At 42.8% G+C, this 144,179-nt stretch overlaps 1 protein-coding gene across 1 annotated transcript; it reads left to right on the forward strand.

Moving 5' to 3' along the window:
- The first annotated feature begins 29,859 nt into the window (after positions 1-29,859).
- Positions 29,860-110,823, forward strand: LOC142153012 (potassium voltage-gated channel subfamily A member 1-like). Its single transcript, XM_075210217.1, has 3 exons — positions 29,860-33,460; positions 106,883-106,947; positions 110,530-110,823. Exon 1 carries the CDS (start codon positions 30,174-30,176, stop codon positions 32,040-32,042), a length of 1,869 nt encoding a protein of 622 aa, XP_075066318.1. The 5' UTR covers positions 29,860-30,173; the 3' UTR covers positions 32,043-33,460; positions 106,883-106,947; positions 110,530-110,823.
- The last annotated feature ends 33,356 nt before the right edge of the window (positions 110,824-144,179 follow it).

Raw genomic sequence — 144,179 nt, forward strand, 5'->3', positions numbered from 1 at the left:
ACTATCAGCCTTCATTGACAGTGGAGCTGCTGGCAACTTCCTTGACATCGAGTTTGCCCGCTCTGCTGGGATTCCGCGGATTAAACTCCAATCTGCCATTACGGTATGTGGCTTAGATGGTAGTCCGTTGCCAGGCGGCAAGATTACTTGGGAGACCCCACCACTACAGTTGAACATTGGCGCTCTCCATTCGGAATCCATAGTCTTACGTCTTATCGAATGTCCGTCGGTTCCTTTAATTCTGGGCCATCCTTGTCTATCCTGCCATAACCCCGTCATGGATTGGACAAAAGGAGAAATTGTCCAGTGGAGCCCCCATTGTACACAGTCTTGCTTGACACTACCTCTACGTATTATTCAGTCTATTCCGGAGCAGCTCCCTTCTCAGTATCATGACTACTGGGATGTTTTCTCCAAAAAGGCTGCTGACACACTACCACCGCACCGAAATTTCGACTGTGCCATTGAGCTCATTCCAGGCTCTAAATTACCCAAGGGACGCTTGTATCCTCTCTCCGGTCCAGAGACCAAATCCATGCAGGAGTATATTGACGAAAACTTGGAGAAGGGCTTCATCAGGCCTCCAAGTCCCCAGTAGGAGCAGGGTGCTTCTTTGTACCCAAGAAGGATGGTGGACTCAGACCCTGTATCGACTATCGAGGGCTGAACCTTATTACGGTTAAGAACACCTACCCCCTTCCCCTCATCTCCGTTCTTTTTGATCAATTAAGAGGAGCCACTATCTTCACAAAAATTGATCTTCGTGGAGCCTATAATCTCATACGTATTAGAGCAGGTGATGAGTGGAAGACGGCGTTCAACACGCTCTCGGGCCATTACGAATACCTGGTCATGCCGTTTGGCCTGAGTAATGCTCCTGCCGTATTTCAGGATTTGATTAATGAGGTGTTACGTGAGTTCCTGGGACACTTTGTTGTTGTTTACCCTGATGACATCCTCATATATTCAAAATCGTTGTCTGCGCACCAGGGTCATGTCAGACAAATCCTACAGAAATTACGGGAACATCACCTCTACGCGAAACTCGAGAAATGCGAGTTCGAGGTCCAGAAGGTATCCTTCCTCGGTTATCTAATCTCCTCAGAAGGTTTCTCCATGGACCCAACCAAGGTCCAAGCAATTCTGGATTGGATTCAACCGAATAACCTCAAGGCGGTCCAGAGATTCCTGGGATTCGCCAATTACTACAGGAGGTTTATTGGCGGCTTTGCTGATATCGTGGCTCCTATTGTCACCTTGACCCGCAAAGGAGGTGATCCAACTGTTTGGTCACAACAGGCAATAAATGCATTCAAAACCCTGAAGAAAGCTTTTGTGTCTGCTCAGGTTCTCAGACATCCGGATCCTAGGGTACCGTTTGTTCTTGAGGTAGATGCTTCTGACGTCGGTGCTGGGGCTGTCTTGTCACAAAAAGACCCCCAGACCCACCGCTTACATCCATGTGCCTTTTTTTCCCGTCAGTTCTCATCAGCGGAAACCAACTATGACGTGGGAAACCGAGAATTGCTGGCAATTAAATGGGCCTTTGAGGAATGGCGACACTGGTTGGAAGGCGCTGCACACCAGATCTCCGTTATAACGGATCATAAGAACTTACAGTATATACAGTCAGCCAAACGTCTGAACCCCCGACAGGCTCGGTGGTCGCTGTTCTTCACTTGGTTCAACTTTATTATCACCTATCGTCCTGGTTCCAAAAATATTCAAGCGGACGCCCTGTCTAGAAGTTTCCTGGCACATCATGCTCCGGTCACCTGCTCAGAGCCTATTGTTCCTGTGTCTATGATTCATGCCGGATTAACCCAAGATTTGAGCTGTACCTTACAAAGGTTCCAGAGGTTGGCTCCTGATAACACTCCGGTAGGATGTTTGTTTGTCCCAGTTCATCTAAGGAAGACAGTCCTTGCTGAGGCACACAACAGTCGGACTGCTGGGCATCCTGGAGTCTACAAAACACTGGAAATCCTTTCCCGTACTGTATGGTGGCCGTCTCTGTCTGCTGACGTCAAGAGTCACGTCAGGTCCTGTGAAGTTTGTGCCAGGAACAAAGTTCCCAGGACTCGCCCGGTAGGTCAGTTAGTTCCATTGGCCGCCCCTGCTAAACCTTGGACACATCTGTCCATGGACTTTATAGTCGATCTGCCACCCTCTGCGGGACACAATACCATTTGGGTCGTGGTAGACCGGTTCAGCAAGATGGCGCATTTCATTCCACTCACTAGGCTTCCTACTGCTCGAGATTTGGCAGTCTTGTTCATTCAACACATTTTCCGCCTCCATGGACTCCCTACAGACATCGTCTCCGATCGGGGTTCCCAGTTCATAGCGCAGTTCTGGAGATCATTCTGTACCCTCCTGGGAATCAAGGTCAGTTTATCATCTGCATACCACCCTCAGTCAAATGGGCAGATTGAAAGGGTTAACCAGTCCTTGGAGAAGTTCTTGCGATGCTACATATCGGAGTTCCATGACAACTGGTCCTCCTTGTTGCCCTGGGCAGAATTTGCCTGTAACAACTCCTGTCACTCATCCACCAAAACCTCTCCGTTCTTTTGCAATTATGGTTTCCACCCCAGATCTAACTCTTTGTATTCACTCCAGTCCGTTGGTATCCAGGAGATCCGTTCCACTGCCAGGGATCTCAGAGTTGTCTGGAAGAAAGTACATTCATCGTTAAAACAAACCTCACTTGTTGCAAAAAAAAAATTCAGACCGACACCGTATCCCCTGCTCCCTTAAGGTTGGCCAGAAAGTCTGGCTGTCTACAAAAAATATCAGGCTCAGACAACCTTGCAAGAAATTGGGCCCTAAGTTCATCGGGCCGTTTCTTATCATCAAGCAGGTGAACTCCGTCGCATTTAGGTTAAAAATTCCAGGCTCGTTAAGAATTCCAAACACCTTTCATTGTTCCCTATTGAAGCCAGTGCTTTATCCTGGTCAAGCCCAGTCTTCAAGTGTGCCTGGGAGAGGTTCCAGTGGGCCACAAAAATTCGTGATTCAAAAGGTCCTTGATTCTAAAAAAGTTCAAGGACAGGTGCATTTCCTTGTACAATGGAGGAATCGCGGATTGGAAGAGCGATCTTGGGTTCCGCGGAGACAACTCCATGCCCCAAAGAAACTGAAGGAGTTCTTCAAAAAATTCCCTAGAAAACCGGGATGTCGGGGTCCCTCGACCCCTCCTCAAGGGGGGGGTACTGTTACGAGCCGCGGCGGTGCCCAGCCGCCGCGACTCACTCACCCGCGTCCCGGCCGTCGCCATGGCGACCGGGACGTCATTTCCGCCCATAACCCGGCCGTTGCCGGGGCAACCAGCAGAAGCTTCAGAGCTGCGTCCCGGCAATAGGAGGAAGCCGGGCGCAGCGTTCTATAGCCTGTGGGCTAATTAATATGGGCAGATTATAGGAGGCAATTACAGGCATTAGCCTGCAACTGTGCAGGCCAGGGGCAAGCCCTGATTGGCTCTATTAGTGACTGCTCTATTACCTGCAGGAGTGTGTTCAACCTGTGATTGGTTCAGCTGGGTATTTAAGGCAATGAGGTCTGCTGCCTCATTGCCGGTTATAGCTTCTGTGTTCCAGTCTGCTGACCTGCTAGTTCCTGTCCTGTATCCTGATATCTCTATTTGACTCCCCGTGTATGACCCTTGGCTTTGATTTGGACCTTGCTCGTGTTTCCTGTGACCCTGATCTTTGGCCTGTTTACCCGTTCTGCTATTTGCCTGTGACCCCTGACCTCAGCTTGTTCATCGATACCGTTGTCTGCTGCCGGCCCTTGACCTCTGCGTGGACCTGACTCCTCTTGCCTGGGTTCTCCCCAGCTGGTACGCACTTCACGACCCTCTGTCAGTCTGCGGCCCAGTCTGTCCCCACCATCAGGGGCTCCAGTGAACACCTGACTGGCAGAGTAGATTCCGGGTTGTGTTGTGCCGGCTGGAGGGGTTCCTAACACAGCCTTTATAGTCTGTCAAGTGTATGGGGAATAGAGATGAATCATTTTAATTTTTCACAGCATTTAAGTCACACTTATGGCATCCTGAACAAAGCACAGTGTACTGTAGATCAAAACATCTGTATCGACACTAATTATACAATGGACGCAATTTTCATAGTGACTATATGCAGTCTAAAATTAAAACCATAGTTGCCAACAGATTCTAGCTGTCATTTTGTAGAATGCATTAAATAAATGACAGCTAGAATCTGATTGGCTGCTATAGGCAACATCTCCACTTTTCCAAACCTGCAGTTTAGTAAATATACCCCTGTATCTTGTTTCATTTATAAGGATAAGGTGCCCAAGGCCACATAATACATAGTATTATACTAATACTCAAAGTATACATACCGTAATACTGAGTGCAGTGTTTCATTTTCTGTGCTGGATTCACATAATACTTCATACTAATTATCATATTGGTGGGGTAAGCACTAAACCCTGGGTTATTAAGACATATAAACCAGTTTAACTTGTACTATTTATTTTGCCAACAAAATAAAATATAGTTACAATGTTTTAGCAGGAAGACACTTCTGCAATGGAGAAACCAGGAACAATATAAAGATTGCAAAAAGAAAAGAAAAGAAAAATAAATATTCAATAGATTATAACACAACTACTTATATATATATATATATTGTTGTAAACATGTTTCTTTTTAATGCATGCATATATATTATAATAATGGGCATTACTGAATACAGGAATGGATATACTACATTTAATATTAATAAGACACAGCAGCACATACCTAGTTATTCAGACTATAATAAGTCCTCTCCTTGGGGACACAAAGCAATAATCTGACATAATTCTCGAGTGACAATATTGCAGGAGAATCTATTATGAATATGGAACTTGTGGGCTACGTGGAGATTCATATTCTTGGTCTCACCTCCTCAAACGTGACGTATTCTCATTTTAAATGTGATTTTAAAGTTTGCCTTCTGCCGCACTAACTTTTTATTTTCCTTGCAATTAATGCTTCCCAAACACCTTGAAGAGGACCGAGTTGCCGTTGCTGGTGCTTCACTCTTCTGAGACCAGAAGCTGGTGAGAGCCAAGATTGATTACACTGAGTTATTGTTAGATGCATGAAGTGCTTTTTTTGTAAGAAAAAGGTGCCGGAACTCACCTCTTTCTGCCCCCCTCATTTTTCTGTAGCCCTCTCTTTCTGCCCCCCTCATTTTTCTGTAGCCCTCTCTTTCTGCCCCCCTCATTTTTCTGTAGCCCTCTCTTTCTGCCCCCCTCGTTTTTCTGTAGCCCTCTCTTTCTGCCCCCCTCATTTTTTCTGTAGCCCTCTCTCTCTGCCCCCTCGTTTTTCTGGAGCCCTCTCTTTCTGCCCCCCTCGGTTTTCTGTAGCCCACTCTTTCTGCCCCCTCGTTTTTCTGTAGCCCTCTGTTTCTGCCCCCCTCATTTTTTCTGTAGCCCTCTCTTTCTTTCCCCCTTGTTTTTCTGGAGCCCTCTCTTTCTGCCCCCTCGTTTTTCTGGAGCCCTCTCTTTCTGCCCCCCTCATTTTTCTGTAGCCCTCTCTTTCTGCCCCCCTCATTTTTCTGTAGCCCTCTGTTTCTGCCCCGCTCATTTTTTCTGTAGCCCTCTCTTTCTGCCCCCTCGTTTTTCTGGAGCCCTCTCTTTCTGCCCCCCCTCGGTTTTCTGTAGCCCACTCTTTCTGCCCCCTCGTTTTTCTGTAGCCCTCTCTTTCTGCCCCCCTCATTTTTTCTGTAGCCCTCTCTTTCTGCCCCCTCGTTTTTCTGGAGCCCTCTCTTTCTGCCCCCCTCGGTTTTCTGTAGCCCACTCTTTCTGCCCCCTCATTTTTCTGTAGCCCTCTGTTTCTGCCCCCCTCATTTTTTCTGTAGCCCTCTCTTTCTGCCCCCTCGTTTTTCTGGAGCCCTCTCTTTCTGCCCCCCTCGGTTTTCTGTAGCCCACTCTTTCTGCCCCCTCGTTTTTCTGTAGCCCTCTGTTTCTGCCCCCCTCATTTTTTCTGTAGCCCTCTCTTTCTGTCCCCCTTGTTTTTCTGGAGCCCTCTCTTTCTGCCCCCTCGTTTTTCTGGAGCCCTCTCTTTCTGCCCCCCTCATTTTTCTGTAGCCCTCTGTTTCTGCCCCCCTCATTTTTTCTGTAGCCCTCTCTTTCTGCGTTCTGACGTCACAACGCTACCGGAGCCGGAAGCAGGACACACACTAAGATGCGGTGCTGCACTATAGCAGCACCACAGAGAAAAAAAAATAAATGTTAAAAAGTTAATTAAACTTTGAAAACCCATGGAAAAAAGGTGCCGGAACGCTGTTCTGAGTGTTCTATGACAAAAAATGCCCTAGATATATGGCTAAATAGAGGTACAGCTGGACGTATGGGCTGAACCGATGGTATGGTTTGGGCGATGATTGGGTGTGATCAAGATCAAACAACGCCCGCACCCCATTAAGATACCCCAGCAGCTGTTATTTGCGCTTATTCCATATTGACTATATCGCTGTATGTCTTTCTTATATGCACTACGTATGTTTTATACGCATGCTATTGGTATATTTATTATACACAGATCATAATTGGATCATAATTTCAGTTTTGGCATTATTGTGTTTATAAACCTTACATAATACAGACATAATATTATTATCCCTTAATATATTGTATTTAATCAAAATTGAATTTGTATTGAAAAACGTACAGCCTTTACCTTATAGTTAGGAAAAAGGCTGTACTTTTTTTTTTTTTAATTAAAAACAATTTTGATAAAATGAATATAATATAATTAGCGGATTAGGATCATGGATAACATACAGGCATGCAGCACATATAATTATATAAATTCTCCATGAAGAAATATACTTTCTTCTTACTCACTGCCGTCAGGTCGGGTGTGGCTGTGTGTCTGCCAAAAACCCACTGTGTGCACCAGCTTTCTCTGAAGCAAGCCAGGAAAGAGAGCTAGATCAGGTAAGTGCAAGCACCGTGGAGGATGTCATAGGTAAACTGAGGGGGGTTTTCCTAGTGCCTGGAAACCCCCCTTCAAGCCTGGGGCACTGTATATTTGGAATGTGATACACAGCCACTTCCACCACTTTATACAGGCACACAGTACTGTATGCCTCAAGGTTGTAGCTGTTATGACAGAGGCCATTGCACTGTGCACAGGTCAGACTACATTGCACGTTACTGGCCTTAGGAACTAAATTCTCACTTGTCCTGTAAATTTGGGCTAATGTACATTATGGGCAAATAAGTAATGTGAGCAACACATTTTGTGTGGAGAGAAAAAAGAGGGACTCTCCTTGGAAAAAAAGGACTATAGCTGGGTACACACTACACTGTTTTCGTCCAATAATCGGCTCAATCAGCCGACATACGACCGCTCGTTCAAAAGTCGGGTCAGTGTGTGCAGTGACACGATGGTAGAAAGTCTGCCCAAATGGACGATTGTCGCCTCATTTGGTTGGTCGTACCAATCTCGTTTCCGTTGTGTAGTGTGTATAAACTTCCGACCGATCCACAACAGTGAGTACGAAATTACAGTCATTGCTCACGACAACATGGCTGTAAAAAGTCGCTAAAGGGACGTCTGCTCTTCCCTTTATCGTCCTCAACAAGGCTAGTGTGTATGCAGTCCATGGACCGAGCGATAGGACCATCGGTCGCATGTAAAATTGCTCGGCATAAAAAGTTGGTCAAAATTTCTGTAGTGTGTACCCAGCTTAAGGAAGGGATACTTATACAGCTTGTTTTACAGTGAGTGTAATATTAATTACATTAGTAGATTAAAGCCACAATCAGACCTGAGTCTTGTATAAGCCATTGTCCCAGTTCCATATGCTTTTCTGTGCTTGTTAACTATTTGTAATTCTCTACTATCCATTATGAGCCACTAATTAACATAGTTTTCATGAGAAAGCAGCAAAATTACCACAATTCTAATAAGTACAGCAAGCCTCATACACCAAGTATTGTGCAGTAACAAGCAGGACAGTTCTGACATTTCCATTCACACTACTACAGGAGAGAAGATTCCCATTTGATTTTTAAAGGCAGAAACAAAATATTTTTCGCTACATATTTGTATTTAGTTTAATTTGTATTTTGTACTTGCATTTTTATTTAATTACGTTTGACATTGAGAATGCAACTGTAGCATTTATAACTGTCAAGAATCTATTCTCTCCTGTGTGTATGACTCGTCACTACATTATTATATTGTGTACGAATAGGGTAATGGGACATTAGTATTTACTAGTATTTACTGTCAATCTCTAATCTATCTGTTGTAGGGTTTAAGTATATACACTTGTTACACTTCATGTACACCTGGCGTAAGTGCTACTGTTGTTGAGTTTGACGAATCCTGAGATGCGTCCAGCTTATGCAAAACTCCACTTTTTACGCACATCATTTCCCTACGTACGAACGAAGCACAAATGTGTCAACCTTTACATAAGCCCCATCGACTTTTCACCTAGTACAACAGAAATGCACTGTTACATATTATAAGTAAGGTCATTTATAGACCTTTTAAGGAGAGTAGGGGCTATATTTACTAAACTGCGGGTTTGAAAAAGTGGAGATGTTGCCTATAGCAACCAATCATATTCTAGCTGTCATTTTGTAGAATGTACTAAATAAATGATAGCTAGAATCTGATCGGTTTTTCAAACACGCTCAGCACTGCACTCTCAGCTTGATACATTTACACCCAGCTGTCATTTTGTAGAATGTACTAAATAAAAGATAACTAGAATCTGATTGGTTGCTATAGGCAACATCTCCACTTTTTCAAACCCGCAGTTTAGTAAATCTAGCCCTATATGTGTGGCATGCTTGCTGATTTGCAAAGACTCTGAAATTCAGACAAATACCAGAATTGCCTTGATTGGTTCTCCCAACTCTGATGAACTGTAGTTTGATATGAGGACAGCTAGCAACGGCTTATTATTTTTATACGTAACATGACAACTATAAACAGTAATCTTTTCTCTGGCTTATTAAATTACTGTTTTTGTTCCCCGCAATATTATTCTTGTTGGTTCTGAACCCGTGTTTATTTTTGCAATCTGCAAACACTGCACAGAATGTTTTATTAATAGCAACAGAATGGAGAAAAATGAAACCACAGGTTAATGTTACCAATGTTAGCTGATGACTTTAACGTTATTGTAACATGCGGTTTTAATTTTCCTTTATTCTGTACTTGTTAATAAAACATTATATTTCGATTCTGAAATTCATGTTTCACTAGATGAACCCCCCTAGTTTGTTAATATTGTGGAATAAATCAAATTTTCTTCAAGCTCCAAATAATTAATTGAATTAGGATGAACATAATTCATGAAACACAACTGAGTCATCTTCATATTACAATGGTGCAATTCAATGGCCCATCCATCGCACATTATACTAAGGATAATCCAGGGCGTAAATTTCCGAAAGCATGATGGGCAACCCTATATACTTTAGGGCTGCACGGGCGGCCCTCCAACCTCCAAAAGGGCCACATTTAGACCTTAATTTCATCAATTAAAACATCCCTAAACAACTTTGGCTCCCCCACAGCACTCATCCATGTCTTTTGAAACTTGTTTGTAACACAACTGGAAGCTGTTATCATGTTCAAGCCACACATAAGTGGAAACTCATACGTAAATGTTTCATAACTGCACCTCAGTCTTTTCACTATGTGCTCCCATTGAGATATATGTTAGTAGTCAACAATGTTGATGCATCTTAGATTTACTGAAATGGAACTAGAAGCAGCTAAAAAAAAACATATTGCATTAAAAAATGGTTTTAAAAATGGCCAATTTTTCCTTTGTCAAAGCACTGCAATCACTTACCCACGAGGGTAATGCATCTCACTAAATAAATACACTTGGAATAGTGTCACAAAAGAACCATATTGGATCCATCACCAGTTGCAAAATCATAAACACAGGTGTATACAGCCCAACAGTATCATTTTTTACTGGCTCTATTCAAAGGGGTATGACCTATTGGATTATGGATGGGGCCATTAAGAATTGGAAGTCAGATTCAGGCAGAAGGGTAGAGCCACTTTGATCCTGTTTCTTTGTTTTGCAATATTGCAATGGAATCCCAAAAGGGCAATCCGCTTTTTCACTGGACCTAAATTGCCCATTGTAATTGAACTAGTATTTTAGTGAATATAAAATTTGTATTGCTTAATAGAACTACTTCTCTGCATTATAAATATTAACCATGTGATTTGCAATTTTATGGTTCACTTTATAACAAACCCATGGCCTAAACTGATTTATATCTGTACAGATTTATTTTAATTCTTATGAGCTGGACATATTCATATGAAAAATGGAAACTGAAACGAGAGTTTCACTTGCCTCACAAAAATCTTATCTTTATATGAACTAGAGAGCCTAGAGTTACTTGAACTATTCCAACTGGTTCAAAATTCAGTTAAACTAAATATTAAAATAAATTACTGATTTGACCACCATGGTGCGTGTTTTATAACTGTTAAGCTGTTAAATTCAAAGACAAACTTTGCATACACAACTCTAAGTTATAAACTATAGAATGTATGTCTTCAGCCATATTTGTGCTTAAATAACTACATTGTTTAGTATTTTTAATGTTTTTTTAATTTTTTTAATTCTAACAGCAGACATTACTGTGTTCAAGTTCAAAGTTCCAATTCACTGTTCAAATGGAGAAATTTAAAAAAAAAACTATATAATGTAGCCATTTAATCTCAAACATGTTTGAAACATCTTAAATATTGTCAATCTTGATTGAATTCTATTTTTAGTTTGTCTAAAGTTCAAGGATTTATTGCAGATATTACGAACCTTAGAACCGGTTCGACAAACTGGTTTAAGAACCATTTTGAAACAATAATTAGCATCTGTACTAATAACCCAACAGTGATGTATATTCACCAAGTGAGATATACTATCACACCAATATCAGTTCTATATCTCCCTGGCAGTTCCACATTGTGTACCCTTCACTCCATCAATGTACAAAGGCAAGAAAGCATTTATAATGGACCCTTTGCCTATAAACAAGCAAACGTAGAAACTCATAAGAATGCAGCCAATCAATTTGCTGGGATCTATCAACATCACTTACAGTGGGGGCAGCCATTTTTTTTGTCCTGAATTAATAATCATGAGAACTCAACTTATCAATCTACCAGTGACATCACTGTGGTGCTCGCTGGTTTTCAGTGATTTGAATGGCTGACTTCTCAAAATGGCCGCCTCCTCAGTGTTCAGGGGACCAGGGACACTTTAAAGCCTGTGAAACAGAAGTGTTCATCCTGTCACAAAGTACAAAGGGTATTCCAGGCATGTACAATTTGCTAAGCAACAAGGATTATTTCCACATAACAGTCAGCAGTGAACCTGACAGAAAAAATCTAATTAAAATCAGTAGCAGATGTGTTTTCTGCACTTGACTGCTTGTACATATGAAGTGGGATGTATGTGAGCTTTAGATGTATCTGTAATTCATTGTCAATAGTTTAATAAAATACAGCTCCACGGCTTGCAGTTACCAGGAAGCTACAGTTCACGGCCATATCGCAACACTATACTTACTTGTTTATAATCTAGGGATGTTCTGCCTCACACGGATAAAACAGAAATCAAAACCAAACTTAGATGTAGAGATGAGCACAGGTCTGGAAGCTGCTATGCAGAATATTTGTCGTATTGCATATTTTAGCCACACAATTTTGCAAGCAGTTTGGCTTAGTGGTTAGCGATTCTGCCTCACAGCACTGGGGTCATAAGTTTGATTCCTGACCATGACTTTATCTGTGTGGAGTTTGTATGTTCTCCCCGTGTTTGTGTGGATTTCCTCCGGGTGCTCTGGTTTCCTTCCACACTCCAACATGTGTGGTATATAATTTACACTGCATTTGTTGCAGGGTGTTGGGGCCATGAGAGCCACAATTGGCTAGTGTGTGGCTTTTGTCTGTGGCCTCCTGTGTCCATTGCCCTCCTCAGATCATGCCACGGACCCAGCTGCATGCAGCCCTGTCGTCGATAACACAAACGCACGAGTGGACAGGTCACTGCCTTCCACAAGATCAGGACACGTATCTCCTGAAATACTTGGTACTCCTGTGAACACTGATATATTCTGATCAGCTACAGGTTGTAGGAGACAGGGTTGTGCAGAGATGAAGAATGACGAAAAGGCTATCTGACACTCTGCACACTTCTCACACGTCCAACAATATCGCTAGAGCCTGCAACAAGTGACATTAACTAGCAATCTCTGGGCCCATAGCAAAATATTTTAGGGATTGCTCTTCAATGAATATCTGCGTACCACTCTTGAGGCCCAGTACCAATCTCATGGCCTGCCGTGGCGGTACTTATATCCCTGACAATAATTACATGAGCAACAGAGATTTCAAACACTGCCAAATTGTATTTATTGTTGTTGATTTATATGACACCATTCATATTAAGCAGCGCTATACAGAGAATTTGTAGTTCATTCCCTACATACACACTAGGGGCCATTTTGTCAGAAGCCAATTAACCTACCAGTATGTTTTTGGAGTGTGGGAGGAAACCGGAGCACCCGGAGGAAACCCACGCAAAAACGGGAAGAACATACAAAGGCCACACAGATAAGGCCATGGTTGGAATCAAATTTGTGTCCCCTCAACTCTACTAACTACTGTGCGACAGTGATTTCACTCTAACCACCCATATAGGATATGTTCATTTTTTTTCCTTCGATATCACCCCCATTTTTCTAAATGATTATACCTTTGGGATAAGAGACAATGGAAAACAGAATGGTTGTTGCAAGGGAATAAGAAGACTATCTCAATAAATACATTAGCCTTCCAGGGGGTTGCTTGTTACTTCAAACACAATGGGATCAAGAGGATTACTGAAATTGCATAAGTGAGTCATAAATTATAAATGTAGCAAGTCCAAGAATCCTCCTGTGAATTCAAATAAATATCTCAACAATTAAAGTTGTTATCTGATGTTTAGTTTCAGAGCCTCCTTTCAATTTAACAGGCATATACCTAAAATAAAAACGCCACACCGATAATGATAGATAATAAAAACAGTATAAAAATATAGCTGGCAGTATTTTGTAGTTTACTATCTATATATCACAGTCAACCCTGTCACTGCAACATATTACTCATATAAACACTTCTTTTTTTTTGTTAATTAGCCTAGTTTCCCAAGTAGTAGAGCCATATGGGAGAGGTTCTTCCCTTTTAGCAGGGTGTTTTTCCCAAGTATAACAGCCTGGAGAATTATTTATTCCAGGTTAAACAACCTGGAGAATTCTAAAACTAAACTCAGTCCAACTCATCAAGATGCATCTTGATTATCATCATCTTGATCGGGATGATAAATAAATAAACCAATATGTCTCTCTACCCCCAAAGTGACCTAAGCACCAGGGCTCAGAATCAGCCCCTCTTTCTCTAATTAAAATTATGACTGTCAGTTACAGCTACCTATCAAAGGTTCCCACTAACAAGAGCAGGGGCGGGCTGGCCCGGGGGGCAGGGGGGCAACAGCCCCCCGGGCCGCTGGGTCAGATGGCTATTAGGGCTGGGGGGTAGGCCGGCCGGTCGCCCCCCCCCCCCCCCCTCCCGATGCAAAATACATAATTTCCCCCCGCGGCCGCATCTGATTCTGCTGTTGTGTTGCTTAAGCCCCCTTCTAAATCACTTATATTTATTTGAACCATATATTATATTAATTTATACTAACATATTTTATAAAAAATGTCTCATTTTGCCCATTTCTCCTTGACTCAGACCTAGTGGTAACATCGCAACTTCTGCTGCGTTTTCTAGTACATTATCTCTGACAAGTAAAATGTGAACTCATTTCAGCTGTCAAGTACCTTGTTACAATATGACAAACAAGCGCATCACATTGTCTGATATTTTGGCAATATGTCTGTACAAGAGGTATAGATTCTCGGTTTGTAATTTGCACTGTAAACAGACAAATAAAGAATAATTTCATCCAAAAATTGGTGGAAAATTCTAAATCCAACCCCATTCCAAAATATTACTTAACTGGGATCCGGCATTTAGGCTATCTGGGGGTATATTTACTAAACTGCGGGTTTGTAAAAAGTGGAGATGTTGCCTATAGCAACCAATCAGATTCTAGCTGTCATTTTGTAGAATGCACTAAATAAATGATAACTAGAATCTGATAGGTTGCTATAGGCAACATCTCCATTTTTTCAAACCCGCAGTTTAGTAAATCTAGCCCCTAGCCCCTCCATCTTCCCGTCTGCTATCCTCATTCTTGCCAACCTGGTTTCCCACCAACAACACAATAACAGCTGGAGAAGGCGAGAACGAGCAAAGCATCAGTCAGGGAACCTCGACAATGTCCTAAGCGTCTAACCCCAGTTATGTAACCTTTTGGAACAAGGATCTACTTATTATCTTAATAAATCTAAAACTGAATTCTTATTTTAAGATGGTATTATTCTTTACTCATATGCCTTTGTCCCCAATTCCATGTATCTTCTCATAGGCAAAATGAGAGGGGGTTCCCTGGTGCCTGGAAACCCCCCTCCAAGCCTGGGGCACTGTATAATTGAGGTGGCTGGACCCTGCTCCCGCTTCACACGGCTCTGCTTGAAAAGGGAGAGCTGCGTGCACCTAACAGTAGTGCATGCAGCATTGCCCATATATATTATAGGGATAGGAAGAGTTGAAGAGCAGCCAAGCACTTTCTAATATTATAGCCTTGCCCCCATGCATGCTGGTCCCGCCCACTGGTGGCGTGGTGTGGAAACCCCCCTCTACAAATCCTGCGTTTGCCCCTGCTTCTCTTCGTTTATGTACTCTGTCTCCTCCTGTTCGTTAATGTACGTAGAGGAGCAAGGACTAGATTTAAAATAAATAAATAAACTTAGTCAAAAAAAAAAATGTAAGTTTAATTGAGGTGGGTGAATTGGGTAGCAGTGCACCGTGATTTGCATTGTTTGTGTAAAAGGAGTGACATGGGAATAGAACGTTGGTTGAAGTCTCCAAAGATTTTGTGTCTACTGGCCCCAATCACGTAAATCAGGCCGAGTGGTGGGAATCTGTATTGATACAGTTTGGTTACTCACCGTGGTTTGGTGGCAGAGGACAATTAGATTATCATCTGTCACAGCAATGTCCATCCGGTCATCTGTATTTAACATTTAACTAGATGGAGCTGTCTTCAGAAAAATGGGGACTGCTCAACTTCTGGCAGAAGTCCTACACTACTGGGTAGAGCAGCTCCCTGGGTAAAATATGGGGTCAATTTTAGGTGTAATTGAGCAGATAAAGAGGCGCAAGTGTCAATCGTGTGCGCTCGTGGTATGAAAACATCAATGATAATTTTAATGGGCAGCACGGTGGCTCAGTGGTTAGCACTTCTGCCTCACAGCACTGGGGTCATGAGTTTGATTCCCGACCATGGCCTTATCTGTGAGGAGTTTGTTGTATGTTCTCCACGTGTTCTGTGGGTTTCCTCCGGGTGCTCCGGTTTCCTCCCACACTCTAAAAACATACTAGTAGGTTAATTGGCTGCTATCAAATTGACCCTAGTCTGTCTGTCTCTGTGTGTGTGTGTGTGTGTGTGTGTGTGTGTGTGTGTATTAGGGAATTTAGGCTGTAAGCTCCAATGGGGCAGGGAATGATGTGAGTGAGTTCTCTGTACAGTGCTGCGGAATTAGTGGCGCTATATAAATAAATGGTGATGATGATGATAGTCAACATTGATTTTCAATGAGGTTGAAATTTGGTACCTTAGAGCCCTCTGGCAGTGGAGGGTAGGGGTGTTAGTAGGGATACCAAATGTAGAATAGTAAAGTTAAATCTGGGCTTGAACTTAAAACAAATATCAGTGGAAATACTTACAAATATTTCTACTTGAAAGGAATTTCTAAAAGAAGAAACCATAGTCTGAAATCATAGGAAGGAAGCCTGGAAGGTAAAATAAGAAAGCATTTCTATACAGAAAAGATGATAGGTCTATGCAATAATCTCTCGGTGGAGTCATAAAGGTAGATTTATCAATCTTTCTAAAATGGAAAGTGGATGGGTTGCCCATAGCAACCAATCAGATTCTAGCTCTCATTTATGTAGTACATTCTACAAAATAATAGCTAGAATCTGATTGGTTGCTATGCGCAACCCCTCTACTTTTCCATTTTATAAGGATTGGTACATCTACCCCATGAAGTAAAAAAAAAAAAAAGCAAAGGACAAATAAGTGCTATTTTGATAACTACAAGTGCCTATTCTACCCCATAATAATAAATACATAAAATTCATCATAAAGTAATAAAATATTTTAAAGACACACATAAAATGATGTAGGAACTGAAATAGGCAGACTAGATTGAACACTTGTTTGCTTTCACAGGTCAAATTCTTTGTTCCAATGTTATTAGATCCATTCATTTATCCATTCTTTTATTTTCTATGTGGTTTTGTAATTCTTTTTTCTATTATTGTTATAAAAGCTGTGTGTCTTTATATCCCATGAAATGGGCAATTTGACACTCTTATTTTTACCTCATTTAGAGGTAGGAGCAAAGAAAGAAAAAAGGGAGTAAATTTGCTCCAGGACAAACTATGTTGCAATGCAAGGGGTGCAAATGAACTTTTTTTTTTTTTTTTGCATGCCATGAAAATCCTGGCCGCTTTTGCATGTAGAACACAAATACTTGACAGCTTTATTTTTACACTGCAATTTAGAGTTGAGCTAGGCCACGCCCCCTCTTTAAATCTGTCATCTAACAGTTGTAGTCCGTGGTCCCCCTCCCTCCTCTGCAGTGTAACATGGTTTTGTCAAGGTGCAGATTTCTCCCTTATTTTTTCTTTTGACTTAAAATAGGGTCCTTTAGAGGAGATATATCAAACCTTCTAAAAAGTAAAAGTGGAGGTGTTCCCCATAGCAACCAATCAGATTCCAGTTCTCATTTACCTACTACATTCTATAAAAAGATCACTGGATTCTGGTTGGTTGCTATGGGCAACACCTCAACTTTTCCTTTTTAGAATGTTTGATAAATCTATCCCTTTGTCTGTTTAATCAGTAAATGAAGTCTATTAAATCTGCATGTTTTTGATTGCAGTCCACTAATAGGTATTTCCATATTTCTTCATCTTATCCCTATGGTAAAATTGCAGGTTGTTTAGATAACGCAATGTACAAATGACATTGCACATGTAGAAATGATTCATTGTTGTTCTCGTCTGGATTAGCCTTGGATGGAAGGAGGATACTTATACAGATGTTTCTGTCATTTGCCCACTGACTCTGCCTTTAATCCTCGCAAACACAAAACATTCAATTGGAATCCCTATCCGGAAGTCTAACAGCTTAAACTGAAACTAGACGCTGTGCTGGCTCTGAATGGCCACAACACATGCAGCATCAAGCTGTTTCAGGATTAGGAGAGTGATGAAGTAGATTGAGTTTGACCTGTTTCACTGCATGTCTTTCGAATGCCATGGCAATACTTTATGTACGGGTGTTGTGTTTCTGATAATGGCAGGGGTGCTTTGTAAAATTTTAAAACCAAGTAAATGAATGTGTTATAAAGCAGTCCTAGACAACCTGTGGCTCTCAGTCCTAGACAACCTGTGGCTCTCAGTCCTAGACAACCTGTGGCTCTCAGTCCTAGACAACCTGTGGCTCTCAGTCCTAGACAACTTGTGGTTCTCAGTCCCGGACCACCTGTGGCTCTCGGTCCTGGACAACCTGTGACTCTCAGTCCCGGAAAACCTGTGGCTCTCAGTCCCGGACAACCTGTGGCTCTCAGTCCTAGACAACCTGTGGCTCTCAGTCCCGGACAACCTGTGGCTCTCAGTCCCGGACAACCTGTGACTCTCAGTCCCGGACAACCTGTGACTCTCAGTCCCGGAAAACCTGTGACTCTCAGTCCCGGACAACCTGTGGCTCTCAGTCCCGGACAACCTGTGGCTCTCAGTCCCGGACAACCTGTGGCTCTCAGTCCCGGACAACCTGTGGCTCTCAGTCCCGGACAACCTGTGGCTCTCAGTCCCGGACAACCTGTGGCTCTCAGTCCCGGACAACCTGTAGCTCTCAGTCCCGGACAACCTGTGGCTCTCAGTCCCGGACAACCTGTGGTTCTCAGTCCCGGACAACCTGTGGCTCTCAGTCCCGGACAACCTGTGGCTCTCAGTCCAGGACAACCTGTGGCTCTCAGTCCCGGACAACCTGTGACTCTCAGTCCCGGAAAACCTGTGGCTCTCAGTCCCGAACAACCTGTGGCTCTCAGTCCTGGACAACCTGTGGCTCTCAGTCCTGGACAACCTGTGGCTCTCAGTCCTGGACAACCTGTGACTCTCAGTCCTGGAAAACCTGTGGCCCTCAGTCCTGGACAACCTGTGGCTCTCAGTCCCGCACAACCTGTGGCCCTCAGTCCTGGACAGCTTTCAGATGACTATTTGCTGGCAAAGTATGTTGGGGCTTGTAGTATCACAACATCTGGGGAGCCACAGGATGTACAGGCCTCTTATAAAGGGTCAACTCCAAAGCTCTCTTAAATACTAATAAATATAGTCTCTAAGCATCACATATATAAAATAATTACTTTCCTGGCATTTATTGTTGGTTAAATATACCGTATACCTTATATTAGAGTTTGCAGATAGTGGGCTTGATTCATTAAGGAACGTAAATGGTGAAATTTACCATATTTTGCGTTAATTTGCTGTGCGCATGCCCATAAATGGACTACACGCCATGGAACACAAGTGTATGCAATTCAACTTCAAGCCCAAAGGACACTTACGACAGCCTACAATTCATGGGCGTAACGGGGAGGGGGCTGGATGTACGCACATAGTCAATGTACAGTAAGGGGGGTGACAAACTTGATTGCGCATGCAGCAGCGCCCGATCTTTGGGCGTCTCTAAGGTACGTGATTACTGACGTATCTTTTGCACCAACTTCAGGGCAGATGTAAGTGCTAAATGATAGTGATGACGGTCGAGGGTGTACGCTAGAACATGTGTTTGCAATCAGGAGCAAATGTAAAAATGTATTTTATGTACAGTCAGGGGAAGGCTGGGTAGGGGGCCGGTCCCATAGTGGGCTACCTTGGGCTGGGTCACTGGGCCACCTGCATTTATTTTTCTTTAAAATGTTTCTAATAGGCTGCTGAGTCGAGTCTTGTCCCCTGGGCTAAAATTTGGCAGCCCTCCCCTGTGTACTGTAGACTTTAATTACATCCTGAGAAATGTATTTACGTCTTTCCATTAATTACTATATTATAAACAGGTGATAATACGTCAAAATGTTTTTTGTTTGGACTTTATATTGAACATATGTATTGTACGCATACAGCAGTGTGTTGTTTTCGTCTCTCAATATGGCAGGTACATATATATATATATATTTTATAATATAGGGATTAGGTATGACTTGCTAATTATTGGTCACGTATATAATATCACTTATTAGGATCACGTATATAATAATATAATATATTTATATTGAACATATGTATTGTACGCATACAGCAGTGTGTTGTTTTCGTCTCTCAATATGGCAGGTACATATATATATATACAAGTTAACCCGTGGATGATACTCATGCATTCTAGTCAAATCAAGCTACTTAAGGTGTTAAAAAGGTTCTTGTCATGCATTTGGGCCATAGCCCAGGCCTCCTCAGGGGAAGAGCGTTACTTCCCACCGTAACTCCCCACTGTCACCCCCGGCAACCACCAACCACTCCCAACTGTCACTTCTCCTTCAAGAAATATATATATATTTTTTTAAAATCTTTATAAACACTTTTAACAATTAACAAATTAAATTAACAAATTAAAAACATCTTAGTATACCAAATTTCAGCCCTTTCTGATTTTTTTTTCCACACACACTAAGAATTTAGTAGGTCAGTGTATAACTCCGCCCAGCAGGTGGCGCTGCAGCTTGGTTTTATTTTTTCCCCACACACACACACACACAGACAGACAGACTAACACACGCCACTAGACATTTATATTATAGATAGATGCAGAGGGTACCTACATCCGTATTTAACAAGAGACGTTTCTTAAGATCTAATTTCAGTTGTATACAGACGTTCGTATGCCCGGATTGCGTTGGTTTTGCGTGTCTTAGAGAATCGAGCTCAGAGTGAGTTTATTTCAGTCCAATAATGCAGTACAGGGGTATTTGTATGTCACACAGCGTTCCATGACCAACCAGTCATGCTTCACCCATGCATGTATTGAGAGGGCAGAGCCTAAACACGTGATATGTGTTCTGCATTGTTGTGTACATTTCGTCTACAATAAACTCTCCAATAATAACTAGTTCTGTGCTGGATGTTTGAAACTAACTGATGTCAGGAAAATATTTAGCTGGATAGGTTAAGGCAGGAGTTGCTTTTACCCTGCAGTCAGACAAGATGTAAATGCTTGCTACCCCGATCAGGGGCAACCGCAGGATTTGCACATGGGGATTTACACACCATGCCACCAGTGGGCGTGACCAGCATGCATGGGGGCGTGCCTATAATATTAGACAGTGCTTGGCTGCACTTCAACTCTTCCTATCCCCATAATATACATGGGCAATGCTGCGGCACTACTGTTAGGTGCACGCAGCTCTCCCTTTTTAAGCAGAACTGTGTGAAGTGGGGGCAGGGTCCAGCCACCTCAATTATACAGTATCCTCAGGCTTGGAGAAGGGTTTCCAGGCACTAGGAAACCCCAGTTGGTTTGCCTATGCCTATGACTCGTTGCTCGTTCCCACACACACACCCCACCTCATTGATGGCCTTTCACATATCTGTATGTATTGACCGTGCTAGAAAGCATTGTACGCATATATTGTATATTACCATGGGCAAGTGTTGGCTACGGGGGTTGTCAGGCATCCGAAGAAGAGATAGTGTATGTAGGGACACATGATAATATAGATCCTTCTTAATTAATGTCTTTGTACATCAGTACTTTAATGATCTGTATTTTATATTTACATTTTTATTATGCCCCAGTTTTGTACATGCTATTAGTGAGGCAGATACAACAATGCAAAATGATTGTCTTAGGTATCATTAAGTATAAGGCAACCTCTGCCAGTACAGTACCTTCACCTACATATAAGCAGCCTTGCCGGTGACACCTGTACAAAAACCGCCATACCAGTGATGCTTCACTGCTTCAATTTATACAGAAACAAAATTGCAGATACTGGGACTGATTCTTATTCAGATGTAAGTCTATTTGTGTAGCGCATCTTGTGTGAAATAACTCAGAAATGGACCTTACCCCAATGAACACAATTGCATGCAATACATTGATTGAACGCATGTAACACGGCTGCCTAGTACTTGAGAGTTGAAACGAGGGAGCGAAGGGGCGGACTAATGTAGGCAATATACACTAAGGGCTAGATTTACTAAACTGCGGGTTGGAAAAAGTGGAGATGTTGCCTATAGCAACCAATCAGAATCTAGCTATTTATTTAGTGCACTCTACAAAATGACAGCTAGAATCTGATTGGTTGCTAAAGGCAACATCTCCACTTTTTTAAACCAGCAGTTTAGTAAATGTACCCCTATGGGCGTGCCGAGAATGTTCCAACACAGATGCGGTCAATTCAAGTCCTGGGTTTCTAGTAAGTACGGTTGGTTACAGCCGTATCATTTGCACCAGCTTATTTTATAATATATATTTTTTCTATGCGCTCTCATGTGAGAGCCATACCCATGTGCGTATACTGTAGTCTGTTCTGTCCGTCTACATTAGACAAGTACCGTTTAGGCAGAACGTACTTATGCTCATAAACGCGTCTTGAGATCCGCTTGGATTTGAATACGGTCGGAACTACGGTCAAGTTCTGAGCTTGTTTTCAAAACGCAAGTTGCGTGCAGACTTTATTCATCCATTATCTCTTGCAGCTTTATTGGGACATTTATGAGGCTGTGTTTTTGGTACCTGACATTTACAGGCGTATTACATGTCAGGCCTCATGCCAGCTAGCTATTATTACATGTCTATTTACCACTTGCTATCTTTAAAGACATAAACTGAAAAGAACTCGTAATGTATCATATGACGACTTCTGTGACACTTTGATCTATGTCTACTTCCGTGTCCAGATGCCACCGGATGTCTTTCTATACCCAGGAACACATTTTTCCTGTTTTATATTTATATGTCTGCTAGTGCAGCCAAATACCTGGAAGGAATATTGTTAATTCCACTTATGGGATCAAACAGTCTGTATATCCTACCCTGAAACTCTGCACCTAATTTTTGTAATGTTAAACTATGTTCTCTTCACCCTCCAGACTGTAGCAATGTAAGAATTTGTCAAACATAACCAGCAGGTGTTGGTCGCTCAGTGAGATTAATAATTACATTTTATTTATAAAAAGTGGTGATGACAAACATAAATACTATGGGGTATATTTACTAAACAGCGGGATTGAAAAAAGTAGAGATGTTGCCTATAGCAACCACTCAGATTGTAATTATCATTTATTTCATACTTGCCTACTCTCAAGCAGTGCAGTCCGGGAGAGGGGCGTGACTAGTGGGCGGGAGGGGGCAGGGCGCGTCTTTGTTCCCCCGCCCCTGCGACGGTAATGACGTTTTGGGCGTGGCCAAAATGACGCAATTTACAGTGAATCGCGTTATTTTGGCCGGGGAATTGCACGATGCGGGAGACTCGTCTGCTCTCCCGGGAGTCTGGCAGACCGACCCGGATTCCAGGAGTCTCCCGGACATTACGGAAGAGTTGGTAAGTATGATTGATTTAGTACATTCTTCAAAATGACAGCTAAAATCTGATTGGTTGCTATAGGCAACATCTCCACTTTTTCAAACCTGCAGTTTAGTAAATATACCCCTAAGCACCGATATACGGTAACAAACCCTGATTACTTCTAATCACTGGTGGTTTGACCCATAGGGTAATCAGTAAATCCACGGTGGACCTCAATGTCTGATGTCCCGTACCTCACACCTCTTCCTGGCCTCCTCCTTAGCTCTGCTTTGAATATAGGCAGCTGATCCCAATCAAACACTGGTACACGCTGCATACAGAGGTATGGTGGGGGGAAAGCTAAGTTTTGGGAGGACTAATAAAGTGCTCACTGCAGGCAAGCCATGCTCTCTCTGTGAACTGGTCAAGCACCCTCCAGTAGTGCGCTATTTTGTGGGACCCTACTTTCCATGGTTGAACCCTTTAAACCACAGTCCGACCCTGCTTCTAATATCCTAATCATTTGCATGGGGTTATATTACTCTGTATCTACGTAATTATTTCTAGGAGTTGTTTGGAAGATTCAACCAGAATTTTTGCAGACGATGGATTCTCAGTAAGTGTCCATTTCATCTAATGCTGACTGTCAAGCGAGGAATGACAGATTGCAAAAAAAAAAAAATCTTACACTTTCAAAGCAAGCATAAATCAACTCTGGAAAATGACATAACCTCCAATTGGACAACTTTGATCCAGACTCTGAGTGAATCCTAGATGAGAGAGGTAATTAAATTCTAAAAAGTCCCAACTCAACCACGTGAATCAGGATTATGAGAGCAGCAAGATTGTCCGCTGGTTATCAGGAACGTGGACCGAGAAGGGGCTGAGGAGCTTTCAACAAGGAAAATATAGGAGATTCCCCAGGGTGGAAGGCTTCAGTAGCAAAGCTCAAACATCACATAGTGACAGTGATTTTAATGTAACTGAATCGGATAAACCCTCTATTAGCTTTAGGGGTGAGAACAAGGGCGCAACAAGACACCACAAAAGGAGTCGCACAAGGAGAGCCGGCCAATTCCAGAGGCTTGCACTGTACAAAGAGGTACCTACCATTAGTCAAAATAAGTATACAGTATGTGTATATTGTATGTGTGTATATATATATATATATATATATATATATATATATATATATATATATCGGCCCTTTACTCTTTTCGCTATACACTTCCTCCCTTGGTGCGCTCATCTCCTCCTTTGGTCTTCAGTATCACCTGTATGCTGACGACATTCAACTCTACATCTCTTCTCCTGATCTCTTTTCCTCCCTTAACTCTCGCGTATCTGACTGCCTCTCTGCCATCTCCTCCTGGATGTCCTCCTGCTTTCTCAAAATTAACATCTCCAAAACTGAATTCATTGTCTTTCCTCCCCCCAAACTCCCCTCCCACCACAACCTCTCTATCGTTGTTAACAACACCACCATCTCCTCTGTTACCCAACTCCGTTGCCTGGGTGTCACCCTTGACTCCTCTTTCTCTTTTGCCCCCCATGTCCAATCCCTTGCCCAAGCCTGTAGACTCCAACTTCGCAACATAGCCCGCATCCGACCCTTCCTCTCACAAGACGCCACCAAAACCATCATCCATGCACTCATCATCTCCTGCCTCGACTACTGCAACCTTCTCCTCACTGGCCTCCCCCTCTCTCATCTCGCCCCCCTCCGCTCTGTACTCAATGCGGCTGCGCGACTCATCTTTCTCTCACGCCGCTCCTCCTCTGCTTCCCCTCTCTGCCTTGCCCTACACTGGCTCCCCATCCCCTACAGAATCCTCTTCAAACTCCTTACCACCACTTACAAAGCTCTCTCCCAGTCTACTACCCCCTACATCTCTGACCTCCTCACCATTCACACTCCTGCCCGATCCCTGCGCTCTGCCACTGACCGTCGCCTCTCTTCCACTCTCATTACCACTTCCCACTCCAGAATCCAAGACTTCTCCCGAGCTGCCCCCCTACACTGGAATGACCTCCCTCGCTCCATCCGTCTCACTCCCAAGCAGTGCTCCTTCAAACGAGCACTTAAAACTCACCTGTTCCTTAAAGCCTACCAATCATCCACCTAACCCCTCACCTACTCTGCTCACTCTTCCCTCTCTCCCCTGGTATCACCTCTCCCGCTTGTGTCTGTTTCGTCCACCCTCCCTTAGGATGTAAGCTCGTTTGAGCAGGGCACTTCTTCCCTCATGTCTCCCCACCTGTTCTTCTGCTCCGCCCTCACTCCATTTGTCTGTCCCGGAGTTTCTGAAGCACTGGTACTTTGTGTTTACTGTTCTGTACTGTCTAACCCTGTATGGTTTACTGTTTGTACTATGTACGGTGCTGCGGACACCTTGTGGCGCCTAACAAATAAATGATAATAATAATAATAATAATAATAATAATAATAATAATATATATATATATATATATATATATATATAGTTTGATTTTTTGATTTTATGTAATAAATATATATATTTTTTCATTGCTCAGCCAGTATATTTGTTACTTGTTAGGAGTCATTGTTGGCAACTTTTCATTTTTCATAATTGAGGAAGATGCCCACTGTAATTCTGAACCCTAATTCAGTGTTCATTATCTTTCAATTGTCATCCTACTATTTAGCTGAAGCTGCTCTTTTTTTGCTCTTCATTTACGTCCAATGCCGTCTTATTGTACTATTATGAAGTAATGCTGGGGTTTGCCCACCTATATCTGCACCGCCACCCTCTCCAGCCGTTACTCTGCCGCTCTGTTTCATTCATTCGCATCCAATTCCTTTTTGTTTTACTAGTAAGAATTGGATATTTTATTACACTGCCATCCGACTTTCTGTCCGGGATTGTTCTACCAGTCTGTTTCATCTGCTTCCAATGCCATCTCTTTGTTAGCAGAATATCATAACACTGCCTTGAGGCTAGACATTTGGGGCTAGATTTACTAAGCTGCGGGTTTGAAAAAGTGGGGATGTTGCCTATAGCAACCAATCAGATTTTAGCTGTCATTTTGTAGAAGGTACTAAATAAATGAAAGCTAGAATCTGATTGGTTGCTATAGGCAACATCCCCACTTTTTCAAACCCGCAGCTTAGTAAATCTAGCCCTAGGTCTACATTCAAGTGAATAAAATACCAGGTCAATACGCCATAATGTAGAGAATAAAAATGTCACACCAAAATCCAACCTCCCACCAGTTTATGTGGTTTTTGAGATGACCCATTTATTAATTTCAACTTTTCACTTTTTTATAGGGATGTGCACCGGCCACTTTTGGTGTCTCGTGTTTTGTGTTTTGGATTCGGATTTGTTTGAGGTTTTGGGTTTGGATTTGTTTTGCAAAACACCTGACGAAAGGTTTTGGTTCGGATTTAAGGTTTTGGATTCGGATTTATTTTGAAAAAAACATAAAAAGTGCTAAAAACCAGTTTTGTGGTTTTTTTTTTCACTCCTACGCTATTATTAACCTCAATAAGATTCAATAACAATCATTTCCACTAATTCCCAGTCTATTCTGAACACCTCACAGTATTGTTTTTAGGCCAAAAGGTTGCACCGAGGTAGCTTGAGCACATAATGCCAAAAAAAGAGGTACAAGATGGAATTGTTCTGGGCCCTCCCTCCCACCCCTCGCGAGATTCTATGCGAGACTTGGACGACAGAGCCTCATTTTCAATTTTTTGCCCGCCGGAAATATCTGAACAGTGCTCGGATCCCGTTCGGATCCGCACTGTTCGGGTGGGCTCGGATTAGCGGAATCCGAGCCCGCTCATCTCTACTTTTTTAGTTTTTTTCCTAAAATACAGCCAAGTTTAGCCTAATTTATTAATATAACCTAATCATAAGAGTGATGGAATATTGTCCCAATAAGCTTTTTATTACATTGGTCAAATTGCCTCTAGAAATGCCTTTCCAGCAAACTTCAATGGATGGTGTAGTTGCAAAGCACATGAGCCAACTAGAAGTAACAAATGCATAGCAACAAAAATATAATAGAAATTCAAATATCCTTCCCAGAAACTTTATACAAAATACAGTGCCCTACATAGGTGTCCCAAAACCATTGCTCTACAGCACCACCAGCTGGTCAGACATGTTAGTACAGCAGCACAGAAATATACTGTATTTATTGAATGTATTTTAGGGTTATGGGGAAACCCAGACCCCTGTCACTACTGTTTCTAGGACTGCAAATCTATGCAGTTGGTAGTAATTCCAGCACTGGCAGATTAAGTGGGCTATAACTAATATGTGCACACTATGGGGCACATTCATTTGTCGGCGTAAACGCCGAAAATCTCGCGGTGCCCGCACTATTACCAATATTACGGTAATAGTGCACGTAAAAAAACTTTATTACGGTAGTTTTCTCACTGGATTTCAGCTCGCAGCTCCCTGAGCCGCGAGCTGAAATCCAGCTTACTATTACTGTAATAACGGAAGTAGTTTTAACGCCGCGGAAAACGGCGACAATTGAATCTGCCCCTATGAATGAAAGTCTGTGCACAATTATATACAATTCATTAACACTCCCTTGTACATAATAATCCTGATGGCAACTATTTGGCTCAAAATAAAAAAAAAAACAATTGTGACGCACATAGTATTTAGTTTTAATGAATGATTATTTAATATTGTTACTTCAAAAATGACAGTCATTAAGTTTCATTGTGACACAAAGGGACATTTAAACTCTAAATAGTACAAAAATAAAGGTCACCTTTTAGTGCTTTAGGTGACTTTAGATTAGGATTTTATTTTACTTGCTGGGAAAATCGTTGTTGGATTTGATACGCTTGATTACAAATGTGTACTGCTTAATCCCATGAGAATTGAAAACCTAGCTCAGGGTAACTTTGTTTCCCACGCTGATTTTAAACATTCAATGGCAATGACATCTGTTTAGGTTGTTGGGTTGTTGTTTTTTTTCACTGGCCTCCCTTCACCCCTAGCAATCCATCTTGGTTTTTCACAACAGGGAAAAATGTGTTATATAATTTGTATATTCATATTGTATAGACATTACGTTTAGCCTAGTGGTTGATAACTTTTCCCTTTAACGTTATTTCACTTACCAAGAGTGATCTTACCACTATAAAAGAAAGACACCAGACGCTCTTTTTGGCGAATGAAAGGTCACAAATTTTATTGAAAGATTAAATTTCATCGGTAATGGTGGCAAATTAGAAGCAAGACCAGTCAGTCTTCAATCATATCCATAAAACGTAAAACTTTGAACCAAATATTGGGACATGTCTAGGCGGTGGAGCCCAGCTTTACCCAATTTTGGCTCATTAGCTGAGGCCCACCTGACCAAGTGGTGCCCCGTATCTGCCCCAAGGGGTAGTCTAGCTAATCACCCAATCTTGTTAGGGGAAAGTGCCCAACGCGCCACTCGAATGTGTCATCACAGGGACGCACGCAGGGGGGGGGGTTTCTGGTTCTCGAATGGGCGCTCAACACTGCCCCTACCAGCAGCAGTGTACAGAAGCGTCCGTGGCGGTACTGTATTGCACTGCCACAGATGCTTCTTTGACAGCGCCGCGGCTGCTGTACAGTACAGCATCTCTATTTTTTTGGGTGGGGGGGGGGGAAACCCCCCCTTAAAAATCCTGCGTTTGCCCCTGCATCATGGGCGCGGATTGGACATCTTTCCGCCAACTGGACCTTTCAGGAAGAAAAAGTGGAGCAGCAAACATAGCGGACAGATAAGACAAAAACAAAGGACCCGGATGGGCAGGGAACTTTCTAGAAGGCGAGAGAAATCCAACTGCCAGTAACTGCCCTTATTAGCCTTAAAGCGTAGCCCTAACACCGACTGGCTGATAAGTACTGACCCCGTAATGTCAAGTTAACGCTTACTAAGCGCCATACTCTTTCTTCAATATAAAGGACCTCAGTATTTATGCTACTTGGGGCCAATTCCTACCCTATGTCATCCCTTTGACAGGTCTATAATTCCTTGCTGTAGTGAATCTCAAGAATGAACTCCTTCCTCACACAACGCCGGACAGTTAACTAATAATACTACTATATATGTAAGTGGTCAGGCATTCATGCCAACCAGGGGTTAAAACATGGCAGTCGTTCCATCCACGTGTGAGATGTCTACCCCTAAGTATTTTTGTTTTTAATCTTAAACAACGTCTTAAAAAGGATGGTTAATTGGACAAACTCGAAAATAGCATTAACATTCAATGTAGGCTTCATGAGGATTGCAGATAGCAAACGTAATTATTATCATTATCATCAGTTATTTATATAGCGCCACTAATTCCGCAGCGCTGTACAGAGAACTCACTCACATCAGTCCCTGCCCCATTGGAGCTTACAGTCTAAATTCCTTAACATACACACACAGACTGAGAGTTAGACTAGGGTCAATTTTGACAGCAGCCTATTAACCTACTATTATTATTATTATTATTATTATTATTATTATTATTATTAATAATCTTAATATCTTATATCTGTTCAGCATTATTAATAATAATAATAATAATAATAATAATAATAATAATAATAGCAATAATATAAAATAATACATTTAGCAAAACTTACAAATGCTGCTTATTTTGTACTTGTTTAAACTGCTTCACTTAGGCAAAATAAAAAAAAAATCCATCTGTTGTACAAGACATACCCCCTGCCTTCTATACATTTCACACCTAAATATAATCCAGTACCCTATTGTCTTTTTGCTGGCGTGCATCTTTCCCTAAGTTGGTGTCTCCATTTGAATACTTAGCATTGCTATACAACGACAGTGATATACAACTCCCCCAGCTCCCCCTCCCCTTACAGAAAAGGCAGTGTTAACTACTCCCCAGCTGTGACAGACACTAAGCTTAAAATAACATCCCTATGAATGGAGCACATACTTAGTAAGGCATTTAAATGTATATACAATATTCTGGAATTTCTTGGTACCTGTTGTGATTTTGTGGCAGGGGATGTATAGGGGCTCCCACTCAAGTTCATGGGGTGTCTGCTCACCCCTCCCCTATTATATTAATAGAGAACTAGGAGGATAGAGAGGGAAAGAGAGAGGAAACAGATTGCTCGCTGGAAAGAGAGGCATCTGCTTCAAAGAGATGCCTGGTAACTATGCATTGGGAGAACAAGCATCTTTGACGTCAAGATTAATGATTGGTCTCTCATCCGGGTTCCCTCTCCTGGTGTTATTTGTGCTCACAGAGGGTTGCTCAGGACCTACTTTCTGACGAGTACTTTTATATTATATCTGTTCAGCATTTTAATTTTGGAGGTGCTGCATCCTACACCCCCCACCACCACCACCACCACCCCCCTCTGTGTGTCTCTATCTCTAGCAGGGGAGGAGGATCTGTGACAATCCTGCAGAATGATTGGGGCTGATGAATATTTCATGGTTTCGGAATGGAGATTGCTTTGGTGAGTTTGGAGAACGGAGGGGCCCCAGCTGGAGCTGGCAGCGCAGACGATGGAGTCGCTGCCATCGCAGGCAGCACAGCAAACAGGAGGGATCTGCTCCAAATCCCCAGGGCACCATCTTGGCTGAACGATTACAGTCAGGGGAGAGAAGGAGTCGTTGGGGAAAGCTGTCAGCAGCGACCACAACATCAGCAGCAGCAGCAGCAGCAATATCAGCCACCAGGGACCGGGCAAGAAGGAGGAGGAGGTGGAGGAGGAGGTGGAGGAGGAGGTGGTGTGGGCGATCGCTTGCAAAGCAGCGACATGATCATGAGCTATCCTGGCAGTAACATCAAGGACTGTGATATTGAGACGGTGATCAGGTTGGATGAAGAGGAACCCCATGCCCACCATCACCACCCCGAGGAGGAGGAGGACCACCACTTTGACATGGGCATCATGGACCATGAGAGCAACCAGAGGGTCATCATCAACATCGCCGGCTTGAGGTTCGAGACCCAGCTGTCCACACTCAACCAGTTCCCGGACACTTTGCTGGGGGACCCGGAGAAGAGGATGAGGTTTTTTGACCCCCTGAGGAATGAATACTTTTTTGATCGCAACAGACCCAGCTTTGATGGCATCCTCTACTTCTACCAGTCTGGGGGCAAAATCCGACGGCCGGTCAACGTTTCCATTGATGTGTTCGCCGACGAAATCCGCTTCTATGAGTTGGGGGAGGAAGCCATGGAGAGGTTCAGGGAGGACGAGGGCTTCCTGAAAGACGAGGAGAAGCCCCTGCCCCGAAACGAGTTCCAACGCCAAGTGTGGCTTATATTTGAGTACCCGGAGAGTTCCAGCTCTGCCAGGGGCATTGCCATAGTCTCTGTCCTGGTCATCCTCATCTCCATCATCACCTTCTGCCTGGAGACCCTGCCCGAGTTCAGGGATGAGAACGAGCTGCCCCCGACGCTCTCCAAGGTGCTGAATGATACCCAGCAGCCTCCGCCTCCCAGTGGCCTGACAGATCCGTTCTTCATTATCGAGACCACCTGTGTCATCTGGTTCACCTTCGAGCTCCTGGTCAGGTTCTTCGCCTGCCCCAGCAAGTCTGACTTCTCCAAGAACATCATGAACATCATTGACATTGTGGCCATCATCCCTTACTTTATAACCCTGGGCACAGAGCTGGCTGAGCAACAGACTAACAACGGGCAGCAGGCCATGTCTCTGGCCATCCTGAGGGTCATCCGCTTGGTCAGGGTCTTCAGGATATTCAAGTTGTCCAGGCACTCTAAAGGACTCCAGATATTGGGGCAGACATTAAAAGCCAGCATGAGGGAATTGGGGTTGCTGATATTCTTCCTCTTCATTGGAGTTATCTTGTTTTCCAGCGCAGTTTACTTTGCTGAAGCTGACGATCCAGATTCTCATTTCTCCAGTATCCCTGATGCTTTCTGGTGGGCAGTGGTCACCATGACCACAGTGGGCTATGGGGACATGAGGCCAGTCACTGTTGGGGGCAAAATCGTGGGTTCTTTGTGTGCCATCGCAGGTGTACTTACCATAGCTTTACCTGTTCCTGTCATTGTCTCAAATTTCAATTATTTCTACCATAGAGAGACTGACCATGAAGAACAGGTCATTCTCAAGGAGGAGCCAAGCAGTGGGCACGGTAGTTGTGCTGGAGAACTTAAGAGAAGTACCAGTAAATCATCCCTCAACAAGTCTGTAGTGCACTTGGAAAACGTGGAAGGCATCAATAACGGCACTGGCTCTTTAGAAAAGACAAACCTCAAAGCCAAGAGCAACGTGGATCTTAGAAAGTCCTTATATGCTCTATGTCTCGACACAAACAGGGAAACAGACCTGTAAGGTCATCAACCTAACACCAATGAACAAAGTAGCAAAGACCATCAAACAAGGGATATTTTTTTTTTAAAAGATACATTTTACAATACTGTAGAGAATTTTGTCGTCTCTCTAGGTAGCATCCGAACAGTATTTGCTGTGGGAAAAAAATACTTTTTGATACTGACTTTTGCAGTATTTCAAGTAATTAATATATTTTCTAACTGATAATTGCTAATTGTTGGAGTGAGATTTTTTTCCATTTAAATATAAAAAGATATTTTATTTTTTAAAAGTTGGATTACAAAAAAATGCAACATAATTGCAGGGAACAAGGGGCACATTGTACACAAGATTTTTTTTTAGATAGGTACTCGAAATTTCAGTTAACATCCTGCAAAATATATTGTACAAACATTTTAATGGACACTATATTGGTACAGAAATATATATATATATATATATATATATATATATATATATATATATATTTATACATTCACAAACTTAAATTTTGTGGAATATTTCCTCACTTGTTGTGGACAACGTTACAGTAAATCTAGTATGTGCAGTGAATTTGGTGCTCTTGAATAGCAGGAAATATATTTTTTTTTCTGAGAAAATATTGTATGGTTGTATGTATATATATGTGAGCCTTAATTTATTAATGTAGATATATTTCTTTACAAAATACTTTATTAAAATGTAATGTTACAGAACCTCAGTTTAGTCCTTTTTTAGTATCAGATGGAATTTTTTTTTCCAGTTAATATTTTAAACAGCAGAACCCCGCTGTATAATGAAAGCTGAAAACATTTCTAAGGTTAAGTTTTTTTTTTTTTTTAAATAAGTGCTCAGAGAATTTTTTTTTATTCCAAGTTTATAGCGTACAACCAAACTGTGATATACTAGCAATGATCTTCATAACTCATTATATTCTGGGCTGTTTGATTAATGTTCAACATATGCTCAGCTCGGTTAATGTATCAAAGCTCCCTTGTTATGTTTTTTGTGTCAGACACGCAAGGTAAAGGAAAAAAAAAATCGTTTTGCACTTGACATCCTGCTCGGTTTATTATGGTTAATGCGAAAAAGCCTACAAGAGACAGTCTGTGGGGGGTTCTGGGTCTTGTAAACTCACCCCTTAACCCTTTCTCGTCTGTACGCAATGAGAGCCACGACCTGTTCTTTCTGTGATTATAAGAGCTGCTCCCAGGATTGAAAAGAAAATCACAGTTCAGTAAAAATGGAAATGAATAATCAACATTAATCCAAGTGAAGCTCCCTTATCCTTGGAACTACCAGAGATTTGTTGGGGGAAAAAATCACAAATAGGCCCTAGTGGAATACTAAATGTTCTTAATGCAAGCCTTGCACATTCAAAGACTGAAGGACCAATGGAATCTGCACAGAAAAGTCGGTTCGTGAGAGAAGGTCATAAGGTTGGTCAACTTAATTTATAGTTCTAATACTAAATTTAATTATTATATATTTTATGTATTTATTACTATTCTATTTATGGAAAGGGCAGTGATTATCTATCTATCTATCTATCTATCTATCTATCTATCCATCCATACTGTATAGTGTGTGTGTGTGTGTGTGTGTAAAAAACTCTTTGGAAGGTAAAGGGTTCACATTCTAAATCAGAATTGCCTTCAGCAACATCAGAGTTATAAATTGTATGCAGGCGATCTATCCACCTCCCCAGGGTTGCATAAAAATAACTTAAGTTAAATGTATATACTTTTTTTCATTTTATTGATTGATTTTATTGATTTTGCTATTGGTCGTTACTTGTTGCCAACTGTTTCGGCAAAAAACAATTTAGGAAGGAGAGGATAATTAGTACGTGGGGTGTTTCATTTACAATTTAGGGTATAGTCAGTTGCAAAACAAAAGATAGCATCAAGGCTAAATGCAACCCTAATGTAAATCCTGATAACACACACAAATATGTTTATTTAATTTTATCGTATGGTGTAATGTCAGCATTACCCATATCATGTAAACATTATTCACAATTCTCAACAGTATAAAAGTGTTAGCCATAAACTGCTCACATTGAAGGAAGCCATTTTGTGAGCTGAACCATTATTCAGAATATCAATTCCTGAGGAACCACTAACATCCCAAATTGTCTCATGTCCGAGTCAGAATTTCTCAGAGAATTCATACATTACATTCTTATGACTGTTGGTTAAGGCCTCAAAATGGCTGCCTCCATTGTGTACAGAGGAGAGTTTACTTCAAATAGGAAGTGAATATTGAGAACCAGGTAAAAATCAAAGCAAGGGCTTATTTGTAGCAGTGGCTCATATATATATGTTTACAGATATACATGGCTATTCATACCTCAACTTCATATGATGGATTCATGTTACATATAGTTGCTAACTTGTTCTACTTTGCATTTAGAATTTTAATGGTTTATATGGGGCAGAAACTCCCATCTATATCCCAATATGTATCATGATTGGGGGGACTTGAGAGAAGTAGGATGTGCCTGGTTGAATAAGGCATCACATGATTGGATATGAGCATCACATGACCTTCTTCAGTCAAATATACCACATGCAGATGAATTTCCTGTCTAATCATAATAATTATAATGGTGCTCACACATTTGTAGAAGGATTCAGGTGAGCCTGGAATTATTACACAGCCCTATGTCCACCCTCACAGTTGCGCTCACATTGAGAGTGGATGTGCTTGATTCTCACACAACCTGTTGGATAAAGCAGCGGAGGGAGCTGTGGACAGTAGTCCATAGTTAAAAACAGATATACTGTATGTGAAACTCCGCAGTAATATAAACTCTATGGTCCTAAGTCATTAGAGAGCAAAGCAAAAGTTTGCTCCTGAACAAACCATGTTACAATGCAAGGGGTGTAAGTTAGTTTATTACTTTGCACATACCTTAAATACTGGCTGTTATTTTATGTAGCACACACATACTTGATAGCTTTATTGTTACACTGACGTTTAAAGTTGGTCTAGGACATGCCCTACTCCAACTAAAAATCTGTCCCCACATTTTAAATTTACCTCCCCCCTAAAAAATGATTTTGCCCAGGTGCAAAGTTACTCCTTTTTTATGCTTTACTTTCCTTTATGACTCAGGCCCTTAGTGCTCAAAGTGTGCATTTTGTATTGCATATTGCTCTTTCTGTCACCTTTTAATACATTTGGAAATTAGGGTGAGAGAAAATATATGCACACCACTCCATATTTACATATGTGCCTAGTAGTGTTTAACATCAATTAAACAACAGTCGGTTTAAGAACAGTTTTGATAATGATGATTTCTGAAAGCTTTATGCTAAAGAGTTTCTGTTATTCATTGACATTTACTGATGTATTTTTTTAATTTTTTTAAAAAAAAACCTTTGTGGTGTGTCAGCTTTTTGCCCACAACTGTGACTGCAGTATACAGGTGAGGGAAGGAGACAGAGCGACAGCAGCTATCTAGTAGTGTAAAAAGAGGTGACAAAAGACATCTAAACAAATCCTTATGTGATGATTTAAAGACACCTGTTTAGTGCACTTTAATAAACATAATAATTATTTGAAGGAAATATAATTATATTGGGAACCAATGACGAGAACCTGTAATGGGTTATATAGACTGGAGACAGCGGAAACAAATCATTCTGACATCGCACTGTCGTGTTCTAATCTTTTTCCAGGCTGGAATCCAGCACCATATGTGATGTATGGGATCTATTTATCAGGCAATCTCTATTAGCAACATGGGACTATAATGTATGTCAAGTGCTTTAATGGTATTCCCCATGAAATTACTCTGATGAAGAGCCTTTTAATTGTCCATCTGTGGGTTTCCCTGAAAAAAGGATCCTCTTGTATTTCCACTAGCGCAACAGAATAGTACATTGCTAACAAGTGCTTTTCTGTTTCTGTTTCTATGCCACTGTGGTGTTCAGATAGTCTGTATACAGAATGCTAAGGCTTATGGGTAATCTTTATGTTCATGCCCGCAATTCATAGGTGCCGGGTAGGGGAGCACGGATTAGACTGTTATCTGTTTGCATATGGGAATGTCTTGCTTGAAAATATAATGCCTTAGCACTACAGTAGTGAACATATTGCCACAACTATTTCAAGCTCTATATCTGTATGCACATTTTAATCTCCCCCCCCACCCAACTCCCCTGAAGTGCAACAAAGTTTTGCCTAGAATTTGAAACGGAGATATATGATTTGGAGTTATGATGCTGTTCCTCCGTCCTTTATTTTATACAATAGATTTTGTATTTTTAATAGGACCAAAGATAATATTCAGAAATGTATGTTGAAATTTCAGGAGATTATCAAAACAGATTGTGGGGGGGATGATTTGTCTCCATTGAACACCAGACGTCCTGTGTTAAAGTGTATTGAGGATCTGAGGATAGGGTGACTGATAATAGTATAATATCTTGGTTTCACACTCGGCTGCATATAAAATCTGTGTATACAGCATCTACGACATATTTGTAATACTCTTTGATGATTTGGACTGAGACCGTCTATGTGCATGTTTAAACCTTTCCTTATTATGTTAAACTTTTTTTTAAATTTTGTTTAAACCTCATTCGGATGTTAAATACCATATGAAACTAAGAGGGCATCTTTTTTGTAGGCAATTAAATATCAGGTACATTGGTATACAGTATGTGTGCCCGGTGGTTCTTGCAGGTTGAGCAGACAGAACGCCACTAAAAGTTGATAATGCCACCAAACCTGAATATGCATGTTAACCCATAGTTGCCTAATCTCCCGGAATGTCCGGGAGACTCCCGAATTTCTGGGAGTTCTCATGGACTCCCGGGAGGGCAGGCAATTCTCCCTGATCCTGGCCGGCTGTGTATACTAAACGGAGTGGGCGTGGCTTAGTGAGGGCACAGACCCAGCATAGTGGCCCCGCCCCTTGTTTTTATTGGTTCAGAGTAGTCATGTTTGTTATGGGGCGGGGCTAATGATGCGATTCTACGAGCCCCGCCCCCAAACACCCACCTGCACCCCGGACCTCCCGGGAATCATCTTGTCCATGTTGGCAAGTATGTGTTAACCTCTTCTTTGGTGCCACCAAGTACCCCACTCCCCCACCACCCACAATAACTTTTGGGATTGGGTATAAATTCTGATATACCCCATCCCTAAGGTTTACTTACCTGAGGATCCAGTGTTCACAAGGTTTAGAGGTTCCACTGATGCCCAGCCTGGTCTATTTTAAGGTAGGCCGTGTGTTGTCCACTGACAATACATTACCTGTGGGAGCTTGCGGGGTGCAAGGGCGAGGTACAGGGCCAGATTAACCCGGGGGCTTTCTGGGCTAGAGCCCAAGGGCCTTGGACATCTGGGGGGCCCTTGAAACTATTTTAACTTGATTTTTTTGTATTTGTTTTATTTCTGTGTACCGACGGCATTCATTGGGTCAGGGGAATCTCCACCCCCGGCTCCAACTGTCAGGTCATGGAGAATGGCAGGCAGCTAACAGCAAATATTATGCTGTTAGCTGCCTGCTGTCACTATAGTGCTTCTGCGGTGCACTGTAATCTCCTTACTGAGGAGATCTTGTGGAAGTGAGACTATGAGTCATAGTCTCACTCTCACAAGATCTCCTCAGTAAGGAGATTACTGCACACCGCGGAAGCGCTACAGGGAGTGACTGAAGAACGTCTGCTGCAGCCTGCGGTGAAGAAAGGACGGATCTGGACCACGAGGAATAGGAGGTAAGCGCTTGGGGTGGGAGGGGAAGTACAGGAGGAATGGAGCAGAGCAATTATATTATGCTGTATTATATATTGGGGGGCTCACAGCACCCTTAGCCGGGGGAACCTCACAGTACCCTTAGCCCAGGGGCCTCCGTTCCCTTAATCCGGCCTTTCGAGGTAACGCTTGCATGCAGGAAATTTGGGGACCTACCAAACCTTTGGATCACTGAATCCAAGGTAAGTAAATCTTGGGTATAGGTTATAACTTCGGTTATTTTACCCTAAACACAAACACGGCTTCACTGCATGAGCGCTGAGAAGCAGAGTGGAGGCCATTGGAGCACTAGATACGCACCCCGACCATTTGTGGCCATAGAAGTGCTAATTATGCCACTGTCTTGAAGTCTCCTAGATACAAGAAATATTTTGTACAGATTGATGGATTCAAGAACAGGGGCATGGCCAGAGATATCACAGGAACAGTAAGAGGTGACAAATCACATGCAGTGCTTTGCTATAGAAGCTTTTTGTCCTTTTTTGTTTTTTAATGTCAAACCTGTATCCATTTTTACGGAAGCTGGTTGTGTCTTTTGCTGATAGTGATGGGGATGGGCAGTGTTCTCCATTACATTATATCAGAGGTGGAACTATGGGCCCCGGTGCAGGGAGGCGGGGAGGAGGGAACCGGGGCCCCTCCGACTCTCTGCATCTGCCATTATCTCCATGTGCCCCGGTGCAGGGAGGCGGGGAGGAGGGAACCGGGGCCCCCCAGACTCTCTGCATCTGCCATTATCTCCATGGGCCCCGGTGCACGGCACCGGCCTCACCAATGGTAATTACGCCACTGTATTATATGTTTAGACAGAAAAACCAAAGCAATATTATTGACCTTTGCATTTACATCAATGTTCTACATATGAAAATATAATTATAATTTTATAAAATAATGCCACTTATTTTGGGATTAGTTGTGTGTTTACATTTTGTTTTTTTTATTTTACATTTGGTCTATGGTGGGTTCTCACCAGCTCCAGACAGATGCCAGGCTCTCTCACAAGCAACCTTTCCATGTTTCCTCAGTATTTCCGCTGCTTGTCCTCTACATTCTATTCTAGAACACTGTGTCTCAAGTACCCTTTTAGGCAAGGGCAACATTTCCCTCCTGTGCACATGTTAATTAGTACAATTAATCGAGACAGTAATTAGCCCACTTGTGCTCAGAAGGAAAGATCCTTAAGGCTGCATACACACGCCGCTCCTTACGCTTCTGCGGTCTGTTTAACCCAAAGTGCATCCAGCCGTATGGTGAACAATCAGTGTCATTTGGAATAGGAATCAGTGATTTCTATGACGAACACATCCATAGTACATCTGGTGCTCCTAGTGAATGCTGTAACAGACCATTAAGACAGAAAATATAAATGGTCCATTTAATAATATACTAGGCTAGATATTCTGATGAGCGTCAATGGGTGGAGACTACACAGGTATCAGTGAGATGCACGTTCCACAGTTTGAGAAACGCTGGATTTATATGCTTGTTAAAATCGTAATCCATACTTTCATTACAGCTTATTAAGGAACAAATAGGGCCACCATTGGATCTTAAATATTATGGACACCCTTGTGTGAATTGCAATTTCTCCACAATATGTGTGCGGTGGTTTGTGGATTAGAGTGCTGGCTGGTCTGAATGAATTTAGAATAAGAAAAGAGAGGATAGGAAGAGCAAAACAGCAGAAATGTTTTAATATGATGGGATAATACACATTACACACACTGCTGTGCCCAGAGAGATCTCAGTAAGCCTTAGTGGGAGATGCTCTCCGCTGGTTTCTGACTCATCCAAGGAACAGTTTGGTCTTTAAAGATCACTTATTAACTGCGAAATATGAAATTAATTATTCTTTCCACGTTTGAGAACTACCTTTGCTCAGACACTTTGCACATCCATTTGCAGAAATGTGGTCTTTCCGTTTACAAATTGTGCTTTCCTATATAAACTGTGCTTGGTAGGTACAAAGGTGACCCATCGAATGTACAGTCTGAAGCCCAAAACTTGGTAATTTTGAATGGGGGGGGGAAAGGGTTCTGTGGCCACATCCTACACTGGAAATGTTTTATCTCCAGCACTTAAAGTTTATTTAAATCATACTTGCCAACTCTCCCGGATGGTCCGGGAGACTCCCAAAATTCGGGTCGGTTTTACGGACTCCTGGGAGAGCTGGCAAGTCAACCGCATCCCGCAATTGCGGGGTTAAAATCGCGTCATTTTGGCCCCATCCCTGCAACTAAATGGCATATTTGTCATGGGGATGGGGCCAAAAATGATGCGTTTGGATGCGCCCGTCCCCTCACGCCCTCTAGACATGCCCCTCTCCCGTATACAAGTTGCCAAAAGTAGGCAAGTATGATTTAAATATCTCACCCTGCAACATAAAATCTTGTTTTTGCATGTGGGTACAAATTAGCCTGCGGGAATGCCGCAATATGACATACTTGTCTAGTTTTAATTGGGACCCTCCAAGAGATGCCGGATAGGGGGTGTGGTGGGAAGCGGGGAGAGGGGTGGGACATTTTAGGCCCTGCCCCCCCGCAACGAAAGCAACATTTTGTCATGGGGGTGGGGCTAAAATCGCGCCATTGAGACACCCATCCTTCACTAGGAAGTGGGCAAAATGCGGGAGAATTTTCTGCTCTCCCTGGAGTCCGGGAGACCTACTCGGAATTCAGGAGTCTCCCGGCCATTCTGTGAGAGTTGGCAAGTATGCAATATGCCTAGACCTTCCCATCGGAAGGAGCTAGATATGTTGCCACTGTAGTCTATGCCATTTTGACATGATAATCCATATGATATGGGTAGAATGGTGGCACACTGGTTAGCATTGCTACCACACAGTACTGGGGCCATGGGGTCACCAGGGCCCTGTCTGTGTGGAGTCTGTCTGTTCTATAATTGGCGGCAGTTTTAAATAATGGGGGTATTATGTTCCAAGTGGCATTTGGGTCTGCATTTTTGCAGCTTCATTAATTACCCGTTTTGACTGCCGACTTGGAATTGTATTTTTACTCTTATTGGTAAAGGGGAAGTTTCTTTTCTGAAACATGTACAGGATTTTTTAATCAGTTCTTGGGACTTGTTTTTTTTTCCAGATATGGGGATTTCTGATCATTTGGAGCACTATAAGTAAAAGATACTAAATTAAATATACATACAGCTCCGTTTTTCCTCACACTTTCCCTGATGTTACCCTTCTTATTAAATTGACTAGCAGTGCTCTTCATAGTGACTAAGTGATCATTTCTGCTCACTGAACAAAAGCAATGAATCATTTATATTTTCTTTAGGTTCCCAGATCCTTCTGGCTAATGGATTTCCTGATAAGAGATCTCCTACTTGCATTTTTATTATTTTATTATATTTTATGTTAGTAACTATCCAGCCATCCATTTGCAATTGCCTGCTTTATGACATAATTATATACTAAACAGATTAGTAGCTGTAAGGATTCTTGGTTGCAAGATGTAAATCAGAAGCATGTGTAAATGCTGGCTAGGGGAGATTAATCAACAGTACATAAATATTTAAGACAAGCTTTATTTTTTTCTTCTTTTTGATATAAAGCATGTTTATTTTATATTTTAAATAGTTCTATATTCAATCCTACAGCAGTCTTTAAAATGCGTCTGAAGAGGTTGTCGGCTCTGGCAAGGAAAAAGTACATTACTAAAGTACATTTTGTAGAAGCATCGAGTATGCCTTAAATATGAACCTCATTATCGCTGATTTTAACACTTTTGTTAGCACTTCTCTGTACGCCTACACTATCCCATTCTGTTATCCTATTCTCTTCAGCAGAACTAAAAACAACAGCTGCTGTAATATAAGAAAACATTGAATATAGCAGTATCCATTCATAATTTAAACCTGAAAATGTTATATACAAAAAGTATCATTTTTTAATAATGCCCATGTATTTTATGGTGCTTTGATTTTTTTACTTGTTTCTATTGGTATTTGTCTAATGTAAATATTATGGGATGAATGTAGAATAATGTTTTTGTTGAGACACTTTCCCTAGCTTCTGTAAAGGTGTTCTAAGCAATTATTCATATGTCTTGCTTTTCTCCGGTCTGACGTCATTGGGAGCTTGAGTGTGCGAAAATTAAAGAAAATAAGCAAAAGATAGATGCAAGACTTTAAGTTTGCTCAAAACCTGTAGAGAGGGATAGTTCAAAATCATGTCTAGCATATGTATTCCCCAGTACAAGGAAAAAGTTAAGCATTATTGAGACCAGAGTGTCTTCAAAGATGGAAGGATCGCCCCAATGTTATAATGTTATATATAAGTATACTTAGAAGGGGGGGGAGATTTATGACAAGCCTAAAAACGTGAATATTGTTATGGTATCTAAAACTCCATTTTCAGCTGAGCATTGCCCACGATACTGTTTCTGTTTGTTTTCATCTGAATGCTGCATACAGCGTCTGTTGAACTCTGGAGGTCATACATACAATCTAAACATATTACTGTATCAACCTATAGACTAGTGCTAACCTGGCCAACCTATAGATTAGTGCTAACCTGGCCAACTTATAGACTAGTGCTATCCTGGCCAACCTATAGACTAGTGCTATCCTGGCCAACCTATAGACTAGTGCTAACCTGGCCAACCTATGGACTAGTGCTAACCTGGCCAACTTATAGACTAGTGCTATCCTGGCCAACCTATAGACTAGTGCTAACCTGGCCAACCTATAGACTAGTGCTATTTTGGCCAACCTATAGACTAGTGCTATCCTGGCCAACCTATAGACTAGTGCTATCCTGGCCAACCTATAGACTAGTACTATCCTGGCCAACCTATAGACTAGAGCTATCCTGGCCAACCTATAGACTAGTGCTATCCTGGCCAACCTATAGACTAGTGCTAACCTGGCCAACCTATAGACTAGTGCTATCCTGGCCAACCTATAGACTAGTGCTAACCTGGCCAACTTATAGACTAGTGCTATCCTGGCCAACCTATAGACTAGTGCTATCCTGGCCAACCTATAGACTAGTGCTAACCTGGCCAACCTATAGACTAGTGCTAACCTGGCCAACTTATAGACTAGTGCTAACCTGGCCAACCTATAGACTAAAATACCTTCTATCAACCTATAGACTAGTGCTAACCTGGCCAACCTATAGATTAGTGCTAACCTGGCCAACCTATAGATTAAACTAACTTCTATCAACCTATAGACTAGTGCTAACCTGGCCAACCTATAGATTAAACTCATTTCTATCAACCTATAGACTAGTGCTAACCTGGCCAACCTATAGATTAAACTCATTTCTATCAACCTATAGACTAGTGCTAACCTGGCCAACCTACAGACTAAACTAACCTCTATCAACCTATAGACAAATTCTAACCTGGCCAACCTATAGATTAAACTAACTTCTATCAACCTATAGACTAGTGCTAACCTGGCCAACCTATAGATTAGTGCTAACCTGGCCAACCTATAGATTAAACTAACTTCTATCAACCTATAGACTAGTGCTAACCTGGCCAACCTATAGATTAAACTCATTTCTATCAACCTATAGACTAGTGCTAACCTGGCCAACCTATAGACTAAACTAACCTCTATCAACCTATAGACTAGTGCTAACATGGCCAAACTATAGACTAGTGCTAACCTGGCCAACCTACAGACTAAACTAACCTCTATCAACCTATAGACTAGTGCTAACCTGGCCCAGACAGTTTACTGAGAAACCTCACCCAGGACTAGAAGTGTATTGTAGAACATTACAGTGTCGTAGTGAAGCACATTCATTTTTGCCATTGACCGTGATCCACTGTCTTATAGAGGGATAGACTCTATACACACATACCTAACAGATATAGACTAAAGGGTGGCACGATGGGTGACGTTATCCCCAGAGGCAAATGCAGGATTTCCAGAGGGGGGTTTCCAAAATGTTTGATTTTGGAACAAAGCAAATACAATACAAAAACAAAATTGCTGCAATAAACCCGCCACAGACACTTTTTTTGCAATGAGATTGTTTGACTGTAAATAAGAATTTTGGTTGAGCGTAAGACGTAATCTAATAGCAACTGGTGCAGAAGCAGCTACTGAGAGGCATTTGCTCCACTGTTTCCACTTGCCGGTTTTATTCCTGGTTTTCGTGAGATTTGACCCTGATCAAGAAATTTTTGTGAAACCCAGGTAATTCTAACTTATTTTAATATGCTAAGTTAAACTTTGGTTTTGTTTTGTTTTTACAAAAATATGGCCACCTCTGGGCTTCTGAGACTTTTGTCGGTGTACGGGCAAGGGAGATAATCCCAAAAGTACAGCATGAAAATAACATAAATAGAAGTGGAACTGTGCAGTGTCCACACATTCAGCATAGCAAAACAATTCAGAATTGCATACAAAACAGAAATTAACCTGTAGCGCTGTATAACTAGAATTAAAACAGTAAAATGTACATAGAAGTAATACAATTTTACATAAAAAAGAATGAGGCATAAAGTAAGATGTACAGTAATGTGAACACTGCTTTAAATATATCTGACTATCTAATCAGATTAATATTACTCTACAAAACTAATATTAATCTCCACTCACACCCAATTAAAATGAAAACTATTACAATTAGGGTTACAGTTACTTACCCAGTGGGGTACATCAGACTGCAGATGATAACAGGTAATTTATTTTCTGTATTTTCTATGTCAGACAAACACTCGAGCACTAGATACAAAAATGTAAAAATAATACACTAGAGACAAAAGTGATGGTGGCCATTTTGCTGAGGCCAATATTCATGAAAACATATGCAGATGCTCATGGAAATGTACCTATCAACTGGGAGGTTCCATGATTAAATTAAGAGGGGTTTCTGGGTAACTGGAAACCCCCTAAGTGCACCCATGATCCCATGTGAATCTGTGATGCAATCAAGACACTTTCCTTCCCCAGAGAATTGCTTACTTGTGTCTGAGCAAAATTGGCGGAGCCAGGCTATAATTGTACACACCAATATTGGACTGTTAGACTGATTTAGCAGGATCATACCACCCAAATGTCCCAATAGGCCGGACAGTCCTGATTCACTAACTCTGAAAGGGGCATGGGTTATGGGAAAACGAGTGGGGCTTTGTCAGTAAATGGGCGTGGTTGGATGGATGAGGGAATGTTTTCTGTGAAAGGGATCTGTGCAGAGCCGTAATAACCCGAGGGCTAACTGGGCTACAGCCCAGGGGCCTCGGGCATCCAGGGGGCCCTTGACAGTGCTCAGTGGCATTAATGATCGGTGCAGGGGCGGGGCGCCCCCGGCCGATCAATGCTGCTGAGCACTGTCACTGTAGTCCTTCCAAGGCGCTCAGTAATCTCCTTACTGAGGAGATCTCGTGAGTCTCACTCTCACGAGATCTACTCAGTAGGGAGCTACAGCGCGCCGCAGAAAGACTATAGTGACAGGACAACAGAAATAGGTAAGCGCTTGGGGTGGGGGGTGGCGGGCGACTCATGGGGGGGGCTCACGGGGGAATGGGAGCCCTATTAGCTCAGGGGCCTCCATTCCTTTAATCCGGCTTTGGATGTGTGTCTTGTATAAATTGCATTAAATTCGATCCTAGTTTTGCCTGGGTGAATGTTGCTGGGTGTGGCGGGCAGGATGGCTTTGCCCTAAAACATCTGAGAAGCCCGATAATACTCAGAGGGATGGATATCTACTGGACCATTATCGAGCATGTTGGATTATGCAGCTGGAAAAAGTTTGCTATTGACATGTGTTCGCTGTCAGGTTTCGGTCACACTAATAACCTGCTATCCTGGAAATAATCCGGCTATCCACTGGATGCTTTTTGTCCGGTGTAGCCACCTATGTGTGTGGCCAAACCAGACATTGACGACATTGCTCGACTCTGGGCTTAAAAGACACATTGCACAGCAGCACTCCTCAGGATTACGTCAGCAGGCTATTAAGAGAAAAGGTGCAAACCTAGCAACACACAACAAGCCAGCAACAGTGTCTTCCAGCAGGATCAGCTCAAGCCTTGTGACAAATCTGTGACTGCTTCATTCTTCTCTCTGTGCCATAAACAATGAACTAAAAGTAGCCACTGTGCACTTGCCCTCCTGTATCGTTTGCTAGCCCTCTCCTGACAGGTGGAGATATAAGGCTGCCATAAACTTAGGATATATTCAAAGTAAACGTTATTTTTCCTAAATATTACTTTAAGGATTTGTTCTCCAACGCTCTCTGCCTGGGTTCCTGATACTGTAACTGGTATCTGGCTTCTGCACTACATAGATCACCTCCTGTCAAGCCCATCAGTATGAAGAATGGTTTCCCAGGTTTGTCCTTTTACAGGTCAGCGGGTTATATCGCACTATTGAATGACAATTCATTGTATGTTATACAGTGTGTAAGATGAGACGGGCTTCCAGTGTAAAGAAAACAAACGTGAAGAGGTTTCATTTTAATTCTCTGTTTCAACTGTCTGCAACAAATAAATCCAGGAGAGAAGTGGGTTTGTGTCTGCTCTGAGAAATAATTTATTATAGCAGAGGGGGGGTATTACCTGGAGGTGCCTTATCTCAGACATCACGGCAGTCACAGAAGGGTGCGGTGGTTACTTTAGTTATTTTACTTGAGCTACAATATATATTGTTTTGTACTAAATTGGAATCTTGCTAATGTTCCTCTAAGTTAATGGGGCATATTCAATTGTTGGCGTTACTGCCTAAAGTAGCGCGGCGCGCGCACTATTACCGTCATTACGGTAATAGTGCGCGTAAATACCATTATTACGTTACCTTTCACGCTGGATTTCAGCTCGCGGCTCAGGGAGCTGCGAGCTGAAATCCAGCTTAGTATTACCGTAATAACGGTAATACGTTTTCCGTGGCGGAAAACGAAAACAATTGAATATGCCCCAATGTAGCCAACCACGAATTGTAACTAAGCACAGGGGGCGGGGCTAGAAAAAAGAAAAGAAAATTAACCTAACGCCAGGTTATTCGGAACAGGCGCGAGGGCAGGAAATGCTTGTGTCTAAAAATACTTCTACCCCCTATATATACTACTATGTCTATGAGCACCCCTGATTATTTCTTGGCCCATCCCTAACTTTTACATTCATGATTGACATTCATCATGCTAAATACTTTTAAACCCACTTCTTCCCAGCTCAGTCTTGTTCCCCTTTCACAAATCATCAGTTGTTCCAGGCTTCTCCTCATAGGAATAAAAATAGCTCCTCCTCTCTGTTTAGCTCCTCCTACTGTAACAACGTGCAAGTGGTAAAATTATCATGAAATATTATTGAATACTTTCTGTTTGTTCACTAAGGGGTAGATTTATTACATCTCCGTAAAAGGAAAAGGTCTTGCCCATAGCAACCAATCAGATTCTAGCTATCATTTATCTAGTATGATGATAACTAGAATCTGATTGGTTGCTATGGGCAACAACACCTCCACTTTTCTCAAATCTACCCCTAAGAAACAACTTTGAACAAAATATATAACAAATTCTTATAGCTGCTATAGGGTCCAGATGAAGGGGCCTCTGCTCCCATGGACTCAATGGGCTATTGTGACATCACATTGAGTAGTGGCAGACCCGTGCCACTTCTGCCAAGCCCTTGACTCGCCCTGGGCAGGGAGCTTCCTTGCTTACTGTATTGATTGATTAATCGATTGATTCTGCATTATTGGAATGGCCTGAGAGAACCAACGGCAGATTCCAACGTTTGTCTTCCTCATCATGTGACCCTTAACCTTGCTACAAAATTAACTTTCAGATTGAACTTGATGGACCTGTGTCCTTTTCAATCCTGACTAACTCTGCAATTATGTAACGTGAAACAGTAACTCAACAGCGAAGTTTACCGGCAGCAATGAATGCAGACTACATTTTTTAGAATTATTTACTATTGTTTTATTTATCTTGGACATTTAAAAATGAGTCATCTCTTTTAATGAAATAGTTATAACAAAGAAGGCCCAGTATTAATTTCATAAAGCAAATATTTCCTCCCGTAAGTGGATTACATATGGCAAGAGGCAGGCAGTGCTTCCTCTTGTTGTCTAAATCCAATCCAATTTTTGGATTACAGAATATGTCATGCACCATTGTTGCAAAATAAAAATAATAATAATAATAGCAGTGTCTCCTTTGGAAATTGTCTTTGTGTTTGGCTTTCACACTTTCCACACAGCTTTGGTTAATACTGAGAGAGAACGGCAGACGGCTTTGCATAAGTAAGCTGAGGAAAACTGTAAACACACTTCCAAATCACTGCCTTTGGCATAATGTGGAGGATGTGTTGTGTGACAAAATGAAGGCATGGACTGTTTTCACAACATGTTTTTTTGCAAAGGCATTACAAAAGTATACAAATGCCATAAACAAGAGATATTTAGTACTGCAATCTATTCTTTGCAGCCAAACACTGTCTGTGGTATTTATCTTGTTTTTTTTCACTGTCTTGTTTTCAATATGAGGAAAATTCCATTGATGTGTTGTAACCAATAGCAACCAATCAGATATTAGCTTTCATTTATAACTTGCACTAAACAGATCAAAGCTAAAACCTCATTGGTTGGTAAAGGTTATAGCACTTTTGTGTTGCTTGTACACATGGCCGTGCTAAGATACTTACCTTGTCTCATGTTTAGCATACCCTTTACCTCAGGAAAGCTTTAATAGAGGCAGCCATCCTCCTTGTTGCTTATCATCAGGACAAAACTCTCTTCACACAGTATAAATATATAAAGCCCCAAGAAGAACAAAGGGGTAACTGGCCATTCATGTTGAGGTCCAGGATTATGGCGTTATCATGAATGTCTGAATCTGTGTAAAACGTCACCATTCATCATCATCACCATTTATTTATATAGCGCCACTGATTCCGCAGCGCTGTACAAAGAACTCACTCACATCAGTCCCTGCCCCATTGGAGCTTACAGTCTAAATTCCCTAACATACACTCAGACAGACATACAGAGAGAGAGAGAGAGAGACTATGGTCAATTTTGATAGCAGCCAATTAACCTACTAGGATGTTTTTGGAGTGTGGGAGGAAACCGGAGCACCCGGAGGAAACCCACTCAAACACAGGGAGAACATACAAACTCCACACAGATAAGGCCATGGTTGGGAATTGAACTCATGAACCCAGCGCTGTGAGGCAGAAGTGCTAACCACTGAGCCACCGTGCTGCCCCACACTTGATTTCATTTCTACAGTCAGCCAATGAGAGCCCACAAATACCAATGCATTTTCTTTAGGAAACATAAAATCTGAATTGCTCTTGACCATCGTTTGATGGTCATTGGAGCCTCACACGTTGCAAAAGAAAGTAAGACAGACCCCAAAAAGTTTTTTAAATATATAAATGGCAAAAGGATTAAAAAAGATAATATAGGACCCCTAAGAAGTGAGATGGGTGAATTGATAAATGATACTAAGGAAAAAGCAGAGGTATTAAACACGTTCTTTTCTTCAGTATTTACCAGAGAGGAACAAATGGCAGGAGTAATACATAAAAATGGAAATGAAACCATGCCATTAATTAATACTTGGTTGTCAGAGGAAGAAGTCCAAAGGCAACTGAAGAATATTAAGATAAATAAAGCTCCAGGTCCAGATGGCATACACCCAAGGGTCCTTATGGAGTTAAACTCGGAAATAGCTAGACCGCTATTCTTAATTTTCAGAGATTCAATCTCATCAGGCTCAGTACCAAGGGATTGGCGAATAGCAGATGTGGTGCTGTTGTTTAAAAAGGGGACGAGATCACAAACAGAGAATTATAGACCTGTAAGCCTGACATCAATAGTGGGGAAACTACTGGAAGGTATTTTAAGGGACAGTATTCAGGATTACTTGGTACGCAATAAAATTATTAGTGGGAATCAACATGGATTTGTGAGGGATAGGTCATGTCAAACTAATCTAATTAGTTTCTACGAGGAAGTTAGTGGAAACTTAGACCAGGGTAGGACAGTAGATGTGGTCTACTTAGATTTTGCAAAGGCCTTTGATACAGTGCCACACAAGAGGTTGGTTTACAAAATAAGGGAACTGGGTCTAGGAATCAAAATTTGTACTTGGATCGAAAACTGGTTAGAGAATAGGGAACAGAGAGTTGTGATAAATGGAACATTTTCTAATTGGTCAAAAGTCTTAAGTGGAGTACCTCAAGGTTCCGTGCTGGGGCCACTCCTTTTTAATATATTTATTAATGACCTTGGTGATGGTTTAGAGAGTAAAGTTTCTATTTTTGCAGATGACACTAAACTCTGTAAGGTAATAAAATCAGAGCAAGATGTAGCTTCTCTACAGAGGGACTTAAATAAACTGGAGGATTAGGCGGCCAAATGGAATATAAGGTTTAACACAGATAAATGTAAGGTTATGCATTCAGGGATCAAAAACAAGAACGCAATCTATAAATTAAATGGAATTAATTTAGGAGAATTTATAATGGAAAAGGATTTGGGAGTGCTCGTAGACAGTAGACTTAGCAATAGTGCTCAATGTCAAGCAACAGCTGCAAGGGCAAACAAAGTATTGGCATGCATAAAAAGGGGCATAGATGCAAGGGAAGACAGTGTAATTTTGCCACTGTATAAATCATTGGTAAGACCTCATCTTGAATATGCAGTACAGTTCTGGGCACCACTCTATAAAAAAGATAATTTGGAACTAGAAAGGGTTCAGAGAAGGGCGACAAAATTGATAAAGGGTATGGAGTCATTAAGTTATGAGGAAAGGTTAGCCAGTTTAGGCATGTTTACTTTAGAAAAGAGGCGTCTAAGGGGAGATATGATTACTTTGTACAAATACATTAGGGGTCAATACAGAGAGCTTTCATGGGAACTTTTTACCCCAAGGACCATACACAGGACACGTGGTCATCCCCTAAGGTTAGAGGAGAGGAAATTTCACAACCAGCAAAGGAAGGGGTTCTTTACAGTAAGGGCAGTCAAGATATGGAATTCACTGCCAGGGAAGGTTGTGATGGCAGATTCAATAGATATGTTTAAGAAAGGGTTAGACAAATTTTTAGCGGAAAGGCGTATCCAGGGATACGACCGTTAATTTAAAATGAAGGATAGTAGTGGATATAGGGTAAAAATAGGACTGCAATATTGAGTCTGGGGGGATTTTCAAAATTGAAACAGATGGGCGGTTGCCTACTCTGGATTAATTTCAAATATAAGTGCAGGATTGCAGGAGATCCAAAATAGGTTGAACTTGATGGACTGGTGACTTTTTTCAACCTCATCAACTATGTTACTATGTTACATACAGGGGAAGGCTGGCCCAGTCCCATAGTGGGCTACCTTGGGCTAGGTCACTGGGCCACCTGCATTTTTTTCCATTTCAAATGTTCCTAATAGGCTTCTGAGTCGAGTCTTGACCCCCAAGCTAAAATTTGCCAGGGATTGCGGACAAATTTGGTCGAACACTAAAATGTAGTTGGGCGTATAATTAACACCAAAAAATTTAAAATCTCACTTACCTGTGTTCTACCCCCAACTGAGTGGGTCCCCTGATGCCCGTAACACTTCAGTGTAGGAGGCCGTCTCTACTGCTTGACTGAGAGAGGGGTTTTGACAACCATGCCGTTAATTGAAAAAGGTTTTCCGTGACTTTGATAAAGGATCTATTGCAGTCTTTATGGGATCCACTGTCAGGGTTCAGATGAGTGAGATTTTGTTTTTAATTTTAGCTTACCTAATTCCACCTAAAACTAATAATTTAGACATAGCCTTTACTTAGCCAAAAGGACACACAACTATAACCATGTGTGTAACCATCTTAATCATGGAGGTGTCATCTCCTTTCAGCTAGGTACACTAGGTTAGATGAATGCAAGAGGAAATTATACATAATTAGTGATATAAATACATTTCACTCATTAGGCAGCTTTGTCGGGTGTTAATAAAGACACCACCGACTATAAGGGTAATACAGACGTTGATATATTTAGCAATGATTAATCACCATTTTATGAATCATTTTACATAACAGTTTCACAAGTCATTCTTTTTACTTAATGTAACTGAAACTGGGGTTTTCTACCGTCAGACAGTTAACATTAATGTATTTGCTTGTACATACCTCTTGCAACTGTACCAAAAACCTTGCTGTAGCCTGTACTCAGGGCCGGATTAACCATAGGGCTAACTGGGCTACAGCCCAGGGGCCTATGGCATCCAGGGGGCCCTTGAAAGTGCTCAGCAGCAGTATTGATCGGTCGGGGGCGCCCCCGGCGCGATCAGTGCTGCTGAGCACTTTCACTACGGTCCTTCTCCGGCGCGCTGTAGTCTCCTTACTGAGGAGATCTCGTGAGTCTCACTCTCACGAGATTTCCTCAGTAAAGAGCGTACAGCGCGCGGGAGAAGGAGGTAAGTGCCGGGGGGGAGGCGCTGGCAGCTCGGATCACGGGGGGGAAGCCGGGGCAGCTCGGATCACGGGGGGTCCTCACGGGAGAATGGAGGCCCCCTTAGCCCAGGGGCCTCCATTCCCTTAATCCGGCCCTGCCTGTACTTTTAAGACTTTGCTGAAAAGCACAGAAGTAAGACAGAGGTTTTTTAAAACTAAAGTACAAGCTAGCAAATTAAAGTAATCTGAAGGCGGAAAAACATGTAGTTTAGAAAATCGCAATTATTTTTTGTATTATTAATTTACAGCTCTCCCCATTTCCCGGTCTTATCAACATATCTGCAGATCAATGTATGTTACAGAATATTTATTACTTAATATTAAATAATACAATAACTGGATTTAGTCTGATCCCCTGTTTTGTAATCATTTGCAGTTCTTGAAGGCACTATAAGCCTGATGCTGAGTTAGGAGCAAAATAAATAAAAGGAGCAAATTTGCACCTTGGCAAAAACCATGTTGCATCGGAGGAGATAGGACATGTTTCCTATTTTCATTGTAAAAATAAAGCTATCAAATATGTGTGTGCTACATGAAAATACTGCCAGTATTTTTCTTCCATGCAAAAAAATTAAATTCATTTGCACCCCTTGCATTGTAACATAGTTTGTCTAGGAGCAAATTTACACCTTTGTTTTGCTTTGGTCCTAACTCAGCATTCGGCCCTATGACTTTAAAAATGTTCTTTGTTTAATTCAGGCAAGACCAGAGTAATGTGCATGCTAGACAGAGTTCTAGGCTATCGCTCTATGCAGGCTGTGGACACATTTAAGGCATTTGGGCCGATTAATCAAATAAAAGGTAATGTGGAGGTGTTGCCCACAGCAACCAATCAGATTCTATCTAAGTGTTCTAGAATGTTCTAGATAAATTTACAGCATTATGTCTTTTTTGACATTTTCTGACACTTTTAGACCCTAAGGCCTAGTCAGACTCTCATTAAAGGCAGACCAACTACTGCCACTAAGTCCCTCTTCAAGTGGGAAAAGGGAGTGACAGAAAAATAAAGGCATTTCAGTTTCTGCAGTTGGCACATTTTTGGGATCTCAGAGCCACTATTGTGGGGAACAAATGAATTGGTCAGATGCCTTCTCCTAAATATTGTGTTTATACTTCATTAAATATGACCACCATGCTTTACTGTATGCCTCTGCTGCAGGTTGCCTTATCAGGAGGGAGGTACTTCTCTTACAGAGCAGACACAGAGTGACTGACATCTTGGCAGACATACTTTGCTAAAATGCACTGTGCAGGTTGATTGATTCATACACAGGGGCTGGGCTAGTATTGTCACAGCAGCTTAAATGACTGCAGTCTCTACATTTTGACTTACACCAAATTCAAGCAGAACATTGTCCTACAGATGTGGGAGGAGCTTCAGTTGGGCAGTAACCAAGTAGTGAGGTAATGACTTAAAGCTGTGGAGGAAAGTCACAATAACATTGAACAGTGCATTACACCTTGATGGCTCATATCTAAACAGAATGGGGTTTAGTGGTCTTTTGAGGGGCTTCTGCCAGAATTGTTTTAGGTTCATGTTCTTACCTCTAATAAATGCTGTCATGAAGTCCCAGATAATGAATGTGTTGTATAAAAATGATTTACACGCTCCAGAAAGTATTTTACCCTAATTAAATAATCCAAATAATGTGCAAAAACAATGTAAAGTCAGCAGAGAAATTGCTGATCTCACATCTCAGTAATGTTTACAAACGATGTCAATCACATCTGCTATTCAAAGGAAAATAATTAGATGCTCACAGGGAAGCAACGTAATTCGGTTGTTGATAAAACAGCGCAGTGATTGCACGAGAATAAACATCCATTTACTGTGTCTGTTGCTGCCAATACAACGTTAGTGGGAAAGTATGTTGTAAGATTTTATCTTGAAGTTGTATATGGTAACTTGATTTATATAGGTATTTATGTACATTTGTATCTCTACTGATAAAGGGTTTACAATTGTTTTGTTTTTTCTGCTATTTATTTTTAGGCTTCCGGTGGGAAAAAAAAGCAATTTATAATGTTATTTTTACCCAATTTGTGTGCTGGAAAATTCAGCCAACATGCATCAATTGAGTTTCAAAGCATCTTCTCTCTGCTGTTCACTACAATATAACTTATCAGGAAAATATAATAATAATTGAATTTCTTTTACTTTAAATGGAGGAGTTTGCTCATTTCTGAGACTGTGTACACACTGGAGCGTTTTCGTCCAATAATCGGCAAATCAGCCGACATACGACTGTTCGGTCAGAAGTCGGGTTAGTGTGTATAGTGACACGATGGTCGAAAGTCGTTCCAAAGTGTCGATTGTCGGCTCATTTGGTTGGTCGTACTGTTTAATATTTTCCGACCAATCACCGACTGACCATGTAGTGTGTATGCACTCATGCTCACGATCTCCATAGAGTTTACAGAGACAGGCTCTTTTCAGCCGATGCCGGCAATGAATGTCCCGGTGAATAAATGTAGAGAGTGCTGTAGAAGGAATAAATTATTTGTTCGTTCTGAGACAGAATGTTTTGTTTCAGAGTCACAGAAGCTAACAAAATTAGTTAGGACATGTGGATAGCTATAACAAGGCGGTTTTAATCAGTGTGACAATGTGACAATAATGAATGAATGGATATTGTGCTGTCATTCTCTGAAGACTAGAGGACCAGATGAAGGACCAGATGAAGAGCACAGATCTGAAGGTAAATCGTGTCAGTGTGTATGTATGAATCGTCAGACTGATCGGACCTTCAGTCGTAGGTACAATCGTTCAATTCTTTAGTGTGTACCTAGCGTAAGGATTTATACAAAGCTGCACACAGGTATTGTTCAGGGCTGCGGTCCTATCAGAATGCAGACTTAATGCTTCTGAAAGTAATGACATTTTTCCCTATGCAGATAAGCTTGTGAATGTGGGTAGTTGGATGCGCCTGCAGGTGCTTGTGTGTATGTATTCTCAAACTGATCAAAGATGCACCCTACTTGCCTATTTGTTTTTAATAGGCAAGAATGATGGCAAGTGCAGGGGACATGACACGGTGGTAGTCACTTTCCCCATGACAGTAACACAGACAAAATGACACTAACATAAAAATCATGATTACCATCAGTGCGACAGCGAGTTATATATCTACTACCACTAATTACATAAATAAATACATAATTTAGATGTACAGCATTTAAGGCAGCAATGAGTGGACCCGCCGCCTCTATAATGTATTCCGGCGCCGGGTCCACCCATTGCCGCTTTAAAAGCGGCAATTTCACTCTGAGCATTGTAAATGATGTGCTTAGGAGTCGCCGCCTTTTGTCTATTTGTAATTTAGAGGCGATGGCTATAAGAGGTTTGCAGATGCTGTACATCTAAATTATGTTAGTAGATATATACTCACTGTCGCACTGTCGGGGTCATTGTTGTCGGTGTTACTGTCATCAGGCATTCGTACCCCACCAAACATGACAACGCGATTTGCATCACTATAGCCCTGTTACTTCTGTGCAATACCACGAATGGTGCCATCGTGCAGTTTGGACATGGCGCAATTTGCAGCAAACCACGTCATAATGGCCCCATCCACATCACAACGCAGAAAGATCAGGTGGGGGTTCCGGAAGGGTGGCCTACACCTCTGGGAATCCAGAAGAACATACTAGCCGAGTCTCCCGGAATGTCCGTAAGACTCCCGAATTTCAGGGAGTTCTCCCGGACCTCCCGAGTCCAGTCCACTTCCCTAGATTTGTGTGGGGTCTGGGCTTGATGACAAAATTCACTAAATAGCGCATCATCATGGTGCTGTCTCCGGCTGCCGCGCGATTCACAGTGTTGCACGCCGGGGGATGGGCTATGATGACATGACCCTTGCATTTGCCATTTGGAACTCAGCTCCAGGATCTCCCGTAGAGGAGGTCCCAAAAAGTATGGTAAGCAAGCAAGTTCTGCACAAATGTATTAAAGCATGTTACTGGTGTTTCATCTACAGAATTTAATCAGTCGATGTACACCTCAGCACAGGTAAACCGAGGGGGGGGGGGGGTTTCCTAGTGCCTGGAAACCCCGCCCCCCCCCAAGCCTGGGGTACTGTATAATTGAGGTGGCTGGACCCTGCTCCCGCTTCACACGGCTCTGCTTGACAAGGGAGAGCTGCGTGCACCTAACAGTAGTGCACGCAGCATTGCCCATGTATATTATGGGGATAGGAAGAGTTGGAGAGCAGCCAAGCACTGTCTAAAATAATAGCCACGCCCCCATACATGCTGGCCACACCCACTGGCGGTGTGGTGTGGAAACCCCCCTCTACAAATCCTGCTTTTGCCCTTGCTCAGTCTTTGTAGCACAGCCCAAGAACTGTAACACTTATAACCATTGTCTACAGCTAAAACTGAACTGCTTGGAGAGAGAAAGTTTGGTGGAATGTGGAGAAATTATCCCTAGAAGCACAGTCAGACTTTTTACATTTTGTTGCCTCGCGCTTCTGACAGAACACAGACCGAGAAAAGTCATCTGAAAATGCTTCTGGCAGAAGAGTCTTCGAGACCTGTGTTCTGTTACATGTTCCTGCCTGTGTGAGCAACACGTGTTTTAGCGTAGGGATTAATGATCACAAATCTAACATTGACAGGTTTAGATTTACTGCAGCGTAAGCCTTCTATAACACTTATACAGTCAGCTATGTCCAGACAGCCTTGTTTCTGTTTTAAAAGGCAACAGGATAACTACATTCATGAACCACCCATGGATTACGTACATAAGGAGGTAGAGGTGTGTTATATCTGAGGAAGCTAATTGTTGGTTGCTAGGGGTTACTGTACAGTGGTACCAACGCACACTTGATTATTTTGTCAGTGAATCCCTCCCACAGAAGTCCAGTTCTCAAGCTCTATGCGTCTTTATTCAGATCAACTCCCTTCCTCACATCGAATGATCTTGTGTTGCTTTCAAACTATTTTATTATACTATATTTTCCAGCAATTTACATGTCGATTTCAAATACAACTAAATAATTAAAATGTCACTTATGAGAAAAAAGAAACAGAGCACAGTTTCAGATACTTACAAAACACAACTTTTCAGTTATTCCTCCACCTTTTTGGCAGGGTACAATTCTTTTTTTGGAAAAGGATTTTACTGCTGTTAATGCTGACTTCATCCAAAAATAATGAGGGTTCCTTTAGCAGTTACAAATCCTAGAGCCATTATAAAATATTAGGGAGTTAAAAACTGATCATCAAAAAGGGTCAAGTTCACAGTGCGTTCTGGCATTAGTCGCTGGTGAGCCTTTTACCTCCATAACATCTTCAGAGACAGAAGAGATCAAAGGTTAGAATTACTTAAGATTCTAAAAAGTAAAGGTGGAGGTGTTTCCCATAGCAAGCAATCAGATTCTAGCTATCTGTTATCTCCTAGTGCATTCTAGAAAATGATAGCTAGAATCTGATTGGTTGCTATGGGCAACACCTCCACCTCTCCTGTTCAGAATGTTAGACCTTGGCTCATGCCCAACACAACACACCATTCCAAGAACAGTTCCCTACCGTGATGCATGGCAGCATAATGCTATTGCTATAAAATGATAGGTAGAATCTGATTGGTTGCTGGGGCCAACACCTCCACTTTTTCTGTTTAGAAAATCTACCTCCAAGCGATGGTCAGTATTTTTAATGAGAAGCCTATTTAAGGGTCAGGCGCCTCCCCCTCTGTTGGCACATGTTCTATGAAGCCCATTTAGCACTCTACAGCACATGCATGGAAGTGGCTTCACTGCGCGTTTGCTGTTCCCCCATATCCACATGCTTGTTCCGATACCTGCTCTGTAATCAAAAGTGGTACAAAAATATATTTATTCAGGCACAGGCCGGCTGGCTGAGCTCAGTGGTAAACACGACGCAGTCCTATAGCGCTTACCGGACATACCTTGTTCCACCAGCCCTGGCCTTTTGCTCCATTCATTTGCTAATCTACATATGTAATGTAAACATTTAAAATGTAGACATGTGATTATGATGAAACGAGTTTAATATCACCGTAATCAGCCTGTCCCTCGTTTCTCACAAAATGTGGAGAATAACAACATGTTAATGTTCCCCAAACTATGTTAGACTAGGTACACACTGGAGGTTTTTCAGCCAATTATCGGGCTAATCACTCGATAAACAACTACTCTGCCACATATCGCGTTAGTGTGTATACTCACGCAATGAACGACAGTCGTTCCAAAGTGCCGATTGTCGTTTCATTTGGTTGGTCGTACGGTTTACTAATTTCATTCCAATCACCTTCCGATCGTGTAGTGTGTATCACGATCAGGATCTCCATAGAGTTTACAGAGTCAGTGGCGCACGCAGGGGGGGTTTCTGAGTCTCTAGAAACCCCCCTTGCGCTAACTAAGTGGCTACTGTCCTATACAGCAGCCGCGGCGCTGTCAAAGAAGCGTCCGCGGCGGTGCTGTATTGTATACAGCACCGCCGCAGACGCTTCTTAGACAGAGCCGCGGCTGCTGTATTGGACAGCGCTGGCGAAACGGAGCTGCTGCGCATGCGTGGCAGCTCTCTCTCGGGTTGTTTTTTTTTTTTTTTTTTCTGACAATCATGGGGGTATATTTACTAAACTGCGGTTTGAAAAAGTGGAGATGCTGCCTATAGCAGCCAATCGGATTCTAGCTTTAATATATTTAATACATTCCACAAAATGACAGCTAGAATCTGATTGGTTGCTATAGGCAACATCTCCACTTTTTCAAACCCGCAGTTTAGCAAATCTAGCCCTTAGTGTCTTTTTAGCTGATGCTTGCAATGACTTAAATGTAAAGAGTATTGTAGATGAATGAAATTTGTAAGGATATGTGGATAGCTATAACAAGGCGGTTTTAATCAGTGTGACAGGAATGAATGAATGAGTGACTATTGTGCTGTCATTCTCTAAACAACTGGAGAGCCAGATGAAGCGCACAGATCTGAAGAGAAATCGTGTAATTGCCCGAGCGACCTCACCTTCAGTGGTTGGTAAAATCGTTGTAGATAACACGTCGGTTGAAAAATTCACCGGTGTGTACCCAGCCTTACTGATTGTAAAAATGTGTTTGTTGATATTGCAGTGATGCTGTTATTCATTGTCAGGGCCGGTGCTAGCGTTCACGGCGCCCTAGGCAAAATTTTGCCGCTGCCGCCCGCGCCCCCGCCCCCTGAACACACTAAATAAAAAAATAATTACATTTTACTTACCTTTTCTTCCTCTAGCTGCTCCTCGCGATGCATGCTGAGAGGGGAGGGGAGAACTTTATTCACACTGTCTGTCAGTGACAGTGTGATACCTCAGAGGCGCCGCCGGACAGACTATAACATGATCACTGAGTGATCATGTGTGAGATGCGCTGTTGAAAAATCTAGTCAGCGGCGCCCTGCAGGTCCCGGCGCCCTAGGCAACTGCCTAAGGTTGCCTAATGGGAGCGCCGGGCCTGTTCATTGTTCTTAAATTGAAGCCAGGTGGGTATTGGGTAAGGATCGGGTGGGGTCCAGTTACAGATTACAAAAGGGGACTGTAGCTGCATTCTTACTCCCCTTCCTTTCTCTACAAAAAATCCTGATCAGCTGGAAGCTAGTTTTGGCTGAAAAAGTTTGTAAGGGGTTAATACTGTGAGTGTCATTTAATCATCTTGGCCTTGCCCCTTAAGTAATCTGAGTAGGTTCCCATTGCCTCATTTTGTATTCTGCCAGACACTTTGGAGTCATTCCAGCAAGGAACCAAGGGATGTACTGGCACAAGAAGAGACAGCCCTCTAACAGCCCCTTTTGACAGACAGCCACTCTCAGAGGATCCCAAGACCACCCCTGACCCAGCCCCTGTAGCATGAAAACTACAGGGTATAGAGGATAGAGTGAGACACAAGGGAGGGGGTTGTTTCTTTTTGCTTTCATCATGAAGAACTCCAGCATTAAAGTCTAGACTTCTGCTGGACTGAACATCCTGCTAGGACATCCAGGTGACTATTAAGCTGGGTACACACTACATAAAATTTCTCCTGATGTGATATCTTTAACGATTTTACCAACGACTGGAACTCCCAATCAGCAGCCGATCCATGTGTACACACTATACACGTTTTACACCATTTACCTTCAGATCTGTGCTCTTCATCTGTCATAACCATCTGCTGAAAAGATCATGACTGTAAACTCTCTGAAGGTCTGCCTACACTGCTGGTCATGAGTACATACACACTGCAGAATTTGCCCGACATCGTTCCATCATTTATAGAGAATATTCTAAATATCATAATAACATGATATAAAACTTTTGTTTTATTTGCTGCTTTCTGGTAGAATAAATTAACTATTTTAACACATATACTTGTGGAGAGGAGGATATTTTAAGTTTGATATTAGTCTAGACTTTCACACTCTACCAGTCGTTCCTCTCTCTGATACATTTGTAGACCGTAGTGCTGCATAATAATGCAGATGCTCTTTACATACCATACAACTCTAGAAATATTAATACCCACAATAATTTTATTATCAATTGATGAATATGTGTTGTCCTTTATATTTGCAGTATATGTGTGCTATATTTCATTGTGCTACCATTATGAATCAGTCACAATGATAAGCCTGCCTACATGCAACGTTTAACTCATGTTGAGTTGTACGGCCATGTTGAGTGGTACGGCCATGTTGAGTGGTACGGTCATGTTGAGTGGTACGGTCATGTTGAGTGGTACGGTCATGTTGAGTGGTACGGCCATGTTGAGTGGTACGGTCATGTTGAGTTGTACGGCCATGTTGAGTGGTACGGCCATGTTGAGTGGTACGGTCATGTTGAGTTGTACGGCCATGTTGAGTGGTACGGCCATGTTGAGTGGTACGGTCATGTTGAGTGGTACGGTCATGTTGAGTGGTACGGTCATGTTGAGTGGTACGGTCATGTTGAGTGGTACGGTCATGTTGAGTGGTACGGCCATGTTGAGTGGTACGGTCATGTTGAGTTGTACGGTCATGTTGAGTGGTACGGTCATGTTGAGTTGTACGGCCATGTTGAGTGGTACGGCCATGTTGAGTGGTACGGTCATGTTGAGTGGTACGGTCATGTTGAGTGGTACGGTCATGTTGAGTGGTACGGCCATGTTGAGTTGTACGGCCATGTTGAGTTGTACAGACTTGTTGAGTTGTACAGTCTTGTTGAGTTGTACAGTCTTGTTGAATTGTACAGTCTTGTTGAGTGGTACGGTCATGTTGAGTTGTACGGTCATGTTATATTGTACAGTCATTTTGAGTTGTACGGCCACGTTGAGTTGCAAGGCCATGTTGAGTGGTACGCAAATTGCATTTTAGGCGTATAATAGACTTTTTCCTGCTGAGCATGCGCACAAAGCCCTAATTTATGAACTGGTGCTTTGTGCCGCTCGTGCAAAAGTATATTATATGCCAGAAATTCAATTTCAGTAGCACTCAACATGGCCCTCTTATTATTAGGGATGTTCACTGACTCCCGTGTTTTGGTTCTGTATTTTTTTTTTTTTTTTAAAAAAACCAATTTGCTAAAAAATGCTAAAATCACATCATTTGGCTCTTTTTTTTCCTCCTACGTTATTATTATTTTCAATAATATTAATTTCCAGTCATTTCCAGTCAATTGTTGTCAGGCGACAAGAACACTGCTAGCCCTCCTGTTTCTGTGTGAGCAATGGCGCTGAGCAATGTCACTGGAGACTGGAGAGTGATAAGAACACTGCTACCTCTGATTCTGTGTGAGCAATGGCGCTGAGCAATGTCACTGGAAACTGGAGAGTGACAAGAACACTGCTACCCCTGTTCTGTGTGAGCAATGGCGCTGAGCAATGTCACTGGAGAGTGACAAGAACACTGCTACCCCTGTTTCTGTGTGAGCACGCCCAAAACTTATCTCTTCCTGGTTGCTCTCTATTGAACCAGCATGTTCGGTGCCCTTTTGTAAGCAACCTAACCGTAATATCACCCCCTTTTCTGACAACATTTTAAGAAATGTACTGACCTCTATCATTCTTTATCAACTCATTAGCATCCTAAGTCCAAATTTGTTCAAAATTAAAGATAGAAGCAGCATCTACAACTATAGAGGGTCATGGATAAGGGGTTAAAAGACCTACGCAATCTTAAGATCATTGGTGACACTTCTGTTTGTATTATAGTTGAGATGGGACTTATCTCCCAGCAAGAAAAAAAAATCAGGAGAAAAAATCAGCCACACCCTGATCTACGCAGGCGCCACAAATTTTCCCCACAAACCACACCCACCTCATCACCAAGTCATGCCCAGTTCCCCAACAAGCCACACCCCTTTCTTGGTTTGAGAAACTGGACCATTGAGAGATATGAAGGGATGTACATTTAAAGCTGCACCACCGCCTAGGAAAAAACTTTCCTAATTTGCCCCTACTCTTTCCCAGGGCGTGGGAGCTGCTCCCTGCTGCTATTTTGGGCTCTTCCATTTCTTTCATAACCCTGGCCCTGGCTTAAAACCAAGGGTGATAGGATAGGGGGAAGACCAATCACAAGCCATAATCAAGAGATGGCCCTTCCCCTCACACTGTCCCCCCTCCACCATTTAATGTTGGGTAATAAAAGTAATTTGCCAGTTTGGTGTTATATAAGGGTGAGGGCCATGGGAAACATTTTGCAATCAGTTAGAGGTAGGAGCCACCTTTTGGAAAATATTTAAATTAAAATATATTTTATAGTTTAACATATTTCAGTGTTTTCGGAAAAGCAGTTAACTGAATATTTTCCTACTTTTACATTCAGCTGGTAAAAGATTTGTGCTGTAGGTTGGGAAACATCCTGCCTGGTTGCCCAGGGCAACTGTGATAGAACGAGTAGAGCTGTTTTGTGCATGTGATAATTGTTAATATGAAAATACATCATAGTGTTCTTACCAGACGATAATGCTGTGACTGTGTTTTATAGACAAAATATCATAAATATTTATAGACCTGAATTAGAACGATGCAGATGTTGAAGCACGCCCGCTGTCAGCCATGTTAATAGTAAAACTAGCGATGAACAAAGCTGCAGTGAAATTTTGTGAGATTAAAATTTTAAGGTGGAACAGACAGTTTTACAGAGGTGCGAAGTTTCGGTGACGCAATCTGCCAGTTCAGCTTTTGCTTGGACCTTTGGGCATTCCACGCAGTATTTGTAAATCACATTGGCTGAAATTATAGTCTATACATAGAGCTGGGAGAATGACAGGTAAGTCAGTCTGCTCTGTGGGGGGCTGGAATTCCAGGCTGAAGAATAATGATAGGGGGGTTTCTGGAAGGAACACTTATTACCAAATCCCATCAAATGCAGAATGAGGTGAATATTCTGCAGAACGGTTTTGAAAGTGTTTCTCATAATCTTAAAGCAACACTTTTTTTTTAAAGTGTGCACAGAAGCAGCCATTTAGGGGCTGAACCATGAGAATGCAGTCAGTTAGTACGGGGGCAGGGGTGGAGCAGTGCAACCCAGCAAAATCGGGTTATGGGCCTGAGATGGCGCTCTAAGCATACAAGATCTGGGGCGCATGCGTCCAGCGCAAATGTGCTGGTGCGAAGTTCTCCACACTTTTCTGTTGAGATCTGAGTGGGGGCCTGAGGGGGTAATGGGGGTCTCGGAGACAGAACCCACTGCTAGTTAGTGACATCACTGAGGAAGCTAAAGACATATAAACAGATTTTTCTAAATGTTGTAATGTACCTTTTATATATAGAGAGATTTTGATGTGAACTTTCTCTTACGCGACCTGTACAATGTGCAGTTTGTTCTGTTTCATCTTTTTTTATCTGCTGGTATTTTGTTAGTTTAAGAGACAAAGTGAGAAGCAGTGTCGGATCCACTTATGGAATGAGTCAGGGCTATGAGAGAGTCTGAAACATGTCAGCAGTTTTTGGGTGAATACCACTATTGTTTTTAGTATCCGTTTTCCTCTCTGAATATTTATTTTGGTGCAGACTTTTATGCTTCCTTATTTATTGCTTGGAAATATCCCAGAATCCTACATGGGTTCATCTATTATGTACCGTTGTATGTGGACTTATACTCGCCTTCTTCCTAGAGCTCTGGTTCTGTTTGTAGATTTGAAATCCATTTACCCAGATCAGGCTATTTGCCCAGGTATCATGTGGAGCCTCATGGCTGGGATAAAGCATACTTGCCCGGTGGTAGTCAGTTTCACGGTACTGACTACCCCGACAGAGAAGACAATGATATGAGGAGTCCGTTTCTATAGTACACCGACCTGCCCAAAAAAATACTTACCGGAATGTAGATTACTTCATATCACAACTTGCTCTCTTGCCGACTGGAGAAAAGGATGTCATCACCAACCGCAACTTGACTTAAAGCGGCGATGGACGGATCCGCCTGTCATTTGTGTCATGTAAGTATTATTTTAGTGGTTAAGGTTAGGGTTAGGATTGGGGTCAACCCTAACTCCTCACCCTATTACCCCTAACACACCTAACCGCTAAAATAGTGCATTAAGTCTCGAAATGTCTGTATAGGATGTGGATCATAGGAATCCAGATTATTTTAAAATTGGTTCTAATGGTTCCTGTACTCCTGGGGCTCTGGTCATGCGTGAAAAACTTTAAAACTTTCACACTTGGAGAGATGTCATCTCCTTGGACACAAATTATACCAACCAATGAATGCAACCAAACCTTACACGCCTCCTTTATATCCAATGCTGAGTGCGCAGCAGAGGTTTGTCGTATCCCAGGGTAACCAGAACAAACAAGTCTGTCCATGTACGTGGGTAAAGCACATAAAGGAGTCAGATAAAGATAAAGCAGTGTACTTAGTTGCAGGAAGGTCTGTACAAGCCCATAAATTAATGGATTGACAGCTGCCGGCCCCATTTATAAAATAGGGTCAGCCCACTTGCTTACCGTATCTTTTTTAGAAAGTGTTCCATGACGCACAGCAGATTATCTCATACAAGAAACATGTTTTAAACCTCTATATAATATCTTACATTTATTTTGTAGTTTTCCGAGCCCCGTTTGAAACTCTTTTTAGCGCTCACATATCATAGGTTCACATGTCAAATTTTGTTGAAAAAGCAGTAGACACACTTTGCTCTGTATGCGAAATGTAAAACGACTTTGTTTTGGCAAAGCTGCCCTCATGTAAGATATTTATATATAACACAGTTATAAAGAATCCAGGCTGGAATTTGTTTGCTTATTTGAGAGGATCTTGCTCAAATGTTACCTCCGCATAAGGTAAAAAAAAAATTCCATTTTTAACAGTAAGCCGAAACACTTTCGTATTATGGTATATGGATTATATTGGAGAATTCCTCTATAACGAGTCTATGTACTAAGGCACATATGGAGGAAAGAGTAAGAATGTGCGCACTCTTTCCCCCATAGACGCCTATCAACTACAACATTGAAACCACTGACAAGTGAAGTGAATAACATTGATCATCTCGTTACAATGGCATCTGTCAAGGGGTGGGATATATTAGACAGCAGATGAACAGTCAGTTCTTCAATTGATGTGTTGGAAGAAGGATAAATAGGCAAGTGTAAGGATCTGTGCGACTTTGACAAGGGCCAAGTTGTGATGGCTAGACGACTGGGTCAGAGCATCTCCAAAACGGCAGGTCTTGTGGGGTGTTCCCAATATGCAGTGGTTAGTACCTACCAAAAGTGGTCCAGCGAAGGACAACCAGGAAATGGCGACAATGTCAAAGAGCTACTGTACAACAAATTGCTGATAAAGTTAATGCTGGCTATGATAGAAAGCTGTCCGAACACACAGTGCATCGCAGACTGATGCATATGGGTCTGCGTAGCCGCAGAAGAGTCAAAGTGCCCATACTGACCCTTGTCCACCGCTGAAAGTGCCTACAATGGGCATGTGTGTGCACTATAACTGGACCATGGATCATGAAGGTGGCCTGGTCTAATGAATCACATTTTCTTTTACATCATATGGGCGGCTAAGTGCGTGTATGTCATTTACCTGGGGAAGAAATGGCCTCAGGATGCATTATGGAAAGAAGGTAAGCCTTGGAGGCAGTGTGATGTTCTGGGCAATGTTCTACTGGGAAACTTTGGGTCCTGGCATTCATGTGGATGTTACTTTGAAACGTACCACATACCTCAACATTGTTGCAGACCAAGTACAACCCCTTCATGGCAGTGGTATTACCTGATGGCAGTGCTCTCTTTCAGCAGGATAATGCGCCCAACCACGCTGCAAAAACTGTTCAGGAATGGTGTTAGGAACATGACAGAGTTCAAGGTGTTGAATTGGCCTCCAGATTCCCCAGATCTCAATCCGATCGAGCATCTCTGGGATATGCTGGAAAAAAGTCCGGGTCATGGAGGTCCCACCTCGCAACTTACAGGACTTAAAGGATCTGCTGCTAACGTCTTGGTGCCACATACCACAGGACACCTTCAGAGGTTTCGTAGATCCATGCCTCTACGGGTCAGAACTGTTTTTGCGGCATGAGGGGGACCTACATAATGTTAGACAGGTGCATTTAATATTGTGGCTGATCAGTGTCCTGGATTTCTATATCGTTTTTCTCTGGCTGCTTGGTCTGCCTCATTCTTCTTCACAAGAGGATTCTCAGTATTTGGTAGATCTATAATATATCCTGGTTTGGCACCATAACCTCAATGTAGATGACCTAGGTACTGCATATTTTATTTCTCTTTCCCACTCTGTCCATTAGCACATCTTTAAATGTGCCTAGGATCACACATATCTGTAAGTACTCTGTGCTGCTGTGAACATTCAGATGATCTGATTGGCTACAGGTTATTCATTCACATCCCACTTCAAAACAAGGGACTTACAGACATGTGATTGCTGACTTTTTTCTAATTTAATTACCGATGGTCACAACTTTGCCTGTTTATATTTTGCACTTTATCGTATAATTGCGTCTACCTTATACGTCAACATCTAAGAAATAAATTGGGCTAAAATCAATTGAAAATCATACAAGCCCTTCCCAAATCCTCTTAACCACCCCCACTCCACACAATCATGGCCACTCCTCCATTTCCATAGGCCACACCCTTGAACCATGTGAAAAAGATGACCAGGGGCTAGATTTACTAAGCTGCGGGTTTGAAAAAGTGGGAATGTTGCCTATAGCAACCAGATTCTAGCTGTCATTTTGTAGAAAGTACTAAATAAATGAAAGCTAGAATCTGATTGGTTCTTATAGGCAACATCTCCACTTTTTCAAACCCGCAGCTTAGTAAATCTAGCCCCAAGAATGGAAGTTTTGTAAGGTATAATATTGACAATTCCTAGGTGTGGAAGCTTTCCTGAATCTTCTAACTGCTACCCCTCCTCTTTCTATTCTACCTACAACGCTGCCCAACTGCACTACAGACTGCCAAGAACTGTGCTACCCCTTCTGTGTCCCTCTGTGAAATGGCGCTGGATTGCGGTACTTATAGAATACAAAGCTCGTCAGATCCAAGATCCGACAACGTCTTCATCATCATCATCACCATTTATTTATATAGCGCCACTGATTCCTCAGCGCTGTACAGAGAACTCATTCGCATCAGTCCCTGCCCCATTGGAGCTTACAGTCTAAATTCCCTAACATACACACACAGACTAGGGTCAATTTGTTAGCGGCCAATTATCCTACTAGTATGTTTTTGGAGTGTGGGAGGAAACCGGAGCACCCGGAGGAAACCCACATACAAACTTCACACAGATAAGGCCATAGTCGGGAATTGAACTCATGACCCCAGCGCTGTGAGGCAGAAGTGCTAACCACTTCGCCACCATGCTGCCCTTCTGGGGGAACCGAGCCTGAGCATCTCTACTAATGGTATTTATCAAAATAAATCTTGGTCATTTTGTTGGTCTCTACCAAAAAAACACAATGACGTCCGGTGTCAGAAATGGCTGTTTGTATTACAGTCAACTTTCCACTAAAACAATGTGAACCTATTAAAATACGATCCCTCCTGTTAGCTAATAAATCCCTGTAATCCATTCTTTGTCCACGGGATCAAATCATATCAGTAAAATTACTAAAATGTCACTTCCTAATTACAAGAAGCCCGAAAGGCTTCGTGTGAAATGAAAAGTATAGTTCACTTTATGGCCCTCTTTTTTTTTTTAACAAAGAAAAGCGTTGTTTTTCCCATGAGATTAAACTGTTTCATATAAATTATAACGGCACAGCCAGAGATAAGATTACACGAACACGCATCAAATGGAAAATAATCAAATCAATTATTTCAGTGTTACCACAATGGAAAGGGCTTCTCTTCCATCGTGTAATTTCATTACTCTAAAAACTCTATATTATAATCTTTGATATTGAGCTCTGTGAGAACGCAGGAAAAAACTAAGTAGAAAGAATGAATGACTATACAGAGTCCAGAATAATAATCTTCAAATAATATAATTTAAGAGGATAAAACAACAACAAGTTGGCGCTGCATACATAATAGTTGCATTGTTTATTGTATAAACACTATAATTTTCTGTAGGTAAGGATTACAAATATAGCGCATTGTTTATGCTGCTAAGACAAGTACAGCCTGGGCTGGCGGAACATAATAACTTTGTGCCTCTGGCTTCAGTGATGTCACTGGTTCCTAGTATTGATAGGCTGCGTTCCCATGGCTATGAATCAGCCAGAGAAAAGGCCCACCTTTATTACCATCCAAAATGTTGGTACACTTGAGTCCCTCGTGTCTGTAGTTACTAAGCACAGTGTCTACAGTACACATGATACGGCCCCTACCCCTTTGTCAAGTGAGAACTGACCAGACTTCTGTCATTGATTGCACTCCAATTACAATTCCTTCAGAGATCCCCGACGGCTAATCAGAGATCCCGAATTCCAATTAGCTGTGACAAGAAATGCAATCAGGTTGCATTCCAGTGACAGGTCTCCAGTTGCATGTAGCCACAGCAGTGCTTGGTATGAAGGGTTAAACAATGGGCTCACTATCGGGGGCTAGCTGGCAAATGTTAGCCCGGGTGGCTAGACTCGGCTCAACAGCCTATTGGGAAGATTGTAAAGGAAACATAATGCAGCGAACCCACTATATGACCGGTCCAGGGAGCTGGTGCCCCCCCCCCTGTCCTCCAGCACAGCCTGCCCCTACTCACTATCATCATCAGATAGATATATATATATATATATATATATATATATATATAGCGCCACTAATTTCGTAGCGCTGTACAGAGAACTCACTCACATCAGTCCCTGCCCCATTAGAGCTTACAATCTAAATTCCATAACATACACACACAGACACACACACACAGACAGACAGACAGACAGACAGACAGAGAGAGAGACAGACTAGGCTCAATTTTGATAGCAGCCAATTAACCTACCAGTAAGTTTTTGGAGTGTGGGAGGAAACCGGAGCAGGAAACCCACTATGATCTTGTGGCTCTAAAAAGGACCCACTGTAAAGACCAGACCAGCATTTGGACATCCATACTGTGAGCACATCTCTGTGCATTTAGTAGAAAACAGAAAAGGGCCCCTCATTACCCATATGAGATGTTAATAGCTAAGTATTTTCAAAGAGAATCCAGCAGCTGTGATCCTGCCTTGTGACCGTGTAGAGGTTGCTGTAGTTTAAGCTTACTAATGGAGATGGAGGCAGTAAGCTGAAGTCTTTGGGAATACTATCTATTATAATGCACTGCAGCTAATGCTGTGTGACATATTGGACACACTTGATGAATCTGTCTAAATTGCATATGAATGGGGGGGAAAAAAGGACGGTAACCACGGTAACGGCTTTAAACATGTCACGTGGCCTTTCTGCTTACAACACTTAAATCCCTCAATGTTCTTGCAAGATCAAATATTTAAGCAAACCATTATATAACTGTTACAAATGGGAATGCAATGATGGGAAAAAAGTATTTTACTTCAACTGCTTAACATGCCTTTATGTGAAACCACTTTTTTCTGTGCATCTTAAAAAAGATATTAGTTAGGTTAATAGAAAATTCAAACTTCATTTTATACTCTCTTGATTTTATACTTTTTTGGAATGTACAATTTTTCATTGCATATTTCTGCATTTTACAAAACAAGAATTGTCCAGTATTATACAGTATTTTCCACTATTCATTATCATCATCATTTATTTATATAGCGCCACCAATTCCGCAGCGCTGTACAGAGAACTCACTCACATCAGTCCCTGCCCATTGGAGCTTACAGTCTAAATTCCCTAATATAGACACACGCTCACACTATTATATTTCAGTATAGGCAATACAGTGTAAAATACAATATATTTATTGTGTATTACTTAGTGTACAGTAGTTCTTGTTTTAGTAATGCAAAAGTTATAAAGTACTGCACATACGATGTAGGATATATAGGGATGTTCACTGACCCCCATGTTTTGGTTTTGGATCTGTATTAACTGCGTGTTTTGGTTTTCATTTTGGTAAAACCGCCCTCATTTGTTTTAATTTTGGTTATGGCTCTGTATTTTTTAAAAAAATTGCTAAAATATGCTAAAATCACATAATTTGGCTCCTTTTTGGTTTCTACATAATTAACCCCAACAACACTAATTTCCAGTCATTTCCAATCAATTTTAACCACCTCATAGGTCACAATATTATTTTCACCCAGTTTCAGCCAAAGACTGTAGTGAGCTGGCTGGATGCTAAGCGACAGAGCAACAGCACAAACATACAGCAGTTCAAAGCACTTCTAGGATACATTGCCACACAGCAGTGACAGAAAAGAAGAGTGGAGTGCAAGATGGAATTGTCATTGGGCCCTCCCACTCAACCTTATGTTGGATATTAAAAAGGACATGTACAGTTTAACAAACCAGGCACTTCAGCTATAAGGACTGCCACTTTAGTTGCTGCAGTGCTTGGTTTGTTTGGGTCCCCACAAAACAAGCCACATGGACTTAAGGTAGCTAAGCTAACAGTGCTGTCAATGAACTCTAAGATTGCAGCGAGCTGGCTGGGTACTAAGTTTGTTTTTTTGGATTTCAGTTTCCCTGACTTAAACCCACTATGCACTTGAGCATATGCTTTAGTAGATGATGTAGACGGACTAGTGATATCATCATGACTGGTGCCAGCAGCTGCTTGGTGCTCCTGCTATTCTGTTGACTGATCATAATCCATATCGATGGCACACAGCAATGGCACTGGAGAATGTCATGAACACTGCTACCCCTCCTGTTGCTGTGTGAGAAATGGCAATGAGTAATGTCACTGGAGACTGGAGAGTGACGAGAACACTGCTACCTCTCCTGTTTCTGTGTGAGTAATGGCAATGAGTAATGTCACTGGAGACTGGAGAGTGACAAGAACACTGCTACCCCTCCTGTTTCTGTGTGAGCAGTGGCACAGAGCAATGGCACAGGAGAGTGACAAGAACACTGCCACCCTCATATTTCTGTGTGAGCAATGGCTATGAGCAATGGCACAGGAGAGTGACAAGAACCCTGCCACCCTCATATTTCTGTGTGAGCAATGGCTATGAGCAATGGCACTGGAGAGTGACAAGAACACTGATATCCCTACTGTTTCTGTGTGAGCAAAGGCACTGGAGAGTGACAAAAACGCTGCCACCTCTCCTGTTTATGTGTGAGCAATGGCATTCGACAATGGCACAGGAGACTGACAAGCACGCACGGGATGTTCGGGGGGACTCTCTTTTTAGAAAACCAAGTCTGAGCATCCCTAAGCAATAAAATAATGATATCCTTCTTAGTCCAATCTTCACAACACCTGGGGCTGAATTCATCGAACCTTTTAAAAAGGAAAAGTGGAGTTGTTGCCCATAGCAACCAGAGTCTACCTATCATTTATCTAGTATAATCTAGAAAATGATTGCTAGAATCTGATTGGATAATACCTCCACTCTTGCTTGTTAGAATGTTTGATAAATTTATCCTAAAGCAGGTTCCCCAGAACACCAAGCTCACAACAGTGAGCAAAAAAACCCCCCAAGGGATAGGATACTATAGCATGCCCTTAACTCTTCCTCTGTTCTTTATTGACGGAAGAAGGTTCCAGGCAGTCTTACAATAACAGAGCCCACCATTTCTCATAACATAGCTGACAGCCTCCACCTGACATGTATTAAGACAAGCGAGTACCAGACAATCTGTGGTTTCCAATGACAAAGCCTGACACTCCATCGCAGTCTGCCTGCCGTCTTACCAGAAACATCGGCCTTCGCCGCTGTAAAAAGCGCGGCTCGCTCTGCACTCACTGACACACTGCAGGGAAAAGCTGTCGGTTTCAGCTTGAGGGACGATCGCAGGGAGGCGGGCAGCTATTAGTAGGGCAAACTTTGGCAGCCTGCCCCTTAACATAGCTTTTAAAACACTTACCGCTTTTAAAACTCACTCATATATTTATATACCTTAAAGACGTTTCTCATATACATTTCAATACAGATTATAAATATAGTTCCAGAGTTAAGCTGTAGGAAAGATATAGTTCTTGCCTTAGCATCAGTTTTTCAACTTTAAACCTATTCAGTTGTAGCAACTAGTATGCTAATAAAAAACATCATACTGAAATGTGTCATTATTTTATCAATATCCACTGCTCATGTATTATAAGAAATAATGAATTGCCAGTTTTTGAAATATAAGGATATTTTAAATCACCTATACGTTCTGTGCCATTAAACTCTTCTAAAATACAGCTTGTAATATACTTATATTACATACAGAGTATGTGTATATATATATATATATATATATATGGACAGATAAAGACAAGTTTGGATTTTAGTTAACATTTTATCTTACTGTATGATCTGGTTTTAAATGCAAGGTCCACTTTGTGTAGACAGTTTCCATGTTGGAGCAAACTGGTTGACAAAATAATGCAGTGAGGGTCATTTTCAACAGTGCAGACCTGCAGCACATGTGCATAAATAAGATATGTGGGGTCCCAAAATGGCATTTTTGTGACATAATGCACCTATTTATGCACCAATGCACTAAGGATGAGCGGGCTCGGATTCCGCAAATCCGAGCCCACCCGAACAGTGCGGATCCGAGCACTGTTCAGGAACTTCCGGGCGCCAAACGGAGCCAAACCGAGGCTATGACATCAAAGTCTCGCGTCGGATCTCGCGAGACTCGGATGTCATAAATACTCACCTTGCGGGCGCCATCTTCATTCTGGCTGTGATCACTCGTGAGGGAGGTTGTAGTTAGGGAGCTCCTGATCAGTTTAGTGGTTCTTTGTGCTTTGTCCAGTGCTCTGTCCTGCTGAATAAAGTGGTGCTTTGTCCAGTGCTCTGTCCTGCTGAGTCCAGTGGTGCTTTTGTCCTGTGCTCTGTCCTGCTGAATCCAGTGCTGCTGTGTCCTGTGCTCTGTCCTGCTGAGTCCAGTGGTGCTGCCTGTGTCCTGTGCTCTGTTCTGCTAAGGGCATTATTTCAAAATTATTCAAAAGTTATAAAAAATGTAATTTTTTTTTATAAAAAACCTATACAAAAATAATTTAAAAAAATTATAAAAAAATTATACAAAAATAATTGAAAAAAAATTAGTTAAAAAATACTAGGTACTGATATTTCAAAGTCAAACTACGTTCTCTGTTGCTGCTGTACCCAAAAATACTAGGTACTGCTATTTAAAAGTCAAACTACGTTCTCTGTTGCTGCTGTACCAAAAAATAATAGTTACTGCTATTTAAAAGTCAAACTACGTTCACTGTTGCTGCTGTACCAAAAAATAATAGGTACTGCTATTTAAAAGTCAAACTACGTTCACTGTTGCTGCTGTACCAAAAAATAACTGCGGCCTTAACAGCTATGTTGGTGTTAGACGTGCATCCGGTGTCCGCCATCTGTGCAGTGGAATTCAGACCAGTTGGAGGAGGTATTGTGGCCCCGGTACCAAATTGGGTACCACTCGACTACGCAGTCCAGATAGCTGTGAGATGTTCAGAATAGACTGGAAATTAGTGGAAATGATTCTTATTGAATGTTATTGAGGTTAAAAATAGCGTAGGAGTGAAAAAAAAAACAAGAACCGGGATTTTAGCACTTTTTATGCTTTTTTTAAAAATAAATCAGAACCCAAAACCCTAAATCAGAACCAAAACCTTTCGTCGGGTGTTTTGGCAAAACAAATCAGAACCCAAAACCTCAAGCTAATCAGAACCCAAAACACAAAACACTAAAAGTGGCCGGTTCACACCCCTACAATGCACTAGTTTGTACAGATCTACGGGAGGATCCTGTTGAGTGCAGTCTAGTTATTATTTTGGATTTTGTATCTATGGGGGAACACACTGGAAGATGTATGGATGCAAACCGTAGAGAGGTTGTCCCACCGGAATACACAGAGGTGTTTGACACTGTAGGCATAATGTTGAAGGTACAGCGGAGCATCAATGTGTGGGGGTTTGGTAATGTGCAACGCAGCACACAGAGTGTCTAGGTACTGCCTAGCCAGTGCGCATTGTGCAGTAAGGTACACGGATGTGTTGGCACTGGTTGCTCAGTTGCAAATTGCATTCCATGTTTGTATTTTACTTCAAGCTTTGGGTTTTCAGATATTATACTAGTTTTCCCTGGTTTCTTGAAAAATGAAAACTGGGGAGTTTAACAATATTATAATATTCTATTAACATCAGATGAATATTTAATTTTAAGCAATAGTTTATTAACTATACATAATGGTTTCTATGGTGTGCACATTTTCACAGTACTCTTGAATACAGAGATTTATATATCAATTGGGCAAAATTTGACATTCTTCAACTTCCACAGCAGAAACAGTTGCAGAGAAAAAAATAGAATTCAGAAACAAATTTCATTTTAATGTGTTGTTTATGAACGAATTTGTCTTTTAAAATTATGTGTTTGGATAGCAAGCTCTCTAAAAATAGACAACCCAGCAAACATAACCACAAAGTGAACTAATTTGCATTTACTTTCATACACTGCTACTTATACAAACCAAAAAATCATTTGTATATCTCAGGCTAATATATTAACATGTGTGCTCCTGTATATTGACAGAGAGTAGGGACTATCCTACGTGATGTTCAGATGCAGCTTCCAGCCACCCTGAATGTTCATAAGATGTATTATCTAGTAAAGTTTAATAATAATTAAAGATGAAGCAAACTGTTGTGCAAACAGTTTGATTCCTACAAATGTAAGAAATGTGTGGCCAGCAAATCAGTTTGCAATGTTTGAGACAGAGTTGCCAACTATCATAAATTTACTTATGATATAATTTATATCATATATTTAATATATATATCATATATTTAACCGTCAGTTAAAATTAGATAATCTTGCACCCATTAATAAATCTCAGACCCCCCCTCATTAGACTACTATACCCAAATAGAAGTGTCCCCCCAAATAATTTAAGTTTGTGTGTGGGAGATCAGGGTGCCAGGCTTATAAATTTATAAATAAAGATTAAGACCACTTGGCATCCCCTCTCACCAGAACAAGTTACATTAACGAAATATGTCTTGTTTTAAGATTGTATTAATGTAAAGTATACATGTGTTATAATGTACATCAGTTTAATGTTCTTCTGTGTCACTATAGTGGGTACTCTAAGCAACACTATTACAGGGGTGTCAAACTCGCGTCCCACGGCCCAAAAGCATATTTTTTTGCGTCCCTAGGAAAACACGGTCAACGGGTTAAGCAAGGCTGGGAGCGCCAAGTGTGAGAGGCGCTCCCCCCGCAGGCCATCCCCCACTTTACTACCGGCTCCCTTCTCCCCCTCACCCATTTGTGTACCTCAGCCGCCTGTTTTTAATTGTTGGTTGGAGTTCACCAAAATTAGATCAAATACAAAGTTCAATTTATTTTCTGTGGAGGGAGCGGCATTGCCAATGGGGAGGGGCATTGACAATGGGGAGGGCCATTGACAAAGGGAGAGGCATTGATAATGGGGAGGGGCATTGACATAACCAAAGCTTGTTTGAATTAGCACAGTAGCAGAAGAGAGGGTCACAGCTCTGATTTGGTGGAACATTCGGGGGACCTACCTTACCAGGATTATGCTGCACAGAAGGAAAGTATAGGTTGTATTTAGGTCAGTTACAAACATACTTGCCAACTTTGGCAGCGAGATGTCCGGGAGTGGGCTCCGTCTTGGGGGTGTGGTCACTCGAATCGCGTCTTTAGGCCACGCCCCCTGCCAATGGTTACCAATTTGGTCTATTACATCAGGGGGGCGCAGCCTGGATAACGGTTTAGTTCCGCCCCAACCCTTTTCACCAACGAAGAGGGCAGGATGCGCGAGGTTGCCCTGCTATGGCTAAAAAGCAATTTATTTATTTTTTTAAATGAAAAACACAAAGGATTTTATTTCACAAAATGTATTCGTCTGTATTTGTCAGCTGGGGCAAATAGTGAACACTTTGTATTGTTTAAAATTAGTTGGCAGCTGAAAACAAAGAAACCTTGAAATGCATGCATTATGTTTAATAAAACAACGGGGTCTCTGGTTTATAACCTGTTTAGCTGTTGCCATAGAGGACAGCTCGCTGGGTTTAAGGGTTGCTATGTAAAGATTATATTTGTCTAAACTTCGAATGCAGGTTTGATATATGTAAAGTAGAAGCCTCTGCTGATCCGCATGTCGGTGTTTCCAGGAGGTTACTCGTGCTATAAGTTATTGGTCGGTCTCTGGCAAGTTTTAAAGTCATAAAACTCACTTGCTCGGAGCAGAGCCAGCCACCTCTTTTGTATATTACATTTCATAGATAAAATTGGTGTTAAACAAGGATGATTTTAAATTCTCTATTCTATGATATTTGGTCTAAGTCATTGCTCAGAACTATCGCTTGGACGTTGTCCCCTGTTCTACAAAAAACGTTTTCTGGTTTAACCAGCTGTAAATCAGTTACACTGTATTTTATGCCCCCCCTTCCAGAATTTGGAATAGGAGTGCACTCAGAATTAGTGGGACGGGGTTCCTATATCTGGTTCTAGTATTTGACTGCGTCTTTCATCCACCCTCATTACATCCTCGCATTCCCGGTTACAGGACTTTTTTCGGGCTGCACCCACTCTATGGAATTCTCTTCCTCGTACAATAAGACTCTCCTCTGGTCTACAAACTTTCAAGCGTTCTCTGAAAACCCACCTGTTCAGACAAGCTTATAATATTCCTCAACCACCCTGTTACCCTATTATCACCCGTTACACAATTTCACACAAGACAACTGCCCCCTGACCAACATAGTTGTGTGACAGGATCATTTAGCTTATGAATCACTTTTACCTTTGCAGCCCGGCTGGGCCGAAATGCAAAATGTAGACTTAACCTCATGTATCAAACTCCCATTGTCCCATAGACTGTAAGCTAGCGAGCAGGGCCTTCTCACCTCTGTCTGTTTTACCCAGTTTGTTTATTAGTTTACTATGTTTGTCCCCAATTGTAAAGCGCTACAGAATATGTTGGCGCTATATAAATAAATGATGATGGCTATAAAATGTTTTAATGAATGATAGTAATACTGTGACGGTTGGATAGTTATTTCTTTATCACTAGTAATATCTCACAATGGGTTATATTTACTAATGGGAGAAAAAACATTTCTATGATGGGAAATGGGTGTTTTCACCAGAAATAGAGCTTCTCCCTATCTATCAAGGGGTTGCCAGCGGTTATCCCCCTCCCCCCAAGGGGAAGCATATTTAAGAAGGATCATTGGGGACATGTACCTGCCTATCCTTATTTTTTTGTTTGTTTACTTCTTTATTTTGATGGAAGCCCCAGTAAATTGCAGCAATATAAGATCTTTTATCGCTGCAATGAGCAGTGGTAGAAAATCTTTCCTTTCGTCGCATAATATTGAATAGACTATGAACGGATGTAAGTATATTTTGAGTATCATGCTGGTCATCGAGGGTACATAAAATGCTGTTCCTTCATCGCAAGATTCCAGGTGGTATATTTACTAAACTACGGGTTTGACAAAATGGAGATGTTGCCTATAGCAACCAATCAAATTCTAGCTGTCAGTTTTTAGAATGTACTAAATAAATGATAACTTGAATCTGATTGGTTGCTATAGGCAACATCTGCACATTTTTTCCAACCCGCAGTTTAGTGAATATACCCCCAGGAATGCGTCATTTATTGTAGGCAATTATATTACTTTCTGGATATTATGTTTATTTAGGAGGTAATAGTTATTAGTATTAGTTCGTATTAATATATACTCAGTATTCATTATTAATGCTGCAGATGTCACATATAACTTTGGAGCTAATAATAATAGGGTTTGTGTTTGTTTGAGGGACAGGTATGTTTTATATGGGTCTTTCAAGTAGAATATATTCCAACATTCACATATTCTTTAAAATTATGTCTGAACCCTCTTTCCTCTGTAAAATTACTTGCGTTTTATACATCCCCGGTGGTGGTAGAGATTAGTCGTTTCATTGGGATGTATTTGCTACCAGATGGGTGCTCTGTTCTTACCTATTGAATTTGTGTCATTATTTCTATAAACAAACACTAGTTTTACCAGTTGTTTAAATATGCTAATTTACACCCTTAAGATTCTATAATTTTCTGTATTTGTGTAATGAAACTTAAGACTGAGAGCTAGCTTTACTAAACTGCGGTTTTGAAAAAGTGGAGATGTTGCCTATAGCAACCAATCAGATTCTAGTTATCTTTCATTTATTACATTCTACAAAATGACAGCTAGAATCTGATTGGTTGCTATAGGCAACATCTCCACTTTTTCCAAACCCACAGTTTAGTAAATCTATCCCTGAATCTATAAAAAATATTCTTGTTATATGACTAACTCATTTTTATTATATTAGGAACTTATATAATTTATTTCTGCTACTCTCAGAGCTCTCCTGTCAATCTTATTGAGAGCGATGATGCTCTCACAATACAACAGCTTGGGGTGTGGTCTAGAGAGAAGGGAGGTGTGGCCTCATTGTGGATAATGGTGTATGGGGATATTGGTCATTGGGAGCGGGCAAAAAGGTGGCAGATGGAACCCGATTTATATCCTGCACAGAAGGATGGCATAAAACTATGTATAGTATATGTGCTAGTTACAATTAAGCAAGACATGTATGTGAGGTTACAGTCCCATTAACGGAAACATGACGTAAGTAACTTAGCTATAAGACTTGACAAATTGCCAAGAGTATTAAGAGTTACATTTCTAAAATCTCTTCCTGTTGTAGAGGTCACAGTAGCTCTGACGATCAGTGAGTGACATTTATTTTTCTCCTCCGTCCCAGAACAGAGTTATTTTTATTAAATCCTACCATTTAAAGTCATTCTATGTATGCTTTGGGTCAGCCGTTACCTAATGTCAGAACTGTCAAATGGAACATGTACTAAGAAATCATTTTTTTTCCCCGTTTTATTTTTAGACCTGACTGAAGCATTTTCCTAGAGTTAAATATATTTTCACATGGCGCACTGAGCGCTGCCAAATTATAGTAATCCATTTTAAAGACTACAGTTGAGAAAATAAGTTAAGCTTAATTACCTTTGAGAAGTGTGCGGTTTCCTCCGCTGTCACATCTGCTCATTTGTATAGTTAGATATTTTTTTTAAGTGAATTCTGAAAATGGACAAAAAAATCTGGTCCATTGATTTTTTGTTTAATTTCTACTGACTATAGTTTCTGGGAGAATATTTCAGGAGCATGGGTAGGATGGTAGAAAAGATCTAGTGGTATCAAACTGTAGGGGGCAGTAGTGAGGGCAATTATTTAGACATGTAAAAATATATTAATAATAAGATCTTTATTGTTTTCATCCAGCCTGTATGTATTTGTCTCACTCACCTACAAGTATTCATCTTCCCAAACAATATATATTTGTGATCTGGCATTAGGAGATGTTGGAGGATCATCATCACAATTTATTTATATAGCACCACCAATTTCGCAGGGATGTACGGAGAATATTTTGCCATTTAAGTCATTAACTAGACTGTAAAATCAATTTCAAGGCAAGACTGTTTTAATAAATTACTTCCTGGTAACAAAGTGACACCATGAACCACGAAGGCTCTAAAAATGCTTGTATGTCAGCTCCCCTGATAGGCCAGACCCTTTAGATATCCTCTGTCAAGTGAGATGTTTGATCTAATTTCGACCTTAAAAGAACAATCGTAATCATGCTGCTTACATACCTCTAACGTTAACATAGGTCTTCAATCTGTACGTACCCACTAACTCAAATCTAAACGTACCCACTAGCTCGAATCTAAACGTACCCACTAACTCGAATCTAAACTTAGCCACTAACTCGAATCTAAACATAGCCACTAACTCGAATCTAAACATACCCACTAATTCAAATCTAAACGTACCCACTAACTCATATCTAAACGTACCCACTAACTCATATCTAAACGTACCCACTAACTCATATCTAAACGTACCCACTAACTCATATCTAAACGTACCCTACTAACTCATATCTAAACGTACCCACTAACTTGAATCTTAACGTACCCACTATCTCGAATCTAAACGTACCCACTAACTCGAATCTAAACGTACCCACTAACTCGAATCTAAACTTAGCCACTAACTCGAACTTTTAGAGATTTAGCTGAGTCCCGATTCTTTAGGCATACTTGCCATTAGGGTCAACAGTGATGGTTGGTAGTGATAGCCGTAGCTGGTTTGAAATTTTCTTACGGAATTATAACTAACGTTAAATGACGATGACAGAGAACTTACTGTTCATCGTTATTACCCTCATCACCGCCAACAAGGATGCACAATTAATAAATCAATCTATATTTTTAGAATGAACAAATAGCTTGATAGGTATTGTATCTTTCTCTCAAATAAGACTATAATGTCTAATGCTCGCATTCTGAGTTTGGTTCGCTGGTGAACACAACTGACCTTTTGGGATCATATAATGCATTAGGGCATTATCATGTTATACATGTCACCTTGAAAAAGAATTCTAAACAGATGACTTCCAGCTTGCAGTGGTGTCTGGCTGTTAACATAATGTATGGCTTTTATTTCCAGAATTGGGATCTTTACTGATGCTTGTGTGTAAGGATGTAGGTGATGGAGACTTGATTATCATAAAGGCTGACTACGCTGCAGCCTATGGTGCAAGGCTTTTAGGGGGAGCAACATTTTGAGGCTGCAAAATTGTGACGGGGAGATGTTTAAACTGTAATTCATTTTAAAATATAAGAGAATTGTTGTTCTCTCAAGTAAAACATGAAAGAAAAATGGAATAAGGTTTCAATCTTGATGTACTCACATGGTAAAGACTGCAGACAATGAGTCATCCTTGGGTGAGTCCTTGAGCATAAGTGAGTAGAAAAGACAAGGATGGCGACAGGCACAGGCATGACAGCCTACGCCCCTTTCACATCTTCCCCCTCAGTAGCAGTGTTTATAGTGAAATATAATAATTCAATAAGTGGGCAACTTGTCTACCTACCTATATTCTCAACCAGCTCCAGTGCTAGCCCGGTTTTCATTGTTAGATGGAGACCATGAGTGTGGGGTCCTCTTATACTTGGTTTTCACTTGGCTGGATGACCCCTTATCTGAGGTCACCATGTTGGAAATCAGCCCAGTGTGTCTAGTGCTGAGGCTGGTTGAGGATTTGTGGAGACGGATTATAGCTTTTTTACACTATCGCCGATTATATTTGCTTTGTGATGGTGATGTCCAATTTTTTCTAAATTTAGCCTGAATGAAATCCAACTTGCATGTCCGTTCCACAGCTGTTTAATGTGCCAGGTGGAATTCCCCTTAACTACACCTATCTATTCCACAAAAAGCAGAACTTACAATCATAGCATGGAATGGAATTCCACGGCATCGTGAAAAGAAATGTGGGTTGGGAAGATTGTGTCACAAAAACTAAATCTGCCTGTTCTGTTGCAAAAATGTGATTTGCACAAATTTCTGCTGCAATTGAGCTTATCTTAACTCTGCATAAAAAAGTTGAGAATAAACAACAGGAATGGCATACAGGAAAAGATAGGGGTCTGTTGGAAAATGGGGGTGGTATGAGTAGATTCATGCACGGGTTGGGGGATTTGGGGTGTAGCCTATTTTGTTTTGTTTTCCGTGTTGTCTGCAATCTTGTGAGGCATATCCTTTGGCAGGGCCGGACTGGCCATCTGGCACTTCTGGCAAATGTCAGAAGGGCTGATGGCTAGATGGGCCGGCACGACACTTCCTGGTGGCTGGCTCCTCTCCAGGAACCAGCCACCTCTGTTACACGCTGGACCGGATGATGGCTTCTCTGCTCCCTCCTGCCACCTGGACACAATTGCAGGGGGGTGCCATGACTTTCGCAGATCGCCGGGGGGGGGGGGCGCGAGTTGAGAGAGCCAGGGGGAAGAGGTGCAGGGAGAGAACTGAGAGAGAAACGATAGTAGAGAGAAAAGTATGTATAGAGGCACTCCTGGATGTATGCTATGTGACAATGTGTCACATTGCACATACATTTTTGTTTTAATATTTTTATTTCTATTTTCGGTCATGTATGGAACAGTTTTTAATATATATTAATAAAATTTATTATATTTAAGATCTATTACACATTCTGGAGTGCCTCTATACATACTTTTCTCTCTCCTATTGTTTCTCTATACATTATATGTAGTAAGAGGGTGCACCCACCAGAATAATTATATATATGAATAACTGGTACAAACTGCATAGTCAGTAATATTGGGGATGTATGATATGGAAATCTATTTACTCACTTAGTGCGGTTATGCCCTATAGTCAGAGAACTGAGAGAACCAGGGGGGGAAGAGGTACAGGGAGAGGACTGAGAGAACCAGGGGGGAAGAGGTGCAGAGAGAGGACTGAGAGAGCCATGGAGATAGAGGGGTGAAAGCCAGGGAAAAAGGGGGTGCAGATAGAGGGGTGAGAGCCAGGAAAAAGGGGGTGCAAATAGAGGGGTGAGAGCCATGGATAAAGAGTTGTAGATAGAGGGTTGAGAGCCAGGGGGGAAGGGGGTGCAGGAAGAGGACTGAGAGAGCCAGGGGGGAAGGGGGTGCAGGAAGAGGGGTGAGAGCCATGGAAAAAGGGGGTGCAGGGAGAGAGGTGAGAGCCAGGGAAAAAGGGGGTGCAGGGAGAGGGGTGAGAGCCAGGGGAAAAGGGGGTGCAGATAGTGGGGTGAGAGCCAGGGAAAAAGGGGATGCAAATAGAGGAGTGAGAGCCAGGGAAAAGGGGGTGCAAATAGAGGGGTGAGAGCCAGGGGGAAGAAGTGCAGGGAGAGGACTGAGAGGGCCAGGGGGGAAGGGGGTGCAGGAAGAGGGGTAAGAGACCCAGAGGGTAGGGGGTGCAGGAAGAGGGGTGAGAGAGCCAGGGGGAAGGGGGAGCAGGAAGATGTGTGAGAGCCAGGGGAGAAGGTGGTGCAGGAAGACATGTGAGAGGGACAAAGGAGAAGATGGTGCAGGGGCATAGGTAAAAGAAAGTGTAAAGGGAGAGACATCTTAGGAATGGGAATGTCAGGGATGCAGCCATTATAAAACACAAGTAGTAATGAAGAATGGGAATGCACAGAGGGGACAAGAGTTAAAAAAAAAAATCAAGCCTTCATTCTCCATTCACTTATATTTTCTATACCCCTACTTCGACCACTGCCCTCTGTCCCTGCTGCCGACTTGCTGTGTGAGCTGACAGCTGCTGATCACTCCTCGCTTAGCGCGCCCAGTAGGAGAACAGAACACAGGATGCCATAATTAGGTAAGTTCCTATATTTTCTCGTGTGCAATGTGTTTTTAACCATCCTTTGTTGAACTGGGGGCACTACTCTGTATCCAATGACGTTTAAAACACTATGTATTGCTCATTATTGCACTGTAATGTTTCTTGCATATTTATCTGTACAGAGATTTTTAATTAAGAGGAAAAAACACTGCTTGTCATAAATTTTATCTGTGATTGTGTCAATATATCTATTTTTGCTTGCATTGTAAATGGTGTATTAAGCTGCTACTGGGACTCACACTGTCAGGGGCATATTCAATTCTCCGGAAGTCCCGCCGCGTAAAAACTATTACCGTTATTACGGTAGTAGTTTGCTAGATTTCAACTCGAGGCTCAGGGAGCTGCGAGCTGAAATCCAGCGAGAAAATTACCGTATTAACTGTTTCTCCACGCACTATTACCGTAATAATGGTAATAGTGCGCGGAACGCAGGATTTTCGGCGTTTCTGCCGAGAATTTAATATGCCACTCAGTATCTGATATGCTGTACCAATTTTTATTTGTGAATGAGTTTTTGTCTGGGCACTAATGTTATTTGGGGGCACTACTGTATGGCATAATGTTATTTGGGGGCACTATTGTGGCATAATATGATTTGGAGGCACTGTTGTGGCATAATATGATTTGGGGGTACTACTGTATGGTATATAATTTGGGGACATTACTATGCCATAATATGATTTGTGGGCACTACTGCATGGCCAAATATTAATTGAGGGTAATACTATGTGGCCTAATATGACCTGGGGGCACTACGATGTGGCATAATATGAACTGGGGGCACTACGGTGTGGCATAATATAAACTGGGAGCACTACTGTGTGGCATAATATGAACTTCTGTCAAAGTCAAGTCTATCATTGTTAAATATAACGGGGACCCAAATAAGTTACTGTACCGGGGCCCAAAATTCCTCGTTGATCCTGCCTGTAAGTCAAGGGGGTAGACGTCTCCAGGTAAATAATCTAAATTTTTCCTATCTAATCAAACTGATGGATCACATCCAATTATCTCTCACCCAACTCCTCTATCCCCCTTAATTTATATACTGTGTTATTCAAAATGAATAGAAAAGACGCATATTCAGTTACTGTGGTAAAAAAAAAATATTCTCTGACATTTTGCTGTAGTTGGAAATACTTTTAATGCGGCCGCGTGGGTTCAAATGATCATGCAATAGTTATGTTTTTTCTGATATACCTGTATTTGTGAGAGCCATTCCATTCATGTGGAATGATTCATGAAAATTCTGCCATTACTATTTAATTGAGGGAAAAGGGTACCTGTTACCTATATGTGTGTAAGTACTCTGTTGTTGCTATTTTGTGGGAGATTTGAAAAAAGCAAAACATTGGTTTCCTACAATGGCACCTGTATAATTGGTGGTATTGCTGTAGTATGGGGAGGCATGGTGGTGGCATTGTTGTAGTGTGTTTGGGGCTTAGTATTGCTACTAAGTAGGAGAGGGTATTGCTGTAATGTGGGGGTGATGCTGGTTGCTGTAATTTGGGGGATGATGCCAGTTGCTGTAATTTGGGGGGTGATGCCAGTTACTGTAATGTGGGGGGTGATGCCGGATGCTGTAATGTGGGGGGTGATGCTGGATGCTGTAATGTGGGGGGTGATGCTGGATGCTGTAATGTGGGAGGTGATGCTGGATGCTGTAATGTGGGAGGTGATGCTGGTTGCTGTAATTTGGGGGGTGATGCTGGTTGCTGTAATGTGGGGGGTGATGCTGGTTGCTGTAATTTGGGGGGTGATGCCAGTTGCTGTAATGTGGGGGGTGATGCCGGTTGCTGTAATGTGGGGGGTGATGCTGGTTGCTGTAATTTGGGGGGTGATGCCAGTTGCTGTAATGTGGGGGGTGATGCCGGTTGCTGTAATGTGGAGGGTGATGCCGGTTGCTGTAATGTGGAGGTGATGCTGGTTGCTGTAATGTGGGGGGTGATGCTGGTTGCTGTAGTGTGGGGGGTGATGCTGGTTGCTGTAGTGTGGAGGTGATGCTGGTTGCTGTAATATGGGGGTGATTGATATAGTATGAGTGTGTGTGGGAGGTTATTTATTGCTGTAATTTGGGTACTTATAATGTATTGCTATGGTATTTATTGATGTAATTGGGGTGCTAACAATGTAATGTTTTAGGGTCATAAATGTTTTAGAAATAAATATCCCCACACACACTACGTCATGTTGTACTGCACTGTGCCAGCATCAGTGTGCAACAATATAGTGCATGGAGCCCGCAGCAGGTGGGCCTGTGTGCTTTAAATGCCAGGGATGATTTTTAGTCCCAGTCCGGCCCTGTCCTTTGGTATACATTCAGAGACATCTCAAAATCAGTGTTTGCCATGATACCTGCATAATCTAGAGGGGTACCAGCATAATCTAGAGGGGTATCAGCATAATCTGCCACAGTGATGGGTAACATTCCACCCTAGGGCTGCCTGCATTTTGAGGGACACCCATGTGGCCCTTGAAGTGTATAAGGTTGCCTATCACTGATCTAGAGGGATAGCAGCATAATCTAGAGGAATGCCAGCATAATCTAGAGGGATAGCAGCATAATCTAGAGGGATAGCAGCATAATCTAGAGGGATAGCAGCATAATCTAGAGGAATGCCAGCATAATCTAGAGGGATAGCAGCATAATCTAGAGGGATAGCAGCATAATCTAGAGGGATAGCAGCATAATCTAGAGGGATAGCAGCATAATCTAGAGGAATGCCAGCATAATCTAGAGGAATGCCAGCATAATCTAGAGGAATGCCAGCATAATCCAGAGGGATAGCAGCATAATCCAGAGGGATAGCAGCATAATCCAGAGGGATAGCAGCATAATCCAGAGGGATAGCAGCATAATCCAGAGGGATAGCAGCATAATCCAGAGGGATAGCAGCATAATCTAGAGGGATAGCAGCATAATCTAGAGGGATAGCAGCATAATCTAGAGGGATAGCAGCATAATCTAGAGGAATGCCAGCACAATCTAGATGGATAGCAGCATAATCTAGAGCAGTGATGGGCAACATTCAGCCCTATGACTGCATGCGGTTAGAGGGCCACCCATGTGGCCTATGAAGTGTATCAGGTTACGATCACGAATCTGGAGGAATACCAGCATCATCTAGAGGGATACTAGCCTAATCTAGAGGAATTGAGCAAGGAAAGTATGGTGTGTTTTAGAAGAAAAGGTCTGTTGCACAAAAGGACGTTGCTTAAAATTGCATGTGTAGTTTGAATGATTCATGTTCGCACAGATTTATTAAACAAATGATCCTGGGAATTACTTTCCTTTCTTGCCCTGCTGCCTATTTTCATCTTTATTGGGGATCCACATCTGAACTTGTTAATAGTTTAAAAAAAAAAACATGCTGGAAAAATCCTACAGAAATATACGATCTATTTACAGACAAGGGTATTTCCTGCAGAACGTCCTAATGATTTACACTGCAGAGAAATTTCCTTCTATACTTACTGTAATGCCAACAGTTACGGTAATACCAACTCCAAAGTAATTTATTTTTCTTCTATCCGTGTAAACCTAGGATTCATGGAACAAAACATCCATATTGCGTTTATTAAAAAGATCATAGTTTTGTTTGTATGTGATTGTCACGAACACCCAGCCTGTCTCAGATACAGCAATCTCAACAGCTGGCCATGACTGGTGTTACCATAGTTAATTAACCATGAATACACCTTTTCTGGCATCATGAAGGATTTTTTATGGTGTCCTTACGTTCACCAGAACCACTTATTAATGTTTCACACTTAAATCACATACATGTAGCATGAGCCTCCCTGGGCTTCGTAAATTCACAAAGAATCACGGAGAACACACTAGATTAAATGTATTTAATCTGAAAAATGTTTCCAAGGCTTATTTACAAAAATTAATAACAAAGACATACAATATGTTGCACAAATGAGTTTCAGAAAATAAAATAGGAAATAAAAACCAGAGTCCCTACTTACAAGTTCAGGAATTGGCGTGTGAGGAGTACACATTGAGAAGAATGGCACATTTCAGTTTTGATAGACCCCCTCAAAGAAATGAGCTCTGTACTACTGACACAAGGAATTTTTAAACCATTTCGTGTTGGCTCTTCACCCCCCACCTTAGGAAATTTATTTTCACCTAAGTTAGATGGATGCCCAAAATGACACAGGGCTTCCGAAGTAAATTATGAATGTCCTGAGACCTGGCATTTCAGAAGACCTGAGTTCTCACCTCTGCTCGTTCGGCCTAGCTAAGTCTAACTCCTCTGCATACACAAACTACTCAGAGATTTTATCTGTCTCTGGACCTGGCTACTTTCAAAAGACCATTGACACTTGCCTAGGTCAGACTCAGGTCAGTTAACCAAATACACTTTGAAAGGTTCCATAAAATATTCACAGTATTATACATAAAATCAACAGAAAAACAACAATCAGTCATTAGATAAACTACATTTCGTCACACCTCCCCCTAACTTAGGGCACAGAGAGCTGTGACCTGTTACTGTCTCTCCTGCCCATTCACCACTTCTGCCCCTTGACGCGAGAGGCTATCTGCGTTTCCATGTTCTGCGCCCTTCCAGTGCTGAATAGTGAAGTTAGATTGCTGCAAAATTAAGCTCCATTTTAACAGCTTTCCATTATCCCCAGAAACTCTATTCAGCCAGATTAGAGGATTATGATCTGTGATAATGTTGAAATCCTGTCCATACAGGTAGGGCTGTAGCTTTTGCAGTGCCCATACGATGGCTAGGCACTCTCGTTCAATGGTTGTATACGCCACCTCTCGGGGGAGTAGTTTTCTACTTAGGAAAATGATACGGTGCTCCTCCCCCTGTGCTGTCTCCTGGCTAAGGAAAGCTCCTAGTCCATAGTTAGATGTATCGGTCTGTACTATAAATCTCTGTTTGAAATCTGGGGCCTGTAGAACAGGGGACTGGGCCAAAGCATATTTCAAAGCTGTAAAAGCATTTACACAATCCTATGTCCAACCACTTGTGGTAATTTCTTTTTTGTTAAGTCAGTCAGAGGTTTGGCTAGGGTAATATAATGGGGCACAGATTTTCGATAATACCCAGCTGTACCTAAGAAAGACATGACCTGTTTTTTCGTGGTAGGGGTTGGCCACGTTGTGATAGCCTCTACCTTGTCTGGCTCTGGGCGGACGGTACCTCCCCCTACTTGGTGCCTCAAGTACTGCACTTCACACATGCCAAGCTGGCACTTTTCTGGCTTAATAGTCAGACCTGCCTCAGTAATTCGGCCTAACACACTATTCAGATGGATCAGGTGCTCCACCCAGGTCTGGCTGAACACCGCAATGTCATCTAGGTAGGCAGCTGCATGTCCCTCCTGGCCCTCTAGCAGGTCATTGACCAGTTGCTGGAAGGATGCAGGGGCATTTTTCATTCCAAAGGGCATGACCAAAAACTCAAACAGCCCAAATGGGGTGATAAATGCAGAGTGCTCACGTGCCTCGGGTGACAATGGGATCTGCCAGTACCCTCTACTGAGATCCATGATAGTGCAGGGCCATCTTTTCCATTGGGCACGATGGGCAGCTGCCCGAGGGCCCCACGTGCAAGGGGGCCCCATAGGCACGGCTCTTAAGGAGAATAAATAATCCTGCAAAAGAAAAAAACCTGCAAAAAAACCCTTCAAGGGTCACTGAGCAAGTACATCTACCTATCTCTATATATATATATATATATATCTATATCTGTATACATCTATATATCTATATCTATATCTAGGGGCCCCGATGCACTGCTTTGCCCGGGGGCCCATAATGTTGTTAAGATGGCCTTGTGATAGTGGTGTAGCGTGCCTGGGCAAACTGATCTAGTAGTTCATCTATCCTAGGCAGAGGATAAGCGTCAAACACTGTGGTGTCATTCAACCTCCTATAGTCTACACAGAACCGGGTGCCCCCACATTTCTTTGGGACCAGTACCACTGGGGCAGCCCAAGAACTGTGACACTTTTGAATTACCCCTAGCTGCAACATCTCATCTAATTCCATTTTCATTGCTTCCAGCACTTCCATGCTGGCTGCCTGTGCTTACATGATGTGTGAGAAAGTGTGTTTTTCCAGGTTTCCCTGTAAAATGGGACTGATAGGGCAATAGCATGTCATCTAGCTGCTCTAGCTGAGAGTCAGACAGCTCTTCACTGCAGTGGGCATCTGCTAGGGACCCTGTCTCTGTAGCAACAGCTGCTAAATCACCAAGGGGTCAGACTCCTCATCTCTCTCAGGCAGGCTACACACAGCTAATACACAGGCTTCCCTTATCTCAGGACAGGGGGACTGTAAAGAGGAGTTAGATTGCAAAACACCACAATTTACCATATTGTCTATAGACACCTCTATCATTGCAGGAGCTGGAGAAAGGGGGTTTAGAGAGACTGATTTAGGGTTAGTGTTACATTCTGGCATCCCCCTTCCCTCCCCCTCAGGGATTAGTTCTGAGGACTTGGCCTGCACTGCTTTCTGGCATGTGAACACTGACACTTCAGACAGTTTACACATTTCAGGTATACTAAGACCTACATTTTCCCTGTCACATCCTCTCTTACATATTTCATGTACAATGGAACCTACATTTTCCCTGTCATATCCTGGTACCTGGGTACAAACAGGGGTACTGTCAGCAGATTCTAACACAGTTGCAGGAACATTGTCACCTGTCCCTACCTCATGACAAGAGGTCAGTGGAAAAACAGGTTTAGATTCTACCACAGTGCCATGGGTGACATTCACACCATTACACATCTCACTATTATTAGGAGTTTCCAAATCATCTCCATTTACATCTGGATCTTCGCATAAATCCACATAATTGCAAGAGCTGACACTGGCACCTATTTGCTTCTCACCCTCACATATCTCTATCACATTACAGGATGCGGAATGATCACAAAGCATTTCAGGTTCTTCACACAGAGTGACATTTTTCCTTCGGTACAAAAGACCATTTTCCCAACAAATTCTCTCTTCCCTACATTCAAGATGGGACTGACTGACCCTCCCCCTTACGGTCGATAAACTGTGATCAGTGTTTTGTTCTGATTTGAAAGTGTCACTTCTGAGCTTAGGGTTGTACACAGCATGAGGTTGCTCATTGAAATCACAGCCTGAGTCTGCAGCTCCTACAGTGAGGGAGGAGCGTGGAGGGGGAATAGCTTCTAGTGAACTTCGCTCCACACTCTCCGGGGTTAATGGACAGCTCCTCTGTGCTGCTCTCCGGGTCACTACTGCTCAAACATTGGATACATTTTCACACCTTGGGTCAGCTTCAGAACTGGGCACATGTACATCGATTTGACTCCCTAAAACATTAGCAGACATGGTATCACATTTTGGCACAAGTTCCCACATTTTGCCCTGATCAAATTTACAACCCAGGGGATTTTAAGTGTTAGTCTCTCCAACAAGAGCATTATCATCAAACACATTGACACATAATCCCTCCCTCTGCATCACAGGTACCTGCAAATCTGCATGAGTAGTCTCAGCAGCACATGACATTTTATTACATAGTTTTGCACTTATTTTATGCTGGTTTGCATCAGTGTATCAAAAATGACATCATTTTCATTTATATAAGCAGCGTGCATCCTTCTCAAATCAGTCCCCAACAGTACCATGGTAGGCAGAATATCTAGTACCCCAACGTCTCATATTCCTCTGCCAGATCCCAAATCTAGGTACACCCTGGCAAGGGGTACTGCAGAATGTAGGCCCCCCCCACTCCTTGCATAGCAATAGTCTTTCCGGGAATAATGTCCTCTGGGCTCACTAGAGCAGTATGTACAAGAGTCAGGTGTGCTCTAGAGTCTAACAACCCAAATGCGACTTAATGTCCTACCTGAACAGCTTGCAGATTGTCTCTGGAGCATTCTTGGGGTTCTCCTGCACACAGGACAGCCAGCACTAGCTTTCTCACCGGGCCCCCCACAGGAGAAGGAGTGGGTTTTCTTCTTTTTGGGGCAATTGACACTGATGTGCCCCAATTCATCACATGTAAAACACCTGCGGCCAGTTGCTAAAACAAGTTTTCCCCCGCCCCCACAAAGGGTGCAGCAACAGCTGATTTGGAGATACAGCATAAGTCCGTCCCCAAGACACAGCATAAGTCCGCCCCCCAGACACAGCCTAACCCCGCCCCCCAGACACAGCCTAAGTCCCCCCCAGACACAGCCTAAGTCCCCCCCAGACACAGCCTAAGTCCCCCCCAGACACAGCCTAAGTCCCCCCCAGACACAGCCTAAGTCCCCCCCAGACACAGCCTAAGTCCCCCCAGACACAGCCTAAGTCCCCCCAGACACAGCCTAAGTCCCCCCAGACACAGCCTAAGTCCCCCCAGACACAGCCTAAGTCCCCCCCAGACACAGCCTAAGTCCCCCCAGACACAGCCTAAGTCCCCCCAGACACAGCCTAAGTCCCCCCAGACACAGCCTAAGTCCTCCTTGACACAGCCTAAGTTCTCCCTGACACAGCCAAAGTTCTCCCTGACACAGCCAAAGTTCTCCCTGACACAGCCTAATACGGCCGCAGCCCCCCCCCCCCCTCCGAATATATAGGTGTATAGGAACACTCCTGAATATAAATGTTCAGGTGTATTTTCCAGCATTCAAATTTAGACAGATTGTGCCATTGTCTCTTACCTGTTCTTGCTCTTTTCTCTTGCAACTTTGTTATCCTCTCGCTGGCTTCTGGAAAGTTGGCGTCCTGTTTTGAAAATGCAAAAATGTATTATAATGCAAACCCTGAATGATTAGGCCCTTTAGTTAAAACAAAACACTCCATTATGGCCAGCTAAAAGTACCCCATTGGACAGGCATATATAACAAATATCTGAATATTTGTTGTCAATGAAATACAAACCTCTACCATGTAGAACACACTAGATTAAATTTATTAATTTTAACTTGAAAAATGTTTCCAAGGCTTATTTACAAAAATTAATAACAAAGACATACAATATGTTGCACAAATGAGTTTCATAGGAAATAAAAACCAGAGTTCCTACTTACAAGTTCAGGAATTGGCGTGTGAGGAGTAAACATTGCGAAGAATTGCACATTTCAGTCATGATAGACCCCCTCAAAGAAATGAACACTGTACTACTGATTCAAGGGATCTTTAAACCATTTCTTGTTGGCTCTTCACCCCCCACATTAGGAATTTTATTTTAACCTAAGGTTACAAAAAATAATCACAGTGTTATACATAAATTCAACAGAAAATAACAATCAGTCATTAGATAAACTACATTTTGACACACTGATACATGACACAGTTACTGTATACGAATTGTAGATTTGGTTTGCACTTCAAGGTTTTGAAAGAGCGCATGTTAAAAAGTTTTGCCTGTCTTATTGATGTGGCTTAACGGCTCAGACACAGAACACACCCACAACTAATTATGTGTGCCTAGTGGAAGCAAGAAACATGTTCTTTATAAAAACTACAAAAAGTAAGCATGAAAAAATATTCCGTTTTTTTTTTAAAGGCTGCACACAGGGAACCTGATTCAAGTACAAACATCTTGCACATAAGTTGCGTCTTTAAAAAGAACACAGAACTTGTTCCACCCTATTTCAAATCCAAACGTATCTCAAGATACATTTCAATTTCAATCTGGTGGAAGTACGCTCTGCCTAAACGTAACTTGCCCTTTGTAGGCACAAAGAACAGACTGCAGTACACAAACATGTGTATGTGCAATAAAAGTTCACATCACAACGCATAAAAGTTTTATAATAAATAAAAACTGTTAAGAGTGCAAAAATGTATATAAATATTTATTTTTAAATATATTTTATATTACATAAATAAGGATGATTTCAATACATACTGTACATTAAGGTCTGCCTTAGTTGCATACATTTGTTCTGTGATAGCTACTGGCACTTATACGTGCACTTTTTAAATAAAAGCCTATGCCGTGTCTACAGGGAAGGGCTGGCAAATTTTAGCCTAGGGGGCAAGATTCAACTCAGCAGCCTATTAGGAACATTTTAAAGGAAAATTGCAGGTGGCCCAGTGACTAAGCCCAAGGTAGCCCACTATAGTGCCGGCCCGGGGGCAGATGCCCCCCTGCCCAGCCTGCCCCTGCGTGTCTATCACCACTATCACCTGGCATATACACCTGCCCTATAGTGGGTGCAAATGATACGACTGAAACCAAGCTCACTTATGACAAACTTGAATCGGCCACAACTGTGTCGGAACGCCCTTAGTGTACATGGACTACATTAGTACGCCCCATCCCTCCCCTGTTCCATGTCTCAGTTGCAGACAGTTGCGTGCAGACATGAATTGCGTGCAATTGCACTCACTGATGTCATGTTTGGTCAAGATACGATTTGAAATTGGATGGACGCCCGAACCTGAATCAGGCCCATGATGAATACTGATGCAGACACGACATTTTGGGGGCAATCCCCCTTTTTCAAGTTTGTCTAATTTCTGTAGTCATCTCCCACTATCACCCAGGCTAAGTGAAATCTTGGTACAGAAGAAGCCTCACGGAGACCATTGTATTGCTGGCGTACCCTGTGTTACCTGCAGAATGTCTCTCCCAAGCAGAAGTATGATTTCAGCATTCTTCAGGAGAGCTGGTAAAGGATCATCTACCTATTTCAGATTGGTAACATAACGTGCAGCTTCAAGTTCAGGAATAGTATCCTGTTAGGTATTTGGCAGGAACCAGGTCTTCGTCCCATAGATCTCCTCATGTACTGATGGTGTATGGTGAAGCATTTCATTTTTTGTTGACTAGGTTGAACAATTTTGCCCTTGCCTGTAATTTGTCGCTCTGATCTTCTAAGACAGAGGTTCAGTCTTCAAGAGCTAACACCAGTTCATGTTTTCAGGATTTCTTGGCTGGGTCAGTAATCATCCCACCTGTTTCGACAGACAGAAATCCTGAAAACAAGAACTGTTAGTAGCTCTTGAGGGCTAAACTTGGACACCTCTGATCTAGGAGGTCATTTATTCTCATAGCCTCTTTTGTTTGATCTTTTGAGACCTTGTTGAAACATATTTTTGAACAGCACTTGTATTTAAGATGTTCTCTTCCAATTTCAGTTCATGGAGAGGATGCTCTGAATTTGATTCATGATCTTGGCTGTCCCGCCATATCTTGTGACAGGAAATGGACTTTTAGGGGGTTGATATCTATTTTTAGACATACTGAAACCCTTAAGTTCTTGTAATTAGTACTTGAATTCTCAAGCATCATGGAAGGTGGTGAGCAAGTCAAGTTAGATTTGGATTCCAAAATGAGGCGCTTCAATCCTTTTTGTATTTTTTCAATGAAATTCACAGAAGTAGGAGAAATATGGAAAGGTCACTTGATTCTTCTTGCATCTTAAAGCCAGTGTAGGCCACTCTCCTGAATGTTCTCTTGAAGGTTATAAACAGCTTTGCCACCACTGAGTTTACACCATGTGCAGTGTCCAAGAATTCTAGCACAAGTTGGAGGTCACGCAGCTCCTGAAACTTATCCTTGTGGGATATTTCTGGGGACTGCACGGTGGTTAAGTGGTTAGCACTTCTGCCTCACAGCGCTGGGGTCATGAGTTCAATTCCCGACCATGGCCTTATCTGTGTGGAGTTTGTATGTTCTCCCCGTGTTTGTGTGGGTTTCCTCCGGGTGCTCCGGTTTCCTCCCACACTCCAAAAACATACTAGTAGGTTAATTGGCTGCTATCAAAATTGACCCTAGTCTCTCTCTCTGTCTGTCTATGTGTGTGTATGTTAGGGAATTTAGACTGTAAGCTCCAATGGGGCAGGGACTGATGTGAATGAGTTCTCTGTACAGCGCTGCAGAATCAGTGGCGCTATATAAATAAATGTTGATGATGATGAGGATATTTTTGACATTTTCAATAATTTTTGGAGTCTGGTTGATTTGATCCCAAACAAAGTTAAGACCAGCCACAGGGTTTTCTGCGTGGACAGCTTTTAGCTTCTAGTTTTGCTGGCATGTGTGAGTCTGCATTGGCGCATATATATGTCCGTTCTCTTTGTGGGCATGTGCATAATGAAGTTGCACAAAACTCTCTACGGAATCTGGCGCAACTTCAAATCAGCATCAGGATCCGAGCAATTAAGTAACTTGCTAGGTAAGTGGGGGTCTGGTTTTGCAAATTATCGTTCAAATAGGAGGCACTCAGCCTAGTCCAGTGGCAGGCTGGCCCGGGGGGCAGGGGGGCATCGGCCCCTCGGGCCGCTCGGTCAGGCCGCTATTAGGGCCGGGGGGGTAGGCCGACCGGCCGCCTCCCCGGCTGCAAAATACAATTCTTTCCCCAGCGGCCGCATCTGATGACATCAGATGCGGCCGCGTCAGCGCACAGGCGGCCGCATCACATGACAGGGGATGCGGCCGCGTCATCAATGACGTGGCCGCATCCCTTTTCATGAGATGCGGCCGCTTGTGTGGCCCCCGGCCACGCCTCTCCCAGCCCACGCCTGGCCTAGTTATAGCGGATGTCTGGGTCCTTCCTCATTGGTGGATTTCTATTTGTACTGTAACCTCTGGGTGTTTCATGAAGTCTCTGCATGTTTGACTCATTTATAAAACACAAAGTGGCTGAGAAGCAGAGCAAAAACCTCATGGCGCAGTGTATATAGATTTTGTGGTTTTTGTTATGATTATTTTGTGACTTTTTTTTTTGTATCTCTTCATATACTTTTAAGGGGCCACATTTTTCACTTCAGCAAAAAAGGGCATTTTTTGGCCAATAATTCGGGCTGCTCACATAGCACCCCTCAACCCCATATGACCGGAAAATGCCACGCATTACATACCTCCCAACATGAAAGTCTATGGCAGCGGAGCAGGTTGTGTGGCTATGTCATGATGAGGGCGTTGCCACATCATGATGGGGTGTGGCCATGCCACCCAGCAGGGCTCCGCTGCCCATTAGATGTATCCCTTGCCCCCAAGATTCCCACCCAAGGGACAAACATGTTCCCAGGTGGCACAGCGGGACAGATAGATTGGTAGGTATGCATAGGCATGGGTAGGGCACAAATATTGGGGGTGCTCCTGTACCCACAGATCTGGCTCCTAGAAGTACAAGTATAAGAACATAGCAACAGTCAATAAGACTCAGCAGGTGCATTACACAATCAGGATTAATCACTTATCTTTAATCAGTCTAGTGGAAGGTAGACTAATTAGTGCAAATATCTGATTAGTTGCTATGGGATACAAAGTGTTTGACATAATCAAACTATGGTATTAACCACTTGCTGATCGCTCGTTGTTTATCACCTGTCAGTTAGTGCTTGTCATGACAAAACCTAAATAAGCTGTCATGCAGTGTGTAAGTATGCTCTTAGAAACATAGAATTTGATGGCAGATAAGAACCTCTAGTCTGCCCATTTATTAACCTATAGTAACCTCAAACCTTGATTGATCCTTTATTCTTTGTAAGGATATCCTTATGTCTATCACAAGCATGTTTAAATAGCTCTACTGTATTAGCTTCTACCACCTCTGATGGGAGACTATTCCACTTATACACTACCTTTTCACATTTCCTCTGAACCTACTTCCCCCCAGTGTCAGTACATGTCCTTGTGTTCTAATACTTCTCTTCCTTTGTAGAATGTTTCCCTCCTGTACCTTGTTATAACCCTTGATATATCTGAAAGTTTCTATCATGTTTCCCCTTTCCCTTCTCTGCTTCAAACTATACATATTAATATATTTTAGTGTTTCCGGGTAAGTTTTGTGCTGTAGGCCATGCACCATGTTAGTTGCCTTTCTTTGTACAGTCTGTAATGTATTTATATCCTTCTGTAGATATGGCCTCCAGAACTGAACACAGTATTCTAGATGAGGACGTAGCAATGACCTATACAGTGACATTATTACTTCTTTCTTTCTGCTACTGATTCCTCTCCCTATACAACCAAGCATCTGACCTGCCTTCCTCATTGCTTTGTTACATCGCTTACCTGTCTTTAAGTCACCTGATATAGCGACTTCTAGATCTCTTTCCTCCTCAGTAGTTTCCATTATAGTGTCATTAATGCTGGATTTAGCCTTTGGGTTTTTGAGACCCAAGTGCATCATTATGCATTTTTTGGCATTATACTGTCGTTGCCACATTCTTGACCATTACTGTAGTCTGCCTAGATCATCAATCATTTGTTTTACCCCTCCTTTAAATTTAAAGCAGCGCTGCATTATAAAGGGAAACTTTACAATGCAGCACCGCTTTAAATTTAATCGCCGAAGACGCTGAACTCGCGGGTGTTGAAGAACCCGCATGTTAATACATTTACCCCCTGGTGTGTCTACCCTGTTGTATATCTTTGTGTCATCTGCAAAAAAGCATACTTTACCTTCATTTGCAATGTCACCAATAAAGATATTAAAAAGCACTGGCCCAAGTACAGATCCTTGGGGTTCTCTTCTGGTAACCTGTCCCTCCTGTGAATATATATTTACTAAAACTCTGTGTTTTGTACTCTGCAACTAAGATGCCGGAACCAGGCTGTCACTGATCCCCTCTAACCCCAGTGCTGTGACTAGATCGTAAAAAATATTACTTCTGCATAATAGTGATCTAAACTAATAGTAATGAAAGCTCTTGTGCTCACTAACAATAGATCATTATTAGAAGAAAACTAATATTGCTGAGGCCTTTATGGGCATATGCTGCCCCCAAATAAAGTAATAATAAAAAGTTAAAAATAGAAATAATATAATAAAGGGCCTGATTCATTAAGGATCTTAACTTAAGAAACTTCTTATTTCAGTCTCCTGGACAAAACCATTTTACAATGCATGGGGTGCAAACTAGTTTTCTGTTTTGCACATAAGTTAAATACTGACTGTTTTTTCATGTAGCACACACATACTTGATAGCTTATTTGTACACTAAATTTAAAGTTGATATTTGTGTGCTACATGAAAAAACAGTCAGTATTTAACTTATGTGCAAAACAGAAAACTAATGTGCACCCCTTGCATTGTAACATGGTTTTGTCCAGGAGACTGAAATAAGAAGTTTCTTAAGTTAAGATCCTTAATAAATCAGGCCCAAAATGTGTAAACAAAAAAATAAAGTTGTGAACATAAAACTGTCTCTGCCAACAATCCAACTAACCGAGAACAACAAGACTGTGTCAACAAGTCCTGTGTGAGACGGACACCTGTTACATGGGTATCAGGGAATGCTAAATGTCATGCAGAATCTATTCTACACCAAACCAAGAAAAAAATGGTTAAAAATTGAGTGATACGTCTGAATGTATGGCTGAATTTTGTTGTTGCTAATTGACAAATCTCATTAATAGAAGCAGAGGTGTGAGAGCCGACTAATCACTGGCACTGTTGTCAAGAGGGACATCCTGAGCTGGTTACGCTGGTTAGAAGTGTGGTATGAAATCTCTAATGTGTGGTATACAGCGATGATCTGTGACTATACTTACATGTAAGTTCACCTTTAGAACATAACAGCAATCCCTACAAGATCACAGATCACTGCTGTCAGATCACTTACCAATATAACAAGATGCTGCTTAGATTTAATAGCAAACAACCTAACCTAAAATCTCTGGGCCTGATTCATTAAGGATCTTAAATAAAGAGGATTCTTATTTCAGTCTCCTGGACAAAACCATGTTACAATGCAAGGGGTGCAAATTAGTATTCTGTTTTGCACATAAGTTAAATACTGACTGTTTTTTCATGTAACACACAAATATCAACTTTAAATTTCAGTGTACAAATAAGCTATCAAGTATTTGTGTGCTACATGAAAAAACAGTCAGTATTTAACTTATGTGCAAACAGAACACTCATTTGCACCCCTTGCATTGTAACATGGTTTTGTCCAGGAGACTGAAATAAGAATCCTCTTCATTTAAGATCCTTAATGAATCAGGCCCTCTATCTCTAACCATCTATCTTGCTATCTATCTATCTAGGTATTTGAAGCTTTGTGTGACATTTGGCAAATTGCATCTAGCAATCTGACTCTTTCTTGATAAGTATAAAAAAAGCTTTTGCTGGTGTAAAAGTTAAGGATTTTGTTGAGTAAGTCTATGACTGTGTTCTTATGACAAAAAACAAAACAAAAAACAGCACCCAAAAATTCAGCCACCCCTCCCCCTTATCTCAATCTTGTTCTGCAAAATGAAATTCTGTTGTCTGCACTGCTCTGCAAAACTATGTGCACCTGTGCTTATATACTGTATAAGCATACTAGAATTATTATGTATACACACATTAACATGTATAAAAGAAAGCCATATGTGTGCCTTGTATGATATAAAGCTGCCTAACACTGAATAAAAGATACCACAAAGCTTTGTGCTGGTCATACTGTGCAGAGCCATCTGGTGGTCATTGTTCAAACTACACCACAGATTAACCTTTGTGACTGACACATGCGAAAAGTGGGAATTAAATGAGAACATGTTAATCAAATCATACAAGTGGAAATCTTGTCATTTGCTGACCGGTGAGAATCAATGCTAGTATGGTGGATGGTCTTCTGGGAGGATGGGCATATTGATTTTGTGGCCACCGCCCCATAGAGGCACCAGGGGGGCATTCTGCCTGTTCTTTTTAAAACTGTAATCAGTGTGTACTCGGTATGCTTCCGGATATGTGCTTCTCCCCCAAAATGCAGCATTCAGGCACACAAAGTGTCCCCCTGAGCCAGTGCAGAATTCAACTCCCTTTTTATGCAGTGGGTGCTCCTGAGCACACCTGAATTCTCCTACAACTCAGTCCATCAGGTGACAGATTTCAGAAGACACTGTGGTGTTCGGATGTCCACTTCCCGTTTGTTACGGATTAGTACTCGCCCTCTAGAACCATGCTCAGGCTTACAAGACATCCTACTGTATTCAAGTTTATTCAGCTGTGTAGCTTTCTACCAAAAATCTGCACTTGAACACAACTTTGAAATTATCTGATTTGTACATTGGGCCATTTAACATCTTGGACTGCACAGTTCATATAACTTTACTCCTGGCTTGATCCATGAGTAGAATTCATCCCAACGTTCATGTTGTCTTACTGAAACCTGCCCTCGAGCCCATGGTAAAAAGCTCCCATCCAAGTCTAGGATCATCTAGACTCTGTTGTGGAAGACGTTCTAGACTGTCAACATATCAAAGGTATTCTGTAGTCACATGGAAAGGGTTAGTCTTGAGCATTCCTATTAACTTGTGGCAATACCCATGCCCCTAGTCTTGTCAACACTTTCCATGTAGCACATCCTTCCAAGCCCAATTCTTTGGCACTTATAAAACATCCCATTAATACCCTGAGCATACCCAGAACAAACGCTGTTCAAAAATGTAACATCTTGGGTATGCTCTAAATGAATGTCATTGGTCTATCCAAAATTTTAGAATTTCTGTGATTTTTTTTTTAACTTTAGAGCCGATTCCACAAGTCGTTGATGAACAACTTTTAAACAAGTGCGTGCTTCACTAGTGACTATATTAGTGAGGACAGGGCTGCATGGCACAGGCGCATTGTCCTGATATGAGTAGAGCAGGAAGCCACAGACTGGCAGTTGTATAGTAGAAAGAGCAGGGTCATCTAACAGCACATATTAGCAATATGAGGTTCCTGCCAAAGTGATAAGGCAAGATTGTTGTGTCAAATAATCTTAATATTAGTGCATTAGTTCATTTTCTACTTTGACTCTGGTATTTTTTTTTCTGGTATATATTTTTATAAATTGGGGAAAAAAGCAATGGCGGAAATTATGCAGAATTATCGCCAGTGATGGCAGTGTTATCTTCAGCTGTAACCTTTTAATGTATAGGTCGAAACGAAAACAGGCACTGGTACTGGCAAACACTTGTGCGATAAGCAACAATGAGAAAATAGCTTTATCGTCCGAGAAAGGAGTTGTTGATAAAGTTTCATGCAATATTGACTTTATTAACTGGTCTCAAGATATAGGAACTGTTACATACAGTATGCGTTTGTGAATGTTCCACGTTATCCTTTTTAAATGGATATTTAAACAATAGTATAAGGCAAAACTAAATGTAATCTTTAAATTCCATGTGAAAACAAGAGTAGTGCTCAGTAACACTATTACCGGTATGTGTTATTCTGCAAAGAGGTAACATGATTGCTTTCTAACAAAATATAGCCATTTAAAACCTATATTGTAATTTCCTTGTATTCCTTTCTTTCTGGCTGGAGGATGTCTGGATCAGGGCTGTTCATAGTAATAATCAAAATGCATATGCAAACCGAGGGGGGGTTTCCTATTGCCTGGGAACCCCCTCCAAGCCTGGGCCACTGTATAATTGAGTTGGCTGGACTCTGCGCCCGCTTCACACGGCTCTGCTTGAAAAGGGAGAGCCGTGTATTGCCCATGTATATTATGGGAATAGAAAGAGTTAGAGAGCAGCCAAGCACTGTCTAAAATTATAGCCACACCCCCATGCATGCTGGTCACTCCCACTGACGGGGTGGTGTGGAAACCCCCCTCTACAAATCCTGTGTTTGCACCTGAAATGGAACTAAATAGGTTTTTTGAAATGTCTTGAAAATAACAGAATTTATGTAGAGTAATGCTATAATAAACCTAATGATAATGATTGCAGCATTTACCTTGTTTCCAGAGAAGACAGGAGAACGTTTGTAAATGTCCCTGATGAGGAAATAGGCGACCTCTGGCTTTCCATCATTGTGGAACTACAAGTACCAGCATGTTTAACAGTCTCTTGTAGTTGCACAATAACTAGTGATTAGAAGTTAAAGACCAGCACGGCAGAACACAGCAGATCAACTGCTCTTCAGGGAGTTATAAAACCATATTTATTATGAAAATTCAAGATACAGAAGTCAGTGTAATTGCCGTACCGTGCCCCTGGGCTCAGAGGTGGGGGTGGGGGCGAGGCAGGGCAGACCATGCCCAGTCACCACCCCTCCAAGGCCCCATTGCAGGGGGGTCCGGGACACCCCTACCCAAATTTTGCTTTGTGAGCCGGTCATTCTTGTTCCATCCCCTGTTAATTAATATTCAATTTACACAGCATATTACACAAATGTGTCTTGATTATATTTACCTATTAAACAAGGTGCTATTTCACTACCAGGTGTATGTGTATCACATACAGAACTTTAAACTTGTTTACATTAATTGCATCAGTCGACTGTTACTGAAGAAAATTGGAAATAGTACGAAGAATCCTCATTTATGTTAAAGTGTCGTCTACATACATTTTGTGGAAATAGCCAACATTCAGCCAATCAGATCACAGGAAACTAGTGACATCACTGATAGCACCTGTCCAATGCGGTGTAGTTTTTATACAAGGGAAGTATGTATTTTCCCCCAAAATATCTAATACTGCCAGATTGACTCAACTAATATCTCATATACAAGCCTAGTACTTTTTCTGTAGATTCCACGAGGATGATTTCATCTGTCACTTTTATTTATCGTGTATACGCATCTCAAGGATTCGGGGGCTTCGACAGTCAAGAGATCTTTGTTAGATGTAGAACTGTGTCTGCAATCTGTCTAGAATGATACATCTGTTATATTTTACTGTCCATGGACAGCTTGTTATGAGAGCTACAAGTTGGTGATTTATGGCTTTATTGTTGCCCCTTGTTGTTGCTGCAGCTATGGTTTAAAAATACTTTGTTGTCTACACATGGCTGCTTTGTACTGTCCATGGTCTATGTAGCAAAAGGCAGGAGACCTGTTCTCAATATAGACCATTTACACAGATGCAAAAATGTCATTTCTTTCTCTTCTGACATATTATACTTCCATTTCTGTATGATTGCAGCCATGTACAGAGATGGTGGTTAATGTAGAGATTGGGCATTTTGCACAACAACCTGGTTTCTGCACATCCTGAGCGGAGGAGCAGATAGGGTTGTTGATTATTACTTTGGTACTCCTGTTACACCACTTATGCTCACGAAATGCAATGCATACCCCCCTACCCTCCAAGAATGTCTAGGAGACTCACAAATTTTTGGTAGCTCCCCCGGACCCCAGCTGTTTCTCCTGGACCCCGCCCAATTCCTAATGAAGAGGGCGGGACGCAGCCCTAAATCACTCAATTTACGGTGAATCATGTAATTTTGGCCCCCGTGGCTAAAATGACGCAGTTTGGTGCATCACCCCCCCTTGTCACCTGGTCACTTTTGAATACAAATGTTGGAAAGTACAATGCAGTGTAATTTAAGGATTAATGTGGTCGATAGTGACATATGAAATTAAGATGATGACACAAAGCTCCAACAAGCGGTAATATGAGAACAGAAAACTGGAAAAGTTGTTATTAAATGAGTGAATGGTCCACGGGTGATAGAAGGACTTGATGTGATTTTAGGACATATGCTGACTTGCTATTCTACTCTCATGCAGCCATACTCTATGGTTTATCTCACAACCCCAGGCCAATAACTGGGACTGTGTGAGGACCAATCCGCAGCCACAATCAGGGATCGCTCCTCCTCCCCAGCAGCCATTTTAAAGTGGTGACCTTAAAAGTTTTGCAGGCTCTGTAGTACAGAGGGGAAGGAGCAGGTGAGTAACATATCGTGTATACAGTAGGTGGTAATGCTGCTTTAAGGATTATTGTCCGTGGGCCTGATTCATTAAGGAAAGTTAAGTAAAAAAATTGAGTAAGTAGTCTCCTGAACAAAACCATGTTACAATGCAAGGGGAGCAAACTAGTTTTCTGTTTTGCACACAAGTTAAATACTGACTGTTTTTTCATGTAGCACACAAATACTTGATAGCTTAGTTGTACACTGAAATTTAAAGTCGATATTTGTGTGCTACATGAAAAAACAGTCAGTATTTAACTGATGTGCAAAATTGAAAACTAATTTGCACCCCTTGCATTGTAACATGGTTTTGTCCAGGAGACTACTTACTCAATTTTACTTCACTTTCTTTAATGAATCATGCCCCGTAACTCTACTGAAAGACCCTAGTCAGCCCATTTTTGTCAGAATATACTAACAAGTAGAATGTACTAAGCAGATACTTAAAAAATTAACAAAAGTAAGTACCTGAACTTCTGGATTCTCGCGTACATTCCGGGAGAGGAGGTAAGTATGACTAAGCAGTGAGCGTAAGGTGTAAGTGCAATATACCATATCTCTAATACCGTCCATGTAGGAAAAAGTTGTTAGTAGTTCTTTTGTATTAGACAATTTGTATTATATGTTAGTGGTTCTTTAAAGTGATGGTAAAATAAAATTAAAAAGATGCGATTGAAATCAGCAGTAGAATATGACAAACAAATGTATGCCCATAATTTACATCTTTTCTTGCTTCTGTTCTGATAATTAAAATATATAGAGATTTGGAGTCACAGGGGTCCAAAAGTCTCAATTCATAATCCTTTTAAATTCAAATTTCATATTTGTTATTATTTTTCATGTTATAAAGAAACACGTGCAGTTTATGTTCCCTGAAGAGTTTAGGATATAAATAAATGATGAAATGACAGAAAGACTGTGAAATAAGACGTTGGTTGATTCTGCACACGCTGGATGGCTGAACAGAAACACATGTTCTTTGACATTCAGCGATTCTCCGTACTACATTCCATGAGTTTCAGCTTTCAGGGAATCTACCGCTGACATTCAAAGCCTTTAATAAGCAAATTAGTTAGAGGGTCTCCCCGGCGTCTATTTAAGGAATGGAATACATACTGAACAGGCACCAGGAGCCATAGGTCAAAGTAATGACACAAATGGGGTCATTAGATTCCGACGGTTTCAAAAGAAACTTCTGGTGAACTGTTAGAACTTGAAACATATGATATGAGTAAATATTATTCTAATTATTACTGAGTCGACTTTAAAGTTATTATGTTACTTGTGAAACAGATGTACTACAGGATGCATTCATTAGTAATCATAAAAATGATGCATGTTGCATTTATAATTTTACGTAAGGTTCTGTCATTTCCATTGCATCTCTAGACTGTTAGGATAGCATATTTTAAGTAGATTAAATAGGTGACATGACTGTTAGTTTGGTGTTTTTATTAGTAAATTACATTTGTTTTTTATGTTTGTATACTCTATATAGGGTTCGTAGCTTAATTAGCTAATATTATCTATCTATCTGTGTCAAACTCTACAGTGTTGCTGTGCTGTTGCCTAGCAACCCAACCTATTAACACTGCAAATGAGGAAAGACACAGAACCTTTGATGTGCCATTGTAATTGTACTCCCAATGGAATGTTACAATGTATTCAGCTTAGGCTTGTTTGGAAAGGTTGATACTTAATATGAATACATTCCTGTGACATAAGAGATCACACGTGCTTCCAGCATCGAAATAAAGGTATATTTTTAGGTCCTACCTCCCAGTTGAATCCAGTTAAGAAAAATCTGAAACAATTGTAAGCAGCAGTAAGCACCTTTTTAAGAGCAGAATATTTATTTGGCTGTGCGCATGCTGTGACAATGCACAATATAAATTATAACCTTGAGTTTGCTTTCTGCTTAGAATCAGGATTAGATCATCCATTAGGTAACCTAGGCTCCTGCTCATATTAGTGTGTGTTTTTTTTAAACGGGAGTGAAGAGCTTGGAGGGGGGAGAAGAAGCCTCTTGCTTAGGGCCCCATGGGGTCTTAATAAGACTCTGCTTCGAATTTAGACAGAAAATATAACAGAAGGGTATTAACAACTGGGCAGCACAGTTCTCAAAAGGTGAATTGCTGCCCCCATGCATACTCTCTTCCTATACGAGTTCTCACCTAGTCTCACCACCCTCTGCTCTATCCCAAAATTTCACCAAGCAAAGTAATGCACCTTTACCAATCTAAAAACATCTGCTTCAACTATACATGTAGCCACGGTAATCCCAAAGTGACACAGTTATAAAAGAGTATCTACTTGTATTGTTTGTTCTTTGCAATAATACATTTTTCTATGTTCCCAGGTGTAGATTGAAGTGTGGGTATTCAGCCACGTGAGCTGAAAGAAAAGAAATACTGAAGAAGTTGGGTAAGTTTTACAATATAATAAAAAATAAGCCCCAACCCCTACTAAGTCCACTAAATTACTATGATGTCATTTCTTGCCTCCCAGTGTAGCAAATTGCTGAATTCTCTGGGTGAGTCTTTCCCACCTATGTCCACAAAGCAAGGCAAAATGTACCCCTGCAGTAAATCGCACCCCTAATGGGAATAAATATTTAAAAATTCGGCAAAGCTTTGAAACATATATTGCATTTGTCTTTTCATTGTCTTTGGCTACAACACACAACTGTTTTGTTCAAAACTCAGATCCAATGTACAGAGCTGAGCTGTGAAATGGTTTGGAATGTTGAATAATCAGAGGTTCCTTTATTCATCAGAGAGCAACCTGGCGTTCAGTCCCCATACTGTTTAAGATCATGGCAGTAATTTTTTTTTACCAACATTAATGCCAACACAAGTTAGAGCGACGCGAGAATTCCGATGAGCAGAAGCGACAAGGGGATAAATGTATCAAACTGAGTTTTCCGGCGGGTTTGATAAACCAATCAGATTCTAGCTATCATTTATTTAGTACATTTTACAAAATGATAGCTAGAATCTGATTGGTTGCTATAGGTAACATCTCCACTTTTCAAAACTGCCGGAAAACTCATTTACTCCAAGGAGTAAATCTAGACTAACTAGATAATAGACATACCACAATGTCCACAGGCTGGGCGGCACATGTCAACTTCGACCGTGTAAATTCTCTCCAGGATTAATGACATCACTTCTAATGGACAGAGTGAGATTGACGATTTTAAGGTGGCAATGGTCGGACCCACTGCCTGTATAATGTAATCCAGGCGGTGGGTCTGACCATTACTGCCTTAAAACCGTCAGTCTTACTCTGTCCATTATAAGTATTGTCATTATTACTGGAAAGATTTTACACGACATGCGCCACCCATAAAGCCTGTGGACATTGTGGTATGTCTATTATCTAGTAAGTCTAGATTTACTCCTTGGGGTAAATGTATCAAGCTGAGAGTTTGCCGGCGGGTTTGAAAAGTGGAGATGTTGCCTATAGCAACCAATCAGATTCTAGCTGTCATTTTGTAGAATGCACTGAATAAATGACAGCTAGAATCTGATTGGTTTTTCAAACCCGCCCGAAAACTCAGCTTGATACATTTACCCCCTTGTCTCTTTTATACTCATTGGAATTCTTGCATCACTCTAACTTGTGTCGGCGTTAGTGTTTTGCAGAAGAAAACCTACCCCACCCGTTTAAGATAAACAATAAAGGCACAGACTATATGCAGGGGTTACAAGAGAAATGTTACATGCACTGTACATAATTAGTACATAATTAAAATTTGCCTTGCCCAGAAAATGCAAAGATAAATTCCCCAAAAAATAATAACAAAATGACATGAGACATTGGTATCAAGGCCCAGACTTGTGACACTTGGAAGAACATTTAAGTATATAAAACATTTACTTCCATGGGAACCAAAGTTAAACTCTAATCTGAAATCTTGCTTTGTCGCATACACTAAATGCACACATATTTTTTCGCTCACATATGACCAAGGGTCTTTTTTCTATTAACCCTTAGACCACCATAGCAGAGGACTGTTGATGTATGCTAGTTATCTTGTACAATGGCTAAAAATGTCCAGTTGTCATTTTCACATTTTATTTTCTTCCATTATGGTTCACATATTCAAAAATGAATTTATCTGTGAATTCTCAGCACTCATAATAATCATGGGTCATAAAACAAGCTTTTTCTTAATGAATTGTAATTTAAAAATTAGATAATAGATTACATAAGCATTCACTCCTCCCTCATGTTATTCTAATACTTGGAGATGCACCTTTACCTACAATTTGAGCTGCCAGTCTATACGAGTAAGGCTCTGCCAGCTTTGTACCCATACATTGCAATATCACTGACTCTTAGTCGCATCAAGCTCATCAGGTTAGATGGGGACCGTTGGTGAACAGCAATTTATAAATCGTCCCAGATTCCTGATGGGGATAAGTCTGGGTTTTGACTGTAGGGCAATATATATATATTTAAGACACTTTAATGTGGCTTTTGTTGTATGTTTTGTGTCGCTCTCCGGCTGCAATTTAAATTCCAGCCGGAGCCCTAAGACTTTTGCAGACTACAGCATGTTTTACTTCAAGATTTGTCTTTCTCTTGCTCCATCTATGCCGTCCTCTATTGTGATAAGTTTTACAGCTCCTGAAGGATAGACACACCATAATAGCATTACACTGCCATGCGTCACGGTAGGGAACTGTTCCTGGAATGGTGTGCAGTGTTGGGTATGAGCCAAGGTCAAGCGTTAAAGACACAAAGATCACTCTTGAGGGTAGATAAATCAAACATTCTGAAAAGGAGACGTGGAGGTGTTGCCTATAGGAGCCAATCAGTTTTTAGCTATGATTTTGTAGAATGTACTAGATAAATGATAGCTAGAATCTGATTGGTTGCTATGGGTAACACTTCCATGTTTCCTGTTTAGAAGGTTTGATTCACCTATTTCTTGGTCTCATCAGACCATTAAATCTTCCTCCACTTGAGGCTCTCCTCCCACATGGTTTCTCTAGGTGAGCTCTCATGTGAGTTGTATTCTACAGAGCTTTAATTTTCCTCTCGCAACCGCTAGACCTCTCGCAACCGCTAGACCTCTCGCAACCGCTAGATCTCTCTCAACCGCTAGATCTCTCTCAACCGCTAGACCTTTCGCAACCGGTGTATTAATTTTTAAATTAATTGAAAGATGTTCATTGTTACACTGGTGAATTCCAAACAATAAATTAATTATTTAATCCTGAAGACTGATTATTATAGGGTTTATTTAGGAATTCCTTCACAAACAATCTCTCCCTGTGTTTTTTTTTTTTTTTGCTGTTTTTTTAAAATAATTTAAGAAAAAGCTTTTTTTATTTAACATTTTGTGTTGATCAGTGAATATATTTCTTTGAAACTGTAATAACCCTTGTAAGGCTAAGGTGGAATATAATCATTTTATATAGCATATGTATTCCATAAACTTCAGCAACCAATTAGATCTTTTTTCTCTAGTGTAGAGAATTAGAAAAGTAGTAATAATGAAAGCACATGCTGGATTGGCTGCTGGGTGGAAAATCCTGATCCTGATTGGCTGGAGGGTGACCTTTCCTAAATTAGTAATTTGGATCTACTGATTTATCCATCTCTGTCCTTGTTTTCTGTGCCCAGTGTTATACAGCTCAGTCATGCATTTGCGTATTTGTGTCGCCCTATTGGTGAAACCCATCACAGTATGTGAAGAAGGGGGTTTGGGGCAATAAAGTCACCATGAATGGATGAGATGGAAGCCATTGTTATCTGTACAGGATAAAAAAGCTGGATGTTTCTTAAACTGAAATGATTTTAAAAATATTATATTTGAAAGGTGTTTTTTTTTAATGAGGGGGACAACCAATTTAAATTTGGCATTTTTAATAATTTTGCAGATGCCTGTGAAAAAACGGATTTAGGGTGGGCTACAGAATGACGACGTTGTTTACTGAATGTGTTTTCTTAATTTTTGTAAAAGTTTTTAATTTTTTTCTATTTTATCTTCAGGAAACAATTCTTATCCTCTACTTAGGGAGTCATCTGATCAAAGACTCGTGTGCAATAGACGACCATGACAGTGTCTGCGACATCGGATCTGTCTGTTTTTCATGAACTGCATAATTTATGTTTAATTTATTGAAATATTTCACTGGAGGATATTATTTTTTACCATAGATACTCTAAAGTGATCGCCGGTGGACTTTTTTTTTTTTTTTTTAAATATTTAAATATCAAATGTACCTTGTATATTAATTTATTTAAATGTATTTATTAAAACTTTTTAGGTGCCATTTCCCTCAACTGCATTTTTTTCCACATTTCAGATATGATCACAGTTTTATTTAAATAAAGTTAAATAAAGAAGAGTTCCTACTTTCTTCAATTTGTTTGGATTGCAAATGTTATGTAAGTAGGGACACATTTGTTATATTCTGAATGTTGAGATCGGCAACCAAATTCCAACAACCAGTTCCAGCAAGGTAAAGTCTGAGGTCTACTGCTCCTTCTTTGTAGTGTGGACATTAAGTAGTTAAATGTTAAGCCAAAGTGGTTGCCATCCGGAAGGGGTACAGTATATTACAACGGTGTAAAGGACCAACAATCAAAAATGTTAAATTGAGCAAAACATTGTACATCAGATATACTATGTAAGGTATATACAAATGGGAGCACAGGTGGAGCAGACAAGAAAATAGGAGGACAAAGGGCCCTGTGTTTGAGAGCTTGCAATCTAATGGGCAGGGTTGGGTCTGAGACAAGATGGGGGTGGGGTGACACGGAGTATGAATGTGACTTTATAAAAGGTTATATGATTCAAGATGTAAGGTGTATATTTTGGGTCCTACATTTCTCACCTGTTATGTTTTACCATAACATACAATCCGTAAAAACAAATTCTTAGTCTGAGAGAAAGGTGGGGTAGGGCAGGGCTGGGATTAGGAAGATGAGAATAAGGGGGCTGGTGTAATTTAGGGGTTTGGGGTGACCACTTTTTTGTGTGACCACACATTTTCATAATGGTTTCTTTTGTTCTAGTTTTCTCTATAGCCTCATGTATTTATTTTTACTGATTCATTTGTTTCTGTTATCTGTAGTTTTTTAAGTTTTATTTTATGCTGTGTATTGTGCAGCGCTGTGGTGCCTTATAAATAAAATAAGATGATGATGAAGGTTTTGGGGGGAATTCTTTTACCAGTGATGTAGCGGGCAAACATCATGCTGCGCACATTGCCAGCAATTACAGTATAAATCTCTGCTCATTTTTCCTCGCACCTCCATGGGGTGCGAAGTGTCTCTGGAACGTCCGCGAGACACTTCGCGGCTAATTGAATTTCCACCTTTGTGTGTAACAGTCGCTTATTTTTGCAATGATGTGCGGCACACACAAGTCGAGTGTCGTACGCATGGGTATGATGGGGACGAGTTTGGGTAATGAAGGATAAGCAAGTTCCAGGGGTGTGAAATATAGTATGAGATATCACTCCCTAAATCTAGTGCTTGCACCCAAGTCTTCTCATTCAGCACTCTGTAGGTAATGTGTAGTTGGAGGTGTGAATATAGCTGGAATGGTTGTGGACAAACCAGTTAAAGTCACAAAAAAATTGCACAGCAAAAAAATGTTATGTTCAATATGAAGTATCATGATTGGCTTCAACTAGTTGATTAATCTCTAGCTCTGTAAGAAAGGGAAGTATTTAACTGACCATCTGCAGAGAAAGGATGCAAACAGTTTTACATATTTGTGCAGCAGTGCACCTAGTTTAAAGATAAACAGGAGGAGGACATATGTGCGACAAAATAAAAGTATAGCGTTTGATAAACTTACATGCCTTGGGAGTGCCTTTTCCCATACAGCAAGTTAACAGGGCCTGTCTGCAGTAAGAGCAATCAAACAGAAGCAGGTGATGAGAACTCCCTTTTAAAGGAAAGGTGGGAGTGTCACCTGCCCATCAAGCTAGTGCTGTGGGAGGAGTGTCAGGTATAAAAACCTGTTTGTATCACTGTTCAGTGTGACCAGTGCTAAAGATGCTGGTAGGTGTATAGAGAGCTGGTATCTACTTAGTGTTTAGGGTCACAAGAAACTGTATGGAATCTTTATGGTGTCAAGTACTTTACCATCCTGACATTAAAATAAAAGTAAAAAGAAAGAAATTGTTCTCGTGTGTTTTACCAGAAGTGTGCTCTTGCCACACAACATATACTTTACCCTAATAGAAAGCAAATACTAGACAATAGACTTAACAAAGCAAGCAATATCTCACACACTCTTCCGACATAATGCTCTCTTCCTATCCATGGATACAACTTACAAAGGAGGAGTTGTCATTCTTGCAGTGGTTAAAATGGAATTTTCTGTGAAACTCTTGACTCCAATATCAAGATGTATCCGCGTACAAGATAATAATGAAACCCTTGATAATATTTCAGTCCCTGAACACTTGTTTAATGCTGACACAGCCCCTATGATGCTCTAGGAGTAAATAAAGTTACAACAAATGTAATCAAATACCCAGTCTGAGTCTCTGGATCGGATCCCTGGGCTATGTGAATAAATGAAGAATAGCCAGGTTAATGCTGCCTCATTCTGTGGATTAACCCTAGCTGGGTCTTTGAGGTACCTTTATACTGGATACAACAGGTCTGTATATCCTGTAACAATACAAATTGGAATCATGTTTCTCACAACCTTGATTTAGTGTTTTAGTGCCAGATGTAGGAGTTTGTGTTTCCCCAGGTATCCGATCAGGTGTCTGAACAGCACTTGATCTCCCTGTGAGCTCATTCTACTTGACTTTAGCATAATACTCAGCCTTGTATCTCATTCTTGACTTCTCTGCATTAGCCTCAACTAACTGACATGTTACCTCCTCGGTATACTGTAGTTAAGGCTTGACTGGTGAGTCTGCAGAGGATTATCTGAAAGAGATGTCAATTGGAAGTCTGGCCTCATTAGAAAGTACAGAGTATAGACTTTTACCTAATCATCATCATTACCATTTATTTATATAGCGCCACTGATTCCGCAGCGCTGTACAGAGAACTCACTCACATCAGTCCCTGCCCCATTGGAGCTTACAGTCTAAATTCCTTAACATACACACAGACAAACAGACAGAGAGACTAGGGTCAATTTAATAGCAGCCAATTAACCTACCAGTATGTTTTTGTAGTGTGGGAGGAAACCGGAGCACCCAGAGGAAACCCACGCAAACACGGGGAGAACATACAAACTCCACACAGATAAGGCCATGGTCGGGAATTGAACTCATGACCCCAGCGCTGTGACGCAGAAGTGCTAACCACTAAGCCACCCTGTTTGGTCAAAACTAAGTGACTTATGTGCCAGCTAATTTGCCTTTTTATTCGTTATTTATTATTGTTTATTTTATAGCGAGACAATACTACAGTGATGCAGCGCTGTACAAAGATTATTTAAATTTAATACCGGTCCCTGCCCCTTTGGAGCTTATCTATATTTCCTAACACAAAGACACACACTAGGGTCCATTTTTGTCAGCAGCCAAATAACATTTCAGTTATGTTTTTGAACGGTGGTAGGAAGCCAGAGCTCCTGGAGGAAACCCACAAAAACACGGAGAGAACTTACAAACACCATACAGATGGCCCTGGTCGTAATCAAATTCATGACCTCGCTTCTGCAGGGAGCTTACTATGGCTACCAGGACATTGATAGTCTGTCTCATGCTTCATATCTCCAGGACCACTACCTCCACCCAGTTTCTATCCTCTTCCGGGTACAATTGACCAGGTAACCTCAACAAAGCATGTGGATCAGTGCTGGTTCTACCTGACTTATACATTAGACTGAAGTTGTATACTGCCAGAAAGGAGAACCACCCATGCCCTGTATCACCGAGCTTAGCAGTGGTCTGGATTTGAAGAGCATACTGTTGTTGGGTGGACTTCAATACAGACTCCATACTGGTAGTCGTATAACTTGATTACTGCCCACTTTAGTGCAAAAAATGTAAATTTGTGTACTGGATAGTAACATTCTCTGGGCACTAATGCAGAACATTGGTCACAGTCCTATCTTATGGTCCTGATATACGATTGCCCATAATCCCTCAATCGAGGGCTTTATGTTCAGCGCATAAAGTTTAGTGGGATCTGCATATACCGACATTACAGCCTCCACCACGCACGTTATTCTTCTTCTCTAGGGCTTCCTTCTACTCTGGTGTTCTCAAAGGGCTTCGCTTATTTCAAAGTAATTCTTCCTCTCTTCTTTGGTTCAAAAACCCTTCTGACCCTCTGGTCAATTTAGTAAGATGTTTGTAATTTGAGTTCTGTAGTATCCTCAGAACCGCAGAAAAGATCTTACCTCCTTCAACTTTATGGGATTGGGCCAGTTGGTTACAGCTTCAACATCTACCGAGGCGATGGCTATCCCTTCCCTGCTGACAATGTGGCTCATGTACCTCTTTGATTACTGACAGAATTGGCATCTGTCAAGCTTTTCGTTTCAGCCCATACTCCACTAGACAGCCTTTCTCTTGTACAGCCTTTGGTTGCGTTGTTCGAGTGTGTGGCCAATCAGGATCAGCTCTATGAGGTATACTAACACTTTCCTGAAAGTCGTATCTTCAACCACTCGATTCATGATGGAGCGGGGCCCCTGGCACTCCTTGTAGCATTCTCTCAAATTGGTAGAAACTCAAAGGACATTTAAAAGAAGTCTTTTTTTTGTCCTCCTTCCTCATAGAGATTTATTAATAACTGCTCCTCAAATCCAAGAGAATGGCTGACACCATTACAAACAGTCCATGGCTTCATCAATCTGGGCAACAGTGTACTGATCAGAGATAATCCACATATAAATGTGATAGTTAATGCACATTCAACATCTCTGTTGAATACAAACTACCCACAGATAGGGCCATGGTGGGGAATTGAACTCATGACCCCAGTGCTGTGAGGCAGAAGTGCTAACCACTGAGCCACCATGCTGCCCTAGCGTGTTATTGCCAGAGGCATTGGGTCCTCACGTACGATTGTTGATCCTCAGCTCCCCTGACTTATGCTGGCTGGAAGTGGCATGTCACATCCCCACAGGGCATGACCACTGCTCTAGAAGCACTGGGCCTGACCGCAGCTCCATTCCTAAAAACATCCCTTAAATAGCTCACGCACCTGCTGCTGGTTCGCGCGACACTGATGGGGCACCGCTCAGTGGGACATACCTCACAACTGTCACTGAATTAGGGCAATTGTCCTGAAATGCTGGAAAGCAGGACAATCCCCTCAGATCTGAACTGTCCCGCTAAGATCGTGGACTGGTGGGTGGTATGTGCTGGACGTAGAGGGATATGGCTGCAGCGATTGGCCTGTTCTCTCAGCAAAGGTCTCACTGCTCTTTCCCCCATCACTGGTCCCACCAGACAGAGGGGCATCTGTGCTCTCCCCACACAGTGGTTTCTGTCTCTCAGGCTTATGAGCGATGTAGTCATCCCAGCAGCCAATCACATACAGGCTCATCATGGGGAAGACCGCCTGTAAATCCCCATTCCTGCTAGCACAGGTGCAACAGCAGAGGTGACATTAACATTTAAATTATTATTTGCATTAATTTTACTACTTTTCAAAAATGTTCTATTTATTTTATTTTTTAGACACTTTGGAAATACCGAATAGTGAGGAGTCAGGAATTCATATGTAAGTTGCTATTAGATATAATGTTACCATTTACAATAATGAGGGATCATTTACCTAACAGGACTCAATATGTGCACTATTGTGCCTACTTTCACAGGCTCATATACAAGTGTATGCCACCTTTGAGCAAGTTCACGGCCTTTCGTTGAGTTTTTAAAGGTGTTAGCCAAGGGCTGGCAGGGCCCATGCTAGGGCGTGTAGTTCCATAAAATTTTATTTAAACACATTTAACTGACATTAGTCAACATACATGAAAATGGTATAATAAATATCTGTACCAGCCTGGTGATTTGCACTAATCATATACAACATGGTTAAAGGCGATACAACCTGCATATATAAGCTTTTATCGCCATCTAGAGGATACTTTTATAAATATACCGTGCTACCACTGTAACTTATATATTTCCTTCATTTTTGTAAAACATTAGCATGTTTGACCATTCTCACAGTATATTTTCTATTATAAATATATATATATATATATATATATATATATATATATATATATATATATATATGTGCCACACATGTGCCAAACTCATCTTAGGAGGTGGGCATAGGAACAAGGGTTCACTCTTTCACAGTTCCGAAATCGAGCAACAGAAAAAGAAAGAAGATGCATTAATAAGTATATATAACAGAAATATATCTATATACATATAGTATATATACCTATATATCTATTTATATATACAGTATATATATATATATATATATATATATATATATATATAATTTTATATTTGTGTGTGTATTTAAGAAAAGTTTATATGGTAAGTGCAGCTTTCACATTTATTAATAATTCTCTGTTGTGTATATGACATTTATACATGTGTACAAACAGGGCAGTGTGACAGTCACATTTACTATTAATGCTATAGAGCCATATCTCAGTTGTCTAAGCTTCTGCTACGTTACCGTGTGGCATAAATATACACACTTGTCGCTTCACCTGGTAGAAATGTTATTGATGTACAGCTAGTTTTTGAGATGCGTCCGGCTTGATATACGAACGTAAATTAGTTTTTCAGTCATGCCTGTCTTCCTATGTACTGCGCCCAACTTTACATGAGCCCCTATTTTTCAAATTGTCCCAATGATCACCTTGGCAGAGCCTGGATTTTGTTCATGAATCCAAGCTGTCAGGCCACAAGGGCGTTTATAAGACCCATAAATTGCTATCTCACTATTTCTGATGGCCAAAATACAAAGAGGATGTTAAAAAATTGGTATCATTCTACTTGAACTTGTTCTCTGTTTGAACTTCTACCACCATCTAAAGGTACGACTGTAACCCTCACACCAAAATCCCTGAGAAAGGCTTTTCATCTAAAAGCTGAAACGCGTTGGATTCTCTCAGCACACCACAACTACAAACCACTACCCGGATATTTTGTGTTCCACAGTGGAACGCATAGACAAATTCATACTGAAGGATGCTCCACTGTGTTAGCGTGGGATGCGGTCAATTATTCGACAATGGAAAATTTTGGCAGTTATTCTGTTGACATGAAAAGGTTGGCAGGCTAAATGCAGACACTTCCATTCTGGTGACAACTGCAAAATCTGAACAGTGTGACTGTCAACATTCACAATTCAGACATTAAAAGTGCAATGCCGCCGGCACAAAACAGTCATATATATAAAAAAAGCTAAAAAAAACTAATCAAGTTTAAAACTATCCCCCTCCCTCCCAAAACATAATCAAACCTGTGCTGATTGCAGGGTCAATAATCGTATAGCCACCGAACCCGTCGGCAAAATACACATATAACATTGAATTCTTATTTATTTCTATATTCTATACGGACCAGCAATCAGTACAGGTTTAAAGGTGTTTTGGGAGGGAGGGGGGATAGTTTAAAAAAAAAAATTTTTCTTCTGTTTGCGGCCACTCCATGCTCACCCACACACACCAATACTCAGAAGACCCTGCAGTGGTGACACAGCTGACCAGATCTACGATCATAGTGTGAGTAATGTTTATCCTCAAGTTTCCAGTCAACTACACATTGGGTAAGTAATTTACCCTTATTATTTTTGGCTTTCCATAAAGTAACATACTGCTTGATATAGTGGACAAGCTGCACAACATCTTCATACATTCTAGAGTGGACACGTAATTTAATCTTTCAAACTGTTGTAGGATACAAAGTGACACTTTTAGTTATTTCATTACCATTAAGACTCTTGTATCTCTAAGAGACATTAACTACCGCTTGGACTATTTAGTGACATTGGATTATGTACATCTACCATTTAACGATCCTACACACATGGTAGGTGTAGGACTGCCAAGCCATCTTCTCCATTTGGAAATTGGACTCTCTTGCTTTCAGCCCTTCCCTAGAAAACAATGTACTTTATCTAAGAAGGAAACTTAGAGATCAGGGGGTAAATGTATGAACATGCAGGTTCTACAACACCCGCGTGTTCAGCGTATTCGGCGATTAAATTTCAAGCGGCGCTGCATTATAAAGGGAAGTTTCCCTTTACAATGCAGCGCAGCTTGAAATTTAGTCGCCGAACATGCTGAACACGCGGGTGTTGAAGAACCCGCATGTTCATACATTTACCCCCAGATATCGTTTTCCTATGAATGTTGGTTTTTTTAACAAGTTTTTGTTAACGGTCAAGAGTACAAAATAACAGAAATCAGAGACGTTTGCAAATGGCATAACATACACAATTGAAGGGTAGCTTCAGTCAATGAGAGGAACAATATTCTGAGTCCATGTAAAAGAAAGAATAGAGTGACCACTAGATTTTCGAATAATTAAGAAAGTCCCGGAGGGAGAGAAAGAAGGAAGAAAGGAGAGAGAAAAAGGAGCGAGTGAAAGTTGTGAAACACAGGAATGGAGAGAAAATAGGAGATAGAGAATGAGAAAAAGGAGAATAAGGAGTGAAGGAGGCGATGAAGAAAGGAAGGAAAATAAAGGAAAAATGAAGGCTGAAGGGTGGTGTTTCAGGAACCACCATTAGTGCATTAGGGAGAAGGAGGAGGGGGAGGGGTTAGGGGTAAGGGAAGCACAGCTTAGGTAAAGGGGGACCTATGAATGTTATGCAGATGGCTGTTCATCAACTTACGAAGATGGCCCACTTAGTGGCCTGTCGTGGACTTCCTGTTGGGAAAAAAACAGCAGAATTACTAATCAGAGTAATGTTTTCATTACGCGGAGTACCTGATGATGTGGTACTGCTCTTAACATTAATAATAAGTCAACTGCCTCCATCCTTAACCCAGTGGTCAGACAGAACAGTCCAACCGAACAGTGGAACTATGCTAACCATGTTATATTTGACAGCATAATGATGACTAAAATGATGTTCCTCCAATGGCAGAGTTTATGTACTACAACTACCAATGTTGGTGTTATGACCACGGCTAGTAGATGAGCCTTTAGAAGCGAGCTAGTAGAGGTCTTCACCTGTAGCAGCCGCCTTTCCCGTAGAACTGATGTTGTTCGGATGCCCCCAGGACTTAGGCTCTCAGGTAGTAAAGGCTTATCAGTATAACCGCGGTACAGGATGGAGGTAACCGGAATACTGGAAGCGGTTACCAGGGACAGGCCAGAAGACGGGGCAGGCAGCAAACAAAAATGTCCAGAAAACAGACAGGGGTCAAAGGGGCACAGCCGAAGTAGCAGAGTTCAATAAACAAGCCAAGGGTGAGAATAGGTTAACAATCTTAGGACAGGAAAATATCCAAACAGCAGGTCAGAAAACAGTGAAACACACAAACGCTATAACCGGCAGAGAGGCTAAGCCCTCCCTGCCTTAAATACTTTGATGGGCCAATCAGGAAAGAGGAGGCACATGACTGTCAATCAGCCTTAGAAAGCAGCTAATTAATTACTTATTTAGGGCTGGCACTGGTCATAAGCATTACCCTGGAATATGTATAAATAAATGTATAACCAATTTTCATAAATGACAGGACTCCACCTGGAGTAGTAACATGTCCCTGCACGCCCTAATCAGTGCCACAAAAAAATTATTACTTGCACACGCGCCTGGCTGCTTGGTCATGGTGACGGCCGGGATGCAGCTGAGGAGGGAGCAGAGAGTCGCGGTGGCTCACGGCACCGCCATGGCGCATGACAATTGGTAGTTAATCCACTAAACAAATCCTTGTTATTTAGGGCATCATCCAAACCTTCTCCCTAATTTCTCACAAGATTCTTCCATTCTTACTACACTACAGTTGCTACAAAATAACCTTGATGAATTATTAAAGACATTACACCATGCCCAGGACAGTTATAAAAGATCTGGATTGGCTGTCTCAACGAAATTTAAAAGTAGTCACGTCTACCCTTAAACTAGGTCCAAAATGTATTAGACCTTTTTAGATTGTTGGCACAAGTCAGTCCAGTTGCCTTTTGACTGGATCACCCAGTTTTTCATATTTCTCTACTGGAACCAGTGATTTCCAATCCATCTCCTGTACTTGCCTCATCCAGACCCTGCTCAAGGTGATGAATATGAAGAGTTTCTTGTAAAATGGACTCTGAATCCAGGCACTTTTCTAAACAGAATTTGATATTTAATATAACGGCAGAGAAATTGTCCAGAAGACATTTCATGGGACTCAAGGAGAGAGTGTCCAAGCTCCTCATTTATTGCGTGAATTTCATCAGAAATATTCAGAGAAAACAGCAAATCACCATCCAGAGGGTGAGTTAATAATGTTAGGAATAGCCTTGGACAATTTTACCTCCAGCCACCAAAGTTAACCATTGTTATTAAACTTGCCCTAGCGTAGAGATGGCATAGAGAAAGCACATAGATAGCGCAGACATTGGGCTTACCAGTTAAGCTCTGTGGGTGTGATATCTATTGATATCCTGCCAGGATACAGCCTTGTGCTGTCAGCACGGGGCTGCTTTCTTCAGGGGAGGCACGTACTATTTTGCAAGCCCGATTTCCCTAGGGAATTCAGCCACATGGAGTAGCGCAGATAAGTGTTTCTTGATTGCAGGGTTTCTCAGCATTGAATGCGATTTGCTGCCAGCCAATCAGTGGTTGGGATTTGCTGCCAGCCAATCAGGGCTCACTTCCAGGCCATTTGAATTTTGGCGCCGTGGCAAGCTAATCGGTGCTTGTGGTGTCACCTTCTACGAAATGGCTATTATTTAGCCATCCCATGTGGTGTGAAGCCAGTTCGCCCGAGGTCAAGCAGATAAGTCCCAAAGAGGAGACGTCACAATCAAGAAAGAAGACGTCAGAAGAGGAGAAGACTGAAGAAAAGACGCCGGAAGAAGATTGAAGATTACGAAAGATCTGGAGAACGACGGACTCAAGAAAGAAGACTGCTGGGAACCATCCAGATAAGCTGCCAGAGTAAGGCAAGGCCCTTGGACAGCCCTCTTTAAGGCAAACGGAACTCTTTGCTTCACACTTCGGGCAATAGGCCCGTGCAGCAGTAGTGGACATAAGGCCTGGGGTGCTTAGGTTCATTTTATTTCCTTCTTGAGGCACATGAAGTTAACATTCAGTACTAGCCTGTGGCCAAGTAATAATTCCAGGATTAGCCTGTGGGCACATTTATGTTAGGATTAGCCTGTGGGGCAAAGTATATCAGGCGCATTCCAGTCTCACCCCATTCATCTTAGGTGGCCACTGTGTGGTGGTCCCTTACAGCATGGTGTATATGCTTTTAGAGTGCCCTTGCGCTCAGAAGTCAGGCCCCCCATTAAAGGTAGACTTTTGCATCTTTTATTGTACCTGTTGTCTGTATTCTGTATATTGGAGTCTTGGAACTGTGGGGATGGTAGTTAGGGTAGTACAACACACCTTGTAACACCTTGTAGCACAAGGTATGTTTTAAGAACATACAGAATCATATAAAACATAATGGTCATGTAGTACGTCATACTTGCCAACTTTTAATACCAGAGAACAGGGGTCATATGACAATTGTAGGGGTGACGCCGTCACCTACAATGTTAAAAAAAGCAGAAATTCATGGCATTGAATAGCAGGGGGTGGGGCTTAATGACTTGATTGTGTCATTAAGCCCCACCTCCACAAGTGTCCAGGAGGTTGCCTACTCTTCCGGGACAGGAGTCCCCAAAATTCGTGAGCCTCCCGGTAATACCCGGAGAGTAGGCAAGTATGTAATACGCTTGTTAGGACAAGGGCGCTGATGCTGTTGTTGTTGTCGTAGCCACTGTAGGATTAGGACATGAAGGGCCCACCGGAGAATACAATGGTAGGGGCCCTCCAGAGGGGGTGTGGCCAGCCACCTGAGTGTGTGACTAGTGGGCCAGCCCACAGAGGACATGACTGGTGCCATATTGTAGCATATCATGTATCATGTAGTAATATCTCTTTTCCTAAACATGAGCCTCTGTCACAATGCCACATGGAACAAGAAAGTCCCCTCTTGAAAAACTTTGTGTATTCCGTATCTCTATTGTGTGATGAAGCAAGAAGTTTATCGTCTGGCCCTCTCTCTAGTTACACTTACCTTCGTTCAATCGGCACTGCAAAAGCCGAGACGTCTGACCTCTTTTCTCCCCTTCTGCACATGTGCGCTGGTGCGTGATGAGCAGAGACATGATGAGATCACTAGGAGCGGGAGAATTGAGACCATTTAATCCTTGGCGGCAAAACAATAGGATGACTGGACCCGTGGAAGGGACCAGCCTGTCCATCAATTAAAGTGTAGGAGGCGGGTCCATCTCACATTGGGGCCCTCCAGGGATTTCCCTGTGTTACATCTCATGGGAAACTCATCATCATCATCATCATCATCATTTATTTATATAGCGCCAACATATTCCGTATCGCTTTACAATTGGGGACAAACAAAATAAACTAATAAACAAACTGGGTAAAACAGACAAAGAGGTGAGAAGGCCCCTGCTCGCAAGCTTACAATCTATGGGACAATGGGAGATTGACACATGAGGTTAAGTCTACATTTTGCATTTTGGCCCAGCCAGCCTGCAAAGGTAAAAGTGACTCATAAACTAAATGATCCTGTCACACAACAATGTTGGTCAGGGGGTAGTTGTCTTGTGTGAAATTGTGTAACAGGCGGTAACAGGCTAAAGGTAGTGAGGTTAAGAGGGTGGTTGAGGAATATTATAAGCTTGTCTGAAGAGGTAGGTTTTCAGAGAACGCTTGAAAGTTTGTAGACCAGAGGAGAGTCTTATTGTCAGGCGCCGTCCGCACGGCCGCCTGACTGTGTGATCGCGCGTCTGGTTGCTAGGCAACCAGACGCGTCATTTCCGGATTCCCCTGCCATCCATTTCCCCCGCAGTATGACGCGCCCCGTTGCTAGGCAACGGGACGCTATGTATTCCCGGCGGCAGGTATGACAGCGCTCAGCGCTGAAGCTGATTGGATCCTCACATTATTTAAACCCCTTCCTGTCCTTTAGTCAGTGCCAGAGTATACTGTCACGACTGTTAGTGGGTGTATGACTGGTAGAAGGTACCTGCTGTTGTTGGCGCAACTCAGAGGAAGGCGCGGAGTCTAACGTGCCCCTGGTATTCACCAGGAACCCCCGCAAGGAAGTATGGACTCCGCTGCAGGGACACGCAGGTCGCGGTCCTTCCTAGAGTCCACAGCGAGATACAAGGGGGTGTCAGACAGGCTGGTTCAGCAACGTTCAGGTAGAGGAGGTACAAAAGGGAAATCCAGAAGAATGGTGAGGCAAGCCGAGTCGGTAATCTTCAGGGAGCGCGGTACAAAGGCAGAATCCAGATAGGGGTGGTCAAACGGTCCGGGTCAAAAGGGTCACAGGCAGCACGAGGAAGGTCAGGAACAATATAGCAACTGGTACACAGAAACGCTGGAGGCAGGAAGACCTGATACTCTGGCCATGACAACGGAGGGGTCTGGTGAACCGTCTGCTCGTGACCTACTTCTGCATTTGGCCCAACGAGTGGAGCAACAAGAAGCAGCCCAAGCGCATCTTCTACAATGTGTCCAAGGGATTGCTACCCGCTTCGATACATTTCAGAATGCTGCACCCGCTACACCAGCCATAACCTCTGCAGCATCCACAGCTTCCAGTGTGGTTACGGTCTCTACAGCGGCCTCCGGTGTACGTATCCCGACACCCGAAAAGTTTGACGGTGATCCCAAGAAGTGCAGGGGCTTTCTGAACCAATGTGCCATCCAATTTGAGTGCAACCCGGGGGCCTTTTCTTCGGAACGCACCAAAGTAGCTTTTCTCATCTCCCTCCTCAGTGGTCAAGCCCTTGCCTGGGCCTCACCTTTATGGGAACAAGGGGGTCCACTTCTTCATAACTCCAACTCTTTCATTGAAGCTTTCAGGAAAGTCTTCGATGATCCCGGAAGAGTTGCTTCTGCAGCTACCAGCTTGTTAAACCTCCGCCAAGGTGACCTGTCCGTGGGGCAATACGCAGTTCAATTCCGAACCCTGGCTTCCGAGTTAAAATGGAATAACGAAGCACTGGTGGCAACCTTTTGGCAAGGTCTGGTGGACCGGATTAAGGATGAGTTAATTTCCAGAGAACTCCCGGCTGAGTTAGATTCTCTCATCTCCATGTGCATCAAGGTGGATTTGCGTTATCAAGAGCGCACGCAGGAACGCTCTCCTGGCAAACGGTTCATACCACGGCTAGCACCCCAGTTCCAAAATCCCATCCTGCCAGTGGACGAACCAATGCAAGTAGGACGCTCTAAATTATCCCTTGAAGAGAGGGAGAGACGCTTCAAACAACGCCTGTGTCTGTATTGTGGAGATCCGGGACACCTGCTAAGAGTTTGTCCCAAGAAACCGGGAAACTCTTCCTCCTAAACGGTGGCGGGGAGGCCGTTTTAGGAGAATCCACAGTTGCTCCCTATGCTAAAGAAAATTCTCCAGAATTTCAGATGGCTGTCATCCTGAGCACCCCCAAGGGTACCTTTTCCACCACGGCCTTTGTGGACTCCGGCTCCTCCGGGAACTTCATTTCGGCGGATCTAGCTTCGCAGCTCCAAATACCTCTGAACCCATTGCCCCAACCGTTATCTCTGACGGCAGTCGACGGAAGTCGTGTCACTCACGGCTCCATCTCCTCCGTGACTTCTCCAGTTCGGTTGAGGGTAGGAGTACTTCACAGCGAAATGATCCAACTTTTGGTGTTGCCGAGATCCATTAATCCCCTCATCTTGGGGCTACCATGGCTGAGAAGACATTCTCCTCAGATGGATTGGGACCACGCTCAAGTTATGTCATGGGGTGAAGGATGTCGCTTTGAATGTCTGTCTAGAGTCTTGCCTCCTAAATGTCTAGTAATGGCTCAGTCCGAGCTAACCCACCTTCCTGAGGCCTATATGGAATTCCAGGATGTATTCAGTAAAGTGGAAGCGGAGATCTTGCCTCCTCATCGTCCCTGGGATTGCGCTATTGTTTTATCTCCTGACCAACCCATCCCCAAAGGGCGGACCTACCCTTTATCTCGTCCAGAGACGTCAGCCATGTCTCAATATATTTCAGAAAACCTGAAACGGGGATTTATCCGCAAATCTACTTCCCCAGCGGGTGCAGGTTTTTTTTTTGTTAAGAAGAAGGATGGGTCTCTTCGGCCTTGTATTGATTATCGTCCTCTCAACCGCATCACTGTCAAAAATCGATATCCACTACCTCTCATCTCCGACCTCTTTGACAAACTCAGTGGATCTCAAATCTTTTCCAAATTAGATCTCCGTGGGGCCTATAATTTAATTCGCATCAAGGAAGGAGACGAATGGAAAACGGCCTTTAACACCAGAGATGGACATTTCGAGTACCTGGTGATGCCCTTCGGCCTCTGCAACGCCCCAGCCATTTTCCATACCTTCGTTAACGATATCTTTCATGACCTGTTATACACTTCTGTGGTAGTATATCTAGACGATATATTAATATTTTCTAAAGATCTGAAGACTCATCGGGAACAAGTAAAGGAGGTCTTACGTAGACTTCGGAAACACCACCTCTATTGCAAGCTGGAGAAATGTGTGTTTGAGATTAGTCAGGTATCTTTTCTTGGTTTCATCGTGTCGAGTCAAGGTCTTTGTATGGATCCCACCAAGGTGTCAGCTATTCTGGACTGGCCTCAGCCACAAGGCCTTAAAGCCATTCAAAGGTTCATCGGCTTTGCAAACTATTATCGCCAATTTATTCAGGGATTCTCCACCATTATAGCCCCCATTACAGCGTTAACCAGGAAGACTGCCAACCCTAGGGTCTGGTCTTCGGAGGCCATGTCTGCCTTCATAACATTAAAGAAAGCATTCTCTTCAGCCCCAGTTCTGTCCCAGCCAGATCAAGAACGACCTTTCTTCCTAGAGGTAGATGCATCCTCAGTAGGCATTGGGGCGGTGCTTTTTCAAGAGTCTCCGGCTGGTTCACACAACCCGTGTGGGTTTTTCTCCAGACGATTTCTTCCAAGCGAATGTAATTATGGAATAGGGGACAAGGAATTACTGGCCATCAAGGCGGCTCTGGAGGAGTGGCGACATCTGTTGGAGGGAGCTATATTTCCTGTTACTGTGTTTACCGACCATCGGAATCTAGTGTTCATTCAAGAGGCTCGTTGCCTTAATCCTCGGCAAGCCCGCTGGGCATCCTTCTTTGCTCGATTTGACATGAAACTCACATTCTGCCCGGGAGCCAAGAATGGACGTGCCGATGCATTATCTCGCTCATTTGACGATTCCGATCGTTTAAGACCATTGGTTCCGCAGCATATTATTGATCCTTCTAATATCGTAGCCCTTACTAGGACCAAAACGTCCTCTCCTCCTCCAGGCCGGTCATTTGTGGAACCCCATCTCCGGTTCAAGACCCTGCAGTGGGCTCATTCATCCCGCATTGCCGGCCATGCTGGAATAAAGAAGACTACATCGCTGCTTTGCCGACGCTTCTGGTGGCCTAATGTACGTGCCGATATTGAGAGATTTATTGCTTCCTGCACTACTTGTGCTCAACACAAGACTTGTAGAAGAGTCCCGGCAGGCCTTCTTCGTCCACTTCCTATCCCCGATGCTCCTTGGGAGAGTGTGGCCATGGATTTTATCACAGACCTACCCCTCAGTGCAGGGGTTACCACTATCTGGGTGGTTATTGATCGATTTTCGAAGATGGCACATTTTATTCCTCTAACTGGACTGCCCACGGCCAGTCGTCTGGCAGATATCTTTATCAAGGAGATATTCAGACTACATGGGTGCCCGAAGGAGATCATTTCGGACCGCGGAGTCCAATTTACATCCCAGTTTTGGAGAACCTTTTGTAAAAGAGTAAACATAGAATTGAAATTCTCTTCGGGATACCATCCGCAAACCAACGGACAGACGGAGCGAATCAATCAGGATCTCGAGACATTCCTCCGCTGTTTTACCTCCGACAACCAGAATAAATGGTCTCAATTCCTTCCTTGGGCGGAGTTCTCCCATAATCAACACATTCATGAGTCTACCGGATTCTCTCCGTTCTTTATTGTATACGGAAGTCACCCTGTGTTTCCAGATCCTTTTCCAGTGTCCTCTTCACCGGTGCCAGCCGTAGATACTCTTTATCGGGAATTTTCTCTCATTTGGGCTAAGACTAAGACGGCTTTACTCAAGGCTACTCAGCATCACAAGATCTTTGCAGATCGTCATCGGAGGGCCACTCCTCTCTTAAAGGTGGGAGACCAGGTATGGCTATCCACCCGGGACCTAAGACTAAAGGTTCCTTCTATGAAGATGGCGCCTCGATTTATTGGCCCGTACACCATCATGCAAGTCATTAATCCTGTATGCTTCAAATTGAAACTTCCTCCTTCTCTGAGATGTCATAATACTTTTCATGTCTCATTACTACGACCACTGGTACTCAATAAATTCTATCGACCTCCCGGTCGTCCCCCACCAATACAAACCTCTTATGGAACTGAATTCGAAGTCAGTCGGATCTTGGCCTCTCGCATTCTTCGTGGCAAACAGCAATTTCTGGTCCATTGGAAAGGATTTGGCCCAGAGGAGAGATCATGGGTGGACAAGCAGGACCTTCACGCTCCGAGAATTCTTAAAAAGTTCCTTCAAACAGGAGGAGGAAGAGGAGGGTATACTGTCAGGCGCCGTCCGCACGGCCGCCTGACTGTGTGATCGCGCATCTGGTTGCTAGGCAACCAGACGCGTCATTTCCGGATTCCCCTGCCATCCATTTCCCCCGCAGTATGACGCGCCCCGTTGCTAGGCAACGGGACGCTATGTATTCCCGGCGGCAGGTATGACAGCGCTCAGCGCTGAAGCTGATTGGATCCTCACATTATTTAAACCCCTTCCTGTCCTTTAGTCAGTGCCAGAGTATCAGGTCTTCCTGCCTCCAGCGTTTCTGTGTACCAGTTGCTATATTGTTCCTGACCTTCCTCGTGCTGCCTGTGACCCTTTTGACCCGGACCGTTTGACCACCCCTATCTGGATTCTGCCTTTGTACCGCGCTCCCTGAAGATTACCGACTCGGCTTGCCTCACCATTCTTCTGGATTTCCCTTTTGTACCTCCTCTACCTGAACGTTGCTGAACCAGCCTGTCTGACACCCCCTTGTATCTCGCTGTGGACTCTAGGAAGGACCGCGACCTGCGTGTCCCTGCAGCGGAGTCCATACTTCCTTGCGGGGGTTCCTGGTGAATACCAGGGGCACGTTAGACTCCGCGCCTTCCTCTGAGTTGCGCCAACAACAGCAGGTACCTTCTACCAGTCATACACCCACTAACAGTCGTGACACTTATTGTGCGAGGTAGAGAATTCCATAGAGTGGGTGCAGCCCGAAAAAAGTCCTGTAACCGGGAATGGGAGGATGTAATGAGGGTGGATGAGAGACGCAGATCTTGTGTAGAACGGAATTGCCGAGTTGGGAGATATTGTGAGACAAGAGAGGAGATGTATGTTGGTGCAGCTTTGTTGATGGCCTTGTAGGTTAGTAAAAGTATTTTATATTGGATTCGGTAGAAAACAGGCAGCCAGTGGACTCCTATTAGTCAGAGTTGACACAGGCCTTTCCAGGGCGTGGAGTCTAACGGACCCCCTGGTCTTCACCAAGAAACGCAGCAAGGCTGGGTGCATTTTGCTGCCGGAGGCCCACAGGTCGGAATCCCTAAGTTAGCCCCCTGAATGAAATAGGTGAAAGGTTAGTAGATGAGAGATTCGTAGCAGACTCTGAAGTGGTAAGCAGGGCAGGATAATTATCTGAAATGGATCAGCACAGAGTGAAGATTCCTGACACGTTTCAGTGGAGCACTGGGTTGGATACACTAAAGAGATACCACAGTAGGAGTGTCGCAGGGTCGGACACACTGGAGCAGCGTCGGGTTAAATACACTGTAGCACGGGCAACTCAGAAGTCAATATGAATAGCCGGATACACAGAATGTCAGCTGGGTCGGATACACAAGCACAGGCAGCAGAGTAGTCAAACAAAGCAGAGGTCATACACAGAGGAAACGCCAGGAGTCAGCACAGGATACACAGAGGGAGAGAGCCAGACGCCAAGCTGTAATTTGGTGCTCTGACACAGGCAGTGTGTCAGAGCGAGCAAGATATAGGGGAAGGGATTTTAAATTCCCCGCCTGCATGTTACATGACCACAGCCGCATGCCGCACGGAAGAACGGAGCATCGGCTGCGATCGAGAACAGGAACGAGGAGAGGTAAGTTCCTTACACCCTGGTGGTCCAGTCCGACCCACACTAATACATTTCTCCTACACACTGACAGTCACTAATGTAGGTCTCAAACACAGTGCCCCACACTCTGAAACACACAAACTGACTCATATTCTTTCTCTCATACACACACTCCCATAATCTTACCTGCAGTGCTGCCTCCAGTTTCCTCCTGTGTGTCTGTGCTCTGATTGGCTGAGTGACAGTGTCAGCCAATCAGGGTGCTGCAGAGACAGTGAGGAGTTCCTGCATGAGCTCCCCGGAAAACTGCTGGGTCAGTCTAACACTGGTCATAGATAGCACTAGAGTGGATGGTACATACTAGTATGGTAGAGAGTACTAGGCGCTGATCCTGGGAGACGCTGATCCTGGTAGATGCTGATCCTGGGAGACGCTGATCCTGGTAGACGCTGATCCTGGGAGACGTTCATCCTGGGAGACACAGACGACCATCAAGTGGGTCACGGAAAAGTGCGTGGAATTTTATGCTGTCAACTACTTTGCCATTCTGACAATACAGAAACGAATAAAGCAAGAATTAGTGCCAAAGTAGGACGCCTGTGCCACAGAGTGTGTGTGTGTGTGTATATATATATATATATATATAGTGTGGCAAGAGCCGGCTACTGCAAAAGCACACGCGAACAACAACTTCCTTTTATGGTGCTTTATTGTCAGGATGGTAAATGTTTGACACCGTATACTTGCACAGCAATCATGGAGACCCTAAACACTAGCTATACATAGTCCAGCTCTCTCTCAGGACCAGCCAGCGCACCCAGCATTGGTCTCCATGAACAAATGAAACAAACAAGCTTTTATACATGATGCTCCTCCCCCAGCCTAAGCTTGATGGACAGGTGACACACCCACCTTCTCTTTAAAAGAAAACACCCATCACTGCCTCTGTTTGCACAACCAGACACGCCCTGTCTGTTTGCTGAGAGGAAGGATTTCAGATCATGTAAGTTTAACCAAATTTAAACTATTGCTTTTCATACATAAGTCTTCACTCTAGGTGCATTACTGCACAAATGTTTTACTCTACTTCCCTGCTTTCTCTGTATATTGCCAGCTAAATGCCTCCTTTGTTACAATAGATATATACACATATATATATATATATGTATATATCTCCATTATCTCCATGGGCCCCGTTGCACCGGCACCTGTCATACACACATACACGCACACGCACATGCACAAGCACACACACAAACATGCTCACAGTGGTACAGTGATCATTGTTTATTCAACAATTATTCATATACATTTTCTACAGTGCTTTACAGAGAATATTTAATCATTCACATCAATACCTCCCGCAGTGGATCTTACAAATTATATTCCCTAACACACACAAACTAGGGGTGAGAGGGTTCGGATTTTTGAAATCCGAACACCCCCGAACAGTGCCGATCCGAGCCCAGATCCGAGCACTGTTCGGGAATTCCCGCCCGACGCAAAACTCAGAACCGGGCAAAACGTCATCATCCCGCCGTCGGATCTCGCGAGATCCGGATTCATATTATTCCCCGGTCCCGCCGCCATCTTCACTCAGGCATTGGAGAGGGAAGAGTGAGGGTGTGTGGTGGTGTCCTCTGTCCTGCTAATGTTTTTTTATTTAAAACTTGCAACATAACATTACATATGAAACAATAAAACCAATAAACTTTACTAAAGGTGGCACCAACCTATATTAAAAAAGACCAACTGAAATCAAAGGCTGATTTGCCTAACTTAACCGAAAGTCCAGAAGGGCTATTTGCCCAATTCATAAGTCCAGTAAATATAAAAGGATAAAATCACATAAAACAAGAAGGTGCCACCATACAAACAACAAACCCAACTCATATACATCACCGTATCCCACTAAGAAGCAAGTTGTAGGTGCATGTAAGCCATACTTGAAAAAATTTTCCACCACACAAAATCTAATGGGGTGAAAGGACAGCAAGAGAAGCCACTTAGAAAGGAGAGGCACCAGACTTTGACCCCCTAAGGAGGTCTCAGACTCCGCCACAGCCTGAGCCAGTTAGCATTGGACATCCGGCGACCCTCCATGCCCCTCAATTTCCACACCTCGTGGAGAATATCTTCCACCACTACCTCACAGGGAAGGACTTTCTGCCGGATGGTGACCTGACACCGTGCGTTCCACGTGAAATACCTGACCACTAAACTGACTAAAAAAAGTGTACAGAAATCAAAAGCCCTCCACCTTGCCTTGAATGCCCCGTAGACCCATTCAGGGTAACTAAGCCCCGAAAGACAGGGGATCCCCAGCGACCTGGAGACTCTTTTATAAACCTTTACATTAAAGGGACACTCGAGCAAGAAATGGTCCATAGTCTCCTCCACCCCTAGACACTTCTCCCGTGGGCAGCCACGATCATCAGCATTTCTGTGCTTGAGGTTCCCTCTTACATAAAGTCTCCCGTGAAAGGAGAGCCAGGCAATGTCCTGAAGCTTCAACGGGATTCTCCTCGAGTTAATCAAGGAAAGCCCCACCGAACTCACATCACCTGGGCAGTCTCTCAGTGACAGCGGAACCCAAAAGTGGGAGTGCAGGACTCTCTTCTCCAACTCCCTTCTAGAAGAGCTCCCAACTTCCCCCGCCCCTAAGCCCCAATGCCTTGTCACCTTCAATCCCAAGGAAACGTAGGTCGGGAGATACCCATGCCGGACCCGGAAACTCTTAACGGTGCCTCCCCCATACCATGCACTGAGGAAGGGATCCACCCATACCCTGAAGCCTCCCACCCACTGAGGAGGGGTCTCAACTAGGAGACTACTAAGGTGCAACTTCTGAAAGGTTGACATAAAGAACAGCACAGGGTTAATCATACCCAGGCCCCCATCCTTCCTCAGTCGGTAGGTCACAGCCCGCTTGACCAGATTCAGCCTATTCCCCCAGAGTAACTGGAAGAAAACTGCATAAACCCTAGACCATAAAGACTCCGGCAAAAGGCACACATAGCTGATGTACAGGAATACCGGGATCAGGAAGGTCTTGATCAGGTCCACCCTTTCCCGGAGAGAGTGTTTCCACCTCTTCCAGCTCACTACCTTCCGGGAAGCTTCCTCCAGCCTTAACTCCCAATTTTGCTTGGCATAATCACCAGGGCCAAAATGAATCCCTAAAATTTTGATCTTCTCACTCGCCCGGGGAAGACTGTCTGGAAGGTTGAATTCACAACCCTCCTCCCCCATCCAGAAAACTTTACTCTTTTCCTGGTTTACTAATGAGCCACTGGCCTCAGAATACCCACGGACCAGAGTCGTTACCTCCTCAGCTTCCGCGGAACTCGACAAGACAACAGTAACATCATCAGCGTAGGCCACTACCTTCAAGGGGCACTCCGGACCCAACAGCACACCTCCCAACGAGCTACCACCAACCCTTCTGATGAAGGGATCTATGGCAAACACATACAGGAGGGGGCTCAGGGGACAACCTTGTCTTACTCCAGAGCTGACCTCAAAGGACTGACCCACCCAACCATTCACAAGAGGGAAGCTCTCGGCTTGTCTATAAATGGTACGGAGCCAATTCACCACCCGCACTGGAAGACCATACCACAGAAGTAGAGCCCAAAGGTACTCATGATTTACCCTATCAAAAGCCTTCGACTGATCTAAGGCTAAAAGGTACTTCCCCCACTTCTCCGCACGGCACCGCTCAAAGGCCTCCCGCACCGTCAGGACAGCACTGAAAGTGCTTCGGCCCTTCACAGTGCAGTGCTGAGAAGGAGAGAGCAACTGGCCGGAAACCTGGATCACTCTATTAAAAAGCACCTTCGCCAGAATCTTCCTGTCAGTATTGAGAAGAGCGATGGGGCGCCAGTTCTCAATACATGACTGATCTTTCCCCTTGGACAGTAAGATAAGGGCAGAGACCCTCATGGAGGGAGGCAATAAACCTCTGCCCAGGCTCTCATTAAAAACCTCCACGAGACGCGGAGCCAGGATGTCCCCAAAGATTTTAAAGAACTCAGATGTAAGACCATCTGGGCCTGGGGCTTTCTTGACAGATAAACCATCTATCGCCATCCTGACCTCGTCCACCGTTATTTCATCGCCCAAGGACTCAAGCAGGCCGCTAAAATCACCAAGGCCAGGAGTTTCCCTCAAAAACTGGTCCATCCTCTCTTTGTCAAGTGACTTCTCCGATAAGAGATCGGAATAGAAGGACTGCACAACACCAAGAATGCCCTCCTTCTCCTCCCTAAGGACACCCTCAGCATCGCGCAAGCCCCTCACCTCCTTAGCATCTACCGAGTTCCTACAGCTCTGGAAAGGATCGGGCGAATGGTACCTCCCATAATCCCTCTCCAGAACCAAGGATGCATACCGGTCATACTGTATCTCTCTCATCTGAGCCTTCACCCGGGGGATCTCCCCACTATCCCCCTGGCCAGAGATCAAGAACCCAAGTTTTTTCCTCAGTGCCATGTAGGTGCTCTCTTTTAACAAGTTATTTCTGGCTACAAGGCCCCGGAAAAAACTCCGGGTCCTTTTCTTCAGCATCTCCCACCATTCAGACCTACTCCAACCTGCCTCCAAAAGTGATTCCTGGGATTCAAAGAAGTCCCTAAAAGACTGTCTTATCAACTCCTCCTCTAGGAGCTTAGAGTTCAGGCGCCAAAGACCCCTACCCTTCCGAAGAGTCTCCGAAGCATTCAAGGACATAGATAGGTAAACGTGGTCGGAGAACTCTACCGGCCTCAGCTCTGGAGCCAAGGTTTTCGAGCTCTCCTTAACAAAAAACCTATCTATCCTAGACCTACAACTACCTCTATAAAAAGTGAAACCCATGTGGTCTGGAAAATGACGAATGTGTGCATCCACCAGACCAGCCTGCCTGACCATACTTACTAAAAAAAGGGAATCATAGCCCAGAGAAGTCCTTGAACCTCCCCTGTCTTTTGTCCTAGTGACGGTGTTAAAATCACCACCAAAGACTATCTGCCGGGCTGTAAAAAGGTATGGCTTTATGGCGCTGAAGAGGCATTTCCGACCCCACTTTGTTTGGGGTCCATAAATATTAATCAGCCTTAAGTCATGCCCCCTCAGTTTGACATCTATCACCATGCACCTACCTACCTCAAGCTCAATGACTCGCTGGATGGTTATCATGCCGGTAAAAAGCACCGCCACCCCACCGTACGGCTCGGCCGCAAGAGACCAGTAGGAGGGCCCACGCCTCCACTCTCTTTTGGCTTTATGTAGGTCGGCTAGTTGACCTAATCTGGTCTCCTGCAAAAATAAAAAATCAGCCTCAACCGTGCTGAAAAAATCAAAGGCCAGATAACGAGCTCGTTCGGAAAGAATAGATGCCACGTTAATAGTGGCAAATCTAATGGGCTGGGAAGCCATCCTTCAGAGCTTTAGACAGTAGTAACAACTCACTTCTTTTTTATTTTCCTCCCTGAATCCTCATCAGAGGAGCCAAACCTTTTATAACTAAGGCCTGCCTGCAAAGACTCCTCCCCCCTGAGGACAACTTCTTCCCCCAAGGGAGGGACTCCGCCTGACCCTAGCATCCTACCCGTTGACCCACCAGGATCACCGCCACCCAGGGGCCCTGCTCCCAACAACTTAACCGGATCATGAGGCAAACCAGAGGGTTTGCTATGGGGGACCTCAAGGGGTTTCTGATTAGGAGGTACAGGACACACGGGAGGATCCTGACTCTGAGGAACAAGGACCGGGTCACTCCCTGAAGACCGATCTCTCACCACCGGGGACTCTGGCACCCCACTAGGGGGGCCGGCTTCTATGGGATGGCCAGGGGGGGGATCCTGTATCAAGGGGGGAACTAGGTCTTCTACAGAAGGAGGCCCAGATGGGGTTGTCACCTTATCCTTCAAATAGTGCCTAGCAGTTTTCCTGACACTGGTCTTTTAATTATTTTTGCTATCTCCCCTAAAGGCAGGTCCCTTGACTTTTGTGATTTCCTATTTTGCCTGGTTACTTGGACTAAAGCACCTTCCCTATTCACCCTAATCTCCCCCTCCTCCATACTTTCTTCCTCGCTTGACAAGAACTGGAACCTGTTTGATAGAACTAACCCTTCCTTCCCCGTACCCTTCTTCTTGCTTTTGCTCTTTTGCCTGGACCATTCATTTGTCTGAACTTTGGCCATCGAAGGTACTGATAACTTAGTTACAAGGGGCGGGGGATTTGGCGGAGGAGCAGGACTTTCCATGGGTTCTGCCGGTTTCTCCACTGGTTCCACATTTTCTACCACCTCGACTGCCCTCATTATTTCTTCATCTGTAACCGCGGCGTTATGAGCCGCATGGGGGCACTTATTGAAGGGGTGGCCTATTGTGCCACATAAATTGCACCTGATTTTGTTGCATGTCCTGGTTTCATGGCCCATGCCCCCACAATGCCCACACTTTTGTTGGGGACAGTTGGCACTGAGGTGGCGGAAGTCCCCACATCTGTGGCACATCCTCGGCTGGCCCGGGTAGAAACATTGGATCCTATCGCGACCAATGAAAGCCGCGGACGGCAAGTGTACTAGGCCAGCCTCCGTGCATTTTAGATCTACTGTGGTGGACCATCCGCCACCCCAGACGCCATGACTTGGGTCTGGCACTTTGACCAGAGGCGAAACCATCTTTGCAAATCTCCCCACCCAAAACCCAAGGTCCGCTGCTGGTATAGACTCATTTCTTACCAATATAGTAATTTTAACTCGCTCCCGGCGAGTTATGGCGATAGCCTTATAATTAACCCATGGATCTCTCGACCTGCACCCACCCCACCTGCTCCAGAAAGTCTGCAGGCCCTGATATGACACGAAGCTTACATCATACCTCGCAGTGTTAACAGGGTGGATGCAGACAAAGAGATCCGCTGGGACAAACTTAAATGACTCTAGGAAAACTTTTAAAAAATCTGGTCTGTTAGGGGGGTCTTTCCCCATATATTTTAGTTGTACAACGTTGCGACGCCTGAAGGGCTGAGCCGCCGTTGGGCCAGGCCCTATATTCTGGGTATTCATACTGGGCCTTAAACCTAAGTTAGATACTGCACCCGCATATGACATCAGCCCTGGGTGAATACTTGGCCCCGGGAGAGGACTCTTAGGACTTGTATTTGGCCCCGGGAGGGAACTTGGATCTACCTGGCCTGACCCCGGGAGAGAACTTGTACTTGGCCCCGGGAGAGGATCTTTTGACCTCATAATCGAGCCCTGGACAACAATATCTCCCTGTACCCTAAGACTGCTACCCCCCCACAAGTTTTGATGCGATGAAGGGCCTGCCTCTTCTGAGGCTGTCATACAGACTCCAGAACTGCTCACTAGTACATCACCACCAACCAACATGTTAGGCATAGTCTTAGACGCACTTTCTATTAAAGCAGCCGCTTTCCTGGCTCTGTCTGTTATGCATAAGGGACCATATGTAGTATCAATGATTTTGGCCTGAGTCGGGCTGAGTTCACTCCTCAAATTATCCCCCCGCTCCTTATGCTCAATCGCAACCACCCTCTCATCTGTACACACCGAGACAGCATTTTTAACTACTCCAACCGTATCAGTAGCATTAGCATTATCGGTAACATTAACATTATCTGCGACATTAGCATTATCAGCAATATTAGCATTGTCAGTAACATTAATAGCTACGTTAGCATTATCAGTAACATCAACATTATCTGCGACATTAGCATTATCAGCAATTTTAGCATTGTCAATAACATTGATAACTACACCAGCATTGTCGATAATATTAGCATTATCAGTAACGCAAGCATTACCAGTGACATTAGCATTGTCAGTAATATTAGCATTATCAGCTACATTAGCACAATCAATAATATTAGCATTATCAGTAGCATTAGCATTGTCAGCAACGGATGTACTGATCGGGATCGCTGGGTCAGGCCGACAGCGAGACTGCGCCACGGAGGACAGCACAGCTGCTGTGTCACAGGCTACCACCCTGGTACTCCCTGGATCAGACCCCGCCTCAGCTGCTGCCACATTACCGCTAGGTATTGCTTTTATTACATTAATCTTAACATTCTTTGAGTCCGAAGGGATCATGGAGCTTACCGGTCTCTGGGCTGATTTGTCACTTCCGGTATCTTCCGGAAAAGCCGCGGGCGGCTGGGAATACAATACGGTCCCCCCTACAGAAGCCCGCACTGTACACCCACCGGGGACACCTTCGGTTCCTACCTGGCCCTTCACCGACCTTTGCTCACCCTCCAACACACGGATCTCGCTGTAGAGACCGCCATCTTCGGTTACCTCCTGCGACCCGGCCGCCATGTTTGGAGGCAGCGGCGCTGAGTCTTCTAGGAGCGTTGCCTGTTTAATCACTTTTAATTTAACCAGCAATTCTTCCTTTTCTTTCAGGGTTTCGGCTAGCTCTTCAATCTCCGTCGAGTACATCGCTCTGTCGCGGCTAAAAGCGCGATTCCTTTTCTTTCTCTTTTTAGTGATAAGTCTGTCAAGACCGCTGATTTCCAGTTCCAGTGTCTTGATCTGAGCACCAATCTCCATCTCATCTGGCTCACTGTCCTCCGAATCGGGCAGACACACTGTTGCCGGATCCACCGCCATATTAGGCCCGTCCTCCACCTCACCCGATCCCGACTCCTGTTGCATCACAGAGTCAGATGCCTGGATCTTCCGGGCCCCTCCAGACCCCATCCTGGGTCCCGTACGGGAGGATTCTCCCCTAGCCTGTTGTATCAGCACAGGCTGCAGGGTTTCCAGGTCCACACACGGCTGCATGTTCAACCCCGCTGACAGTTTCACCACGGGCCCCAGTTGCCTCACTGGAGTCAGGGTACACATCTCCACCTCCTGCCCCCCCGTATTAGACTTCATACGGGATAGCTTAGGCCTGGTAAGTTCACTAGGCCCTGGGTGTACGTCCATCTCCTCCATCATGCTTAGGGAAAACACATCCACAGATCCCGGGGAAACCCCTTCAGTTGGAGGGACCAGATCCGTGGCCCGGTTGATATCAGGCCGGCTGGTAGTATTATTCTCCATACATAACTCCATAGGCCCAGAAGCCTGGGGGCTCTCCTCCACTCCCCCCCCAGGATCCTCCATCAAGGCTGGGCTAGGCACAGAACTTTACCCTGCAGGCTTCTGGAAGTCAGAGCTGAAACAAAACACCTCCTCTCTCTGTCCTGCTGAATCCAGTGATGCCCCGCCCCGTGCTCTGTCCTGCTCAGTCCAGTGGTGCTGTCCGGTGCTCTGTCCTGCTCAGTCCAGTGGTGCTGTCTTGTGCTCTGTCCTGCTCAGTCCAGTGGTGCTGTCCTGTGCTCTGTCCTGCTCAGTCCAGTGGTGCTGTCCGGTGCTCTGTCCTGCTCAGTCCAGTGGTGCTGTCCTGCTCAGTCCAGTGGTGCTGTCCTGTGCTCTGTCCTGCTCAGTCCAGTGGTGGTGCTACCATAATTCCAGTGGTGCTGTCCTGTGTTGTCCTGTGCTGCTTAAGTCCAGTCCAGTGGCACTGCCATATAAGTCCAGTCCAGTGGTGCTGTCCTGTGTCCAGTCCAGTGGTACAGCCATTTAAATCCACTGGTGCTGTCCTGTGCTGCTTAAGTCCAGTCCAGTGGTACTGCCATATAAGTCCAGTCCAGTGGTACAGCCATATAAATCCAATGGTGCTGTCCTGTGCTGCAAAAGTCCAGTGGTGGTGTCCTGTACTGCATAAGTCCAGTGGTTCTGTCCTGTGCTGCTTAAGTCCAGTCCAGTGGTACTGCCGTATAAGTCCAGTGGTACTGCCGTAAAAGTCCACTGATCCTGCCGTATAAGTCCAGTGGTACTGCTGTATAAGTCCACTGATCCTGCCGTATAAGTCCAGTGGTACAGCCGTATAACTCCAGTCCAGTGGTACTCCCCTGTGCCGCATATAATTTTTAAAGGCTTTGCCGAGTGTGTGTGGTTTAGGGGTACACTCTCTTGTGCTGCATATAATGGAGAACAAAAATTTGGAGGATAAAGTAGGGAAAGATCAAGAACCACTTCCTCCTAATGCTGAAGCTGCTGCCACTAGTCATGACATAGACGATGAAATGCCATCAACGTCGTCTGCCAAGGCCGATGCCCAATGTCATAGTAGAGGGCATGTAAAATCCAAAAAGCCAAAGTTCACTAAAATGATCAAAAAAAAGAAATTAAAATCATCTGAGGAGAAACATAAATTTGCCAATATGCCATTTACGACACAGAGTGGCAAGGAACGGCTTAGGTCCTGGCCTGTGTTCATGACTAGTGGTTCAGCTTCACACAACGATCTAAGCCCTCCTCCCCCCCCCCCCGCTAGAAAATTTAAGAGAGTTAAGCTGTCATCAAAAACACAGCAAACAACTCTGCCTTCTAAAGACATGGCATCACTGGTTGCGATGCCTGACCTTCCCATCACTGTACGGGAAGAAGTGGCTCCTTCCACAATTTGCAGCACGCCCTCTGCATATGCTGGAAGGATCACCCACAGTGCAGTTCCAGATTTTGATAATGAAGGTGTCAATGCTGTACACCAGGAGGAGGATATTGATGTAGCTGGCGCTGAGGAGGAAGTTGACGAGGAGGATGCTGATGTGGTTTGCTTAAATGAGGCACCAGGGGGGGAAACAGTTGTTGTCCATGGGATGAAAAGGCCCATCATCATGCCTGGGCAGAAGACCAATAAATCCACCTCTTCGGTCTGGAATTATTTCTATCCCAAGCCGGACAACAAATGTATTGCCATATGTAGCTTATGTAAAGCTGCAATAAGCAGGAGTAAGGATCTTGGCCACCTAGGGACATCCTCCCTTATACGTCACCTGAAGACCCTTCATAATTCTGTGTTTAGTTCAGGAACTGTGGCTAGGACCGTCAGCAGTCCAGGGACACCTAAATCCCTTGGTCCTGTTGTATCCACACCAGCAACACCCTCCTTGTCAATTTCCTCCTCGATCTGGATCGGAGATAGTCCTGCAGGCCATGTCACCGGCATGACTGAGTCCTCTTCAATCCGGGATTCTTCCGGAGGATCCTGCAGTGCTACGCCTACCACTGCCGCTGCTGCTGTTGCTGCTGGGAGTCGGTCATCTTCCCAGAGGGGAAGTCGTAAGACCGCTACGTCTTTCACTAAGCAATTGACCGTACAACAGTCGTTTGCCATGAGGGCGAAGTACGACAGCAGTCATCCTATGGCAAAGCGGATAACTGCGGCCTTGACAGCTATGTTGGTGTTAGACGTGCGTCCGGTATCCGCCATCAGTGGAGTGGGATTTAGACAGTTGATGGAGGTATTGTGTGTCCAGTACCAAATCCCGTCTAGATTCCACTTCACTAGGCAGGCGATACCCGGGATGTACAGAGAAGTATGAAAAAGTGTCCTCAGTGCTCTGAAAAATGCAGTTGTACCCACTGTCCACTTAACCACGGACATGTGGACAAGTGGTTCAGGGCAAACTAAGGACTATATGACTGTGACAGCCCACTGGGTAGATGCATCGCCTTCCGCAGCAACAGCAGCAGCAACATCAGTAGCAGCATCTCCGAAACGCCTGCTTGTTCCAAGGCAGGCAACGTTGTGTACCACCGGTTTCAGTAAGAGGCACAACGCCGACAACCTCTTAGAGAAACTGAGGGAAATCATCTCGCAGTGGCTTACCCCACTTAGACTCTCCTGGGGATTTGTGGTGTCGGACAACGCCAGTAACATTGGGCAGGCATTACATATGGGCAATTTCCAGCACGTGCCATGTTTTGCCCACACAATAAATTTGGTGGTGCAGCATTATCTTAAAAGTGACAGGGGTGTGCAGGATATGCTTGCGGTGGCCAGCAAAACTGCGGGACACTTTCGCCATTCTGCCACTGCCTACCGAAGACTGGAGCACCATCAAAAACGCCTGAACCTGCCCTGCCATCACCTCAAACAAGAGGTTGTGACGCGCTGGAGCTCCACCCTCTATATGCTGCAGAGGATGGAGGAGCAGCAAAAGGCCATTTAAGCCTACACAGCCACCTACGACATAGGCAAAGGAGTGGGGATGCGCCTGAGTCAAGCGCACTGGAGACTAATTTCCGTGTTGTGCAAGGTTCTCCAGCCGTTTGAACTTGCCACACGAGAAGTCAGTTCAGACACTGCCACCTTGAGTCAGGTGATTCACCTGATCAGGCTGTTGCAGAAGCAGCTGGAGAAAGTGAGGGAGGAGCTGGTAAAGCATTGCGATTCCACAAAGCATGTAGCTCTTGTGGATGAAGCCCTTTGTACGCTTTGCCAGGATCCGAGGGTGGTCAGTCTTTTAAAGTCAGAGGAATATATTCTGGCCACCGTGCTCGATCCTCGGTTTAAAGCGTATGTTGTGTCTCTGTTTCCGGCGGACACAAGTCTACAGCGGTGCAAAGACCTGCTGATCAGGAGATTGTCATCTGAAGAGGACCGTGACATGCCAACAGCTCCTCCTTCATTTTCTTCCACACCTGTGGCTGCGAGGAAACAGCTGAGATTTCCTAAACGACCCGCTGGCGGGGATGCAGAGCAGGCAGGAGCAAATTTGAACATCTGGTCCGGACTGAAGGACCTGCCAACGATTGCTGACATGTCTACTGTCGCTGCATTGGATGCTGTCACCATTGAAAAAATGGTGGAGGATTACTTTGGTGACAGCATCCAAGTAGACATGTCAGATTCCGCTAATCCGAGCCCATCCGAACAGTGCGGATCCGAACGGGATCCGAGCACTGTTCGGATATTTTCGGCGGGCAAAAAAATGAAAACGAGGCTCTGTCATCCAAGTCTCGCGTCGAATCTCGCGAGGGGTGGGAGGGAGGGCCCAGAACAATTCCATCTTGTACCTCTTTTTTTGGCATTATGTGCTCAAGCTACCTCGGTGCAACCTTTTGGCCTAAAAACAATATTGTGAGGTGTTCAGAATAGACTGGAAATTAGTGGAAATGATTGTTATTGAATGTTATTGAGGTTAATAATAGCGTAGGAGTGAAAAAAACCCCACAAAACTGGTTTTTAGCACTTTTTATGTTTTTTTCAAAATAAATCCGAATCCAAAACCTTAAATCCGAACCAAAACCTTTCGTCAGGTGTTTTGCGAAACAAATCCGAACCCAAAACCTCAAGCAAATCCGAATCCAAAACACAAAACACGAGACACCAAAAGTGGCCGGTGCACATCCCTACTTTGTACAGGGAGAGATGAATTGCTTTTTTAGTGTGGGGGCCCCAACAAACCAATCATTTCAGCCACAGTAGTTTGGTAGGCCCTGTCGCTGAAATGATTGGTTTGTTAAAGTGTGCATGTCCTTTTTCCGCAACATAAGGGTGGGTGGGAGGGCCCAAGGACAATTCCATCTTGCACCTCTTTTTTTGGCATTATGTGCTCTTTGGGGCCTAGTTTTTCAAACTGCCATCCTGTCTGCCACTGCAGTGCCACTCCTAGATGGGCCACGTGTTTGTGCTGTCCACTTGTGTCGCTTAGTTTAGTCATCCAGCTACCTCGGTGCAACCTTTTGGCCTAAAAACAATATTGTGAGGTTTGAGGTGTTCAGAATAGACTGGAAATGAGTGGAAATGAATGTTATTGAGGTTAATAATAGCGTAGGAGTGAAAAAAAAACAACAATCAGGATTTTAGCAGTTTTTATGCTCTTTAAAAAAAAAATCAGAACCCAAAACCCAAAACCTTGAGGGGGGTGTTTTGGCAAAAGCCATTAGAACCTAAAACCTGAAGGTAATCAAAACGCAAAAAGTGGCAGATGCACATCCCTAACACAAACTAGGGTTATTTTTAATTCAAATTAATATTAATTCCATTAACCTACCACCATGTCCATAAGGAAATTGGAGCCCCTATAGGAAAGTACAAAAACACAGGGAACATGCAAACTCTACACAAATAGGGTTCTGGCTGGAAATAGAATCCATGACCCCAGTGCTGTTAGGGGTCAATGCTAACCACTGTGCCACCAAGGTGCCCATTAACTAGGTTAAGTTCTATCCCGAAGAGAGAAGTAGGAGAGAGAAAAGGACACCTAATAACCGTCACATGTCACCAATGGCGTCTACACAGGAGGGTAGGGAAGACAGCTACAAAAAGGGTTTGGTCACAAAACCCAATTTTAACAAAAAAAGTCTATAAAGTATTTTGATCTACCAAAAGTATTTAATAAAGGTAAATATCTGAAAATGGCTATACAAGAGGAGTGTGACCACAATGTGCAAACAAAAACCTATTGGAACCTTTACTCACCAAATGCGTTATGTCAGGCGACATCCCCGCGATTTCCCTCGGGGCTGGGGACGGACGCCTGCCTCTCCTTGCTGCCTGCA

This window comes from Mixophyes fleayi, chromosome 4 (genome assembly GCF_038048845.1).
Source record: "Mixophyes fleayi isolate aMixFle1 chromosome 4, aMixFle1.hap1, whole genome shotgun sequence".
NCBI lineage: Eukaryota > Metazoa > Chordata > Amphibia > Anura > Limnodynastidae > Mixophyes > Mixophyes fleayi.

What these genes read in the sequence shown, in the direction of transcription:
- LOC142153012 (XM_075210217.1), top strand. Translation starts at nt 30,174, where the DNA reads ATGGAGATTGCTTTGGTGAGTTTGGAGAACGGAGGGGCCCCAGCTGGA.